Genomic DNA, 126,155 nt, shown 5'->3' on the forward strand with positions numbered 1-126,155 from the left:
ATGGGAGCTGGAGAGAGAGGCTGCCTGTGCAGTCTCCTCCTAATCATGAACTAGGACTGAATCATCTTCTGAGCTATCTGAATCACAAGGTCACCTGTTCCTTCTGGCTCATTTGACTTCTCCCCCTTCCCCAACTAGCTGAAACAAGAAGCTTAGGACATATCTTTTGAGTAGCCATCAAACTGTCACCATAATGGTGCTACATTCCCATTTGTGTCCTTTAGGGTTTGTCTGGCCTAGATTATAAACCCAGAAAGGACCATTGTAATCATAATCATCTAGTTTGATTTAGAAGTGTGTTGTTAGAACACAGAATCATATAGGACTGGAAGGGACCTCAAGAAGTCATTTAATCCAGTCCCCTGCACTCCTGGTAGGACTAAGTATTATCTGGACCAGGGATCTCAAACTCAATTTACCTTAGGGCCAGTGCCAGTCCTCAAATCCTCCCAGCAGGCCAATAATGTCACACATGCCACCCAGAACCTGCCCCCCCAAACTTCACCCCCCACCTGCCTAAGGCTCTGGGATAGGGTGACCAGATGTCCCATTTTTATAAGGGCAGTCCTGTTTTTTGGGACTTTTTCTTATATAGGCACCTATTACCCCCACCTCCGTCCCATTTTTTCCACAGTTGCTATCTGGTTACCCTACTCTGGCAGGGAGTTTGGGTTGGGGAGGAGGTCTGGGGTAGGGGATTGGGGTGCAGGGTTCAGGCTCTGGGAGGGAGTTTGGGTGCAGAAGGGGTGAGAGGTTGGACTCTGGGAGGGAGTTTGGGTACTGGGTGCAGGCTCTGGGCTGGGGCAGGGGGTGCAGGAGGATGGGGTGGGGTTGCAGGCTCTGGGAGGGAGTTTAGGGGTGGGAGGGGTGTAGGTGCTGGGAGGGAGTCTGGGGGTGGGAGGGGACGTGTGGGAAAGGGGAGGGGGTGTAGGCTCTGGGAGGCACGGCTGCCCAGAGGATTCGGGGAGCCTGGGGGCAAAGTAATTTAGGGGGCCTCTTCCATAAAAAAAGTTGCATTATTATAGAATACTATATTCTAATGGGGGCCTCTCCGAGCCCAGGGGCTTGGGGCAAATTGCCCCACTTGCCCTCCCGGGCGGCCCTACTGGGAGGGGGTCAGGGTATGTGGCACTTACCTGGTGCTCCAAGGCAGGGTGGGCCGCGCCCAGGCCTCCACAAGCTGCTGCCCCCAAGCACCACCCCCACAGCTTCCAATTGGCTGCAGAGGTGCTCAGGGCAGGGGCATCGCATAGAGGCACAGCCCTGCCCCAGGGAGAGGCTGGCAGACAGGTGGAGTGAGCAGGCAGAAGCCGCTCAGCTCCACTGCACTGCCGGTGGTGAGTGGGGCCCTGGGCCATTTTAAATCGCTGGGGGGAGTGCCCCGGGGCAGCAGGTGGGGCCAAGGGAGAGATCTGGCCCCCAAATGCTGGAGCCCCGTGGGCCACATTGGGGAGGTTTTCAGGCCGCAGATGGCCTGTGGGCCGGGAGTTTGAGACCTCTGATTTAGACTATCCCTGCTTATCTAATCTGCTCTTAAAAATCTCCAACAATGGAGATTCCACAACCTCTCTAGGCACTTTATTACATTGCTTAACCACTGTGACAGTTAGGAAGTTTTTCCTAGTGTCCAACCTAAAACTCCCATGTTAGCTAATGTGTTATAGAAGGCTAGTTTAATGGTTGAAGCACAAGCCTAAGGTTTGAGAGACTTGGGATCAATTCTCTGCTCCACAGAGACTTCCTGGGTAATCTTGAGCAAGTCACTTAGCCTATCTGTGCCTCAGTTCCCCATTTGTAAATGGGGATAATAATACTTCTCTATTTCATGGTGGTGTTGTGAGGATAAAGATGGTGAAGTTCTCAGATACTGTAAAAATAGGAGCCAGCCATACAAGAACCTTAGAAAAAAGGCTAGTGTAAACAAGGCAGTGAAATTATGGGGTCTAAATGAGTTGTTACCACCCAGGAGAAAGATCTTGGAGTCATTTATGATAGTTCTCTGAAAATATCTGCTCAATATGCAATGGTAGTCAAAAAGCTAACAATCCTAGAAACCATTAGGAAAGAGATAACAAGCCAGAAAATATCATAATGCCACTATATAAATCCACTGTACTCCCACACCTTGAATAAGGCATGCAGTTCTATTTGCCCCATTTCAAAAAAGACATATTAGAACTGGAAAAAGTACAGAGAAGGGGTACAAAAATGATTAGGAGCATAGATCAGCTTCTGTATGAGGAGAGATTAAAAAGACTTGGACTGTTCAGCTTGGAAAAGAGATGACTGAAGTGATATATTATAGAGCTCTATAAAACCATGAATGGTGTGGAGAAAATAAATAAGGAAGTGTTATTTACCCCTTCACATAGCACAAGAACCAGGTGTCACTCAATGAAATGAATAGGCTCGGTTAAAACAAATGGAAGTACTTCTTTACACAACATACAGTCACCCTGTGGAACTCATTGCCAGGAGATGTTGTGAAGGACAAAAGTATAACTGAGTTTAAAAAATAGATAAGTTATAGCGGATAGGTCCAACAATGGCTACTAGCCAAGATGGTCAAGGATGTAATCCATGCTCTGGGTGTCCCTAAACCCCTGACTGCTAGAAGCAGGGACTGGATGATGGGGGTGGATCACTCAATACATTGCCCTGTTCTGTTCACTCCCTCTGAAGTATCTGGCACTGGGCATAGGCATCCTCAGAAGACAGGATTCTGGTCTAGATGGACCATCAGTCTGACCTGGTATGGCCTTTCTTATGTAGATGATCACAATGATCCGTTTTGGCCTTAGAATCTTTGAATGGATTTATCCTTCTCTCCCCTTTCTGCGTTAACTCCTCTCCTCCCGGATCTTTCATGGAATTCCTCCCTCCCTTTCCTCTCACGTCTGCGTTCTCCCCCTTCCCCAACCCCACCTTCCTGTCTTCCCTCTTTCCACAGGTAGCACATACTCAAGGCCAATAAAACCACCATCCCAGGGCCCCAACTACTCATGCACCCGCTGGATGGGTCACCCCACAACTGGCTTCTCGGGGTTCCCCGCCCCCGCCCCATGCAGCACTCATCGCGCTGGGCAGTGCGGGGGTGGGGGAGGAAGCGATGGCGGGGGAGCCACTGTCAATAGGCAGGGGCTGGACCGTGTCGCCCGGGAGTGAGTCACTTTCCTTCCCGAAGCCCGCCCTGGGGCTCACACTCCGCTTCCGCCCGGAAGCGCTTTTCGATCCGCTCCGGAAGCGGAAGGGGCATTAGCAAGATGGCGGCGGCGGCAGAGGTGGCGCGGGCGGGAGCCGGCTCCGAGTCTCCGGCCCCGCCGGTGTGCGTGCTGGTGCTGGGCATGGCGGGCTCTGGGAAAACCACCCTGGTGCAGGTGACGAGAGGAGACCCGGGGAGGGCCCCTCCCGGGCCGGGGGAGGGCCGGTGTCTGCGGGGGGAGGGAAGAGAGAGAGGTCTCCTCCTTTCCTCTAATTTCTCCCTCTTCTCCGCAGAGGCTCACGGCCCATTTGCACAGCCAGAATTCCCCGCCCTACGTCATCAACCTGGACCCTGCTGTGCACGAGCTTCCCTTTCCCGCCAACATCGGTGAGTAGCTCGCGCTGCGCCCGCTCCCTCGAGGGGCAGATGCCCTTTCATGCAGCCCTGTTATAGGAAGTGCTGAGTCAGGGCTAGTAATTGCGGGTTTAATATACAGCTCCTCTGACTACTGAGCCTATTTGTTCTTCCCAGTCACGTTTCTAAGGCAAGTCTAACACCTCGTAGTTCATCATGTCCCATGCAGTTGAGGGTTGAGCAGAATGAGCTCTTTCTCTTTTTCCCTTACCCATGAAAGATTTATCTAGTAGTGCTGTCTCTGTGCCTGGTCCTGTTTGAGAGGGCTCTGGGTTGTAGGCAGGTTGTGATTAATACTGAGTTTGCTAGTTAAAAACATAGATACAAAACTTACTAGATATGTAATTCACTGTATTCTCAATACTTTTGTATTTTTTGTATATCTTTGTTCAGAAATGGGAAGTTGGATGCTGTGAGGTAGTTGGCTAGGTGGGTTGTATCTCATGTTGGAAGAATCTGAATGCTAATGCGGGGGTTCATTTGGGTAGACTAACGGGGTATAACTAGGGAGAAAAGGGTTTGTTTATTTTTTTTGCCTTGCACTAGCAACTAAAGGCTCTAATTAGGATTGGAGCCCATTGTTCTGGGCATGGTACTGATGCTCCGGTAAACAGCCCCTGATTTGGAAAGTTTGCTGTCTAGTTTGGAAGAAGCTGTAACAAACAATGGAGAGAATGAGGAATGAAGGACAAGAGTAGTAGTAATATGAGGTGGTTCTGAAGCATTTGAAAGCTTTCTTTTATTTATAAATATTAGCTATTGGTAGTTGCCACTTAGTTTAGCCATTTTCAACTCGTGACTTCCTTTGTGCATCACAGAAGGAGTCTTGATGGAGGAAGCTGAAGGACAAAACTAATACCCTTTCAGAATAGTCCAGAGAAGAGCATTCTATTTTTAAGGGGTGGCGTGGAAGGAATTGCAGAAGGAGACAAATGAGTGAACAAGATTTTCAACTTTGAAACTGGAAAAGCAAAAAATATAAACTGCCTATCAAGAAGCACTTGATGAGGGGAGGTTATTTCAGAGTTTGGTATTCCCTTCATTTGTGATATTCAGATTGGACTAAACAGAGTATTGGAGGATACTTTAGTCCCAGGTTGCCCTCTACAGTGTAAGGGAGTGAAGCTTTCAGACTTCCTTTTCCTGGTTTGGCTCTCCCTTCTATCCCAGTCTGTTTTAATCACTGGGAACAGCCATGTTCTAGGTTAGGCATGTGGACTAGATGTTGTTTCCATAGCACTCAGAACTGGGCAGGCACATTCCAGAGATATAATAGATGTTGCTGACCTGAAGAATTTAAAATCTAAATAGACTTAAGTGAACCAAAAAACCCACGTAAGTTATTAAAGAAAAAAAAATCAAAAGTGTAGGTGGATGGGGGAGGATGCCCATGGTTACAGTGAAAGCAAGTGGCTGCTTAGATTGTTGTGTCTTGACCGATTGTGTTGTATCATATTTACTTATTTAAAAAGTAAATTTTTGGGTGGCTCTTGGGGTTTAACTTTTACTTTCTGCACAGCATATAGCCTCAATAATATTTTGTGTCAAAGAGTTAAATAGGTTAGGATTCATTCAAAAAAGGATTATATCTATATGAATAATTTGCACATTCAAAATCACACTAGGACTAAAAAGGGATGGAAACTTTCCTACTTCAGGGCATAAAACCACCAGCTGCCTGAAGTTAGGAAGAAACTTCCCCCTGTGCATATTATTCCATAACTGTCAACTATGGGGTGTCATGTATCTTTCTGTAAAGTATCTGGCATTGACGGCAGGCAGATGTGGGTGACTGGACTAAAATAAACTACTGGTCTGATCCATCCTGGTAATTCCTATATTTTTGTGAAATGGGGAAGGGATGATATTGTGGTAACAAAAGATTGTGAACAGGAGAGTCCAGAGGGGTGGCTGAAAAATGAAAAGAGGTTAGAAGACGAGATTGAGAAACATAGTGGGCAAAGGGAGGGAGTGTTGATAGCGAAGGGTTTGCAATGCTAGATGAGGCGTGGATTTAGAGGATTACAAGCAAACAGTGCATTAGAGAAATATAAATTATTGCTTTACAGCAGCGGTTCTCAAACTGTGGGTCGGGACCCCGTTTTAATGGAGTCACCAGGACTGGCTTAGACTTTCTGGGGTCTGGGGCTAAAGCCGATGCCCGAGCCCCACTGCCCGGGGCTGAAGCCAAAACTCTAGGACTTCAGCCCTGGGCACTGGGGCTCAGGTTACAGTCCCCCTGCCGGCGGCTGAAACCTCTGGGCTTTGTCCCTCACCCTGGTGGGGGTGGAACTTGGTTGGGCTCAAGCTTCAGTTCCTCCTCCTGGTGTTGTGTAGTAGTTTTTGTTGTCAGAAGGGGGTTACAGTGCAATGAATTTTGAGAACCCTGCTTTACAGCTCTCAAGAGTGTTGGATCCCTCACTGTCCAGATAAATGCACATGTTCTGTTCACCATCATATCTGGATCTAGCCCTGCTGAAAGCAAATCTAATCCAAACAGTGATTGTCAAACATGTAAATTATTTGGAGGTCTTGTGTATCGATGTGATGTTTTACAAGTATGGTGGGGGTGTCTAGTGTTGATGAAGCATTAAAGTCCTCTGTGAAATAGTCCCACCTGTACTGGCTGCCTTCATTGAGGCAGGGAGGGAAGGGGGAATGCTTACACCTGGGGAGCTGTCTTTCTCTCTCATCACATTACTATAATTCATTCAGTTGTGACTTTATCACTTTATTCTTTTCTAGATATCAGAGACACAGTGAAGTACAAAGAAGTCATGAAACAGTATCCTTTTCCTTTGCCTAAGGTCACCTCTGCGTACTCAACTCCTACAGACACAGATACCATCTCTGTACACTGAGGAAAACAGAGAGGGTTGGAGTTTGGGGTTGCTCGTGGGTAAAATGTAGCCAGACACAGTGAAAATTTAAGCCAGGATACTGGTTTGCCTGGGTAGGTTGGAAAACAAGGGCTTTGGTTTGCTTGTTGGTGCTCCTGTGGTGGAATAGGTTCAGAAAAAGACGAAAAAAATTATAAGGGGTGTGGAACAGCTTCCATATGAAAGAGATTAATAAGAATGGGACTCTTCATCTTGGAAAAGAGATGAGTGAGGGGGGATATGATAGATGTCTGTAAAATCATGACTGGTGTGGAGAAAGTAAATAAGGAAGTGTTGTTTGCTTAACACAAGAACTAGGGTCACCAAATGAAATTAATAGGCAACAGGCTTAAAACAAACAAGAGGAAGTATTTTTTCACACAACGCACAGTCAACCTGTGGAACTCCTTGCCAGAGGATGTAGGCCAAGGCTATAACAGAACTAGATAAATTAATGGAGGATAGGTCCATCAATGGCTATTAGCCAGGATGGACAGGGATGGTGACCCTAGCCTCTGTTTGCCAAAAGCTGGGAATGGGCAACGGGATAGATCACTTGATGATTGTCTGTTCTGTTCATTCCCTCTGGAGCACCTGGTATTGGCCACTGTCGGAAGACAAGATACTGGGCTAGATGGACCTTTGGTCTGACCCAGTATGACCGTTCTTATGTTATGTTCTTCAAATGGAAATTGGGATTTAGGTGCAAGGAGAGGGTTATAGCTGTCTCTGCAGCATCCAACATTGACCATTGTTGGAGACTGAACACCTGACTTGATGGGCTTTTTATTATTTGCCTGATCTTTTATTATGGATATTTGATCTCTGGGAAGAATGGTGTTATGAAATAGTGTAGGTATCGATGAGTTAAAGGGTTAATGCTTGTAGCGTACAGTATAGCGGACTGCCAGGTCTGCTAGAGTTAACTTTTATACTAGCTTTCAGTTTGAAGTTTGACTCAAGTGCTCTAAAATCTGCACTATTACTTGAATAGCCTTGAAAATTTTTGTGCCTCATTAGGGCGTGGGACAGGGTTAGTGATCCAGATTTTTGGTCATTTCACAAAGTGGTTCCTCACCTACAGCTTCCCCCCCCACCCCAAAAAACAAAAACAGATTTTAGGGTTCATGAATTCCACTATTGTATATTTGCATACAGATAAGGATCAAACTAGAGCTGAGATCATAACACCAGGATCTCAGTCACTCAGGAGTTACCTCCGCCGAGTGCATGATACCCCTAGCCTTTTGGGGGACCAAAAAATCACAGCATTTAGCTCTCATTGTAAGCATGTGCCTAATGCGCATGAACTGAATGGGTTATGCTGAACACATGTGGACCGAGGAGCAAAAGGGGTTTGAAACAAGGAAAATTTTACTGCACCTCAAAGGGATAAGCAGTAGTCTTTAATCCCAAACCACTCAGCCAGTGTCAATTTGAGTTCAGTGTAGGCCAGAAAACTCAAAAAGATCTGAAGGCATTTTGCTAAAATCTAATTATTTCAGGTTTTTTTTTTTTTTTCATTTTGGAGGGAATGTAATCAAAGTATATTTGAATGAAAAAAAGACCTATAGATGCTTGCTGGGAGGGGGAACGGGGGAAAGGTTTGGGGGTGATTATGGGGAAGGACATAAATGGGGATGGGTGGAATGGGAAGAGATGAGGGGCTCGGGTGAGGAGGTGGCCCACTTGGAAGGAACCTGGGGAAAACGAGACGGGTTTAAAACAAGGAGAAATTAACCATCCCCCCTCCTTCCTCCCACCAACTCCTGGTGAACACAGATCTAATCCCCTTGGAATCTAAAACAAGGAGAAATTAACCATCCCCCCTCCTTCCTCCCACCAACTCCTGGTGAATCAAGATCCAAACCCCTTGGATCTTAAAAACAAGGAAAAATCAATCAGGTTTTTAAAAAGAAGGCTTTTAATTAAAGAAAAAAAGTAAAAATCATCTTTGTAAAATTAGTATGGAAATTAACCTTACAGGGTAATTAAACTTAAAGAGCTCAGAGGACTCCCCTCTAGTTTTAGGTTTAAAGTACAGCAAACAAAGATAAACACTTTAGTAAAAGGTACATTTACAAGTTGAGAAAACAAAGGAAAACTAACACGCCTTGCCTGGCTATTTACTTAGAAGTTTGAAATAGGAGAGACTTGTTTAGAAAGATGTGGAGAACCTGGATTGATGTCTGGTCCCTTTTAAAGAAGCAAGTTCTTGCATGGTAATGGCTTCTTCAGTGTTAATTAATGGCATGGGAAGGGCAGAGTGAGCTGGAACCAGTGGGAAGGCAAAATGTTTCAGGGAATGGTTGGGGAGAGCTTGGAGAAGGAGAGAGAGAGACTTTGAATGCTTAAAATTACTGTAACAATGATGTAACAACTGTTAAGATTTTGGGACATAGACCATGTACAAGATTTCTCTGACTGACCCTGTTAGCAGCTACACACTTCGAACATTTCTAAGCATGGCCATTATCCCCATTCCACTGTAACAAAATGGACAGAGTGGTTAGGAAACTGTAACAGGGTGCACAACCTGCCCCTCTTCCTGGGGCCCACTTGCCCTCCCCAATAAGGCTCAGAGAGGCTTCAGGGTTGTGCAACACCCATGTCTTTATTAACTTCGTCCCACCACCAGTGTCCATCTATGTACAAGTTTTACAGGATTAATCTCCTCCTTTACAGGCAGAGCCAGCCTTCAGCTAGGAGGCCTCCAGTTCCCTCCCTAACTGACTTCTCCCTGGCTGCCCCCTGCCTTCTGGCTCCCTCCCAGTCTTTATAGCCCTTGGCTTGTCAGGCCAGCAGGTGTTGCCAATCCTCAGGCTGGCATCAGGCCTTTTCCATCAGCCCCAATCTGTTTCCCCTGATTGGAGCTGACTGGGCAGGGGCTAATTAGGTGCTTTTGCATCAGCACCCTGCTACAGAAATGCATAGCAAGTGTGTGGCCTAATGAAGAGGCCACTTGACTGGGACAAATCATTGCTCTGGTGGGTGATGTTGGGCAAGTGACTTCACTGCTCTGTATCTCAGTTTCCCATATGAAAAATGGGGTAATGATGTAAAGTTCTTTACAATGTACTAATGAAAACACTGTCCTTTACTATCGTTTATTGGTTGCATCACCTAGGAAATTAGATTGTAAACTCTCCAGGGCCGGGGCTTTGTCTCTTACTTGTTACTGTTCGTCCAAGAGTATGCCAGACACCTATGTAAACAAGCAAGTAGTACCAGGTTTGGGAAAAAAGCCTATTAACATTTCTATAACCTGCTTTCCTGAGCTGTGTGCCCAGATATGGTCTGGGCCCAAATGGTGGAATAGTGACTTCTCTCAATCTCTTTGCCACAAGATTTGATCAGGTACCAAGCTCTTTGTGCTTATTATATGAGGCTGTGCTGTATGTTAGTAAGAGGCAGCACGTAACTTACAATCCAGTTTCCCATTCTTCCACATGTGGACTTGCAGAGCGCATATTTTCACTGAGAAGAAAAGTTAGAAGCTGCCATAAAAAGTAATTGCTTTGAGGCAGGGGAAGTGCAGTCTACTGTATTGAACCACACATCTAGTAAATTGACTGAGTAATATTAAATTGAGTTTGATCCAGGGATTTGCTGCTGTGAGAGTAAAATGTCTCGGATACAGAGTGGAAGGGTGCAAACAAATGACACCTCTGCCTGCTCCACTTGGCAAATAGAAAGCAGCAATACTGCCAGCGATGTGTTTCTCCCTAACTTTTGATGACCTGGTTTAAAGTGGGAGGGGGGAAACGTTATGGAGAGGTTATAGCTGAGTTTGCAGCCATGTCCCCTGATTATTATGATTATTATTAATCGTGTTTATTATGGTAGTGCTAAAGTACCAACCAAGAATGGGAGCTCATAATGCTAGGCACTGTGCAAACAGAGCAGCAGACAGTCGAAGCCCTGTATTCTCTTATCTTGTAACTTTACTTGGGAAATGTATTTTTGTGCTTACTTCCTTTTTAAATTATTTTTTTGGATGTTTGAAGGCAATTCACCTAGCCATTTTTAAGTTTGCTTAAAAATTCTACCATTTTCAAAAATTTCCTTGAAGAATCTTTGAATCCTGTAGCTAAAACAATGTGAAGTTTTGAATGTTTACAGTACTACAGTTAAACATGATTAATATCTGGAACATAGGCTAATAAAACAAAAATTGTCTTTATTTAGTAAAGAAATAGTTGCTGTATGAAGTTTGAATGGTTTGACAAGTACTTCATAAATTCTATGCAGAGTAAGAAAAACAGGAGAAATGAAAACACTGCAGTTCGTATATAAACTCTACAAAGCAATATGATGCAGAGGAAAATTGGGGAAACTGCAGCTCATTAGCTTCATATGGCTGTGTGGTCTAGCAAGAGCCAGGATATATGGTGGCACTCCTAAGCCTTGAATTTTTTTTGAAATTTTTTTTAACCTCCAACAAAATACTACCTTTAAGTTAAAGATATTTAAGATGTTGCTATATCACAATGAACTTCGTTAAGATGAAGTTAAGTTTGCAGACATATATCAGTGGTTTGAGTTATTACCTTTCCAGAATGTTGGGTACATTTTAACTCTAACATTTAGAAACCCAGGATATTCAGAGTTAAGACTAAAGATACAAGAAACCCAAACTTTTGAAAATGTGGAGGTTCCAGTCTGCCTTAGCTCTACTCCCGTAGAGATGCCAGCTTCTCATTGTGTGTAGAGTATAGAAAATGTGCACCACAGAACATCAATTGTGTAATTTTTCATACATACTTGTCTTTGATATTATGTGTTCTTTGACACTATGCTGATTTCTGTCCTTTTCATGTATGTGCTCTGATTTCTGGGCATCTGAGGCTTGTATATGGAGACTTGCTAGCTCTATCTAATGACACTTGAAAACTGGCTTCCATCTGGAATCACAGGGCCTGATTTAGTGAAATGCCAAGGACCTTCGAGGAGGCATTGAACCAAACCACATCATACAAGATGAAACTCTTAATGAAGAGTGGAAAATTATTGCCTTCCTTGTACAATTTCTCTAATCAGGATATGGGCAGAGTTAAGGTTGATTTTAGTATATGCAATGATTGAGTACTTATAGAAATTAACTATTAAGAGAAATTGGATATTTTTTTAAATGCTTGGGTTTTTAACTTTAGCATTCCTTGGTGTACATATATAGTCCAAAAAAAATAATTTGAAGTTAAAGTTTATCTCTTATAAAAGGGCATAGTCTTTGCTTTGTAATGGGTCTAAATAAAAAACCTATTGATTTCTTTTCTTTCCAATCAGGTGATGAAGTTTATTGAAAAGCGACAGAACACATCTCAGTGAGTAAATTCCAAAAAAATATACTATTCTGAAATCCCTCTAGGAAAGCCATTTGAAAGAGTTCCAGTACAGGGTCTTTACTTGAGCAAAGCTGTCTGAAATTACCAGTCTTATCCTGGGAAAGAGTTGTACATATCCAGGTGCAGGAACTGTCTGCTACTTAGGTGTGTGGTGCTTGAGAAAAGAGCTACAGCTGGAAGCAGAACCACAAGCTTCCAGTAACCAGAGCAGAATAATTTGGAGACTCATTCTCCTGGTCTCACCCCTCTCTTGTGCTTTCCCAGTACAAGACTGGTAATTTTATCTATTTTTCTTCTGTAAGGTCCATGTGATGTGTGGTGGGGGTGGGGGGAGTTCAGTGCCACCTGCTTGTTGGTTTTCCCTTAGCCTCAATATTGATGATATCTAAACAGAAGACTTGGAATTTGATGGATAATTAAATTAATGTCCTCTGTGATATAGTCCAAATGTTAACAGTTTGAAGTTGGTAGAAGATGGGTCTGTTGATTGCAAAGCTCCCTTAATACAATTCATATAAGCCCCATTGTTCTACGTGATGTGTAAACACAGGGAATCAGTTTTTGTTCTAAAGAGCTTACAGTCTAAGTAGCTGTTATGTTGATGCTTTTGAACAGTAATGATCTTTTGCTGACACCTTCAGTGCAGGAGATTTTTAGGTCCTTTCCTAAGGGTATATCTACACTGGCAAGTTTCTTGCGCCACAAGTTGCACCACTTTTAATAAAACGCTGGAATTAAACCGCTGTTGCGTGTTCATGCTGTGCTCCTTGTGATGGTGGAGCGCATCCACATTAGCAGCTCTTGCAAAGGCAAAGAGAGCAGTGCATTGTGGTAGTTATCCCACTGTGCACAGGCCGCAGGGTGCTTTGTGAAGGGTTTGCAATGCCTCATGGGGCAAGCACAGCATCACATGATGCAGGTTTCCCAATCCCATTGTTCCATGATGTGATGAAGTGGGGTTTAATTCATCTTGCTATGTTGCATGTGAGTCTTACTGTCCTATACTAATACTGTGTGTACCTTAGTTTCCCTGTGTACTCCACCAATACTTTGGTGGTGGGAATTGGGTGTGTGATTTTTGCTGAGGCTCTCAGGGCAGGTGAGACTGCCCAGCTATTTGCAGCTATGTAACCCGAGACCCAGGATGGGGGTGCGACCAGGTGATACTTTTGGCCTGGGAAGCGAGAGAAGGAGGAGAGGCTGGAGGCTGGCAGTCTGCTTGGGGGAACTGGAAGAGGGGGAATCCAGGGCATCTGGCCCAGGATTCCCAAGATGGACTTGGCTGAAAGTCACTGATGTCTGTAATAGGAAGCTCTGTTCTACGATGTGGTCCTGTCTACGAATAAACCTTCTGTTTTATGCTGGCTGAGAGTCACATCTGACTGCGGAGTTGGGGTGCAGGCCCTCTGGCTTCCCCGGGAGCCCTGCCGGTGCGGACTTGCTGTGGGAAGTGCACCATGTGAAAGGGGGATGCTGAATGCTCCAAGGTCAGACCCAGGAAGGTCGAAGCTGTGTAAGCTTCTTGCCCTGGAGACAGTATGCTCAGAGAGAGGAGGCTCCCCCAGAGTCCTGACTGGCTTCATATGGAGTAGTTCCAGAGCATCGCCCGGTGACTCCGTGACACATGGGCATCCTACTACATTGCCAACTTCTTTTCAACTGAAGGGGCAGGGGGGAATGTGAGACAGGGAGTGTGTGTATGTAGGGGAGAAGAGAGACAGGATGTTTTGGGGGATAGAGTGTACATAAGAACGGCCGTACCGGGTCAGACCAAAGGTCCATCTAGCCCAGTATCCTGTCTACCGACAGTGGCCAATGCCAGGTGCCCCAGAGGGAGTGGACCTAACAGGCAATGATCAAGTGATCTCTCTCTCCTGTGTGTCAGCATGGTGTCTTGTAAGTTCAGACAGCGACAGGAAGCAGCCAGTCCTGGGGGAGGGGAAAACCCCCAACATCAGCACTTGCCTGCCTCCCTCCTTCCCTCCCTCCCTCATGTTCAACAGCACGCATTCCACATTAATGGCTTGCTTTGGAGCAATAACTGTCAGAAATGGTGCTTTGAACGGGGAGGGGTGTAAGTCTCCATGGCAGCCGAACTCAAAACAATGAGCAGAGCAGTCATTTGAGGCAAAAAGCTGCTTTACTGTGCAGAAATGTGCCAGTGTAGACAAGCCCTAAGTCTCGGAACACTTTCGGAGAAATCTCCCTGAGCTGTAACTGAAATTAACATGATCTGTCCCCATCTTTTTGATAGGCTAATTACCAGAAGCTTGTGCTTTTGACTAGGGCTGTTGATTAATTGCAGTTAATTCACACAATTAACTCAGAAAAATTAATGGCGATTAAAAAAATTAATCGCAGTTGTCAAGGCTCCTTCCCCTCTCTGAACTTTAGGGTACAGATGTGGGGGCCTGCATGAAAACTTCTAAGCTTAACTACCAGCTTAGATCTGTTCCGCTGCCGCCACCACTCCCAATGTGCTAATTCCCTTCCCTGGGTAGCCTTGAGAGACTCTTCACCAATTCCCTGGTGAATACAGATCCAAACCCCTTGGATCTTAAAACAAGGAGAAATTAACCCTCTCCCCCCCCCCCCCCCCCCACCAACTCCTGGTGGATCAAGATCCAACCCCCTTGGATCTAAAAAACCGGGAAAATCAATCAGGTTCTTAAAAAGAAGGCTTTTAATTAAAGAAAAAAGTAAAAATCATCTCTGTAAAATCAGGATGGAAAATAACTTTACAGGGTAATCAAACTTAAAGAGCCCAGAGGAATCCCCCTCTAGCCTTAAGTTCAAAGTTACAGCAAACAGAGGTAAACACCCGAGTAAAAGGTACATTTACAAGTTGAGAAAACAAAGATAAAACTAACACGCCTTGCCTGGCTGTTTACTTACAAGTTTGAAATATGAGAGACTTGTTCAGAAAGATTTGGAGAGCCTGGATTGATGTCTGGTCCCTCTTAGTCCCAAGAGCGAACTCTCCCCAAAAACAAAGAGCACAAACAAAAACCTTCCCCCCCCCCCCCCCCCCTACGATTTGAAAGTATCTTGTCCCCTTATTGGTCCTTTGGGTCAGGTGTCAGCCAGGTTACCTGAGCTTCTTAACCCTTTACAGGTAAAAGGATTTTGGAGTCTCTGGCCAGGAGGGATTTTATAGCATTGTACACAGGAGGGCTGTTACCCTTCCCTTTATAGTTATGACAGCAGTGTTAAACAATAGAATTCCAATTGAGATTTATTCAATATTTTGGATGTTTTTCTATATTTTCTAATATATTGATTTCTATTACAACACAGAGTACAAAGTGTACAGTGCTCACTTTATTATTTTTTATTATAAATATTTGCACTGTAAAAATGAAACAAAATAGAGTATTTTTCAGTTCACCTCATACAAGTACTGTAGTGCAATCTCTTTATCGTGGAAGTGTAACTTATAAATGTAGATTTTTGTTTTTGAGTGCAGTTATGTAACCAATGTAAAACTTTACAACCTACAAGTCCACTCAGTCCTACTTCTTGTTCAGTCAATTGCTAAGACAAAAGTTTGTTTCCATTTACGGAAGATACTGCTGACTGCTTCTTATTTACAATGTCACCTGAAAGTGTGAACAGGTGTTCGCATGGTACTTTTGTAGCCGGTGTTGCAAGGTATTTATGTGCCAGATATGCTAAACAATCATATGTCCCTTCATGTTCTGCCACCATTCCAGAGGACATACTTCCATGCTAATGGTGCTCATTTAAAAAAATGTGTTAATTAAATTTGTGACAGAACTCCTTGGGGGAGAATTGTATGTCTCCTGTTCTGTTTTACCCACATTCTGCCATATATTTCATGTTCTAGCAGTCTCGGATGATGACCCAGCACATATTCATTGTAAGAACACTTTCACAGCAGATTTGACAAAATGCAAAGACGATACCAATGTGAGATTTCTAAGGCTAGATACAGCACTCGACCCAAGGTTTAAGAATCTGAAGTGCCTTTCAAAATCTGAGAGGGATGAAGTGTGGTGCATGCTTTCAGAAGTCTTAAAAGAGCAACACTCTGTTGTTGAAACTACAGAACCTGAACCACCAAAATAGAAAATCAACCTTTTGCTGGTGGCATCTGACTCAGATGATGAAAATGAACATGCGTCGTTCCGCTGTGCTTTGGATCGTTATCAAGCAGAACCCGTCATCACCATGAACACATGTCTTCTGGAATGGTGGTTGAAGCATAAAGGGACACATGAATCTTTAGTGCATCTGGCATGTAAATATCTTGCAATGCCAGCTACAACAGTGCCATGCTAATGCCTGTTCTAACTTTCACGTGACATTCTAGACAAGACATGGGCAGCAGCATCTCTTGTGAATTGTAACCAAACTAGTTTGTCTGAGCGATTGGCTGAAGTAGGACTGAGTGGACTTGTAGATTCTAAAGTTTTACATTGTTTTATTTTTGAATGCAGTTATTATTTGTACATAATTCTACATGTGTAAGTTCAACTTTCATTATAAAGAGATTGCACTACAGTACTTAAGTGAATTTAAATATACTATTTCTTTTTTTTACAGTGCAAATATTTGTAATAAAAAGATAAATACAAAGTGAGCACTGTACACTTTGTATTCTGTGTTGTAATTGAAATTAATATATTTGAAAATGTAGAAAACATACAAAAATATTTAAATAAATGGTATTCTATTGTTTAACAGTGTGATTAATCGTGGTTGTTTTTTTCTTTTTTTTTTTAATCTCTTGACAGCCCTACTTTTGACTAATTCTTTCTTTGTTTTTGGCGGTTGCCTTCTTCACAGATATGTTCTTATTGATACACCAGGACAGATTGAGGTGTTCACCTGGTCAGCCTCAGGCACTATCATCACTGAGGCACTGGTAAGTGTGTTTTGCACAACATCAGAGTGAGGCTGGCTGGGGAAGGTGGTTGCAGAATGGCATGTTTTACTTAACTAAAACTTGTTTTATCCTGTTCTTTCAGGCTTCCACTTTTCCTTCAGTTGTCGTTTATGTGATGGACACATCTCGCAGCACCAGCCCTATCACCTTTATGTCTAACATGTTGTATGCTTGCAGGTAAGAAATCATAGGTTCAGAAATCAAATATATATCTTTTCAAAATGCTGTCTGTCTTATCCTCACAAAGAAATGAGGGAGCCCACATTTCTTGAAAAGATCCTTAAATTGGAACAAAGTTATTGGATTTGACCATTCATCTCTCACTCACAGTATTTTTACCCAAAGAAAACAGTGCAACACTGACAGATTCAATCATTCTTCTCAACCGGGACCTGTGAGAACTCCGACAAGCAGCTGCGCCTCACCAGTAAAAATCCCTTGTGGACTTTCACAAGGCTCAGTACCACCTATATCTCTCCCCAGTATTTGAGACCTCTTGGAGAGGTTGAGAGGTGCTACATGAAATCAATTGTTTGCAGTGTTGTTATATCTGTGTTGGTCCCAGGATATGAGAGAGACAAGATAGGTGAGGTAATATCTTTTGTTGGACCAGTTTCTGTTGATGGAAGGGACAAGCTTTCAAGCTACACAGAGCTTTTACTCACGTCTGGAGAACGTACCCAGAGTGTCTGATGAAATCAGTATCTTGATGAAGAGCAAACTCGGCCCAGGCAAGTGTTCTATGCTAATGGTGGGAGGGCAGAAATATTTTGTTTGCTAGCCAGGATACTGAGTAGTTCTTTCATTAAAGGCATCTGCTCTGCTTTTTGTCAAGGTCATTGCTGTTTGAGTATTACTGGTAATCTTGGACAAAGAGGCAAAGAAATTGTTGCATCTACTGATATCTTGTCAGGATGCTTCATCTTTGCCATTTGGAGGAGTATGTAGCCACAGCAGTTCACACATTCATCACCTCCTGGAGGAGTTATTTGAAATTCCATGTTGTCTTCCTCTTTAGTTCCAGATACAGGAAAGTTCAGTTTGTGCAGGATCCCATCTGCTTAGCTACAAAAGCCACCAAGAGCACATCACAGTGGCATGCTGCACCCTTCACTGAGTCCTGTTTTCTTCAATGCGAATTCAGTTTCTGTTTAGGCCTCTTCAAGGCCCTCAGTAGTTTGGGGCTCAGCTATAGCAGAGACAGAACTCTCTGCCTTCATGACCCATCAAGAAAGCTGCATTCCTCAGGGAAAATAGGGCTGACAGTACCGGGGGAAAGCTCCTGAGAGCTGATGGTAGTGTGCTCTTTGCAGAGGGCCCTGTATGGTGGGGAAAAGATTGAGCTTGAATCCCACTGTGATGAGTTTCCCTCCAGAGTGCCACCTGGAACTGGGGTACCACTGAGCCCTCTGACCCATCAGCCTGGGATTAGCACTTTCTTGGCCTGGGACCATAACTTCTCCCTGTTTAGACTTTATTTCTCAGATATTTTTAGCTGTTGTTGTTGTAGGGAGAGCAAGGTCCCTTTATGATGTCATTTTTTCCCTTTTATATCTTTTATTCACTTGTTGGAAAGCTCTTTTGCTGTGACCTGGGTCAAACAGTTCCCATTATGTACTGCTATCTCGGAGAGGTTTTTATTGTACACAGTTCCTGGGGTAATCCTTGTGTTTGTGTGCATTTTCTTAATAAGCCATTAACATTGTTTGGCCTTTTTACGGTTGTACCTGAAAGGCTGCTTGTGGGTGCTTTCAACCTCACAACATGTTTTAGTAACACATACATAGCCAAACTTTATAACTTCACATACAGTGATAGCACATACAATTCAACGACATATTAATCTCTAGCAGATTGACTTTTAGAATGATACCTCACAAGGCATACTTTGTACAAAGAATGTCGCACCCACCGTTTTCTGAACATGTTGCAAGATTCCCCTTTTTGCAAAAGTTTTTCTTATAATGACTGAAAATAAGACATTGTTTAAAATGGAAATAAAAACCAACCACAGTGAACAGAAGTTGCTGAACCTGGAATACAAAGCAGATTCTATTAAGGACAACTCTAACAAATCTTACATGAGAACCATAGACTTATTAGGGGGCCTGGTTTGTCTTTTAGGTTAACTGGCTAATATCCACTCCAGGGCTACTTTTTCATGCAATATGTAATCAAGCTGTGTAGCTTACTGCCAGAGGAAGTCATTGAGGCTAAGAATTTAACAAAATTCAAAAAGGGATTGGTTATTTATATGGCTAATAAGAATATTCAAAATTTTTGTTATAACAATACGAATTTTGAAAGGAATATTAAACCTTGTGTTTCTGGTCTTAAGCCAATCTCTAACTACACCTCTACCTCGATATAATGCTGTCCTCGGGAGCCAAAAAAACTTACCGCGTTATAGGTGAAACCGTGCTATATTGAACTTGCTTTGATCCACCGGAGTGTGCAGTGTCCCCCGTCCCGCCCCCCCCGGAGCACTGCTTTGCCGCACTATATCCAAATTCGTGTTATATCGGGTTGTGTTATATCGAGGTAGAGATGTATTAGAGATGAGGATGAGTTTTATATGGGGGATAGATTATTCCACATAAGCCTGCTGCACTGTTCTTATGTCATCCTCTGAAGTGTCTCCAACAGTGGCCAGAATCAGACAATATATTAAACTGGGTAGACCTGAGGTCTGATGCAGTTTAGCAATTCTGTATTCCTAAACAGAGAACTTAGCCTTTCTAGTAACTATGCCTCAAAGTTCATGGATCCAAAAATATGTCCAGTTGGGTCTACAGATCTGTATGTATTTTGAGGTCATAGATCAGTCCACAAATATCATCTCAACCATGCTAAAAGTCCTGAGTCAAAATAAAAGAAAAAAGGAAGGTTAATAACAAGTAGAGCTGAAATAATAGAAAAACATCAGTCAAGCTCAGCCATGCACACAGGACAATTGCTGTTCTACAGAGATGCTTATAACCTCCTTTTTATATTTTGGTCCTTAGTCATTTGAGTGAAAGATTACACTTTAATTTGGTCAGAGTAAAATGTCCTTTCCTACTAAAATCACAATTTTGGGATTTGGTTTTTATATGCAGGCCTATCTGCCTCATGCTTAATGTGGAAAGATGTTAATCTATATCTTATTGAAGTCTAGGTGACTTTTCTGACTGCTCCTCTTCTCTCCTTTCAGTATCCTGTACAAAACAAAACTACCTTTTATTTTGGCCATGAACAAGGTAAGTAGAATCTGTTGTCAGTGTCCAAGTGAACAAGATGCTTGTTAGACTTCTCTTATAATAGTGTCATCACCTCTCCTCAGCAGGACATCATTGCCTCGGAGATGGATGGAGGAATACTGGCTACTAAAGGGCTCTAATTTAGTGGAGAATGGCATAACAAGAACCTATGGCCAGAAGTCAAAGCCAGATAAATTCTAATTAGAAATAAGGCACAGATTTTTAACAGTGAAGGCAATTAACCATTGGAAAGCAGGGATGTGGTGAATTTTCTATCGCTTGGAGTGTGTAAATCAAAACTAGATGCATTTCTGGAAGATCTATTTTAGCCAAACACAAGCAATTTGGCCTCCATACTGGGTAATTGGGTGAAACTCTGTGACCTGTGTTATACAGAAAGTCAAACTAGATAATCTAGTGGTTGCTTCTGTTCTTACAATCTATGAATAGGAGGCTTATTTTTGATGTGGAAAAGATAAAGGCAGTTAAGCTTAGTTGTAAGGTAACTGACAGCGATCAAATCTAGGAAAGTGAAGGTAGCATTTCAATTTGATAATCCATTAAATATTTTTGAAGGATGCTAGTTGTCATCATGTCTGGTATCAAAATGGAAGAGTAGGACTGAGGAATAGAGAAGAGCTTTGTTCTACAGAAAATTGTCTCTAAATTGGAGAAACTGCCGGACTCCTTCCTTTTCCTCTTATGTTTTCCTCTCTTCCTTATATCAAGCTGTCAAACTTTGCTGTGAAACCTCAGTCTAGAGAGACCCTAATTTTGTGGGGTTCTGCCTGGATGCTAGGTTTTTCAAAAGCATGTATGTGACTTAGAACCACAAATCCCATTGAAAGTGACCTATGCTCCTAAATCACCTAAAATTTAAAAAATGACCCTTGCCTCACAGAGGTTAGAATCTAAATATAAGATGAGACACAACAGGTAAGTTTGACAAGCAATAGGAGGGAGAAAGCGGAAGGCAGGGCCAGGGTAACACAGCTAAGACTCTTCAGCTACAGAGGTAGCTACTGTACAATGTGATTTTTGATTCAGTTGAAAAGTTCTGCCATTTTAAAAAAAACTTCTAAAACTTCCTGTTGCTGTTCTTGTGTATGAACATAATCGTGTGTGCCCACGCACAAATGATCACCCCCAATTCTGCCCTCCCAGTGTCCTTTCCAGGGTTTAAGGGCTGCCATCTCCCAGCAGACAGTTAAGACTTAAAAATCATTGGGGCTTCTGAGGGACTGAAGATCTTTGCCTCTGCTGCTCCTCCTCGCTGCTCTGGACCTGCCGGGAGAACTAGCCTCACATGCCTGGGTGAGGGCCCAGTTAGTCTCTCCTCATCTGTGGAGAGTTGCAGGGCTACTCTAGTTGGGACTCCTTGTTTCCAGCTGCTACACCTTTCATTTGACTCCAGTCTTCTCCTTTTTACGCTGATTTTACATGACATCTTCATTGACGAAGACCACATTTCTGCCACCTTTCACTTATACTGGATACCTTAACCCTTCATCTAGAGGTGTGGTTCAGTACCTACCTTCATATCTACCTCCATAGTCTTGCCCTGCCCTAGTAAGGTAGGGAGAATTTTCTAAACCTACCACTTCTCAATAATGGGCTGAGTTTCCTTGCCCAACAGAAAAAACACAAATAGAGTCCTGTAAACAAATTCCTTTCTGTTGCCTAAGTTCCTTTTTCTTACGGTGAGAGTCCTCTGTGCTGTAATGGGCATCCTTTGGCAAAGCCTGTTGGTGTCGATCATTGACACTACTAAACTGTACACTTGGCAGATACCAGTCATCCTAAGGATGTGTTTCCATTCCTTTTTATTTACTGATGTATACTCTTAAAGGGATGCTGTCACTTTAAATAAATTAGTGGAGATATCCTATCTCCTAGAACTGGAAGGGACCTTGAAAGGTCATCGAGTCCAGCCCCCTGCCTTCAGTAGCAGGACCAAGTACTGATTTTTGCCCCAGATCCCTAAGTGGCCCCCTCAAGGATTGAACTCTCAACCCTGGGTTTAGCAGGCCAATGCTCAAACCACTGAGCTATCCGTCCCATCCCCGCCCGGCCCGAAGCCTAGTCCACTTTTACAAATGTGATAGTTATTTCCAATGCTATGTATTTCCCAGTCACCCCGTTCCTAAACTTTTCCTTCTCTCTCTCACTTGCCTTGGCAACCCCCTGCCTTGAATGCCAGCCTCGCTTCTCTCACACACACCTGATCAAAGACCCACTGTCCTGAGTGCTCACACTACTCTCACCCCTGCTCTAGAGGCCACCACCTTGCATGCCCCCTCCAAGCCTGCCTATGTTCCTCCGACAGTTTGTAAAACTAGGAAGATGTAAAATCAGTGCATCTCTGCTTTTGCTGTATAAGAACCTGACCTGGTAATTACAGTGGAGCAGTGGAGCTGTCTACACACACAGTGCTGTCTAGGGTACGAAGTCAGTAAAATGGAAAAGTAACTATTTCAGTTACTGTGTATGCAGTGGTGTGAAGTGACCCTTTTAACACCCCTCTAGTCATAAGGAGGAAAGATGGGGGGTGGGGGGGGGGGAGTGATTGCTGCCCACCCCCAGCTGCTTCTCCCCCTTTTCTCCCTATGACTGAAGGAGTGTTAAAGGGTCACTTCACCTTGAAGGATCCCTGGAAATGTGTTAACTACTTACGCTGAACAATCTGTTCCACCTTGTATTTAACTGTGACACTCAGAGGCTATGTCTACACTGTGCACCTTACAGCAGCACTACGGCAGTGCTCTCCTGCCAACAAAATAAAACCACCCCCAACGAGGGACGGTAGCTTTGTCAGTAGGAGAGTGTCTCCTGCTGATTAAAGCGCTGTCCACACTGGTGCTTTTTGTCGGTAAAGCTTTTGTCAGTCGGGATTGTGGTTTTTTTCCCACACCCCGACCGACAAAAGTTTTACCAACAAAAGTACAGTGTAGACATAGCCTGAGTTAGGCCTTGTTTACACTACATAGTTTCATCGTCAAAAGGCAGCTTTTTTCAATAAAATAGTGGAGGTGTACACACGACAATACTCCTCCCACCAACGGTAGTCTTCTGCTTTGCTGACAAAATAAAACCACCATGCCAAGAGGCATAGAGCTTATTGCGGCAAAGTTAGATCAACAAAGTGTCAGTGTAGACACAGCGTTTATTACTTCGCTGTAACTGGACTCCAGGGGGTATCCCACAATGCTCACTTTTTCGAACTCCACTGCCCTACATCCAGCTACACAGGCATTTGCCCTTCTCCTTTCAAAGCCCCAGGAAATTTTGAAATTCCTCAGTGTGGAGAGCTCACATGGCACTCTCAGCTGGGCAGTAGCTGGCTCCCACATCAAACGCACTCCTGCATGGACTACAGGGGAGGGGATTGATCTCCTTGGTCTGTGGGGAGAGGAGGCTGTGGGAGAATATGTTGAACAGCACAGGTCCAGTATAGATCTTTGGGGGACCCTGCTATTTACCTCTCTCCATTGTGAAGACTGGCCATTTATTCCTACCCTTTGTTTCCTGTCTTTTAACCAGTTACTGATTCATGAGTACCTTCCCTCTAATCCCATGACTGCTTTGTTTGCTTAAAACCCTGTGGTGAGGGACCTTGTCAAAGGTTTTCTGAAAGTCCAAGAATACTGCAGCCACTCGATTACCCTTGTCCACGTGCTTGTTGACACCCTCAAAGAATTCTAATAGACTGGTGAGGCATGATTTCCCTTTACAAAAGCCCTGTTGACTCTTCCCTAACAAATTAAGTCCATCTATGTATCTGGTAATTCTGTTCTTTTCTATAGTTCCAACCAATTTTCCTGGTACTGAAGTTAGGCTCACTGGCCTGGAAGTGCCAGGACTGCCTCTGGAGCCTCTTTTTCTTTTTTTTTTTTTAAATCAGCACTACATTAGCTACCCTTCAGTCATCTGATACAGAGGCTGATTTAAGTGATAGACTGCAAACTACAATAGTAGTTCAATTTTGTATGAATTCCTTCAGAACATTTGGGTGAATACCATGTGGTCTTAGTGACTTATTACTGTTTGTATCAATCTGTTCCAAAGCCTCCTCTATTGACACCTCAATCTGGGACAGTTCCTCAGATTTGGCAACTAAAAAGAATGACTCTGGTGCTGGAATCTCCCCCACATCTTCTGCAGTGAAGACCAATACAAAGAATTCATTTAGCTTTTCTCCAATGGCCTTGTCTTCCTTGAGTGCTCCCGGTGTAATAAGCTATATAGTCCCCACTTCGTTGCTGGACTTCTGTCTGCATTATTTTTACTCTTGCAGGTTTTCTTTTTGGCTGGGGCGGGTGGGTGATTAAAATGGTCTAAGTTTAGAGTATTTTTGTTAGGTGTTTCTGCTTCACTCACTCCCGCACAAAACTCCTGTTTGCTGCTGTATTCGCTGCTTTCTCTGGCTTCTTAGGAGCTAGCTTTTTAAGCCCCCATTTCCCCTGAGTTATCCCTGCCTCTTGTCAAGGGACCCAAAAGGATTTAGGTATCAAAGGATAGCAGGCTAGAGCCTCATTAGTAAACTCTCAGCCTAGCCTAGCACTTGGATTGGCACGCAACCCCCAGAACAGACCACACTATAATCTTCAATTAAGGAATCACACAGCAGGCAGGCAAGCAAGCACAGAACAAACTAACAGACAGACTCACCCAGTCTTTCCTCCTTCACTTGTAAAAGTCCTTTGCAAAACTCCCCTTTACTGCTCCTGTTCTTTTGTCTTCCCTGTTTTCCCCCAAATCCATTTGTCTTGCGTTAAAAATTTATATTGTAAGTTCTATGGGGGCAGGGAGTGCTGTACTATATGTTTGCATAGCTCTTATTGCTGTGGTGCTCGGTGAGTAGTGTTTAGTCACTAATAAAAAAAAACTAAAGTTTTTCAAGCCAACCAACGGTGTGTGAGGTCATAAGTGAGGACTCAACTTGCCTAGACCCCAATAATGCAATCTCATACACACTGGCAGGGTCCCATTGACTTCAGTGGGACTGCACGCAGACCTACGAGTCCTCCCATGTTGATCAAATTGCAGTAGCACTGCCTTAAACTCTAAACATGCCTTTTTAAAATTGAAATAGTGTTGGTTTGTACCTTTTTCCGATTGAAACAGCTGAACTGACAAAACAAAGCATGGAATATTTTAGGCCAGGGAGTGAATGTTTTGGAAAGTTATGAGCATTTGATAATGGAATTAGAATGAAAACTGTTTACTAGCCTTAACTCTCAGGTACTGTGGAGTGCCCATGCTAATACAGAACCAAGGAACCACCATCATCTCTGAAAACTGACTTCTCATTTCCTTATACATTCCAGACAGATATAATTGATCACAGTTTTGCAGTAGAATGGATGCAGGATTTTGAGATCTTTCAAGATGCCTTGAATCAAGAGACAACATATGTTAGTAACCTGACTCGTTCCATGAGCCTGGTGTTGGATGAGTTTTACAGCTCACTCAAGGTAAGCCTCCCCCCTGTTCACTACCCCCATACACAGGCATCTCTCTTCACTGCTCTCAGCCTCGATTCCTTGCTGAGTCCTGCACCCTGGGACATAGAGGGGACTGATTTCTCTGCGTCATTCTTCGGAGAATAAGGGGCAAATGCTTTGGATTACTTTATCCTGCCTCAGAGTGGCAGAGGGAGTAATTTAAAATTAAATTGCAAATAAATCACCAGAGAAAGCAAAAAGAAGAACAGGAGTACTTGTGGCACCTTAGAGACTAACAAATTTATTAGAGCATAAGCTTTCGTGGACTACAGCCCACTTCTTCGGATGCATAAAAGTGGGCTGTAGTCCACGAAAGCTTATGCTCTAATAAATTTGTTAGTCTCTAAGGTGCCACAAGTACTCCTGTTCTTCTTTTTGCGGATACAGACTAACACGGCTGTTACTCTGAAACCTGTCATTAGAGAAAGCAAAGAATGAAGTAGTCGTGTTCCTAAGAAAGCAGTGTAATTGTTGGAGTGGATGGTGTCATTTCAGAGTCTCTCATTTGAAATGCCTTGTACTCTAGCAGGGTCAGCTAAGACCTTCATTCTTTTTAAAGGAGTCCGATTCAGTTCTGTACCACTTACTGAAGGAGGTTGTTTTGGTCATGACCTTAGAAACAGAGATCTTGCCCATATGGTAAATGGGAAGATATCTTTTCCTACCCCAGTGGGATTGGGGGGCTAAATCCATTACTATAAAGTACTTAAATAATCCAGTAATGAGTGCCATTGAAAAGCCTATATGTCAGGGAGTGCCAGTGATTCCATAGCTATTTCATTGGGGTTTGCATGGTGTCCCTCCCGTACTGTCCCCTGGCTGCAGAATTGTGCTCCCCATTAGCTTTCAATTTTAAAAAACAGTGTTAAAATTTAAATTTTTTTTTACCTTTGTGCTTTCACCCATGCTGCCCCTCACGCTTGGCAGGTGTTTCCTGTAAAGATCCACAAAGGTACCTCATTATCTACCTTCCACTCCCTCTTCAAAACTGTCCTTTTTGCCACAGTGCCTACAAAAAACTTGACAATAGTTAGGCTGTTGGTGTGCAAAGGCTATTGCCTATAATGCAGAACCATACTGTCTCCTTGTTCACTTTTACCCCTCCATCTGCCCATATCCATCTGTGGTCTCTTGCCTGATACTTGATTGTAATCTCGGTGGGTCAGGTACTGTCTCTTTGTTCTGTATCTGTATAGCATCCCGCACGATCAGGTCCTGGTTCCTAGGCATGATGGTAATGCTACAGATGATAATGATTAAGTGGACAGAGTGTAAGCTGTTGCTGTATCTTCTTCCTGAAACATTAGCTCTATTGGAACTGCCCTATTCATCGTAACCCGATGTTGACTTTGAGACATAATGATAATTTAAAATGTCAACTCAAGTATTTCACTGATAATTTTAGTAGAAACATCCGGCTAATGAGTTTATGCCACAATTCCAAATGGCTTCCTCTGTCTCCCTAGCTGCTAAAAGTACCAACAGCCTGCTCCCACTATGTAGCTGTAAAAACCCTTCTGCTTTCCTCCTTGACAGTTCTGTGATGCAGTTAGGCGTTGTCAGTACACAAATCTACACATGCTGACATCTGAAAATGTGTGGACAACAAGGCTGAATTCAATATCAAAATAAATAACACCAGCTGCTGAATCAATAATGCTATTTCTTATATAGCACTCTTCATCAGTATATCCTAAGGACTTCCCAATCTTTAATGAAGTTGTCCTCACAACACCTGTCATTTAGGGTGGGGTACTATCCCCATTTTACAGATGGAGAACTGAAGCAAAGAGAGGCTAAGTAACTTTCCCAAGGTTATACAGGAAGTCTATGGCGGAGAAGGGAATTGAACCCAGTTTTCCTATGTCTTATACCAGTGTCCTAACCATTGGACCATCCTTTTCATGCATGGATCCTCTGGCCAGAGCATGACTTACAAATATACTCTACTGATTGCATGATTTGTTTTCAATAAAATTCTGCTCTTTTGTATGTAAATAAATGAGTATCTCAGATTTTCTGGTCTGTATCACTAGAGAACCACAGAAATCGGGTAGGTTTTACCATATACTTTAGGCCTTGATTATATTGCAAATGTTCCTGTACTTTATAAAAATTACTGCATACCCTGGATGTTTATTATTTGTATTATGGTAGCATCAAAAGGCCCAAGGTCTGGGCTGCATTGTGCTGCACAGACAGAGGAAGACACTGCCCCTGCTCCAAAAGCCTTGTAATCTCAAGACCAAAATTAGATGAGATAGCACAGCATATAAACAAAGTGATCAGGGTCATGACAGGCCATGTCTTGTAGTTCCATCCAGGGAAATGGGGCACAGAGGCTAAGTGACTTGCCCAAGGTCTCACAGTAAGTCTGTAGCAGACTACAGAATTGAACACCAGTTTCCCAAGTTCCAGACTAGCCCGTGGTCTATCCTCCCTTTCTAGAAAGCCCTGGGATGCTTTGTTTTCCACTGAGTTATCTGTAAGCTCCTCAGGACAGGGACCTTGTTGTCTGTCTTCTCTATAACCTCGTGCTCCTGCTCAATTGTCTCATCATTCCTTCTGCTTGCCCTTTCATTCACACCATCCCCCTTTCCGATTCACTTCTTCACTCTATGCAGCACCCCAAATTATAATAAGCCTTAGATTTAAAAAAAAGTCTGTTTAGGTCAGAGCAGGGACTATGTCTTATTTGTTTTTAAAGCCCCTTGAATCATAGAAATGTAGGACTGAAAGGGACCCCAAGAGGTTATCTAGTCCACTCTACTTCCCTGTGCTGAGTCAGGATCAATTAAACCTAGATTGTCCCTGACAGATATTTATCCAACTTGTTCATAAAAAATCTCCAGTAATGAAAATTCCACAACCTCCCTTAGTAACCTATTCCACAACTTGACTAACCTTATAGTTAGAAAGTTTTTCTTAATATCTAACCTAAATCTCCCTTGTTCCAGATTAAAATAATTCTTGTCCTACCTTCAGTGGACATGGAGATCAGTTGATAATCATCTTCTTTGTAACAGCCCTTAATGGATTTAAAGACTATCATCAGGTCCCTCTTCAGTTGTCTTTTCTACTGACTAAACAGGCCCAGTTTTTTAACTCTTCCTCATAGGTCAGGCTTTCTGAACCTTTTATAATTTTTCTTGTTCTCCTCTGCACTCCCTCTAATTTGTCCACATTTTTGTAGTGTGGCACCCAGAACTGGACTCAGTACTCCTGCTGAGGGCTCACCAGTACCACATAGAGCGGAACAGTTGCCTTCCATTTCTCACATATGACATCCCTGTTAATACATCCCAGAATATTAGTCTTTGTTGGCTCATATTCAGTTTGCCATCCACTATAACTCCCAGATCCTTTTCAGCAGTACTACCATATTGCAGTTATTCTCTATTTTGTAGTTATGCATTTGATTTTTTTCCTTTTTAAGTGTAGTACTTTGCACTCGTCTTTACTGAATTTAATCTTGTTGAATTCAGACCAATTCTCTAATTTGTCAAGATCACTTTGAATTCTAATTGGCATCACATTAGCTATCTGCCAGTCATCTAGTACAGAAACTGATTTAAGTGAGAGGTTATATACCACAGATGATAGTTCTTCAGTTTCATATTAGAGTTCCTTCAGAACCGTTGGGTGAATGCCATCTGGTCCTGATGATTTATTACTGTTTAATTTATCAATTTGCTCCAAAACCACCTCTGTTGACACCTCAATCTGGGACAGTTTTCAGAATGGAGAGAGGTAAGTAAGTGTTCCCCAGCGATCTGTACTGGGACCTGTGCTGATCAACATGTTCACAAATGATCTGGAAAAAGGGGTAAACAGTGAAGCGGCAAAGTTTGCAGATGTTACAAAATTACTCGAGATAGTTAAGTCCAACGCAGACTGTGAAGAGTTACAAGGGATTTCACAAAACTGGTTGTCTGGGCAACAAAATGGCAAATGAAATTTTGTGTGTGTATATGTATATTTTATATATATATATATATATATATATATATATATATATATATATATATATATATATATATATATATATATATATATTAAAAAAATAAAATAAAAAGCCATAATCCCAACTGTATGTACAAAATGATGGGGTCTAAATTAGCTTTTAGCACTCAGAAAAGAGATCTGAGAGCCATAGCAAGTAGTTCTCTGAAAACATCTGCTCAATGTGCTGTGACAGTCAAAAAAGCTAACCGAGTGTTAAGAACCATTAGGAAAGGAAATAAGAGACACTCGCCATCATAATGGTACTCCCACACCTTGAATACTGTGTGAAGTTCTGGTCACCCCATCTCAAAAAAGATATTTTGGAAAAAGAACAGAAAAATCAACAACAATGATTAAGGATATGGAACATCTTCCCTATGAGGAGAGATTAAAAAGATTGGTACTATTTAGCTTGGAAAAGAGACTACCTGGGGAGGGATGTGATAGAGGTTTATAAAACCATGAATGGTGTGGACAAAGTGAACAGGGAAGTGTGGTTTACCCATCATATAACTCAACAACCAGGGCTCACTCAATGAAATTAATTGGCGGCAGGTTTAAAACAAACAAAAGGAGGTACTACTTCACACAATGCACAGTCAACCTCTAGAACTCATTGCCAGGGGATGTTGTGAAGACCAAAAATATAACTCGATTAAAACAAGAATTAGATAAATTCGTGGAGGATAGGTCCATCAATGGCTATTAGCCAAGATGGTCAGCGATGCAATCCCATGCCTTGGGTGTCCCTAAGCCTCTGAATGCCAGACATGGGATGGATCACTTGATTACCCTATTCCGTTCTTTCCCTTTGAAGCATCTGGCATTGGCTGCCGCCAGAAGACAAGATACTGGGCTCGGTGGACCATTTGATTCAACCCATATGGCCATTCTTGCGTATTAGGAAACAAAGGGTAGGAATAAATGGTCAGGGAGAGAGGTAAATAATGGTGTCTCCAGGCGTCTGTACTGGGACCAGTCCTATTCAACATATTCATAAATGATCTGCAGATATGGTCAACCCATTTCAAAAAAGATATTGGACTTGGAAAAGGTAGAGAATGGCAACCAAAATGAATAGGGGTATGGAACAGCTTCAGTATGAGGAGAGATTAATAAGATTGTGACTTTTCAGCTTGGGAAAGAGACGACTATGGGGGAATATGATAGAGGTCTATAAAATCATGATAGGTGTAGAGAAAGTAAATAAGGAAGTGTTATTTACTCTCAAGAACTAGGGGTCACCAAATGAAATTAATAGGCAGCAGGTTTAAAACAAACAAAGGGAAGTATTTCGTCACACAACACAGTCAATTTAGAGGTTTTTAAGGTCAGGCTTGACAAAGCCCTGGCTGGGATGGTTTAGTTGGGAATTGGTCCTGCTTTGAGCAGGAGGTTGGACTAGATGACCTCCTAAGGTCCCTTCCAACCCTGATATTCTATGATTCATCCGGTGGAACTCTTTGCCAGAGGATGCTGTGGAGGCCAAGACTATAACAGGGTTCAAAAAAGAACTAGATAAATTCATGGAGGATAGGTCCATCAATGGCTATTAGCCAGGATGGGCAGGGATGGTGTCCCTAGCCTCTGTTGGCCAGAAGCTGGGAATGGGTGACGGGGATGGATCACTTGATGATGACCTGTTCTGTTCATTCCCTCTGGGGCAACTGGCATTGGCCACTGTCGGAAGACAGGATACTGGGCTAGATGGACCTTTGGTGTGACCCAGTATGGCTGTTCTTATGTTTTAATCCTGTCCTCCAAAGTGCTTGCAACCCCTCCCAGCTTGGTGTCATCCACAAATTTTATAAGTATGCTCTCCACTCCATTATGCAAATTATTAATGTCCCTGCGGGACCCCACTAAATATGCCCACTCTTTGACAGTAAAGCCACTTTATAGTAATTTCATCTCTAGACTACATTTCCCTAGTTTGTATATCATAATGTCAAGTGGGAATGTTATCAGATGTCACTGGTGTGGTGTCTGCTCTGTTCAATTATAACAGTTGTCTGCGTGCGTGTGTTCCCTCTGTGTGCTGCCCCGGCTCTGTGCAGATAGCTGACACAGCAGACCCCAAAAAAAACCCCAACGACCACAGACTCTAATAAGGTACGAAAGCACCCAGCCAGGTTTATTGCCAAACGAAACACAGTCTCTGCCTCCCCGGATCAGATGTCTACAGTTTTGCTAGTATGTATGTGCTACCTGACAATGGACCGACTCAGTGGCGGGATTTGCCACTGCCCCCTAGGCCAGACCAAGACTTCCACTCGGGGATGCATTCTTATACACCGGTACAAACAGGTTACACATCACTCCTGACGTATTGAGGTACAACCCCTCTACTCATTAGCGTGCTGCCTTTCCCCTGGTACAGGTTGGTTCGAACAAACAAGTCTATCCATCATAATGTCCTTCTGACACTGTCTTTAGGATGGGTCTGCTTATTCCTTGTTATCTCTGTGGAATGTGTTCATACCGGGATGTTCTGGTGCCATCCTGGCACACGTTCATCTTATTAGTGCTTATATGTGTCTACGTGCTTTTAGCAGCCTTCTTCTTGCCAACTTCTGTGAGCAGGGCCTGCCTCTGGCTCACAGCTTAACTTTACTTTATGTTAGCAAAGTCTTGACCATTACTTCAGTTCAGGCCTCAGGTCTCATACCGGGCCTCTGATACCAAGAGTTTATGTCTCAGGGCCTCATCTTACTATAGGGACTATGTCAAAAGCCTACTAAAAGCAAGATATATCACATCTAATGCTTCCCCTCTTTCTACTAGGCCAGTAACCTTGTCAAAGAAGGAAATTAAGTTGGCTTGGCATGATTTGCTCTTGACTACCCATGTTGGGTATTTCTTATTACCCTATTATCCTCTAGGTGCTTAAAAATTGATTGTTTAATCATTTGTTCCAGTATTTTCCAGATGTTGAGGTTAGGCTGACTAGTCAATAATTCCCTGGGTTCTCTTTGTTCCCCTTTTTAAAGATGGATACTATGTTTGCCCTTCTCCAGCCCTGCGGGGCAGCACCTGTCCTCCATGAGTTCCTGAATGTAATCGGCAAAGGGTCCATGATTGCTTCAGCTAGTTTCTTAAGTACCTTAGGGTGAATTTCATTCTGATTTATCTAAATATTCTTTATTCCCTATTCTGGCTTGTGTTCCTTCCTCCTTGTCAATTTTAATTGTGTTAAGCATCTGGCAAATCATGGCATCATATAAATCATTAAAATAGTGCTATGCATACTTATCGTGCTAAATAGTTAATTGTACTGAGCTGTTTTATAATACAAGACCTAAACTCTGAATGGTAGCTTTCTGCATAGATTTTGAGGCCAGGAGAGACCAATAGACAGTTCCATGACTAAAATGTGGATGCCCTTTGGTGTAACAGAGGGTATTGAGATGCAAGGTGGGCTCCACCAGGGATCAATGCTTAGTCCCTCGCTATTCATAATTGTGATGAATTTCATCAATAAGAAAATCAAAAATGAAATATTGTACTAAGTTGATCTGTATAGACAATATTGCTCTAATGCCCAATGCTAAGGAAGATTTGGTCCAAGCAACTGATGCCTGGAACAGGGAACTAACAAATTGTAACCTCAGAATGAGTAAAGCAAAGACTAAAATCATGTGGGTGGCTTGGGTGGAACCAAGACAGACAAATACCAACGTTGAGAGCCAGTACCTAAATCAGGCTTCTGCGTGTAAGTATCTTTTGGGCTGATTAACGGCAAATGGCAAAATCAACAGAGAACCACAAGCATGGCTGTTGAGTGAGTGTAGGAGAAGTCTGGTGCAGCAGAAGTGTCATGTTTTATGATAAATGGATGTCCTTGCAACTTAAGGGACAACTACACAAACCATGGTAAAACCAGCTCTTCTGTACAGATCAGAGATGTGGGTGACCAAAGAGAGGTACTTGAGAAGACTTGAAGCTATTGAAGTGAGATGTTTGAAGGCATTTGAGGGAGTGACATTGCTGGACCTCATGTGGAATGACATTCTCAGGAATGAGACCAAGAACTGTGTTATTGGAAAGAAGCAGGAAGAGTGAAGGCTGAGATGTTTGGGAATGTACGAAGGATGAATGAAGAGAATCCTGTTAGGGAGATGTTTGAAACTAGAATTCATAGGCAGAGAATAAGAGGATACCCAAGAAAACTGTGGATGGACTGTGTACAGGCTCACAAAGTGGGTACGGATTGAGCATTGGATTAGCAATCCTGTCACAGACTGATCCAGCGACTCAACCCCAGCTAGCTGGGAAAACAGAAGAAGAGGAGACACCAATAGTTCTAGTCTTACCTGTATAAATACAAGGTTCCCTTCTGGCCTTAGGAATCTGCATTTGCCTCAGTATCACTCTAGGAGCCCATAACATATATGTTTAAAAGATGAGTTTTTAGTTTCTGTCCCAGAATGAGAGATTTGCTCTATGCCCCATGATAACCCATCTTTTCTTTAATTAGAAAACAGACTTGATTTTTTTCCCCTACGCTTACCCATCTTCTCTACTATATTCAAGGAATTCATTATTTTCATGCATTGGATTGTGTTGCCCATATTTTTACTATGATTCAGCTGAACATTATGATGTAAAGATACTATATTCTCAGTTTCACATTCTTTGTTATTTATGCTGTGGCAGTGCTTAAAAGCCCAATGAGGACTGGGGCCCTAGAGCCCTGTTGTGCTAGGCACTATACACATGTATAGGACAGACCCAGTCTTTGCCCCAAAGAACTTAGTGTAAAGACAAGACAAAATAAGTGGGTATAACAAACTGAGTAAGTGAGGAAGAGATGATGAATGTAGCAATGACAGGAACGTATACACAGTTTGATGGTTCTGGGTCATTTGAAGGATTGTAGTTATAATTAAATTTTAAATTGATAGCAGTCCCCATGGGTATTTCCCCAGTCATTATCTTTGATTGGTAACTCCAGTATTCATCTCCCATAAAGGTTATTTATAATCCTTTGTATGAACGGTGCCTCAATTTAGTTTCTGGAACATACATTTCTTTTGCAGGTGGTTGGTGTTTCTGCTGTGCTGGGTACAGGACTGGATGAATTTTTTGTGAAAGTCTCTGAAGCTGTAGATGAATATGAGAGGTGAGGTGGTGATTTTCAGTGTGAGGGAAAGTGTTCTTGATTTAAAGAATGCTGCTCAGCTACCAATTCATGGGCTTGTTCCTTTGCTTGAATGCGTGATGGTCTTTTGCAGCTCAGTTGGCCTAGAGAAGTGGTCGCTGAACTGTGGGGTTAGACCCCCCCCCCCCCCCCCCCCCCGAGGGATGTGGAGGAATGTTTAGGAGGCCCCCCAGGGGATGGTGAGGGAGTACTGTTCAGCCCAGCCGCTGCTCCGCTCCAGACTATGACTCTGGCCCCAGTCCTGGCTCCCAACCATGGCTCCGGGGTCGGGGGGAGGAGACGACAACCAAAAAAGTTTGGGGACCACTGACCTAGAGTATTTGTTATAAAACACCTGTCCTGTGTATACTAGAGTACACAAATAAGACATTCAAACACACAAACTGTCCAGACATGAATTTAAAAATTGGTAACTGCTCAATAGAAAATCCAGAAAACACCAGTACAGATAACCCCTTCAACCCACCTCCTCCTTCGATCCCTCAGGATAGGCTAGGTTTGCATTGTGCCCAGAAAGCAACCACAACAGGAATCTGGCAGACTCAGTGGTGAGCAAATTCAAGGAACCTTCACAGAAAACATCCTGCCAGCAAGCCCTCTCCTGTTTAAACTGGTGAAGCTCCAGGTCAGGCATCTCTGCTGATTGCAGTTGTGCTTCTCCCCTCATGGAATACTGCCAGATTGTTTGGTTGCCTTATACAGTCAAACTCAACACTTGGAACTCCGACTTGACACCTGTGAATAGACTGTAGGTCATGGAGTGCTGGTGAGATGTGCTGCCTGTGTGAAACCCTAATTAATAAGTAGCATTCTGCAATAGCTTTAGCTTCCAAATAGTCCCACGGTGTAGCGCCATGTAAAGTGTGCCAGAGTAGTGTAATCATGAGGTGACAAAGTCTTGGAAATCTGTAACAAGTCCTGCATCTGTGAGAGGTAAATCTTTCTTTTTTTACTGGGTACAGATGCAAAAAGTACTCTAGGCTAGTGAGTGCTGCCAGGAATTAGCCCTTCTAATCAGGCCCCCAAATTGCAAACCTGTGAGACACTTGTCCCTACTCCTAACCCTAGTTGTCACCACCCCACACTGGAACCCATGTGGAGTATTATGAAACAATTACAACCCATACTCGATAGGACACCCCACCCCCCAATACACTTTTCAAGATCAAGGATCCTACACATCTCCATCACAACATGTGGTATATCTCATCCAGTACATTTTAAATGTTCCAATAATAGCTGTGTGGGTGAAACCAGACAATCACTACGCTCTTAAATCAGGGGTTCTCAAACAGGGTCGGGACCCCTCAGGGGGTCGCGAGGTTATTACATGGGGGGGTCACGAGTTGTCAGCCTGCACCCCAAACCCCGCTTTGCCTCCAGCATTTATAACTGTGTTAAATATACAAAAAAGTGTTTTTGATTTATAAGGGGGGTCGCACTCAGAGGCTTGCTGTGTGAAAGGGGTCATCAGTGCAAAAGTTTGAGAACCACTGTCTTAAATGAACTCTGACAGGAAAATCATAAGACGAAAAATACCCTATCACCTGTGGGTGAACACTTTTCACAAAGCAGTCACTCCATGTCAGACCTATCAGTTTCAAAAGATGAGTCTGGGAGCTTAAATTCATGAGTTTGCTAGACACTAAAAATCATGGTCTTAATAAAGACATTGGATTTATGGCTTATTACAACCATCTGTAACCCACTAACCCCCATTTTTGTCTTATGATCACAGTGGTGTTAACAGGTCACTTCACCTTGAATGGTAGGGCTAGTCTACACTAGAAGCGCTACATCAGTGCAGCTGCACTGCTGTAGCATGTCTGGTGAAGATATTCTATGCCAGTGGTCTCCAACCTTTTTACACCCAAAATTACTTTTTGAATTTAAAGGCAACCCAGGATCTGCCCCTTCCCCAAAGCCCTGCCCCACTCACTCTATCCGCCCCTCTCTTGGTCGCTCGCTCACCCTCGCTCCCTTTCACTGGGCTGGGGTAGGGAGTTTGGGCTTGGGAGGGGGTGCGGGCTCTGGGCTGGGGACAAGGGTTTCGCAGTGTGAGAGGGGGCTCTGGGCTGAGCCTGGGGAAGGGGGTTGGGGTGCAGGAGGGGGGTTGGGGTGCTGGCTCAGGGCTGGGGGTTGGGGTGTACGGCATCCTGCTGGGTGGCACTTACCTAAGGCGACTCCTGGTCGGCAGTGCAGCGACATTAAGGAAAGCTCCCTGCCTACCCTGGCCCCACGCTGCTCCCGGAAGAGGCCAACGTGCCCCTGCGGTCCCTGGTGGGGCACGTGGCTCTGCATGCTGCCCCTCTCTGCAAACACCGCCCCCGCAGCTCCCATTGGCCACAGCTCCCTGTTCCCGGCCAATGGGAGCTTCAGGGGCGGTGCTTGCAGGTAGGAGCTGTGTGTGGAGGGAGACCCCTACCCGCGGGGCTGCACTGGCCGCTTCCGGGAGCAGTGCGGGGCTGGGACAGGCAGGGAGCCTGACTTAGCAGCAGCTTCGCTACACCGCTGAAGATTGCGATCAACTGGGAGATTCTCTAGGATCGACCAGTCTATCGTGATCAACCAGTTGGTAACCACTGCTCTATGCCGAAGGGAGAGCACTCTCCCTCCAGCATAATTACTCCACCTCCGTGAGAGGCGGAAGCTATGTTGGCGGGAGAGTATCTCCTGATGACATAGTGCCGTTGTGGACCTCGCTTAGGTCACTATAACTGGTGGCTTTCTCACACACTCCTGAGCGACGTATGTTATATCAACTTAAGCAGTAGTGTAGACCTGCCCTTAGAATATGTATTATCTGTTTGACCTTGTATTTAGCTGCGACACTCTGAGTACCTTTCCTTGACCCTGAGGAAGAGCTCTGTTTAGCTCAAAAGCTTGTCTCTCTCATCAACAGAAGTTGGTCCAATAAAAGATATTACCTCACCCATCTTGTCTGTCTAATATCCTGGGACCGACATGGCTATACCAACACTGCACAATGTCATCCTCACCAATTCAGGCAGTTTCCCTCATCATAGCAGCCTTATCTCAGTCATCTCTGGGCTGAGTCTCTGCCAGCTTGCTTGTGTGAGCAACAGCTGCAGTTTTTGTATTTGTCCTTAGCTTCTCATCTTCTGCCTTAAGAGGGACAGCCCATGTATTGGTCAACATTCCTATATGCTTTTTGAAAAAAAATCTCCCTTGAATAAGGCACCATTTGTTCACTCAATGTCTGGTTTATTATGGGTAATGGAAAATTCAGGATCTGTTCTAGTTACAGCTGTAATGTTAAATGTTGTCTTAATTGTTGGATTAATGGAAATATGCTCAGAGGCTTAGGTAATGGACAGATGTTGTTTATAAGTAAATGTTCAAAACGTTTCTCTTTTCAGGGAGTATCGTCCAGAATATGAGCGTCTGAGAAAATCATTGGTAAAGATTTACAAGTATTTCACATACAGGCAGTGTATTCTGGGGTCAGAGTGCCAACTAGTCTGCTCCAGCTTTCCTTCAGTATTCCAGCTTCTCAGAGTATAGTCTGGTTATTTTCCTTAAAAGACTTATCCAATCTGGATTTAAATTTCCACTGCACTGCAGAAGCCCATTATTTAATTTACTAATCACACTTACGGTGAAAAGCCCTTTCATGAGACCCATCCTCAGTCTCTCCTTTGCTAGATTTGGTATGGTGTGGTTTTATTTTGTACAGCAGTCTTTTCTACAAACCACACATCCTCCAAATGCATTAGTGCTAGTAATTGAACGTGGTAAGGCTTGGACAGTGTCTGAGAGCCATGAGGAAGGCAAATAAGGTGTAGGGTGTGTACAGTGGGGAATAGATTATAAAGCAAGGAGCGAATAATTCTACTATACAAGCTGTAGAGAAATTACTCTAGGAATCCTGGGCATGGTTATAGTCACTTAGCTTCAGGGGTATCTAATCTAGAAGCATTCATGTACTCGAGGGGTGGAGGACACCATTTGTTATGATCTTCCAAAGTGACTTTTTAGGTCTTTGTATGTACCACTGCAAATTCCCACTTTGGCTTACATGAAGATATCAAGTGTGTTAATAAAGTAGAAGACAGAGATGTAACTTTCATGTTAGAGATGAAAAATGTCTTCTGGCTGCCCTGTTTTATGCAAAGTTTGGATTCTAGCTCCAGTCTGGTAGGTTACTGTACCCTTTTTTCTCTTCCTCTGGGCTGTCCTTTGCCATCCTGAACTTTTCTGTTACCATAGAATAGAATCATAGGACTGGAAGGGACCTCAAGAGGTCATCTAGTCCAGTCCCCTGCACTCATGGCAGGACTAAGTAGTATCTAGACAATCCCTGATAGGTGTTTGTGTAACCTGCTTTTAAAAATGTCCAAGGACAGAGATTCTACAACCTCCCTATGCAATTTATTCCAGTGCTTAACCACGCTGACAGTTAGGAAGTTTTTCCTAATGTCCAACTTAAATCTCCCTGGCTGCAATTTAAACCCATTGTTTCTTGTCCTATCCTCAGAGATTAAGAAGAACAATTTTTCTCCCTCCTCCTTGTAACAATCTTTTACGTACTTGAAAGCTGTTATCATGTCCCCAACACAATTTTTTCCCTCATAGGTCATGTTTTCCTGACCTTTAATCATTTTTGTTGCTCTTCTCTAGACTGTCTCCAATTTGTCCACATCTTTCCTGAAATGTGGCACCCAGAACTGGACACAATACTCTAATTGAGGCCTAATCAGGGCGGAGAAGAGAGGAAGAATTATTTCTCATGTCTTGCTTACAACACTCCTGCTAATATGTCTCAATGATATTTGCTTCCCCCCGCTCTTCCTCCCCCCCCCCCCCCCGGACCCCAACAGTGTTACACTGTTGACTCATATTTAGCTTGTGGTCCACTATGACCCCCAGATTCCTTTCCACAGTACTCCTTCCTAGGCAGTCATTTCCCATTTTGTATCTGTGCAACTGATTGTTCCTTCCTAAGTGGAGTTCTTTGCATTTGTCCTTATTGAATTTCATCCTATTTCCTTCAAACCATTTCTCCAGATCATTTTGAATTATAATCCTATCCTCCAAAGCACTTGCAACTCCTCCCAGTTTGGTATCATCTACAAACTTCATAAGTGTAATCTCTATGCCATTATCTAAATCATTGATGAAGATATTGAACAGAAGTGGACCCAGAACTGGTCCCTGCGTGACCCCACTCATGCCCTTCCAGCATGACTGTGAACCACTGATAACTACACTCTGGGAACGGTTTTCTAACCAGTTATGTACCCACCTTATAGTATCTCCATCTAGGTTGCATTTCCCTAATTTATTTATGAGAAGGCCATGTGAGACAGTATCAAAAGCTTTACTAAAGTCAAGATATACCATGTCCGCCTCATCCCCCTTATCCACAAGGCTTGCCGTCAGTTACACTATTAGCCCTTCCAAGTCTGTGTCCTAGGGTCATAGAGTCTGCCACTCCATGACCTCTAGGGATGAGAGAACTGACTGAGATAAAATATAAAGTGATCTGAACCTCCAGACAATTTGAGGTTTACCTTTCACTATGCACAACTTTGAACAATAGCAAAACTCATCTTTATGATCCCTGCTCCTACCCCAAAGTTCCTGACTAGGGTGCAGAAATATTTTTCAGAGAGAATAATTTGTAACCACCAAATCGTATTTCTGCAATATGCCCCATGTAGACTAGTGCTATCACACTCCAGCTAACATAGAATGTTGATCAGTTGAGCATTTTTTACTCTGGAACTTACTGTTCTCCAAAGACTCTGCTGGCTTTCTGTTCAGTGGATTCCACTGAAACAAAACAGATTGTACCTCTACATGCTTTGAGTCCTGGCTATCCAAGAGACACCTCTCTCAATGCACTAGTGTGACAGTTGAGACTGGATGGCTTAAAGTGTTTCTGGTGGAGGTCCCTCAGCTCTGGAATTCATTTCCCTTCTCTGGTCCAACAAATTCTGCTGTAAAGTCCATTTATTGACTCATACCTTTACCCAACATTTGGGTAGTCCTCTCTTCTAGAGCGGAAATATTGTTTTACTTGTATTACTTGAACTGTGTCCAGAGACCCTGTGATGGGTGTTACATTAATCACACTAAAATGTTTCCTTGTGTAGGCAAAAGCCCAGAGCAAGCAGCAGAAAGAGCAGCTGGAACGTTTGCAGAAAGACATGGGCTCTGTGGCTATGGAGAGCAACTTACTTGCAGGTAATGAAAAGGTTTTGTGTGGTGGAGTAATTTAACTTCAGAAGAGTCTCTGTAGAGTTTGCCTTGAAAATTTTCTGAAGCTTTTCTCTCTGCCACAAAAGTATAAAGCAACTTAGTCCCAGTGAAGGGCACAGACCATTTCCCTGTCTCATCTTCTATGCCAGTGGTTCTCAAACTTTATTTTCCGTGGACCACTTGAAAATTGCCAAGGGTCTTGGCAGACCGCTTAATGATCTTTCCAAATGTTGTTTGTACCGTTAGCTAACTGTTGTAAAGTGCTTTGGGTAAAAGTGCTATATTAAAAAAATCTTAATAATAAACAACATTTTTTGTTCTACAAATAAAAGCACACAACTCATATTTAATATCAATAGTCTTACCTTTCCAATGCGATGAATGTGCTCTCTCTCGGTCCCCAACAGCAGCCACAGAGCTGAGGTGGGAAGGAGGGCTGTCTCTTCCTGGCAGCCGCAGCCCTGGAGCTGGGGAAAGTCGCCTTTTTCTCTGGCCGCCGCAAGCCTACACATTCCAAATTCCTGCACATCCCAAATTCCCCCACCCCCTCTTCTCACCCCACTGTCCCTCCCACCTACACCCTATTCCCCCAAGGCCACCATCTCACCTTGCATGTGCATCTTCTCCAGGGTCCAGGCACCTAATTAGTGGAGCCAGGCCTGCACAGCTCCACTAATTAGGTGGGTGTCCCTTCATTCTCTCGTGTGCAGCCACCCAGGCGCACACCTTAGAGGGAACTATCCGTGGACCACCTGAATGGAGCTCTCAGACCACTGATGGTCCACGGACCACAGTTTGAGAACCTCTGTTCTATGCGTTAGCCCCAGCAGAAGATCAGGGAAAGAAGAAACCCTGGTGCCTAGCCAATAGGGGAGTGGGCATGCTAGAAATAAATAGATTGCGTTGATAAAACATTCCAGGCAGGGTGACATAGCAATTAAATTGGCATCCAACAAGAATTCAACAATATGGGTGGGGCTGTAATCTTTGGGGTTCTACAGGGAACATGCTACTGTGTAGCATCTCACATTCCAGCGCATGTATTTGTGTCTATGGGGACCATGGGGTGTGGTCCATACTTGTAGGGTAGGTACCAGTAGCTGTGGTTGCTGTGTGCAGATGCTTACGTTATGAAATATTAGGGAATTAGGTTGTTGTCAGTATGAGACTTTGTCTTTAGAAGCTTCTATTTCTCATTAGATTCTTCTGACACTTCTGCATTGGGCCCCTCTGACTTGATCATGACACGAGGAACTTTGGATGAGGAAGATGAAGAGAGAGAGAGTGATACTGATGATATTGACCATCAAGGTAAGGGAAAGCGAGGCTGCCTGTGGCTTGGAATTACACAACATGCCCCTTGAGAGGGGAGATCAGAGGTCAAGTGCATGGCTGTTATGGTGAGTGAGAGAGCTGATTCAGGGTTGAAGGCCAAATGAGGTGGGAGGCCAGGGATCAGACAGGTCATCAGTGTAGCCATTAGAGATACTGAGGGTGGGAAATTGTGAAGAGAGCAAGAGCGAGAGCTATGAATCCAAAATTGGAGAGGAAGGTGAAGGGGTCAGAGTCAGGGAGAGGCAGGTAACTGTGATGTGGAAGAGGGGAGTCAGATGGAGTCATTCTTCAAAAGAATGGGGTGAAGGAGGAGAGGTTGGAAATGACAAGAGTGGAAGAGAAACCTGTGCCCACCGTGTTTTCTGCACCTCTGTTTCCCCTCAGTAGTCCATCAAGGACACGTAACTCTCATGCTTCCAGCTCTCCAGCAGTTGCCTTTCTCGAGCACTCCCTTTCGACTCCGGTATTCCCACGCTGCACAGTTCCCTGCCTTCACTGTATTATTCCCAGCAGAGGCAGGCTGCCCAAGCACAGCTTCATGTTTCCTCTTCAGACATGAAAAACCGTGCGACTGTCCACAGTTATTGTTAGTTACAGCACAGCTCTTTTTATGCAAGCCCATTTTATTCTTAAGGTAAAAACACTACAAAGGAAAACACATTTAAAAACAATAAAGAACCTACACAGTTGCTAATAAGCTTACCAGAGATCACCCCAACCCTAACATGGGCTCTGGCAGGAGAAGTCCTTCAACATCCCATCTAAGGATTTCCTTGTGGATTCATGTTCATCACAGCTCCAGCATAGACCAAGCACATAGTCTTATGCGTCCTCAGTAGGCCTAGTCCTTCCAATCCTTCCCTAAGGATTAGGGCCCTTTGTGGACTTGGGGTCCTGTATGTTTGCTGGATCAGGAAGACGGCCCAGAGTTTATTTAAAACCAGGGTATTTATTCAAAAATCCTTTTTGTCTGTTGGTCCATGGAGAATCCTGGACTTTAGCAAAGCTTTTGATACGGTCTCCCACAGTATTCTTGCGAGCAAGTTAAAGTAGTATGGGTTGGATGAATGGACTATAAGGTGGATAGAAAGCTGGCTAGATGATCGGGCTCAACGGGTAGAGATCAATGGGTCCATGTCTAGTTGGCAGCCGATATCAAGCGGAGTGCCCCAAAGGTTGGTCCTGGGGCCGGTTTTGTTCAATATCTTTATTAATGATCTAAGTTTGCAGATGCCACTAAACTGGGAGGAGTGGTAGATGTGCTGGAGGGTAGGGGCAGGATACAGAGGGACCTAGACAAATTAGAGGATTGGGCCAAAAGAAACCTGATGAGGTTCAACAAGGATAAGTCCAGAGTCCTGCACTTAGGAAGGAAGAATCCCATGCACTGCTACAGACTAGGGACTGAGTGGCTAGGCAGCAGTTCTGCAGAAAAGGACCTAGGAGTTACGGTGGACAAGAAGTTGTGCCCTTATTGCCAAGAAGGCTAACGGCATTTTGAGCTGTATAAGTAGGGGCATTGCCAGCAGATCGAGGGACGTGATCATTCCACTCTATTCGGCATTGATGAGGCCTCATCTGGAGTACTGTGTCCAGTTTTGGGCCCCACACTACAAGAAGGATGTGGAAAAATTGGAAAGAGTCCAGCGGAGGGCAACAAAAATGATTAGGGGGCTGGAGCACATGACTTGTGAGGAGAGGCTGAGGGAACTGGGATTATTTAGTCTGCAGAAGAGAAAATGAGGGGGGATTTGATAGCTGCTTTCAACTACCTGAAAGAGGGTTCCAAAGACGATGGATCTAGACTGTTCTCAGTGGTAGCAGATGCCAGAACAAGGAGTAATGGTCTCAAGTTGCAGTGGGGGAGGTTTAGGTTGGATATTAAGAAAAACTGTTTCACTAGGAGGGTGGTGAAATACTGGAATGCGTTACCTAGGGAGGTGGTGGAGTCTCCTTCCTTGGAGGTTTTTAAGGCCTGGCTTGACAAAGCTCTGGCTGGGATGATTTAGTTGGGAATTGGTCCTGCTTTGAGCAGGGGGTTGGACTAGATGACCTCTTGAGGTCCCTTCCAACCCTGATATTCTATGAATCTAGGGACAGGTTTGAGGATAGAGGAGAGTCTAGTGGGGTGGTATCCTCAGATCAAGACTGGAGGCCTTCCTGGAAAATATCCTTTAGCCAAACACAATTTATGTGGCTGCATACGGAGGAACTGGGTAAAATTCCATGGCCTGTGTTATAGAGGAGGTTAGACTAGATGATCTTGTAAAGTCCCTTCCAGCCAGTGAATTAGAAGTTATAGATGAGTTAAGCAGAGAATTGTGGGTGGTGGAGGGATGCCCCTTTTTAAACATTTATATAGCGAAATGAAGATAGTTCTATTAAAGCCTATATCATCCATGAATTACAATTAAATAGAGCTGGGCAAATAATGGATTTTCTCTTATTTTTTAAATTGGTGAATGAAAAAGTCCAAATAATTTCATTTCCAGTCAAATGAAATGTTCGTTTTGATTTCAGCCATTTTAAAATGTGTGTATTTAATACAATTAAAGGAAATTTTGAAATGAAAAGTCATTTCAAACCAAAATATCAAAACATTTCTTTTTGAAAATGTTGAAATGAAAAGTTGAGGGGGATTTTTTATTTATTTATTTTATTTATTTTCATTGTTAAGGGTTTTTTTACCCTTTTAATTTGGTGAAATCTACAGAAATTTGCAAAACAATTTGATGGCATTTTTTGTCAGTTTCATGTGAAAAATTTTGCCGGGCTATAGAATTTAAGGCTTTTTTGTTGTGAAGAAATACACATTTGTACTAGACCTTGCTATTCCTGTTGGAATTTTGAAAGTTGTCTGATAAGTAAATAATTTCATAGAATCATAGAATATCAGGGTTGTTAGAAACCTCAGGAGGTCATCTAGTCCAACCCCAACTATTGTCAATTAACAATCTTAACTGACTTCTGAATTTTTTTTCGTATTGTTTTGAACTGTACCCAAAGATGTGACTTATAATGAAGGTAGCTACAAGCATAATGGGTGAAAGGGTGGGAGTAGGAGAGGATGACAATAAATAAGGTGGCTTGGCAATTCCAAATGGTCACTTTTTGGTACAATTTAAAAAAAATATTTTATGTCCTTATCGTGGATTCTTGCCTGAGTGGTTCATGTGGGCAGTGCTGCAAAAACGTTTTTTACAACATTACAATTCATAGTCCTTTCCGGCCTTAAAATAAAATATATTATGATAATCTGATCTGAAGTCAGCATACCACAGGCTGGAGAACCTCACCCAGTAAGTCCGGCATTCAGCCCTTAACTTCTGTTTGAGCGATAATGTATCTAAATCAAGACTTGATATCTTTCTAATAAACAATTCAAATGATGGAAAATTCACCACTTCCCTAGGTAAGTTGTTTCAAAGATTAATTATACTCTGTTTCTTGTTTTAAATGTTTCTAGTTTCAGGTTTCATAGATTTTAAGGCCACAAGGCATCATCTAGTCTGACCTCCTGTATAACACAGGCCATAACATTTCATCCAGTTACTCCTGCATCTAGCCCAATAACTTGTTTTTGACCAAATCATATCTTCTAAATGCTTCTGAGCCTAAGCTCCCGTCCAAGCCACACCTTCTAAGCACGATCTATGTAGCTATTTCTATTTCTGTCAACCAGAGCTGAGAGGCACCAAAATGTGTGTAATCGACATACCCATAATATCTCATTCTAAGGCATTTTTTTCGAAGCTTCCAATAACTTTTCTCTTCCGCACCCTCTCCAGTTTTTCAGCAGCCTTCCTAAAATGTGGACACCAGAATTGGATTCATTAGTCGGTATTGTTCTCACTAAAGCTGTATACAAAAGTAAAATAATCTCCCTACTCTTGCACACTGCTTCCCTGTTTATACTTTTTATACTTTTTGGCACAGCATTACATGGGGAGCTCATGTTCAATTATTTGTGTACTATGATTCCGAAGTCCTTTTCAGACAGTCACTGCTTTCCAGGATACAATCTCTCATTCTGGAGCTATAGCCTGCACTCAGACCAACTTCAGAGATGTGCTGCTCCAATTCAGTGCTGAGCACATTAGCCTCAGGGACCCTTCTCACAAGCAACTCCTTACCCGGGAGGTGGAAGCTCTCCTATGCATGAGGGCCATAGAGGAAGTTTCTCAAGATTTGAGGGGCAAAGGGTTTTATTCTCGATATTTCCTAATCCCGAAGGCCAAAGGGGGCCTCAGGCCCATCCTGGACCTGCATTGCTTCAACAAACATCTCAGGAAGTACAGGACTACTGTACGCCTTCCCACTGACACCCTTGGTCCACAAGGTCCTCTTAAAGATCAAGAGGGACAAGGCGAGGATTATCCTGATAGCCCCAGTGTGGCCACACGCGCATTGATATGGCACACTTCCAGACCTTTCGGTAGCAGCCCTGTTATAGCTCCCAACTTGATCTCGCAGAACCAAAGTTGGTTGCTTCACCTGAACTTCACATCCCTGCATCTGACAGCTTGTCTGCTGCGTGGTTGAACCCTGAGGAACAGGCCTGCTCAGAGCCAGTCCAGCAAGTCTTGCTGGGTAGCAGGAAACCCTCTCTACCAAGGTGACCTACGTGGCCAAGTGGAAGCACTTCACTTGTTGGGCCTCTGATTGGGGTCTTTCCCCATATGTGTCCAAGATGGACTGCATAGATGACTATCTACTCCACCTGAAGCACCAGGGTCTGGCCCTATCATCGGTCAAGGTACACCTGGTGGCCATCTTGGCCTTCCATCCTCCGGCTAGGGTAAATTAGTCTTCTCACACGAGATGACAGTCAGGTTCCATAAAGGCTTGGGAAGACTTTACCCACAGGTTCATGACCTGATTACCTCACAGGACTTGAATCTGGTACTGTCAAAGCTTTGAGCCATTGGCATCTTGTTCCCTGCTACTACTGTTATAGAAGGCGGCCTTCTTGGTGGCAATTAGGTTGGCCAGAAGGGTCTCCGAAATCAGAGCGCTGACTTCAGAACCCCTTATATGGTGTTCTTCAAAGATGAGGTCTGGCTGCACCCCAACCCAACCTTCCTGCCAAAGGTGGTTTCACAGTTCCATAACAACCAGGACATTTTTCTGCCCATCTTCTTTCCAAAGCTTCACAGATCAGATGAGGATCGTCGACTTAGATGTTAGGTGGGCCCTGGACTTCTACATTGAAAGGACTAATCCCTTCCGCAAATCAGCGCAGCTCTTTATAGAGGCGGTTGGCAGGATGAAAGGTCTGCCAGTATTATCTGAAGATCTCCTGGATAACTGCCTGCATCTGGGCGTGCTACGAGCTGACCATTGTGACAGCCCACTGTACAAGGGCCCAGGCTTCATCAGCAACATTCCTTGCGCAGATTCCAGTCCAGGACATCTGCAGGGCCACAATGTGGTCATCGATCCATACCTTTGCATCCCACTACACCATCATCCAGCGAGCCCGTGACAATGCCAGTTTTGGTTGAGCAGTGTTGCAATCGACACATCTGTGAAGCCCGAACCCACTGCCAGGGATACTGCTTGTGAGTCACCTAGAATGGAATTGACATGATCAAGCACTCGAAGAAAAAACGGTTACTTACCTCCTGTAACTGTTTTTTGAGATGTGTTGCTTATGTCCATTCCATGGCCTTCCCTCCTAGCCCTCTGTCGGAGTTGCTAGCAAGAAGGAACTGAGAGGGTGCGGGGCTGGCGGCGCCCCTTATACGGGCACATAAGTGCGGGGCTCCAGGGTGCACTAGGGCTGTCCCTACAGATACCACTAAGGGAAAAATCTCCAGCAATTGTGCATGTGGTGTGTGCACAACTGTGACAATGCGGTTCTGGCGGAACCCAACTGAGAGTGCCAACTCAGGACAAATTGCTCAAATAGGGCAGTTACAGCCCAAGGCTGGGGTTTTTTCCACCTCTAAGGCAAACCAAACCAGCCAGACTAAGAGGACTCCAGTCTCACCCCACTGGCTAACTGCAAGTCTCACAAGCAATCTCCTTAGACACTCCAGTTTCCCAGTATTACCACCAGTACCACTCGTTATGGGGACAAATGGTTATGAAAACCAATACCCCAGTAAAAGAAAAAGGTTCTCCTGATCCCAAAGGACCAAGCCCCAGACCCAGGTCAATATACAAATCAGATCTTACCCACAAATCACGCTGTTGCCAATCCTTTAGAATCTAAAATCTAAAGGTTTATTCATAAAAGGAAAAAGATAGAGATGAGAGTTAGAATTGGTTAAATGGAATCAATTACATACAGTAATGGCAAAGTTCTTGGTTCAGGCTTGCAGCAGCGATGGAATAAACTGCAGGTTCAAATCAAGTCTCTGGAATACATCCCCCGCTGGGATGGGTCCTCAGTCCTTTGTTCAAAGCTTCAGCTTGTAGCAAAGTTCCTCCAGAGGTATGAAGCAGGATTGAAGACCAGATGGAGATGAGGCATCCGCCTTATATAGTCTTTTCCAGGTGTAAGAATACCTCTTTGTTCTTACTGTGGAAAATTACAGCAAAATGGAGTCTGGAGTCACATGGGCCAGTCCCTGCATACTTTGCTGAGTTACAAGGCGTATTTGCCTTCTCTCAATGGGTCCATTGTATAGCTGATGGTCCTTAATGGGCCATCAAGCAGGCTAGGCAGAGCTAACACCAGTTTGTCTGGGATGTCACCCAGCAGCATAGCATATGTTTGAAATACAGACAGTATAGAGCCAATATTCATAACTTCAACTACAAAAGTAATACACACATATAGACAGCATAATTATAACCAGTAAACCATAACCTTGTCTTAGACACCCCATTTGACCCCCTTTATACAAGATTTGCATGCCACTACAGGACCTTGGTTGCAACAATGATCTATATGGTCCCAGATTATATCAATAACGTCACAACAACTAGTATGGAATGAACATGAGCAACACATCTCGAAGAACAACCGTTACGGAAGGTTAGTAACCGTTTTTGGTGGACCAGTGACCCATTGTGCAAGGTGCTGTACAAACACAGAACCGAAACAGTACTTACCTAAATATAGGACAAAGATAACAAATGGACGGAGGAGTACATGGAGTCATCATGATAAACAGTGGGCTTAGCTCTCTGGTAGCCTAACCATTGTCAACTTTTTTTTAGGTATCATGGCAAAGAGTTTTGAGGAGGGATTTGAAAATGGAGAATGAGATAGCTTTGTGGAAGTTTGGGGGAGCACATCCCAAGTATGAGGAGCAGCATTGGAGAAAATGCTTGTTTGAAAGTGTAACAAGTGTGCAGTGAGAACAGGAGTACTTGTGGCACCTTAGAGACTCAGTGTGCAGTGGAGGCTGCCACCAGGGGTGGATCAGAGGCAAGCATCAACAGCTCATTAGCAAATGAGATAATTGGTAAAGTGGGGATTGACTGTGAAGGACCTTGAAAATGCAAGTTTCAGAGTAACAGCCGTGTTAGTCTGTATCCGCAAAAAGAAGAACAGGAGTACTTGTGGCACCTTAGAGACTAACAAATTTATTAGAGCATAAGCTTTCGTGGACTACAGCCCACTTCTTCGGATGCATATAGAATGGAACATATAATGAGGAGATATATATACACACATACAGAGAGCATAAACAGGTGGGAGTTGTCTTACCAACTCTGAGAGGCCAATTAATTAAGAGGAAAAAAAAAAAAAAAAACTTTTGAAGTGATAATCAAGCTAGCGGAGTACAGACAGTGTGATAAGAAGTGTGAGAGTACTTACAAGGGGAGATAGTCAACGTTTGTAATGGCTCAGCCATTCCCAGTCCTTATTCAAACCGGAGTTGATTGTGTCTAGTTTGCATATCAATTCTAGCTCTGTAGTCTCTCTTTGGAGTCTGTTTTTGAAGTTTTTCTGTTGTAATATAGCCACCCGCAGGTCTGTCACTGAATGACCAGACAGGTTAAAGTGTTCTCCCACTGGTTTTTGAGTATTTTGATTCCTGATGTCAGATTTGTGTCCATTAATTCTTTTGCGTAGAGACTGTCCGGTTTGGCCAATGTACATGGCAGAGGGGCATTGCTGGCACATGATGGCATAGATCACATTGGTAGATGTGCAGGTGAACGAGCCCCTGATGGTATGGCTGATGTGATTAGGTCCTATGATGATGTCACTTGAATAGATATGTGGACAGAGTTGGCATCGGGGTTTGTTACAAGGATAGGTTCCTGGGTTAGTGGTTTTGTTCAGTGATGTGTGGTTGCTGGTGAGTATTTGCTTTAGGTTGGGGGGTTGTCTGTAAGCGAGGACAGGTCTGTCTCCCAAGATCTGTGAGAGTAAAGGATCATCTTTCAGGATAGGTTGTAGATCTCTGATGATGCGCTGGAGAGGTTTTAGTTGGGGGCTGAAGGTGACAGCTAGTGGTGTTCTGTTATTTTCTTTGTTGGGCCTGTCTTGTAGGAGGTGACTTCTGGGTACTCGTCTGGCTCTGTCAATCTGTTTTTTCACTTCAGCAGGTGGGTATTGTAGTTTTAAGAATGCTTGATAGAGATCTTGTAGGTGCTTGTCTCTATCCGAGGGATTGGAGCAAATGCGGTTATATCTTAGAGCTTGGCTGTAGACAATGGATCGTGTGGTGTGTCCTGGATGGAAGCTGGAGGCATGTAGGTAAGTGTAGCGGTCAGTAGGTTTCCGGTATAGGGTGGTATTGATGTGACCATCGCTTATTAGCACAGTAGTGTCCAGGAAATGGACCGCTTGTGTGGATTGATCTAGGCTGAGGTTGATGGTGGGATGGAAATTATTGAAATCATGGTGAAATTCCTCAAGGGCTTCTTTTCCATGGGTCCAGATGATGAAGATGTCATCAATGTAGCGCAAGTAGAGTAGGGGCGTTAGGGGACGAGAGCTAAGGAAGCGTTGTTCTAAGTCAGCCATAAAAATGTTGGCATATTGTGGGGCCATGCGGGTACCCATAGCAGTGCCGCTGACTTGAAGGTATATATTGTCCCCAAATGTGAAATAGTTGTGGGTGAGGACAAAATCACAAAGTTCAGCCACCAGGTTAGCTGTGACATTATCAGGGATACTGTTCCTGATAGCTTGTAGTCCATCTTTGTGTGGAATATTGGTGTAGAGGGCTTCTACGTCCATAGTGGCCAGGATGGTGTTTTCTGGAAGATCACCGATGGATTGTAGGGGCAGGTGAGCCGGCGGCGGGGGGGGGGAGGTAGGGGGCTGAGGAGGTAAGCGGGGGGGGGGGGCAGGTGAGCCGGCGGCGGGGGAGGAGGGTGGGCTGAGGAGGTAGGCGGGCGGGTGGTGGCCAGGGGGCAGGTGAGCCGCCGGTGGGGGAGGAGGGATGAGGAGGTGAGCGGGAGGGCAGTGGCTGGGGGGCTGGTGAGCCGCCGGTGGGGGAGAGGGGATGAGGAGGTGAGTGGGAAGGCAGTGGCCGGGGGGCTGGTGAGCCAGCGGCGGGAGGGGAGGGCGGGCTGAGGAGGTAAGTGGGGGGGCAGGTGAGCCAGCGGCTGGGGGGGAGGGTGGGCTGAGGAGGTGAGCGGGCGGGCGGTGGCCAGGGGGCAGGTGAGCCGCTGGTGGGGGAGGGGGGATGAGGAGGTGAGCGGGAGGGCAGTGGCCGGGGGGCTGGTGAGCCGGCGGCGGGGGGGAGGCTGAGGAGGCAAGCAGGTGGGCAGTGGTGCGGGGTGAGGAGGTGAGCAGGCGGGCAGAGGTGGGAGGGCAATTGGGAGAGGGAAATGCCAGAATGCCCCCGACGGTCCCAAATGTTCCTGGCTCATTAAGGCTTGACAGTCTCTGGGGGGAATCGCTGCTAATCCCAGGACCAGACAGGCTGTTGTGTTTGGATCGGGGGGGTTCAACTTTTTCATAGTGTGGAAAACTGGTTAATGCAGGGACTACCTCATGAGTTTCATGTGCCTGTCGTCACTACAGCAACTGCTTCCATGGAAAAGCCACCTTAGGAGGATGTTTAAATGTATATTTAGCATCTTTCTATCTCACAGTCAGAAGCAGCTGGCCCCATGTGCACACACCCAGCTCTCTGGACTCAATCCCACCATGCTTTGGGAACCTGTGCAGCCGAGTCTGTCCCCAGCAATGCAAAGGCAAAGTGAGGACAGGATCAAATCAAATGTCCATCCCCGCGTTAGAAAAGAGAGAACTATGACATACTGCACATAAATCCAAACCACTTCGTTAGCTGAAGAGTTAAGCTGTAAATTTTAGAGGAGCCCAGTGAAGCCCATCAACAAATCTCACTTACAAATACTCGACAGCTTCCCTAAAAACCCAAAGGCAGGATAGTCTAGAAATGAACAGTTCAGGGATCCAACCCCACAGCCATATCATTCTTCCCTGTTCCTCACCATCCTGCCTGCCCTGCCCTGCCCCCAAGAATTTTAGCCACATCCCACCCAATCCAGGGCCCCACCTCTTCCTCTGCAGAGCAGCCCTTGCCGCAGAGCTAGGACTCAGCAGAAGGGCAGTTTCAATAATTTACAGAGTCAATGTTATAAACATGACACAGGTCTTTGTGATTCCCCCAGTAACACCCAGAGGCCCCCATCCGACTCAGCCAGACACCTGATGTTTGGGGCCAAGCCATTTTGGGGGTAGGAAGCTAGGAAAATGTTCAGAAAGGGAATGATGGATATTTGTGAAATACCTTAATTGCAAAACCCCTTTTCTGAAGGTTACCAAACCTCCCAGACAAATCCTAACCCTAACCCTGGCCTAAGAGAGCTCAGGGGATCTGGTAATTTTTTGGAGAACTTGCACGGAAGTTAAAAATGGATCTTAGTTGTAAGTTAGGATCAGTCTGAACTATGGAGTGGCTACCACTGGCCCATTACATCCGGGTGAGCAACCAGCATTGGGCCTGATGCTGTCTGGAGGTGCGGCTTTTCACGCCTACCTCATTCATTCAACAGGGCAATCGATTACAAAGTGGGGGGGAAGATCTTATTCTACTTCTAGCAAAAAGACATTTTTCTTTTACCTTAATTATACTACCTCAGGGGCCCACTATAACACATTACCAAGGTTCAATACAAAGTCATATAAAAGTTATACAAAAATGCATAATGCAGAGATTTATCTACAACTGCATTGATTGACTGCCGTGTGCAGTAATATAGTGACCCCAGGTCTTTGAATGAGGCTTTATACTTAGGAGGGGGCGAGTGGTGAGTCGGAGGCGAGCGGGTGGGCAAGTGGCAGGTGGGAAAAGAGGCGAACAGTGAGCCAGCAGGGGTTCTAGGAGTAGGCATGGGGGTTTCTGGCAGGTAAGGGAGAAGGTGAAAGGAGGTGAGTGGTGGGTGGGGGACTGACTAGGAGGGACGCAGCAAGCCAGCGGGGGAGCTAGGGGGTGTGATGGTGGGGCCGAGCGGGGAGGGGCTGGGTCCTGTTTTACTGCTGTGATCTGGTCACCCTATCCACACCATTTCTTTCCCCCTCTACACTACAGGCTTCCACACATTGTCAGTGTGCCTGACATACAATTGTTTGCTTTAATTGAAAAATTCTTAATAAAGTATCTCCCCCCCCCCCCCCCCCAAAAAAAAAAAAAAGCAAACAAACAAAACTTCCTTTTCGGCTCACTGCTGTTTCGGCTGGGCGGCGCTGGGGAAGGAGGGTTTGTTTCCGCAGGGCGGGCGGCGCTGAGGGGAGGGGTTGGCCCTCAACTGTTTTCTTTGGAGTAATATGGCCCTCGCTGCTTTACGAGTTGTGCAGGCCTGTCTTAGGCTATGTCTACACTGCAGACTTTTGTTGCCAAAAGTTATGCTCTTTTAATTAAAGTGCTTTAATTAAACCACTGTTGCATGTCCACATTATGCTCCTTGTGTTGGCAGAGTACATCCACACTAACAGCTCTCGCATCGACACTGAGAGCAGTGCACTGTGGGTAGCTATCCCACTGTGCAACTGGCTGCAGGGTGCTTTGGGAAGGGTTTGCAATGCCTTATGGGACAGGTACAGTGTCATATGATGTAGGTTTTTCAATCCCATTGTTCCATGGGGATCTTACTAGAGTGCCAGACACTTTTCAACTAAAATGTGTGTGTGTGGGGGGGGGGGGGGGGGAGACAGGGACAGGGAGCGTGGGGGGGAGAGGCAGAGACTGTATCTGTGTTCCCCTTCCCTGTCCAATTCTCTCTAGCTTCTCATATTCCTCTCCTGGGAATTTCTAGGACTTGAGTGGGCCAAGGAGAAGGGAATTGCAAGTAGATGAAGACCTAGACACACATTTTCCATCTTACTCTAAGTGTTCCCAGTAGCCTTACTCCCATCTTAACTCAGAACCTTAAGCAGGGTAGGAGCTGTCTTAGTACTGAATTATGTTTTGTTCCCCCCCCCCAGTCACTGAGGAAAGCCACGAAGAACCAGCCTTCAGAAACTTCATGCAGGAGACAAGGATGAAGTACCAGAATAGAAGTAGCCACTAAGAGACTTTCAGAAGCAAAGCGCTGCAAACCCTTCGACTGGCGAGAACAGCAAGAGCAAACTGTCCACCACCTTCTGTGCTGTGAAGACACCAGTGCAGCCTTGTATGCAATCTAACTTCCGTGAAGCACTTTCTCTGATATTTAAATATCTGTACTTGCAAAATCAGTTGGTTACTGTGAGCTGGAGTTCTGACTTCAGGTGTTTAACCTTTTGCCATTGTGACTTTTAAAACAAAATAAGGATTGCACTTTTCCCTTTTCTCCAAATAGTTTTGCTCCGCCTTGTTGGGAACTTGAATTCCTGATGTGTCAGCATTATTGTCTGGAGTTTTGGTCCACCCCTGGGAGTTCAACACCATCCCCACATTCAAAGCTCATGGTTTCTCTTGGGTGCAGGGGATGGGTGAGACCTCTGCTGGAAAGCTCTTCTGAGAATTGTCTCCATTTAGTTATGGTGGTGGCTCAAATTCAGAGGGTTGGGGCAATAGTCTTGTGTGATAACAGCCAGAGCCTCAATTTTAAATGTATTCCCTATTAAATTCTGCAGCTAAAATTTGATCAGAGGCTAGAAAGGTCTTTTCAAGAACTTGTTTCTAAATGGAGTTTTCTCTGAGTTACTGAAACAGGGTAACTGAAATGTCACTGCAATCCCATGTTTGACATTTTATTTTGTTCTGTAATTTATTATAAAGTATTTTTTGCTATTGACAAATGGCTTAGTGGTGATTGGGAATGACAGAGTTGGACTCTTTCTTGCTATGGGAGGTTCATTGAATAAGCTTGCTCTGCATGCTTGCAGCACACCCAGAGGCACAACACTGGGAGTGAGCTGCGTGCCTGAAGCCATAGTATCTTGAGCTGTGAAGCTAAACGGCATTTCATCTGGTGACCAGAGATACTGAAAACGCAGATGCTACAGGAAGTGGTGTTAGTGATTCAGTAGCTGGTGCTCCTTCCCTGTGAGTCAAAAATGAACTAATACCCTGCATAGTGGTGTGAGCACTGTGCTGCTCACCTACAATTGCTCATCAGTTTCATTCTTATTCCAAATAGTTCTAAAACTTTTTGACCCCCAAGACAAGCAAAATGAAGGGTGCTATCCAAGTCGGGAAGAGGGAAATCTTCCCATTACCTACAGTTACACTTATTTTCTATATACATTATCCTTCATCAGGAGGTTTTTTCGTAGATTTTAAAGCCAGAAAGGATCATTAATATCATGTAATCCAACCACCTACATGCACAGGCCATTAAATCGCACGCGGTAATTACTACATCAGTCCCATAATTTCTTTTTTGAGCTATATCATATATTTTAGAAAGATATCCAGTCTTGATTTTAAACTTCAAGTAAGAGAATCCACTGTGTTTCTAGGTACATTGTTCCAATGGTTAATTATAATCACTATTAAAAATGTGCTCCTTACTTCTATTTTGTTGGCAGTATTGTAACTGTGCTGGTCCCAGGATATTAGAGAGACATGGTGGTTGAGGTAATATCATTGATGGGACCAACTCCTGTTGGTGAAAGACAAGCTTTCGAGCTGCATAGAGGAGTTCTTCAGGTCTGGGAACTTATTCAAGGTGAAGTGGCCCATTAATACCTCTGTAGTCCTAGGACAAAAAAGCGGGTTAGTTGGTTACAGATTGTTTATAAAAAGCCATATCATAGGAGCGAACACTTTTTCACAAAACAACCACTCCATACCTGACTTCATTCCTCATCCACATGGGATACTTGCACTCCGCCTTAAAAAACGAGCCTGGAAACTTAATTTAATAATTTAGCTGGATGCTAAAAATCGTGGTCTTATTAATGACACTGGATTTATGGCTTCTTACAACAATCGGTAACCCACTAACCCCCCTTTTTTTGTCCTATGACTGCAGAGCTGCACACCCTTCAACAAGCTAGAACGCCATTCTGGCTTCCACCTACTCTGCCTCAGTCAAGGTTGTGGGGTGTCCCCCAGTCCAGCTCCTACAGAAAGAAGGAGAAAGACAACGGGTTTAGGTAACAGCACACTTCGTCTTCCCGCTCTTCTGCCCAGCCTACCCCCTCTAGAGACCAGGGCAGCCAGAAACATGCATTTTGAGGATGCGCCCAAGGATGGCACCCCAGCCACTGCCCAGGATCATCCACCTGCTTTTTCCTCAACTGTCTATGCCCTCTCCGGTCAGCCTGGTCGCAGCTGACTTCGGACTGTTGGGTGCTCAACACAATTTCTTTGGGCTACATCCTGCAATTTGTGGCACCCCCCTTTCAAGCCTCTGGCATTCTGTTCTCTCCTCTTCCTTTCTTGGAAGGTCGCGTTCTTGGTCGCAATAAGTTCATCCCACAGGGTCTCTGAGATGAGACCACTTACCTTGGAATCACCCTATACAGTCTTTTACAAGGACAAGGTCCAACTGCATCCACACCCGGCTTTCCTGACCAAGGTGATCTCCCAGTTTCATATGGGCCACATTTATCTGCCCGTCTTTTTTCCAAAGCCACATAAGCTGGAGGAGGAAAGTTGGCTGCATTCCCTAGATGTCAGAAGGGCGCTAGCCTTCTACATTGAATGGACCAAGCCATTCCGCAAATCGACACAGCTGTTCGTCGCGGTGGCTGACAGGATGAAAGGTCGTCCGGTGTCCGCTCAAAGACTTTTCTAGGATCACCGCCTGCATTTGCTACTGCTATGACCAGATGAAGGTGCCACCTCCAGTGATTGTCACTGCCCACTCAACCAGCGCGCAAGCCTCTTCAGCAGCTTTCCTAGCCCAAGTGTCTATCCAGGACATCTGTATGGCGGCCATCTGTCCACACATTCACGTCCCATTACGTGCTTACCCAACAGGCCTGGGACAATGCTGGCTTTGGTAGAGCAGTACTGCAAACGGCTAGATTGTGAACTGAGCCCACCTCCAAGGATACTGTTTTTATGAGCCATCTAGAATGGAATCAACATGAGCAAGCACTCAAAGAAGAAAAAACGGTTACCTTCTTTTCATAACTGTTGTTCTTCGAGATGTTTTGCTCACATCCATTCCATTACCTGCTCTCCTGCCCCTATGTAGGAGTTGCTGGCAAGAAGGAACTGAGAAGATCATTGGGTCGGTGGTTAGACAAAAATTGGTATTGTAGACATGGCCTAAGTTCATCCCTGGTGCTAGCTGCTTCCTCCCCATCAACTCTAGAAACAGATTTTGTGAGGGTTTCTCTTTCTTCTCTCTGTTACTAAGGGGAAAATAGAAGAAGAGAAGCAGCAGCATTGCTCTCGAGAGAATTATGATTTTGCACCTATGACTCTGGATCTTACCCTGCTTGCTGATGACTCCATTGGTATCGACTACAGGCAATACCTCCACTTCATCAGTGCAGTTTCCTTGAGCTCCTACCTATGAGATATATTCTACAGCTGAAGAATCTGCAGAAGATCTGGGTTTGATATATTTGGTTGCTGTAACCAGAACGTACTGTGACAGGTTCGACCCCCCCCCCCACTTCTGGGATGCCACCTGATGTACTGGGGTTTCACTGAGCCCCTCCTGCTCCACCAGCCTGGATTCCCTCTCTATGTTTTGCTGAATTAGGCTCTCCGGCCTCTTGCAGCACACGCGCACACACAGGTAGGGCCACACCCAGCTGCAGACACAGACTGAAGTCACCTCTGTGTGAGAGGATTCACCCAGCACTCATAAGCACACCCCTTTTGGGGAATAAACCCAAAATAATAGTCTTTTGCTGTATAGAAAAATCTGCACAGCGCAAGCTTATAAAAATTCACCCTCTCCCTCAATGTGAAGAGAGAGATGCACAGCTTCTCCCCTCTTCTCCCCTGATATGGATTGCACAAACTGGGTTTAATAATAAACAAAAACATGTTTATTAACTATAAAAGGTAGATTAAGTGATTATAAGGGATAGAAAACATAACAAAGCAAATAAAACAAAACACGCATACTAAACTTAAGATCTTACAGAGACTGGTTTCAAGAAGCAATTCCTCACCCTAAATGTTATTTTAGGTAAGTTGCAACATTTCAGTAGCTTAGAGTTTCAGTTATTTTTTCTTACAGACTGGACCCAACTCTCAGTCAGGACTCACTCGTGACTTTCCCTTCAGGTTAGTTCCTTCGTCCCTTCTGGTTCTTTCAGCAGTCCTTCTTCTTGGGTAGGCAATGGAGGAGAGTCCAGATTAACCCCTTCCCCAGCCTTAAAAGGATTTACCTAAGGCAGGAAACCTTTCTTTGATCCCCATCTCCCTACAGAGGAAAAGTACCAGCAGTGTCCAAGGTGGTATTTTGTATCAGGTGATCTTAGCTGTGACACTACCAGATAAGGTGATATGTCCCAGGACGCCTCTCAGGAAGGCTTATCAAGACTCTGATGGATGGTTGTCTGGTGGGTGTCTCACAAATACACACACATTTGTAATTGTTACATAATAAATATTCCTAACGTTAAATACAGAAATAATACATGCATACAAATTGGATAATCGCATTCAGTAAATCATAACCTTTCCAATGATACCTTACATGAGCATCTTACATAAAATATACCTTACTTACGCCATATGCATATCATAACCATATTTCTATGAAGAATATGGGGTGTAACATCACACCCAACTCTTTCATGTAATTCGAGCGTTGCACCCTCTATATGTTCCACCTCTGAGGGACTTACTAGCTTTAAGCCACAACCAAGCACTCCAAGAGGCTTCATTCTCCCGTTCTTCCCTCCTCTCCTTCCAAGACACTAAGGGTACGTCTATACTTGCCTCCGGGTTTGGCAGTAAGCAATCCATCTTCTGGGATCGATTTATTGCGTCTTGTCTAGACGCGATAAATCGATCCTGGAAGTGCTCGCCGTCGACGCTGGTACTCCTGCTCCGCGAGAGGAGTATGCGGAGTCGACGGGGGAGCCTGCCTGCCCCGTGTGGACCCGCGGTAAGTACCTTGTAGTTCGAGCTAAGGTACTTATGCAACTTCAGCTACGTTATTCACGTAGCTGAAGTTGCGTATCTTAGTTCGAACTGGGGGGTTAGTGTGGACCAGCCCTAAGAATGCATTCTCATTCCCCAAATTCTCCTGGGGAAAAAACAATTCTTGCAAGTCAATTGCAGAAATATAATTTAGGCAGGCCAAAGCAGAATTTGAAGAACATCTAGCAAAAGACACAAGAACTAACAGCAAAATATTTTTAAGTACATCAGAAGCAGAAAGCCTACCAAATAATCAGTGGGGCCACTGGACGATCAAGGTGCTAAAGGAGCACTCAAGGGGGACAAGCCATTGCAGAGAAGCTACATTAATTTTTTTAAAAAGCAACAGAGGGTCCTGTGGCACCTTTGAGACTAACAGAAGTACTGGGAGCATAAGCTTTTGTGGGTAAGAACCTCACTTCTTCAGATGCAAGACGAAGAATCTTGCATCTGAAGAAGTGAGGTTCTTACCCACGAAAGCTTATGCTCCCAGTACTTCTGTTAGTCTCAAAGGTGCCACAGGACCCTCTGTTGTTTTTACAGATTCAGACTAACACGGCTACCCCTCTGATTAATTTTTTTGTATCCATTTTCACTGCAGAGGATGTGAGGGAGATTCCCACACCTGAGCCATTCTTTTTAGGTGATATCTGAGCAACTGTCCCACACTGAGGTGGCAAGAGAGGAGGTTTTGGAAGAAATTGATAAATTGAACAGTAATAAGTCACCAGGACCATTCACCCAAGGCTTTCAATGAAACAAAAATATAAAGTTGCAGAACTCTAACTGGTATGTAACATATGACTTAAATGAGCCTCTGTGCCAGATGACTGGTGGATAGCTAATGTACTGCTGATTTTTTTTATTATTATTTTTTAACGTTGAGGTTCCAGAGGTCATCCTGGCAATTCAGTCTGGTAAGCCTAACTTCAGTACCAGGCAAATTGGCTGAAACTATAGTAAAGAACAGAATTATCAGACACAGACATGAATATGATATATTAGGAGAGTCAACAGGGCTTTTATAAATTGAAATCATGTCTCATTAATCTATTAGAATTCTTTGAGAGGGTCAACAAGCATGTGGCAAGGGTGATCCCGTGGATATAGTGTTCTTGGATTTTTCATGGATCAGTAACTGGTTAACAGATAGGAAACAATGGGTAGGAATAAACAGTTTTCACAGTGGAGAGGTAAATAGGGTCCCCTAAGGATCTGTACTATGGCTACTGTTCAACATATTTGTAAATGCTCTGGGGAAAAGGGGTGAACAGTGAGGTGGCAACATTTGCAGATGATACAAAACTGCTCAAGAGAGTTAAATCCAAAGGTGACTCTGAAGAGTTACAAAAGAATCTCACAACATTAGGTGACCTGGCAACACAATGGCAGATGAAATTCAATGTTCGTAAACACAAAGTAATTCACATTGGAAAACATCATCCCAACTATACATACAAAAGGATGGGGTCTAAATTAACTGTTACCACTCCAGAAAGAGACCTTGGAGTCATTGGGGATTGTTCTCTGAAAACGTCTGGTCAGTGTGCAGCAGCAGTCAAAACAAGCTAACAATGTTAGGAACCGTTAGAAAAGGGATAGATACTAAGACAGAAAATATTGTAATAACTATAGAAATCCATGGTATGCCCACATCTTGAATACTATGTGCAATTCTGGTCTTCCCCATCTCAAAAAAAGATATTAGAATTGGCAAAAGTACTAAGAAGGGCAACAAAAATTAGTAGGGGTATGGAACAGTTTCCATAGGAGGAGAGAATAAAGATGGAAAAGAGATGACTGAGGAGGGGGATATGATAGAGGTCTATAAAATCATGAATGGTGTGGAGAAAGTGAATAGGGAAGTGTTATTTACCCTTTCATATAACACACAAACCAGCAGTCACCCAATTAAATTAATGGGCAGCAGGTTTAAAACAAACATAAGGAAATATGTCTTCACATAATGCACAATCAGCCTGTGGCAATTGTTGCCAGGGGATGTAGAGAAGGCCAAAAGCATAACTGGGTTAAAAAAAGAATGAGAAGTTCATGGAGGATGGGTCCATCAAAGGCTATTTGCCAAGATGATCAGGAGCACAACCCATGCTCTAGATGTCCCTAAACCTCTGACTGCCAGAAGCTGGGACTGGACAATGGGATGTATCACTTGATAATCGCCCTGTTCTGTTCTTTCCCTCTGAGGCACTGGCCACTGTTGGAAGACAAGATACTGGGCTAAATGCACCATTGGTCTGACCCTGTATTGCCGTTTTTATGTTCTGTACTCAAGTTGTACAGGAACCACTTCCAGCTTATTCTCCAGTGTTTGATAATTACTGACACTCTTGGAAACGGAATATGTTCCACCAGTTGTTCCTATTGATACAGTGACTCAGGGACTCTGACATCACTTTGTCTGATAATGTGGACTAGTCATCTGTAGCTCCTCTCCCTAACCACAATGACTTTCAGCAATTCCATGATCAAGTTGAAAAGATAGTTGACCCCCTGCTACATGGCACACAGAGGAATGCTCAGGCACTTTAAGCTCCAAGGGTGGAAAGTATCCTTTAGATTTTTCAGGTGCTGAGGTCACAGCTGAGAATTCTTGTAGCAAGCTCTAATTATACTATAGTAACTGGGAGAGTGGGGGCATAAGGGAGAGAAGGACCCTAGCTGTGCAGACAGTCTAGATGGATCTTCCCCATGGAGGGCCGGAAGTCCCAGATCTTCTGCCTCCTTTTGATTACTGGGGCTGTATTTGGTGAAAGCTCAGGTCATTAATGGTGATGAGGATAGCTCTTACCTGGGTCATTAACACCAGTGATGATTATGGGTCATATTGACTGCATTTCCTCAATTGAGCAGTGATAGTATGTCATTTCTGAGAAAGTTAGTCTCCAACAATCAAAAGGGGTTCTAACAAACATCAACTCAAAGCTTTCCTGATGAGGCCTGGGAATCCTCTGGCCTCTTTCTGTGGGTTCCAGGCTCTTATTTTGACTAGGGACTAGAGGTTTGGAACTAGAGACTTTCAGCAGAAAAGTGTGGGCTGGTCATAGACTTAAAGCTTCCAGAGAAGATCCCCAAAGTGTGATACTACTATGCATGTTTAGAATGGCTGGTGTTCACCTCCCTATGGTGGGTGCAGTGATCCTGTATGTACCTGAGAAGCACAAGGAGATCCTTTCTGTCTAGTTATTGTCTGTGGTGGCTTGTTTTGTGGGGTGCCAGAATGAGTGAGGTTTCCCCTTCCTCCTGCCTCTGCAGGGTTTGTTCATGTTCCAATTCCAACCCGAAAAATCCTTCCATTACAAAGGGCTAAAGCTCAGCCAGTATTATCAAGGCGCCCACAAAGAGAGAACATGAACCAGCTCATCTATGGGAAGGAAAATGAGATGGGTAAGTGCCTGAAGGGCATCCTCTGTCCCCACACAATGCTCTACTTGGGGGCAGTAACTGGGTCTGTGGGGCCCCATAGTCTCCACCCCCTTGTCTGGCCCCAGCATTTACATTTTGTGTAGAGATGATTAATAACAATCTTTGTTGTACCTTAGTTTATGTCTTCATCCGCATTAACAGTGCAGGGACAGTCCTGCCCTGCTCCTCTGAACAGCTGGGGACAAAGACGTGGATGGATCAAGTTTACAAATGGACCAAGGACACTGGGCAGGAAATTCAAGGTGCTGTAAGCCCTCCTCCAACCTCCCTCCTAGTACTGAAGCTCTCTGTTAATTCCCCTGTGTTGGCTAGGCAGGTGGCATGAATCAGGGCCTCCCTTCATTAGGGTAGAGAACCTACATCGCCCCATTTGTCTCTTCTCTGCCCCGCAAATGGTTTGCATTAGAACCAGTATTTGTAAGACCTCTTCTGGTGTATTCACTGTGTTCCTGACCACTGCTGGCCTAAGAGCCTGAAGTCACTGCTTTGCTTCTGGACAAAAAAAAGGTGCTCAGATTTTCTCTGTGATTAATTCATTGGCTGCTTTGCCTCCTCTTACTTGTAAGAGTTGGATACATCAGCCTTACTTGCTGTTACAAATGCTTTGAGCACACTTTGTGTCAGTTTAGCCTGTTGTCAGTCACCAGCACAAGGAACTAGTCCAGCTTCCAGTGTTATTGTGTTGGGACCAGCATCTCCAGCTCACTTCTTCACCTTTAGGGTGAAATTTACCCCAGGATAGAAGGCCTAAGAGCACCTGAATCTTCCAAGACTTGTCCTGATCTTTTCATGTGTGCTAATTCACCCATAGTCCTCAAATGTTGTTCAGATGTATTGTCATCTGGCACCTCCATTTGGGACAGAATCATGGATTCTAAGGACAGAAGCAACCATTGTAATTATCTAGTTCAACCTCCTGCATAGCACAGGTCAGACCATTTCACCTAGTGTAATCCTGTATCAAGCCCAATAACTAATTTTTGAACAAGTGAATGGCCCATGATACTTGTAAGAACTTGGCACCTATTTCCAATGGAGCTGCTGCCAGCTCCCCAATTTGGTTTTAATTAGGGCTGTCGATAAATTGCAGTTAACTCACGCAATTAACTAAAAAAAATTGTAATTACAAAAATTAATCGCGATTAATCTCAGTTGTAATCACACTGTTAAACAATAGAATACCAATTGAAATTTACTATATATTTTGGATGTTTTTCTACATTTTCATATCTATTGTATTCTGTGATGTAATTGAAATCAGTATATATTATTTTTTATTATGACTATTTGCACTGTAAAAATGATAAAAGAAATTGTATTTTTCTATTCACCTCATACAGGTACTGTAGAGCAATCTCTGTCATGAAAGTGCAACTTACAAATGCTGATTTTTTTTGTTACATAACTGCATTCAAAAACAAAACAATGTAGAACTTTAGAGCCTACAGGTCTAATCAGTTCTACTTCTTATTCAGCCAGTCACTAAGACAAACAAGTTAGTTTACGTTTACAGGAGATAATGCTGCCCTCTTCTTATTTACAATGTCACCAGAAAGTGAGAATAGATATTTGCATGGCACTTTTGTAGCTGGCATTGCAAGGTATTTATGTACCAGATATGCTAAACATTCATGTGCCCCTTCATCCTTCGGCCACCATTCCAGAGGACATGCTGATGATGCTCATTAAAAAAATTTGTTAATTAAATTTGTGACTGAACTCCTTGAGGGGAGAATTGTGTCTCCTGTTCTGTTTTACCCGCATTCTGCCATATATTTAATGTTATAGCAGTCTCAGATGATGAGTTCATTTTAAGAACACTTTCACTGCATATTTCACAAAACTCAAAGAAAGTACCAATGTGAGATTTCTAAAGATAGCTACAGCACTCGACCCAAGGTTTAAGAATCTGAAGTGCCTTCCAAAATCTGAGAGGGACAAGGTAGGGAGCCTGCTTTCAGAAGTTATAAAAGAGGAACACTCTGATGCGGAAACTACAGAACCTGAACCACCAAAAAAGAAAATCAACCTTCTGCTGATGGCATCTGACTCAGAAGATGAAAACAAACATGCGTTGGTCCGCACTGCTTTGGATTGTTATCGAGCAGAACCCGTCATCAGCATGAACACATGTCCCCTGGAATGATGGTTGAAGCATGGAGTGACATATGCATCTTTAGTGCATCTGCAACATAAATATCTTGCAATGTTGGCTACAACAGTGCCATGAGAATGCCTGTTCTCATTTCAGGTGACATTGTAAACAAGAAGCGGAAAGCATTACATTTGCAGGAGAGAAACACACTTGTTTGTCCGAGCAATTGGCTGAACAAGAAGTAGGACTGAGTGGACTTGCAGGCTCTAAAATGTCACATTGTTTTATTTTTGAATGCAGGTTTTTTGTACATAATTCTTCATTTGTAAGTTCAACTTTCATGATAAAGAGATTGCACTACAGTACTTGTATTAGGTGAATTGAAAAATAGTATTTCTTTTCTTTTTTTACAGTGCAAATACTTGTAATAAAAAATAAATATAAAGTGAGCACTGTACGCTTTGTATTCTGTTATAATTGAAATCAATATATTTGAAAATGTAGAAAAAAATCCCAAGATATTTAAATAAATGGTATTCTATTATAGTTTAACAGCATGAATAATCGCGTGATTAATCGCGATTAATTTTTTTAATTGCGTGATTAATCCCGATTAGCTTTTATAATTGCTTGACAGCCCTAGTTTTAATGGGTTTATCCTTCATCCAGGGCACCTGGGTCTCCCAAGCTGAAAGGAGTCAGGGCACCAGGCCTGTACATGAGCATTTAGGGGATGAAATTGTGCCTTCAATTTTTAGTACATGTAGAGCCCTGCAGTATGTGTGCACAACTGATCTTTAGATAGTTTGCTTGTGATCATGTTATTTGTTTGCACGATCAAGGAACTTCTGCAGATGAAAGTGAGGCCCCTTCAAAATGTGCTACTTAACTGTAGACTGATAAACTCTGGATAATGTACAGGAGAGGAAGAAGTTGAGAGTAGATGATGTACAAGGCCTTTTCCATCTGTCTTACTTTTCTGATCCTGTAATATAGACAAGACTTCAAAGGAAAAACCAAGGGATGGAGGAATCTACCATGTACTCAGTCATTTTGATACCAGTGCCCCAACATGATCCCAGACGGGGCTTGTCATAACTATAAGGGAAGGGTAACAGCCCTCCTGTGTACAATACTATAAAATCCCTCCTGGCCAGAGACTCCAAAATCCTTTTACCTGTAAAGGGTTAAGAAGCTCAGGTAACCTGGCTGACACCTGACCCAAAGGACCAATAAGGGGACAAGATACTTTCAAATCTTGGTGGGGGGAAGCCTTTTGTTTGTGCTCTTTGTTTTGGGGGTTGTTCGCTCTTGGGACTAAGAGGGACCAGACATCAATTCATAGATTCATAGATTCATAGATTATAGGACTGGAAGGGACCTCGAGAGGTCATCGAGTCCAGTCCCCTGCCCGCATGGCAGGACCAAATACTGTCTAGACCATCCCTGATAGACATTTATCTAACCTACTCTTAAATATCTCCAGAGACGGAGATTCCACAACTTCCCTAGGCAATTTGTTCCAGTGTTTAACCACCCTGACAGTTAGGAACTTTTTCCTAATGTCCAACCTAGACCTCCCTTCCTGCAGTTTAAACCCATTGTTTCTGGTTCTATCCTTAGAGGCTAAGGTGAACAAGTTTTCTCCCTCCTCCTTATGACACCCTTTTAGATACCTGAAAACTGCTATCATGTCCCCTCTCAGTCTTCTCTTTTCCAAACTAAACAAACCCAATTCTTTCAGCCTTCCTTCATAGGTCATGTTCTCAAGACCTTTAATCATTCTTGTTGCTCTTCTCTGGACCCTTTCCAATTTCTCCACATCTTTTTTAAAATGCGGCGCCCAGAACTGGACACAATACTCCAGCTGAGGCCTAACCAGAGCAGAGTAGAGCGGAAGAATGACTTCTCGTGTCTTGCTCACAACACACCTGTTAATACATCCCAGAATCATGTTTGCTTTTTTTGCAACAGCATCACACTGTTGACTCATATTTAGCTTGTGGTCCACTATAACCCCTAGATCCCTTTCTGCCGTACTCCTTCCTAGACAGTCTTTTCCCATTCTGTATGTGTGAAATTGATTTTTCCTTCCTAAGTGGAGCACTTTGCATTTGTCTTTGTTAAACTTCATCCTGTTTAACTCAGACCATTTCTCCAATTTGTCCAGATCATTTTGAATTATGACCCTGTCCTCCAAAGTAGTTGCAATCCTTCCCAATTTGGTATCATCCGCAAACTTAATAAGCGTACTTTCTATGCCAATATCTAAGTTGTTGATGAAGATATTGAACAGAGTCGGTCCCAAAACAGACCCCTGCGGTACCCCACTCGTTACGCCTTTCCAGCAGGATTGGGAACCATTAATAACAACTCTCTGAGTACGGTTATCCAGCCAGTTATGCACCCACCTTGTAGTAGCCCCATCTAAATTGTATTTGCCTAGTTTATCGATAAGAATATCATGCGAGACCGTATCAAATGCCTTACTAAAGTCTAGGTATACCACATCCACCGCTTCACCCTTATCCACAAGGCTTGTTATCCTATCAAAGAAAGCTATCAGATTGGTTTGACACGATTTGTTCTTCACAAATCCATGCTGGCTGTTCCCTATCACCTTACCACCTTCCAAGTGTTTGCAGATGATTTCCTTAATTACTTGCTCCATTATCTTCCCTGGCACAGAAGTTAAACTAACTGGTCTGTAGTTTCCTGGGTTGTTTTTATTTCCCTTTTTATAGATGGGCACTATATTTGCCCTTTTCCAGTCTTCTGGAATCTCTCCCGTCTCCCATGACTTTCCAAAGATAATAGCTAGAGGCTCAGATACCTCCTCTATTAGCTCCTTGAGTATTCTAGGATGCATTTCATCAGGCCCGGGTGACTTGCAGGCATCTAACTTTTCTAAGTGATTTTTAACTTGTTCTTTTTTTATTTTATCTGCTAAACCTACCCCCTTCCCATTAGTATTCACTATGTTAGGCATTCCTTCAGACTTCTCGGTGAAGACCGAAACAAAGAAGTCATTAAGCATCTCTGCCATTTCCAAGTTTCCTGTTACTGTTTCTCCCTCTTCGCTAAGCAGTGGGCCTACCCTGTCTTTGGTCTTCCTCTTGCTTCTAATGTATTGATAAAAAGTCTTCTTGTTTCCTTTTATTCCCGTAGCTAGTTTGAGCTCATTTTGTGCCTTTGCCTTTCTAATCTTGCCCCTGCATTCCTGTGTTGTTTGCCTATATTCATCCTTTGTAATCTGTCCTAGTTTCCATTTTTTATAAGACTCCTTTTTATTTTTTAGATCGTGCAAGATCTCGTGGTTAAGCCAAGGTGGTCTTTTGCCACATTTTCTATCTTTCCTAACCAGCGGAATAGCTTGCTTTTGGGCACTTAATAGTGTCCCTTTGAAAAACTGCCAACTCTCCTCAGTTGTTTTTCCCCTCAGTCTTGATTCCCATGGGACCTTACCTATCAGCTCTCTGAGCTTCCCAAAATCTGCCTTCCTGAAATCCATTGTCTCTATTTTGCTGTTCTCCCTTCTACCCTTCCTTAGAATTGCAAACTCTATGATTTCATGATCACTTTCACCCAGGCTGCCTTCTACTTTCACATTCTCAACGAGTTCCTCCCTATTTGTTAAAATCAAGTCTAGAACAGCTTCCCCCCTAGTAGCTTTTTCAACCTTCTGAAATAAAAAGTTGTCTCCAATGCAGTCCAAGAATTGTTGGATAGTCTGTGCCCCGCTGTGTTATTTTCCCAACATATATCCGGATAGTTGAAGTCCCCCCATCACCACCAAATCTTGGGCTTTGGATGATTTTGTTAGTTGCTTGAAAAAAGCCTCATCCACCTCTTCCACCTGGTTAGGTGGCCTGTAGTAGACTCCTAGCATGACATCTCCCTTGTTTTTTGCCCCTTTTAGCCTAACCCAGAGACTCTCAACACTTCTGTCTCCTATGTCCATCTCTACCTCAGTCCAAGTGTGTACATTTTTAATATATAAGGCAACACCTCCTCCCTTTTTCCCCTGTCTATTCTTCCTGAGCAAGCTGTACCCATCCACACCAACATTCCAATCATGTGTATTATCCCACCAAGTTTCAGTGATGCCAACAATGTCATAGTTGTATTTATTTATTAGCACTTCCAGTTCTTCCTGCTTATTCCCCATACTTCTCGCATTTGTATATAGGCATCTAAGATACTGGTTTGATCTTTCCTTCCAGTTTTGTCCTGACTCTCCTTTCTCTCTGCCAATATAGCCCACACTCCCTCTTGTTTCCGACCCATCTCCCCGGTCTCCATGTTCCCCACTTACCTGTGGGCTTTGCTCACCTGTCCCCGTCAAACCTAGTTTAAAGCCCAATTCATGCTCTCCAAATCTTTCTGAACAAGTCTCTCATTTTTCAAACTTGTAAGTAACCGTCAGGCAAGGCGTGTTAGTTTTGTCTTTGTTTTCTCAACTTGTAAATGTTCCTTTTGCTAGAGGGTTTACCTCCATTTGCTGTAACTTTGAACTTAAGGCTAGAGGGGGTTCCTCTGGGCTCTTTGAATCTGATTACCCTGTAAAGTTATTTTCCATCCTGATTTTACAGAGATGATTTTTACCTTTCTTTCTTTAATTAAAAGCCTTCTTTTTAAGAACCTGATTGAGTTTTCCTTGTTTTAAGATCCAAGGGGATTGGATCTGGACTCACCAGGAATTGGTGGGGGAAAGGAGGGGGATGGTTAAATTCTCCTTGTGTTAAGATCCAAGGGTTTGGATCGGTGTTCACCAGGAAATTGGTGAAGCAGTCTCTCAAGGCTACCCAGGGAAGGGAGTTAGTACTTGGGAGTGGTGGCAGCAAAACCAGATCTAAGCTGGTAATTCAGTGTAGGGGTTCACATGCAGGTCCCCATATCTGTACTCTAAAGTTCAGAGTGGAGAAGGAACCTTGACAGGGCTGTACTGCAGGAAGCAGTGTTGGTGACATAGTAGGGTGTGCTCGTCCCCCTTGAGCCAGTACTGACCCCAATGCCTCAGAATTGTGCTAGGAGTGAGGCTGTGCTGCTGGAAGTGCTATTTTTGCTTCATATTTAAAACTGAAGACCTGTGGAAATTTAATTTTTGTTTCCCTAAATTATTGCCTCCTTCCTATAGCTTCAGTTGGATGTAGGGTTCATCTTTACTTCTTGCTTAAACTGTTGTGCATTAGGGATGCTTGACTGTTAAACATCTGCTATATAACACCCCAGAGATGGCTGCATTTTTTAGTGGTGGAGGAATAGATCATACATGTGTGAGAAGTTTTTTAAATTGCCTGTTAGCCAATATATGTTGGGCGGAGTATACACCACATTAATGGGTATTATGCACACATTATTTATATAATATACATTATATAAATAAAGTGCTGGGAAGTTATGTTAACTGAATGTATTATGTTCTTCCCATAATTCTGTTCACCCATGTCAGGCATCTCACAACACTGTCCAAAGCTTTGATATTGGAAAACAGGAAACTTGTCAAAGCAAAGATGCATGAATACTTTGTATCAAATATGGTTAGGAAGTACTTTTGTGGCTCATCACTGGTTGGAATGTTGTATTACAAACAAGATATGGGAAAGTGTAGGGAAGTACTAATGGGAAGCTGGCACAAACTAGTGGGTTAAACTTAAACTTCTAGTGATGCATAACTTGTAAAATCATACTATCTGAAATGAGTGTCTTTGAAGCACACTTGTGTAAGGTGAACATGCTGCAAGAGTTTGCTTCCTGGAAGGAGAGTATGTATGTCTCTCTTTCATATTGTATTGCTTTGTCTTTTGACAATAAATTTGGCCAAAATTAGTTACTTGGTTTCTTGAACGTTTACAAGAATGAACTGAGAGTGTAGTCAATGTGTCCCAGGATGTGTGGTTAATTAACATGCTTAGTATTTTGTCATAATCCACTGGATTTGGAGTTCTATGATTGGAACAGAAGACCACAATCTATAATCTCTCTATCTCTTCTAGATTCCAAATATTGCTCCATACTGGAGAATGGATCCCTAGCCTTCAAGGACTTTGGCTCAGCGCAGTCTGGAATCTACAAATGCAGTGTCTCCTATTCCAAAGAGGGCAAGCGCTACACAAAGAACTTCCATTTCTTTGTCAGGGGTATGGTATGTAGGAAAGCTGCCCAAGGTGCAGAGAGTTGTGGGAGAGGGATTGGCTGCTTTGTGAAGAACAGATCAAGATGCCAGAGATAAATGGTTGCCATGACCAAAGGGGGGAGCATGATCTCCTATATTGGAGAGACCCAGGGAGTCTGGGTATTGATGCAGGTTAGGGTGTTGAGGAAAGTGCCAGTGGGAATAACTGTGGGTCACTAAGGGTATGTCTACACTGAGATTAAGAAAACCCATGGCACAGCCCCATAGCTAAGGGGGAGCATGAGCAGGCACTGCCCCCCCTGTACATTTGTTTGTCCTTGTAAATAAGATGTTCCAGTTTTTTCTTCCCCAGTTTCTCATTCTGAGTTTCCTCAGATGAGTGATTGTAGTCCTAAAGCCACAAAGTAGTAGTTACAATTCTAGTAGCCCTTGGAGGTGGGGTGTGTTAGTGACCCTGTTTCAGCTAAATTAAGTGTGGTGACTGCATTACGTTGGTGCCATAATAAAAGATGTGCAAAGAAGTCTCTGCAAAGTGGGGACACATGGTTCTATGCTTGAGTTTCTGTGACCAGACCCTGCCTGCCTGTTTGGAGGGGAGACAAGAATTCTTTTCAGACAGAGAGAGGCTATATTTTATAACCTGTTTGACCTCTTGACAGCTTTTTCCATAAACAACACTTATTCTGAAGTTATGGTATTAAAAGGCAGACCTTCAATGAAAAGATCAGATTTATTAAGAGTCAAATTGGTTGTCTTTAGCCTTACTGTTCTTCCAGAAAAAGATATACTGGGCTCAATGTTTGTTTAAGGCTAAATTGGCAACACACAGTGAATGTTGGACATGCAAACAGCCACATGACAACCTTTCATACATCCTCTATACCTGCGGTTCTCAAACTGGAGTCCACGGACCCCCTGGGGCTCCGCGAGGGTACTCCCCGGCGTCCGCGAGTCAGGTCTGGCTCTAGGCGGTCCACAAGTCATGTCTGGGGCCGGCGGCCCTGCTGATCAACTCATCCCCCTCCCTCCCAGTGCCTCCTGCACGCTGCAGAACAGCTGTTGAACACCCCCGGGGGGCGGGGGGGAGGAGGAATTAAAAGCCGGCTTGGGGATCTGCAAAAATGTTTAAATCAAAATGGGGGTCCTCAGCTTGCTAAAGTTTGAGAACCGCTGCTCTATACTTCTCCAAAAATGCATGTGTTTTGGAACATCATAGTCAGTGCTCTCTCAAAAAATTTTCTCTCTCTTTCTACAAGCTTGCGTAATTTTAGGGGTGCCGGATGAATTGGCTTTACCAATTAACATTAAGAAATGGATTGTGGTATCTAGTGAAATCCGTGACTTCCAAAGACATCTGTGACTTCAGCCAGCTGTCGGCTGGAAGCTGCAGGGTCCCTCCACCACCCGTGGCAGCCGAAAACTGCAGGGTACCCCTGCCACCTGAGGTGGTGGGGCCCTCCGAGCTCCTGTGGGCAGCAGGGGTACCCCGGAGCTCGTGGGTGGCGGGGGACCCCACAGCTCATGGCTGCTGCCCATCAGCTCCTGCCTGCTGCTGGGGGGGCAGGGGTACCCCACTGCTCCTCACCAGTATGGGCACCTGGGGGCTCCGAGCCACTGCAGAGGACCCCGCAGCTGCTTGCCCACCTCTGCAGCTCTGAGCTGTGGGGGGAGGGAGACCCTGGAACTCCGAGCCCGTACAGGTGGTGGGAGCCCCCAGAGTTCCCAGCCGACCCCCACAGCGGTTCCCCATGAATATTTTTAGTAAATGCCAGGGACAGGCCACCGGCTTCCATGAATTTTTCTTTATTAACCTGTCCCTGACGTTTACTAAAAATATCCATGACAAAATCTTATCCTTAGTTATGGTGTCACTTATTTATCTCTTTAGTCATTTGAATAATTGATGCCCTTGCATGACTTCTATGGGTTCAGTTTTATTTTTTGTTTGTTTTTTGTATTTTTTTTTTCAGGTTTTACAAATATTTAACATTGAATTTTGTTATTTGTATTGTATTTCTATCTTAAGTTTATATACAAAAATACACCCATTTTAAGTTTTACCTTCTCAATATCTAATCCAAGCAAGGCAATCAAAGGACACAGTGATTCCTATTTCAAGAAGTCTGGAGAGCTGGTAGACTAGATTGCTGAAAAGCTTTTTTATAACTTGGTGGTGTTCTCAACAAATTTCCTTTGCAATTCACCATTGGTTTCCTTGGTCAGTTTATGATACGCTTGGGACTACTGATGCTCATTTACACTTTTGAACCGTAGTAAGTGGGAGAAATTCCCTCCTTTCTTAATTTTCCATTACTAGGGTTTTGTTTTCAAGTTGCTTCACTGTTTTCCCAATAATTTTAATGGTCCATCATTGTCTTTGCTGGGTTGTACAATGCTAGGTACTTGGAACTTGTCTCATCTGTTTGGGGAGGTGCCCCTCCCTGTCTGATTGTTTTACTTCCCTGTAGTGAGGTGGAGTGAATGTTGCAGCAAAAAAACAACAAAAAAAAAACAGTTTTATGTATACAAATACATAAAGCCACAGTCTATGTACATAACTCATAATAGCCATCAGGTTCAGAACATTACAAGCTTTAACCCTGTGGTTAGTCAATCTAGGAGTTCCCCTTCCTTGACTCTGCAGTAGTGTCCCAGGCCCCCTGGGCAGACCATCTAAGATTTCTTATGGACTCTAGAGGTGCATTCCAGTTCTCCTGGGGGGATTCTGCGCCACTGCGCAATGCAGAATTTTGCAGAAATTACTGTTGTACATGCAGAATTTCCTTCCTCCCACAGAAATGGGCTGCAGTGCTGCTAGCCGCCACTAGGGGCTGCTGGACCTGGCAGAACCCAGCTCACACATAGAAGACCCTGCTGGGGAGGGAGCTAGAGGGTTCCTGGCAGCTGCATGCCTTGAGGGAAAGAGACAGTAGCACGCAGGAAACGCAACACAAGCCTGGGACCAAGCATCAGAGAACCTATGTACCCCCAATGCAGATAGAGGTGCAAAACCGTTTTCAGGCTCTCTGCACAGATACTGCTGCGGAGAAGGATTTGGAAGATCCCTCTGAGGGAAGGTATAAGAAGGAGACCCCATTGGCCGGAAGGCACAGGATGCATTGTCCTAAGGATGGGGGTTCCAAGACCACCACTCCCAAGAGGAGGAGATGGGTGGTGGTGGTCGGGGACTCCCTCCTAAGGGGGACGGAGTCATCCATCTGCCGACCAGACCAGGAGACTCGAAGTGTGCTGCTTGCCTGGAGCTAGAATCCAGGATGTGATGGAGTGTCTGCTGAGACTGATCAAGACCTCAGAGCATTACCCCTTCCTACTTCTCCATGTAGGCACCAATGATACTGCCAAGAATGACCTTGAGCAGACTACTTGGCTCTGGGAAGAAGGATAAAGGAGTTTGAGGCGCAAGTTGTTTTCTCGTCCATCCTCCCTGTTGAAGGAAAAGGCCCAGGTAGGGACCGTCGAATTGTGGAGGTGAATGCGTGGTTACACAGGTGGTGTCGGAGAGAGGGCTTTGGATTCTTTGACCATGGGATGTTGTTCTGGGAAGAAGGATTGCTAGGAAGAGATGGGATCCACCTAATGAAGAGAGGGAAGATCATCTTCTCAGGCGGGCTTGCTAACCTAGTGAGGAGGGCTTTAAACTAGGTTATCCCAGAGAGGTAGGAGAAGAAAATTAATAAGATCAGATGCTGTAATCATCTTAATGAATTGCAAGATGCCCCACGTAGATACAAGATTGGATTTTTCTTTGAGTGTGGGAAGCCTCTTAAGGTGTATATAAAAGATGAGTGGGAACCAAATTGCATAGCTAGGCTTTTTTCAGTGTCAAACAAGGCTGAATAAAGTGCTACTGGAGGGAAAACACCTTACAATAGGATGCATTTGGAATACTAGATCATATAAAAAAAATTATATATAGGTATATAAATATAAACACAAATCTGGCAACCCCATACCTCCAGTTGCCCAGGATTTTTTAAGGGTCTTGTGTGACAAGCAAGGCTGTTTTTTTACCCATATAAATTGCATGGTAAGTCTATTTATTCGAGAAAAGAGCAAGGGAGAGAACTTGAAAGGCAATAGGCTAATGATAAATCTAAATACAAAATGTAAATATGAAAAACACAATAATATATAAAACAAATCATTCATAGTATATCAAATGCCCTGCACAAGTGAATAACTAGTACGATTTAAGATTTAGGTTATAGTCTGCTTTACATGTCAGGAGTGTTGACTGTTCCAAGGGATTAGTGGTTATTGTAATACAATCCATCAGAGGCAAATCTGGTGAAGAGAATCTGTCTGGCAATGCATATTGTGATGATTAGTGCACATAATACTTCAGTCTGTAGATGGCGCTGTATACCCCTGTTTAGTGATAAACTATTACTCTTTGCATTGCAGTGCTACACAATTGTCTTTACTATTTGGTTCTAAAGGAGATCAATAGAAGATTTCAGTGCAACTGGGTATCTGCTTGGGGGAGGGATAGCTCAGTGGTTTGAGTATTGGCCTGCTTAAACCCATGGTTGTGAGTTCAGTCCTTGAGGGGGCTATTTAGGAATCTGGGGCAAAAATCTGTCTGCGGATTGGTCCTGCTTTGAGCAGGAGGTTGGACTAGATGATCTCCTGAGGTCCCTTCCAACCCTGATATTCTATGATTATATAAGTCAATATTACCATATCTACAAGGATACATAGGAAAACCATACTGATTTTTAAACTTGTTGAAGTATGTTTTTTATGATTTAAAAAAAAAACATTCTCGTACTTTTGGTCAAATCTGATCTCAGTCTTTGGAATGTCTGCCAACCTTCAGAGGGGTTTTTGCAAAAATCTTGTGGAGCCTGCTAAATTCATACAGAAGGTGGATAGGTACTTGATGCTGTATCTGACATTGGTCCCCTTCAGGATTTGTTTTATGCCATTGAATGCAGCCTTCTTTTTGTTAAACGCAGCTGAGAAGTCAGGAAAAAAGAGAAATTTTGTAGCCTTTGTACATAAGGGTTTCAGCTTTTCTGGCAGCATTCATTAGCGGTACTTCGTCACTGAACTTCAGCAGCTTGAAGATGATGGGATTCCTGCTTTCTAGTACCAGGCATTCGATGAGCCCTTTCAATAGCTAATGGGAGCAGCTGGGGTCCAATTAAGTAGGTCAGGGGGCAGCTTCTGAAGAAAGATGATAATATCCATTCCCCCAAAGCCCTCAGCAGTGCCCAAGCGGCAAAAGTTGTTTTTTCAAGATCTGTTTTTTAAACCATCCTGATTTTCTTCCAGTTTGTCTAATCTGAGCTTTAAGGAGTCAGATTCTTCTTTAATTTCACTGTTTCAATGGTAGTCTTTTGTAGCTCATTTCCAAGTGAACCATTCAGGAATTTACATCACATATATCTTTAGAGAGGCCATGAATATCTTTCAATATTGAATCTAGTCAGTCTATGAGGAATTCTTTCAGTGTCGCAATATCCTGGGTTAGGTTCAGCTGTTGAGGTGATTCAGGCTTAGGTCTTTTGTTGCCTCTCATTTTGTCATTGGAATTCATAGTCAACAGTTTGAAGTTTGTCCAGGGGCTTAATTTAAACTTTTATGACAGAAAGTTATTGGCAGTTTGCTAGGAAAGTAATTATTAGAGACGACTTGATATGTGGGGAATGAGAAGTCTGGGACTAGGCGGCCATCTTCCTCACAGGTAACATGTGACACCCCACCCCCACCCCTCACCCCCAAATGGGTGTATTTAAACCACTGATAGGTAAAAAAAAAAATTGCAAAGAATTTGAAGAAGTTCTAGGTACTGCCAAGGACTTAAATGAGGCTTTCCTGTGTATTTTTGAAATGTCTATAGTGGTCTTGTTATTTGGAGCATCAATTGCAACACGTGGGAATTCCTTTTCTTGTTTGAAAATAATTTTATCACACCTAAGGATGAGCATGACCCATGAAAAAAGAGAAACGATTCTCCTGTCATATGAAAGTGATTTGACTTGAAAACTGAACTTTGTATGCCTTTGTGGAGGAATTAAGGTACTATTATCCAAGAAGACTTCAACTTTAGTGTCATGAACAGTCTTTACATCACACAGCACTTTCATGTTCAGATCTATACTTTTATATTTCTGAATCTTTGAATTTTTGTGCATGCTTGAATATTTGCTATGTTGAACAATCACCTAAACATGCATTTTATTTTTTCTTAAAAATAGTTTTTAAAGGATTCTGATTGAAACTGTGTTTTTCACTCAGTACATGAACTTATGAAAGCAAACCTCAGTCTGCCTCCCCGAGTCAATGTCCTAGCTGCAGGGAGTGGCACCAAGTCTCAGAGCCCGGGGCCCTGGGTTTCTAGGGCTTGGGCTGGAGGACTAAAATGTAGACATTTGGGCTTGGGCTGTAGGTAGCCCATGCTCTGAGACTCTAACCTCTTGCTGGGTGACAAAGCTCAGACTCCTGCCTGAGCCCGAACATCTACACTGCAGTTTTATAGCCCCGCAAGACCAATCCCTATAAACCTGAGTCAGCTGACCTCGGCCCGCTGTGGCCATGCCATAGGTCTTTTATCACAGTGTAGACATACCCTAAAGAGATTAGCTCCCCCACAGGATAGAATCATAGTATATCAGGGTTGGAAGGGACCTCAAGAGGTCATCTAGTCCAACCCCCTGCTCAAAGCAGGACCAATTCCCAACTAAATCATCCCAGCCAGGGCTTTGTCAAGCCTGACCTTAAAAACCTCTAAGGAAGGAGATTCCACCGCCTCCCTAGGTAATCCATTCCAGTGCTTCACCATCCTCCTAGTGAAAAAGTTTTTCCTACTATCCAACCTAAACCTCCTCCACTGCGACTTGAGACCATTACTCCTTGTTCTGTCATCTGGTACCACTGAGAACAGTCTAGATGCATCCTCTTTGGAACCCCCATTCAGGTAGTTGAAAACAGCTATCAAATTCCCCCTCATTCTTCTCTTCTGCAGAGTAAACAATCCCAGTTCCGTCAGCCTCTCCTCATAAGTCATGTGCTCCAGCCCCCTAATCATATTTGTTGCTTTCCGCTGGACTCTTTCCAATTTTTCCACATCCTTCTTGTAGTGTGGGGCCCAAACTGGACACAGTACTGTAGATGAGGCCTCACCAGTGTAGAATAGAGGGGAATGATGACGTCCCTCGATCTGCTGGCAATGCCCCTACTTATACAGCCCCAAATGTCGTTAGCCTTCTTGGCAACAAGAGCACACTGTTGACTCATATCCAGCTTCTCATCCACTGTGACCCCTAGGTCCTTTTCTACAGAACTGCTACCTAGCCATTCGGTCCCTAGTCTGTAACAGTGAATGGGATTCTTCCGTCCTAAGTGCAGGACTCTGCATTTGTCCTTGTTGAACCTCATCAGGTTTCTTTTGGCCCAATCCTCTAATTTGTCTGGGTCCCTCTGTATCCTATCCCTATCCTCCAGCGTATCTACCACTCCTCCCAGTTTAGTGTCATCTGCAAACTTGCTGAGAGTGCAGTCTACGCCATCCTCCAGATCATTAATAAAGATATTGAACAAAACCAGCCCCAGGACTCCTTGATGCACTCCGCTTGATACTGACTGCCAAGTAGACATGGACCCATTGATCACTACCCGTTGAGCCCGACGATCTAGTCAGCTTTCTATCCACCTTATAGTCCATTCCTCCAGCCCATACTTCTTTAACTTGCCAGCAAGAATACTGTGGGAGACCGTATCAAAAGCGTTGCTGAAGTCAAGGAATAACACATCCACTGCTTTCCCCTCATCCACAGACCCAGTTATCTCCTCATAGAAGGCAATTAGGTCAGGCATGACTTGCCCTTAGTGAATCCATGCTGACTGTTCCTGATCACTTTCCTCTCCTCTAGTGCTTCAGAATTGATTCCTTGAGGACCTGCTCCATGATTTTTCCAGGGACTGAGGTGAGGCTGACTGGCCTGCAGTTCCCCAGATCCTCCTCCTTCCCTTTTTTAAAGATGGGCACTACATTAGCCTTTTTCCAGTCATCCAGGACCTCCCCCGATCACCATGAGTTTTCAAAGATAATGGCCAATGACTGTGCAGTCATATCCGCCAACTCCTTTAGCACCCTCGGATGCAGCGCATCCAGCCCCGTGGACTTGTGCTCGTCCTGTTTTTCTAAACAGTCCCGAACCACTTCTTTCTTCACAGAGGGCTGGTCACCTCCTCCCCATACTGTGCTGCCCAGTGCAGCAGTCTGGGAGCTGACCTTGTTTGTGAAGACAGAGGCAAAAAAAGCATTGAGCACATTAGCTTTTTCCACATCCTCTGTCACTAGATTGCCTCCCTCATTCAGTAAGGGGCCCACACTTTCTTTGACTTTCTTCTTGTTGCTAACATAGATGGGGAGGATGCTGCTTGTGCAGCACTATGGGGATTAGAAAACTGTATGCAAATTGAGTGTTTAATAGCGTTAACACTGTCCTTTCCCTTTAGCTTATCACAGGCCAGAGAGGAGTGTGGAGATCCGGTTTGCATTTTACTCTCCTCTCTGCAGCTCAGCAACCAACAGCATCTACATCCACAGCTTTCTGGAGCATCTGAATGGGCTAGTGAGGAATCTCAGCTGTGAGGTCTTTGAAAAATACACTAAGTGCATCTGGCCCTCGCAAGAAAGGAACCACTCTGAAGTATGGATGACTGTGCTGAGTAAGAGCAGAGCTTGTTACTTAACCCTAGTGTGTTTACAGATAGGAAATTACACCCATGACCTTGCTGGCCGTTCTCATCACCATTGCCTCTGGGCATGTATTTAATCACAGTTTGCATTTCCAAGACTCCTTCAGACAGCCAAAGCCACTCACCAAAAGTGACATGAATAGGGTGGTGCAAACCCAAGACCAGACTACAAACCAGGCTTCAAGCTGCTGCAGAACTGATCAGGTAACAAAATAACACAAGGACCCCTTTCCTCTTGCAGTGGCATAAGTCAGATGTAACTCTGCTGACATCAAGAGAGTTATGACTGGGTAAGCGAGAGGAGAGTTTGGCCCAAACAGTTTATGTTGTCAACTTACTAAACTAGCATTTATTGGAGAAGCCTGGAGCCTGGGTTACAGCATCTGGCGAAGGCTGTCTTCGGGATTGCAGCTGTCTACAGGAAGCTCGGAAATGTCTATGGGAATTGTACATTCAGACATTGCATATTGTTTTCCGACAGGGGCATGCTACCTTTTCCCCACTTAAACCCAGTACTGTTGAATATGGATGCAAGTAACAGGTTTATTTGTCTTGTTCTTGTCTTGAGAGAAGGATGGAATCAAGGCTAGAACCCAGAGCCAAGCCTGAGGCATAAAGATGCTTCTCAGAAATGACAGCAACTTCTTTGTAGCTATGCGTTGTGGATTGTGTACAGTGTCTGGAATGATCTGGACATCAGTAGCCATTTACAGTTGTGAAATGCTAACATACAAGGATGGATGGATAAATACTATGAGACAGTGCAGGAGCTGTCCGTGACCATGTTTGCTTTATTTCACCACAGTGTTTCCTTATGGAGTCATGTGGGAAATTCATTGCCCACCAGAAAGTACGAGCAAAAACTGTGAACAAGACATCGAGGATCGCTCTAAAGAGGTAATGTATCTGCTGTAATTGGTACCAGATTCCAAATCAGTATCAGAGTTCTAGCTCAGAAAGCAAAATTGTCTATAAAACTGACTAAACACACCATAGTGGAGTTGCAGATCATTATGGCTGGAAAGCTGGGGCAGTGTCCCAGGTTCCTGATCATTCATAGATTCCAAGGCAAGAAGGAGGCATTGTGATCATCTAGTCTGACTTTCTGTAAAGAAAGGCCAGAGAAATCCCCTAAAATAATTCCGAGAGCATATCTTGTAGAAAATGTTCCAATCTTGATCTAAAAATTGTCAGTAACGGAGACTCCTTCATGACCCTTGGTAAATTGTTTCAATGGTTAATTATCCTCAATTGTAAAAGTGTATGCCTTATTTCCAATGTGAATTTGTCTAGTGTCAACTTCCAGCCATTGGATCATGTTAGATCTTTCTCTGCTAGTCTGAAAAGCACATTGTGAAATGTGTTCCCTGTGTAAATGCTTTTAGACTGTAATTAAGTCACCCCTTAACTTTCTCTTTGTTAAGCTAAATAGATTGACCTCTTTAAGCCTATCACTATAAGGCATGCTATATAATCCTTTATTAATTCTCATGGCTCTTTTCTTAACTGTCTCAAATTTATCAACCTCCTTCTTGAATTGTGGGCACCAGAACTGAACACAGGATACAGAGGTAAAATAACCTTTTTCCGCTACTCGAAATCCCCCTATTTATACATCCTATGATCGCATTAGCTCTTTTGGCCCCAGCATCACACTGGAAGCTCATGTTCAGCTGATGGTCCACCATGACCCCCAAATCTTTCTCAGAGTCACTGAGTCCCCATCTTGTAAGTATGCGCTACATTCTTTGTTCCTACCACCTTATCTGGAGGTGAACACTTTTCACAAAACAATCAATCTGTATCTGACCTATCAGTCCTCAAAGAAATCTGCACAAGACTTTCAAAAGATGAGCCTGGGAACTTAAATTCATTAATCTGCTAGTCACTAAAAATCATGGACTGAACAGAGACACTGGATTTATGGTTTATTACAACAATCTGTAACCCACTAGCCCCCAATTTCAGTCTTATGACTGCAGAGGTGTTAATTGGCCACTCTACTTTGAATGGTCCCTTATACAATATGTGTTAACTACTTATACTAAGTATTAGAGTGGTAGCCGTGTTAGTCTGTATCAGCAAAAATAACGAGGCGTCCTTGTGGCACCTTCGAGACTAACAAATTTATTTGGGCATAAGCTTTCGTGGGTTAGAACCCACTTCATCAGATGCATCTAATCCATGAAAGCTTATGCCCAAATAAATTTGTTAGTCTCTAAACCACAAGGACTCCTCGTTATTTTTGCTGATACAGACTAACACGGCCACCACTCTAATACTTATACTAAACAATCTGTTCCACCTTGCATTTAGCTGAGATGCTGGGAATACCTTTCCCAGACCCGAAGAAGCCCTGTGTGGCTCAAAAGCTTGTCTCTCTCACCAACAGAAGTTGGTTCAATAAAAGATATTACCTCATCCATCTTGTCTCTCTGAAACCAAAAAAGGCATTTAACACTTTGGCCTTTGCTGTGATTTCTGTTATTTTCTTCTAATTGAGTAATGGGCCTTGGTCTTCCTCTCACTTCTAATGCATTTGTAAAATGTTTTCATGTTACCCTTTATGTCCCTAGCTAGTTTAATCTCATCTTGTGCCTTGGTCCTTCTAATTTTGCCTCTATATTCTTGAGTTGTCTTTTTTTTTTATATGAATCCTTCATAATTTGACCTAGTTTCCACTTTTTGTATGTCTCTTTTTTGAGTTTCAGGTCATTAGCTGGGGACCGACTGGCTAAGCAGCAGTTCTGAAGAAAAGGACCTGGGTGAGGGGGGAGGGATAGCTGAGGGGGGAGGGATAGCTCAGTGGTTTGAGCATTGGCCTGCTAAACCCAGGGTTGTGAGTTCAATCCTTGAGGGGGCCACTTGGGGATCTGGGGCAAAATCAGTACTTGGTCCTGCTAGTGAAGGCAGGGGGCTGGACTCGATGACCTTTCAAGGTCCCTTCCAGTTCTAGGAGATGGGATGAGATGGGATTAGAGTGGATGAGAAACGATATGAGTCAGCAGTGTGCCCTTGTTGCCAAGAAGGCCAATGGCATATTGGGCTGTATTACTAGGAGCATTGCCAGCAGATCGAGAGAAGTGATTATTCCCCTCTATTCGGCACTGGTGAGGCCACACCTGGAGTATTGCATCCAGTTTTGGTCCCCCCACTACAAAAGGGATGTGGACAAATTGGAGAGAGTCCAGCAGAGGGCAACAAAAATGATTAGGGGGCTGGGGCACATGACTTATGAGGCGAGGCTGAGGGAACTGGGGTTATTTAGTCTGCAGAAGAGAAGAGCAAGGGGGGATCTGATAGCAGCCTTCAACTACCTGAAGGGGGGTTCCAAAGAGGATGGAGCTAGGCTGTTCTCAGTGGTGGCAGATGAAAGAACAAGGAGCACTGGTCTCAAGTTGCAGTGGGGGAGGTCTGGGTTGGATATTAGGAAACACTTTTTCACTAGGAGGGTGGTGAAGCACTGGAATGGGTTACCTAGGGAGGTGGTGGAATCTTCTTCCTTAGAGGTTTTTAAGGCCCAGCTTGTCAAAGCCCTAGCTGGGATGAATTAGTTGGTGTTGGTCCTGCTTTGAGCAGGGGATTAGACTAGATGACCTCCTGAGATCTCTTCCAACCCTAATATTCTATGATTGAAGATGTCCTGGTTAAGCCAGGTGGTTTCTTACCATACTTCCTGTGTTTTTGATGCATTGGGATAGTTTGCTCTTGTGCCTTTAATAACATCTCTTTAAAAAACTGCCAACTCCTCTGACTCCTTTTCCCCTAGACTTGCTTCCCATGGTATCTTACCTACCAATTCCCTGAGTTTGCTAACATGTGCCTTCTTGAAGTCCATTGTCTTCACTCTGATGTTTTCTCTCCTACCATTCCTTAGCATCTTGAACTCATTGTTTCAGGGTCATTTTCACTCAAGCTCTTTTCACCTTCAAATTCACAGCCAATTCATCATGGTTTGTTAGAATCAAGTCTAGAACACCTTCTTCCCTAGTCACTTTCTCCACTTTCTGCAATAAAACGTTATCTCCAATGCATTCCAAGAACTTGTTGAATAATCATTACTCTGCTGTATTATTTTCCCAACAGATTTCTGGGTAGTTGAAGTTCCCCATCATCACCAAATCATGTTCTTTGGATGATTTGTTAGTTGTTTAAAAAAAAAACCACACAACCCTCATCCATCTCTTCTCCATAGTTAGGTGGTATATTAGACCCCCCTGCCATGACATCACCCTTTTAAAACCCCTTTTATCCTTATCCAGAGACTTTCAACTGGTCTGCTTCCGCTTCTATCTCAACCTCAGTGCAAGTGTATACATTTTTGATATACTAGGTAACACTGAACACCTCCCATTTTTCCCTGCCTGCCCTTCCTGAACAAGCTTCTTCTATACCAATATTCCAGTTGTGTGAATTATCCCACCAAGACTCTGTGATGCCAATTATGTCATAATTGTGATTATTCACTAGTATTTGTAGTTCTTCCTGTTTATTCCTCCTACTTCTTGCAGTAGTATACAGACATCTAAGATGTTAATTCAGTTTCCCCTCTATATTCCCTCCTGTCTCCTTTGCCCCGCTATGATTGGCCATGTTCCTCCCAAATTCCAACCCTTCACCCAGGTCTTTATGTTTTGGACCTATCTGTGGGCTTTTGTCTCCTGCCCCATCTAACCTAGTTTAAAGTCTTCCTCAGTAGATTAGCCAGTTTGTATCCAAAGATACTCTTCCCCTTTCTTGTTAGGAGAACCCCATCTCTACTCAGCATCCTTCTTCTCAGAACAACATCACGTGGTGGAGGAAGCCAAAGCTATCCTGTCGACACCATCTGCACAGCCATGCAGTCACCTCTAGGATGTGTCTGTCATTGCCTGGGCCCCTACCATTGATTGGAAGGATAGATGAGAACACCACCTGTGCCCCCAACTCCTTCACCATCACTCTCAGAGCCCTGTAGTCGCTTTTGAACTGCTTAGGGTTGTACCTCGCAGTATCATTAGTGCCCACATGGATGAGCAGCATGGGGTAGTGGCAAGAGAGCCGCATGATCCTCAGCAATCCTTCTGTAATGTCTCAGATATGGGCCCCTGGCAGGCAGCACATCTGTCCGGCTGGCAGATGGATGCCTCCTTCCCCATTAGAAGGGAGTTACCAACCATCACCATCCTTGGTTTTCTCTGGGGCGTGGGATCCATGATCCTCCCAGTCTTGGGGCTACATGGTATCTCCTCCTCCATCTTTGCGGGAGATTCTTCATCCCTCATTGCCAGGGCAGCATACTGTTTTTTTTTTTTTAATCTCTGTGGATGGTGGTCTGGGAGCCAGGGGGAAGTGGGAAATATAGATGTTATTGACCTGGTGAATACTGCTAATTGTTTTCTTGACTCCTCACAGGCCTATGAGAGAATTCATCGCTCCATCGAGGTGCTGAATGAGTTTCAGATCCGTGAGGGGAATCTGCCTCCTTTGCACTACAAAGCTGGGTCACTTCTGGCCTATAAGGTGGATCATTGTAAGCCAGGGTTTGGTAAAATTAACACTACAGACGGGTGTTCCAACTGTTGCAGTAAGTCAATTGTCAAAAATCTTTCCACCCAAACCCATCAGTGGGGCACAATCCTCACTGGGGTCCAATTCACACTGGAGTCACTTTTGTTATACTAATGTCTAGAAATGGAGATGAAGATGCAGTTATTCTTAAACACACCATGTAAAAATTAATTACAAGTATATAGAGGCTGTAGGAAAATGTTGTACACACAAAACATTTCTTTTCTTGATGAGCCATGGGATATCCATTAATAAGATGCTCTTTCCTGCACCGGCTCCATCACTCTAATCTTTAACCCTGATAGGAATCCTCAATCTGAGTCTCTGACCCTGACCCCAAATGTCACTGCATCTCTTCTTTTAATGGTTTTACAGTTGCTTGTTCCCCAGGGCTGTACAGCTCACTGAATACAGTCACATGTGCCACTTGCCCCCTGGGTTCTTACAATGAGCATTATGGGAAGACAGAGTGTGAGACCTGCACAAGGAGCTTGGTGACCTATCACAAAGGAGCTACATCCAGTGAAGACTGTGGTGAGTAGTGAGGGCTTTCCTAGTCCAGCAAGTAATGCTTCTGTAATGACAGTAAAGCATGCTTCCCAACAGGAAGTAGGCCAGTGCAGCTCAGACAGGAGGAATCATTCCCAGCTGATAGCATCTTTGCACAGTTTCTGCTGTCTCTGTGGCTCACCTGTTAGAGTGATACAGCAACCTATGAGTTGCAAGATATGGTGACATAGAGAGTGCAGCTTCTGAGCTCTGCTCACGTTTGGTGTCTGGATCCCAGTTGTCATACATCATCAGACAATGCTGGGAGCTCCAGCTCCAAGTTCCTGTCTGTGAGGTTACCCTTTCCATGCTGGTCCCAGCAGCTAGGCTAGGTAGAGCCTACAGAAACCCAAGCCACTTAGTTTGTTCACCCTCACCTTTTACAAGTCTCCCCAGCTAGTCTTCCATGCATTGAGAGTTGCAGAAATCCATCAGGCATTGATCTCCACTTCTGGTAATGCTGCTGTATCTATTTCAGTCCCTGCCATCTCGCGTCTGGTGCTGCTGCTCTGTGTATTCACCTTTGGAGTCACACCATCCATCCTCTTTGTTTCAGTGTACATGTAGGTCTGTTTAGATTCTTTAAATAAAAATAGGTAGCAAGTTAGAACATTCCCCAGTTCCCTTCCCTCATTACTGCTTTAGTGGACAGCCTGACTATTGGGTGAAGCTGAATCTGGAACACAGAGATGCAGCATGGGGCACCCCCTGCGGTGTGGAATGGATGAACCCATTCTTAAGGGACATAGCTGCCTGAAAGAGCTGCTGGCAATGAGAATTTGAGACTGAGCTAGGGAACGTTGCTCAGTGTGTCTGTAGTGCTCAGTGCATTGCACCCCGCCCCACCCTGCCCCTTGCAATTCTGAGTGGGGCCTTTATAGACTATAAAGTATTTCTGAGGCTCCCTCCTGCAGTAGGGACTTGGTGCTACCATAATGAGCCAGGCCTTAACTGAACCCCATGTGTGCAAGGACAGATGCTATAGAACCACTGTCCTCATAGCTGGTGTTACACACAATGGAGCTGATGTGCTTCCCACTTCTTCCACTAATATTTTCTCTCCAGTGTCATGCGATTGTTTTTTCCTCGGACAAAGTTGGGCAAAGCCCTGCTCCACAAGGAGCTGGAGTTCCTGCACAAAGTGACTCTGTGTGACGGGAATACATCTAAGAAGCCAGGCGAAGAATCCAAGAGACCAAGGAAGTGGGAAAATTCGTCCCAGCCTTTCCAAGCTGCCCCAAATGCTGTGGGGCCATTTCCTGGGCCAGAAGCTCCACCACCAGAGATTTAAGCCTCACTCTGGTCCTAGGCACAGTTGTGTGTCTTTGCAGGAAATTGAAACAAAATTTTCAAAAGTGTAGAGAAATTTCAGTCCAAATAAATCTAAAGAAAATCATTAAGAAGGGCGGGTCCTGAAGCTGACTGTGCAAGGTGTGTGGTGCAAGCTTATAAACAAATGACTTTAGAAGAGAGCCACTTGCTCCTATCGCATGTGTCTTTTCACAGCAGATATTGAAATAACAAACTGCCTGAGGCCATAGGCGCCAACTTTCCCCGGCGCCTGTGGGAGCTTGCGCCCCCTGGACCCGCCCCGACTCCACCCTTGCCCTGCCCCCATTCCAACCCCTTCCCCAAAGTCCCCGCCCCAACTCTGCCCCCTCCCTGCCCCTATTGGACCCCTTCCCCAAATCCCCGGCCCGGCCCCGCCTCTTCCCCGAGCGCGCTGTGTTCCCCCTCCTCCCCCTCCCTCCCAGCTGCGCGAAACAGCTGTTTCGTGGTGCAAGCACTGGGAGCTGGGGGGGGGAAAGCGGGCACGTGGCACACTCAGGGGAGGAGGCAGAGGTGGAGGTGAGCTGGGCGGGGGAGGGGCGCGGAGCTGCCGGTGGGTGCTGAGCACCCACCAATTTTTCCCCCTGGGTCCTCCAGCCTCGGAGCACTCACGGAGTCAGCGCCTATGCTTGAGGCAACCCCTTGTTGTGCAAGTTAGTGAGAATATCCTGTGAGAGCAGCAGAAACAGCCCTAGGCACCAGGTTCCAAAACATAAACCAATCTAATTCAGCTTAATGAGAGTTTAGAGAGTCATAGTCTAAATCCAGACGGCACTACCAGATCATCTAATCTGACCTCACCACCCAGCACCCTCACACTAAACCCAACAACCAAAATGAGATCAAAGTATTACAGCTCACAGGAGACTAATGTGCCACAGGCATAGACTAGGAGGGACCGAGGTGTGCCATGCGTGAGGGGCCTGCAATGGCAGGGAAATGATTAAATGAGATATACCCAGATAATCCTGGCACATGACCCCACCCACATGCTGCAGAGAAAGGCAAAGAAAAAAAAAAAACAACCCCAAAAAAACTAAGGTCACTGCCAAGCTGATCTCTCCCTCTGGCACATAATATTCTAGTCTCCTATGGTCTGCAATACTTGGTTTAATTTCAGTTGCTGGGTTTAGTATGTGGGTGCTGAGTGGTGTTGGTAGCCTGTAATATCCAGGAGGTCAGACTCAATCAGGGGTTCTCAAACTGAGGGTTGGGACCCCTCAGGGGGTCACAAGGGTCTTACATGGGCGGGGGGGTCGCAAGCTGTCAGCCTCCACCCCAAACCCCGCTTTGCCTCCAGCATTTATAATGGTGTTAAATATATAAAAAGTGTTTTTAATTTATAAGAAGGGGTCACACTGAGAGGCCAAGTTGCTTGCACAGGCAAGCCCCTGTTCATGCCCCCACAGCACAGCCAGAGCTGGCCCCACACAGGGGTCCTACGGCCTGCAGGAGATGCGAGCCCCAGCTGAAGGACAGCAGCCCATACCCTGCAATGAGGCAACGGCTCCCTCTTTCCCTGCTGCCAAGTCAGAGTGCAGCTAAGGGGATCAGCGCTGTTCGCCCTGGCCAGACTGCACAGTCAGCTGGTGTGGCAGCCTAGCACAGTCTGTGATTGAACATCCACCCGAAAGTCGGGGCCCACACAAATTTCCACTCCTAGTTACGCCCAGCAGTGGAGGAGAGACTAAAAAGACCTAGACATTCAGCTTAGAAAAATGACAACTGCAGGAGAATATGATAGAGGTCTATAAAATCGTGACTGGTGTGGAGAAAGCGAATAAGGAAGTATTATTTACTCCTTCTCATAACACAAGAACTAGGGGTCACCAATTGAAATTAATAGGCAGCAGGTTTAAAACAAACATAAAGAAGAACTTCTTCACATGATACACAGTTAACCTGTGGAACATGTTGCCAGGAGATGTTGTGAAGGCCAAAAGCATAACTGGGTTAGAAAAAGAATTAGCTAAATTCAGCCAAGACGGTCAGGGATGCAGCCTTATGCTCTGGGTGTCTAAATCTCCAATCTCTGACCCAGTGTATCCATTCTTATGTTCTTACCTCTAATGCCCCTGGAAGCAACCCTCTTACAGCTTGGGTATAGGTGTCTGCATCCTTCCCCCAAGCCCCTTGTATTCCTAATACCCTGAGTCCCCAAATCCTTGTACCCCCATCACTCATTAATGGTGCCTCTCCCTACTCCTTGCTGCAGTCCAAGCTGCAGAAAGCTGACATGCTGCAGATCATGGTGCAGTGCAGTTCCCATTGGCCGCAGTTTCCCACAGGCGGAGGCAGTGTGCAGAGCTGCCTGGCCATGTCTCTGCCCAGGAGCTGAGCAAGGGGAATGTCACCACTTCTGGGGAGCCCCCCAGGTAAGCACCGCCCAGAACCCGCCTCACCCCATTCCATGCCCTGACCCTCTGACCCCTCCCACACCCAAACGCTGCTGCTGCTGCTGCTGTGGGGGGAGGTGTGGAGCCAGGTAGGGAGCCTGCTGGCCCTGCCAAACCCCCTGCCCCCAGCACCAGCAAGGGTCCCAGGCCACATGCCACTTTCCCCCCAGCACCCAGCTGCCCTCTCCCAGCACCCGCCGCGGGATCCCCAGGCAGCCCCCCCCCCGCCCATCTCTTGCAGCCAGCACCAAGCAGAGCCTGGCCATGAAGCAGCACTACAGCAGTGGCTACCTCAAGTGCATGGACCAGCTGCACACCGTGCTCCTCAGCCACTCAGGGACAGACAAGCACCTGGGCTCCCAGCTGCTAAACAAGCTGCTCTAAAGCCTGCCCCAGCTCTCATCCTCCTCGGGCACCAAAACCCTAGCCAGGGAAATCTCCCCCCACCTCTCCTGCTCCCGGAGTAACCTGCTGAGCACAAAGACTAGCCCCTGCCCAGCTGGAGCCCCATCCCAAGGCCCAGGTTGTCTAGGGTTACCATACGTCCGGATTTTCCTGGACATGTCCGGCTTTTTGGACTCCAAATCCCCGTCCAGGGGGAAATCCCCAAAAGCCGGACATGTCCGGGAAAATCGGGACCGGAGGGGCTGGGCCGGGGGCCGGGCCAGGCGCCGGCGGTGCCGAGGGCCGGCGGGGCCGAGCGTCGGGGGCCGGTGAGGGGTGGGGCCAGGGGCCGGCGGGAGCCGGCGGTGCCGGGGGGTGCTGAGCAGGCCGGGGCTGCTCGGCCGGGGGCCCGGGGGCCGTGCTGAGCGGGCCGGGGGCCCGGGGACCAGCAGTGCTGGGCGGGCTGGGGGCCCGGGGACCAGCAGTGCTGGGCGGGCCGGGGGTGCCCGGGGCCGGCACCCCAGGGCCCGAGCCGACCCAAGCTGGAGAGGCCGGGGGGGGCCAGCCTGGGCTGCACCTCCTCCCCCCACACCCCCCTTACCTGCTTCAGGCTTCCCGCAAATCAAATGTTCGCGGGAAGCAGGGGAGGGGGCAGAGTTGGGGCGGGGACTTTGGGGAAGGGGCGGAGTTGGGGCGGGGGGGGGGCTGGGGGCCCGTGGACTGTCTTCCTTTTGGAGGCTGAAAATATGGTAACCCTAAGGTTGTCTGGCAACCAATGACTCTAATGTGGAGACCCTCATGTCTGATGGGGGAACATCCCAGCAGCTAAATGAGTCAACAGTGTGATGCTGTTGCAAAAAAAGCAAACATGATTCTGGGATGTATTAACAGGTATGTTGTGAGCAAAACACGAGAAGTCATTCTTCTGCTCTACTCTGCGCTGGTTAGGCCTCAGCTGGAGTATTGTGTCCAGTTCTGGGCACTGCATTTCAAGAAAGATGTGGAGAAATTGGAAAGGGTCCAGAGAAGAGCAACAAGAATGATTAAAGGTCTTGAGAACATGACCTATGAAGGAAGGCTGAAAGAATTGGGTTTGTTTAGTTTGGAAGAGAGAAGACTGAGAGGGGACGTGATAGCAGTTTTCAGGTATCTAAAAGGGTGTGTCGGAGAAAAACTGAGTTCTCACTATTTGTTTAGGTACAGCAAGTCAGATGTTTTATTAACTCTCACATGTGCAGAGGGAGAGCAAACAGGTCTCTCCCTCTGGTAACTAATTACAGCAAGCATTTATACCTTTCATTCCAGAAATAATGAGGGACAGCAGCATTTTTGTTTATACATAGGCCATCTTGATATCTCATTTCCTCAGTTGTTTTGACTCTTGCCAACATACAATTATTTTCTATACCTTATCTACCCAAGGTCTTCTACACTTTATCTATGCTGAGGTCATCATAACTTCTTACACAGTTCTTTCTCACCCGCCTCACACAATCCTCGCTTCTACAAATCTCGCGTTATCAAGGTTACAGTTAGCCTGACTCTTGCTAACAAACGTCATGCATTACAGTTCCCTTCTGTCAGTTCTTTTCTCTGCTTCCACAGGTGTCATAAGGAGGGAGAAAACTTGTTCATCTTAACCGCTAAGGCTAGAACGAGAAGCAATGGGCTTAAACTGCAGCAAGGGAGATTTAGGTTGGACATTAGGAAAAAGTTCCTAACTGTCAGGATGGTTAAACACTAGAATAAATTGCCTAGGGAGGTTGTGGAATATCCATCTCTGGAGATATTTAACAGGTTTCAGAGTAGCAGCCGTGTTAGTCTGTATCCGCAAAAAGAAGAACAGGAGTACTTGTGGCACCTTAGAGACTAACAAATTTATTAGAGCATAAGCTTTCGTGGACTATATGCATCCGAAGAAGTGAGATATTTAAGGGTAGGTTAGATAAATGTCTATCAGGGATGGTCTAGACAGTATTTGGTCCTGCCATGACTGGACTCGATGACCTCTCGAGGTCCCTTCCAGTCCTAGAATCTATGAATCTCCTCTGTAGTGTCAGGGCACTATTACCCCCTAAGGGGGTATCTGCTTTGTGACAGATGTATGCCTTGTCACAGTTTGCTACTTCTGTGAAATCTCTATTTTAAATTGGGAGACTCATGGAATGAGTTTTCAAATTTAATACATTTTTCTAAAGTAGCCAAATCAGTCAGCCTTGAACAAACCTACACATAAGCTAAATTAAATCTGTACCAACATCCAAACAAAATATGTAATCTTCTAATTCTAGCTTCTTGTTTCACCCACTAGGGAAAGTGTTTTATATCCATAATAACCATGCTGTCAGTACAGCACTTCTTTCAATAAATAACGTTTTTACCAAGACGCTTTTACCACTAGAATTGTCTAACAGAAATTCTAATTTTATCTTTGCAATAATATCCCAAGTATACAAGTATGTACCCCCAGGGCAGCACCACATTCCTCGATTCCTAACCCAAGTGGATAACTGATATTTGTCTGCTAGAATCCAACATGGTTGATGTGTTTGCAAGCCCTGTGGCCTGAAGCTGGTGCAAGAAAGGAGGTAAGTGCACGAGCTGTCTGCCACCTGCTGGGGAGCAAGGGGAGTTTACTGAGTGACATACTAGCTCATCTGGAGAGCAAGGGGAGTTGACTGAGCGTGACAGTACCTTATTTGCATATTAAAAGCTGGCAGTTTAGGGGGTAAAATTTGAGTAGGTTTTGAGGTTGGGGCCCACATTTTTTAGTGTAACCTGTTGGGAGCCTGCCTGGGCAGAGCCTGGCACTGACTGGGGGTGTGGTCAGCCTGAGGAGAAAAGATGTTGCCTGAGGTGGGGTAAGGGGCCCTGGTTGAATGAATGAGGGAAGAAAGATTGTACATTGTTCTAGGTGGTGTTGTGGCTGAGCCACTGGTCTCTGATGGTGGGCTACATCAGATGTCAAAGAGTAATGCAAAAGAAATGAGTTGGCTGCAGTGACAGAGGAGGTCCCGGTTAGGTTGCTGGGGAAGAGCATAGGCTGTGGGCTCTGTGGGGCTGATTGAGGAAAGCTGCAGCTGCTGTATTGGTTTATGGAGAGTGGCCCACTGGTGTGGGCTGGCAATAGCCAATACCTCTGGCCAACCAGACTGCCACTAGGGGGCATTTTCTAAAAGAGCTGATGGGTGGAGCTGTAAGGGCCTTGTCCAGTAAGTGCACATGCTCGGCAGCCAAGGAGAAGGTCGGATCAAGCAAGAGCGATTCCTGCTGCCTGGGCAGAGGAAAGAAGAATGCGGGAAGGAGCGCTGCCATCCTCTCTAGTTATTTACAGGGCGTGACTCCCGTGGGCGGGGCTGACACTTTCTAAAAGTGCTGATAATAGAGCTGTCACTATGTGGTGTGGGCGAAGATTGCTGCGCAGTGCAGCCCAGCAGGACTGGAATGTCTGGTCTTCTGGGCAGGACTCCACCCTGTATTTAGCTGTGATGCTCTGAGTACCTTTCCCAGACCTCAGGAGGAGCTCTGTGTAAGCTGGAAGATGTAGTGCCTGCTGCTTAACACCCCTGCACAGTCAGTTTCCGCCCTCTGCCCACCTCCTGAACAGCAGCGTTTAATGCCAAGTCAGGGCAGAGTGAGGGCAGCAGCTTCAGCAGATGCCACTGAGCATGCGCCGTTGGTCGGTGCGCCCATGCTCAGTCCCCGCCAAGCCGCTGACGCAAGGCACGGTGCAGGCTGAGTCAGCGAAGCTGAACCTGCCCACGGGTTCGGCAGCGAGGCGTTCCCGCGGCCGCGGCATAGACACCGTCTCAGGCGGACCCAGGTACAGAGACCGGTGGGGGGATGAGTTCTACGAGACGGGTGGGTGGGGAAGGGGATGACAGTTTGATGGGGCGGGGGGGGGCAGGTTGACCCCAAGGCTGGGCTGAGAGGACGGAAGCACCCTCGGGGCAGGCTGGGAGGTGTAGTCCCTGATGCTCATCTGACGGGAAGTGACGTTGTCCCCTAGCGCATGAAGCGGAAGTGGCCCATCTGCCCTGCCTTCTCCCCGGGAGCACGCTGGGAAACGTAGTTCTCTCCGGGTCGCGCTAGGCCTTCTATTGGCGGAGGGGTAGCTGCGCATCAGTGCGGCGGGCCCGCTCCCGGATTGCGGCCGCTCGTCTCCCCGCCTGGGGGCGGGGTTGGGAGGTGACCTATGCCTGAGGTGTGGGGGACCCTGAGCTTGGCTCCAGGCAAGGAGCCTGCAAGGGTCTGACATGTTGCCCACTGCCTCCTCTGTAGTGAGCGGCCCCGCTGTGAACTGTTCTCCGAGACTAGTCCCTCTAGTGATCCCACAATAACCGACACTCCCCTCCAGTTTCTGCCTGGGCTCATATCCTGGGGGGAGGGATAGCTCAGTTTGCACATTGGCCTGCTAAACCCACAGTTGTGAGTTCAGTCCTTGATGGGGCCACTTAGGGATCTGGGGCAAAATCAGTACTTGGTCCTGCTAGTGAAGGCAGGGGGCTGGACTCGATGACCTTTCAGGGTCCCTTCCAGCTCTATGAGATAGGTATATCTCCATATATTATTTTTATTTATCCTGCACAATGGAGAGAAAATCCTGGCAGGCATTTTGCCCCTTTTCTCTCCCTCCAATAATGCTGTGACAGTCACTCAGGTTTCACCTCTTTTTTACCGGCTGGATTGAGCTGATTCCCTGGAGTAACCAGCAGGAGGCGCTGCAGGGATGAGTCTTACCTCTTACAGGGGGCACAAGGTTATTGGGGTGGGGGGGGGGTTGCGGTATTGCTACCCTTATTTCTGCACTGCTGCTGATGGCAGAGCTGCCTTCAGAACTGGGCAGTTGGAGAGCACCAGCTACTGGCCGAAAGCCCAGCTGTGTAGGCAGAGCTATTGCCAGCAGAAGTAAGGATGGCATGGCATGGTATGGTATTGCCACTCATACTTCTGTGCTGCTGCTAGTGGGGCACTGCCTTCAGAGCTGGGTGCCTGGCCAACATCTGTTACTTTCCAGCCAGAAGTAAGGATGGCAATACCGCAACCCCTCTGAAATAACTTTGCAACTCCCTTTTTGGTCAGGACCCCCAATTTGGGAAACACTGGTCTCCCCTGTGAAATCTGGTCTTTTGTGTGCTTTTACGCTCTGTAACCCTTCTGCCAGGCCAAGTTGATAGCAGCAAGGGCCGGGTTCAGTACATAGGGGTCCCTTCCCAACAGCATGACACAGAACCAGCTCGAGCCCCCACCCAGTGACCTGGGAAAATCTTACACAAACCCCTAGGCGCCTCGAAGAGGCAATATTTCCCCTCTCGCAAGCACAGAGCCTCGGTGTAGCAGAAAATGTTTAATAACATGAGGTAAACGACATAGCATTAAATTGGGAAAACACCACAACTAGAGTTCATAGACCAAACCATGAGCGAAGACCCACCCCAGCAAATTGGGCCGTGTCCTCTCCCGTTGGTTCTTGAAACCAGCGACCCAAGAATCACCAAAGTCCCAAAAGTCCACCGATCCCAAAGTCTCTTGGGTCCAGCAACCCAAGAATCACAAAAGTCCGACAACCCCCCAAAGTCTCTGTCCCTGATCAGTGCAGCCCCAGAGTTCAAAAGGGGGGAGGGGGTGAGCAGGGTGTTAAGGGGCACCTTACGTGATCCGAGGCCAACCGGCTGCTTCTCCGTGGGGTTCCACCGCAGCCTTACCACAAACTGCTCCACTCCACCCACAGTCCCACTCCTGCTGTCCCACGAACTGCTCTGGCAGCTGCTCCGCTCCGCTCACCGACCTGTGAGCCGCGCCACTCCGCTCACCGACCTGTGAGCCAGGCCGCTCCGCTCCGCTCACCGACCTGTGAGCCGCGCCGCTCCGCTCCGCTCACCGACCTGTGAGCCAGGCCGCTCCGCTCACCGACCTGTGAGCCGCACTGCTCCGCTCCGCTCCAGCCGTCCCTTGGGCTGCTCCCACAAGGCTCTGCTCTGCTAGCTGCTCCTCCAGCCGCTCCGCTCGCCCCCACTAAGCTAAGTTAGCTTAGCATAGGCTCCCCCACTAGTTAACACAGCCTCAGTGATCTCAGCTCTTAAATAGCTTTAGCTCTTTTGTGATTTCAGCTAGTAGTAGGGGAGCCCCAGTGCTGGTGCACTACAAAGTGAATTCAGCTCAGCAGTCTGTAACTAGACTCCTAAGGGAATCAAAGTTAGCTCTGACATTCAACAGTGGAGAGAGGAGGAGGTGCAATTGGTGTTTCAGGCCCACAAAAGGGACCCACACCACCAGGTACCAATATCTGCCCCCAACCTCTCTCAATTCACTGGGTTTTGTAACCCATGCCCCTTGACAAGCAAATGCTACTTAGGTAATGGTGAATGACTCACTCAGTCCTTCTGTCATACACCAGTTCCACTGGCCTTGATTCACAGAATCAGGGTAACAAAACTTTATTCTTCCTGCCCCAATAACAGAGAAACTGGGGATCCCACACCAGCCAAAGTAACCACTTTGAGTTGCTGTTGTTTCCTGCCAGGCGAGTGGGTGTGCCTACGCAAACAAGATCAGCCCCTGGAGTTCTTTTCCACACTCGCCATAATTCACCACCAGATGTCAGGGTAGAGCTCATCCTGACTCTGCTTACATCCTCCCCCCAGCCGAAAATTTGTCGTCCCAACAAATCACACTCCCTATTATAACAACTCACTGGTTCCCTCCAAAGGGCCTCAGATAGCCCACTTTAGCTTCCACAAGCCTGTGTGCTAAATATATTGGTTCCTCACTAGTTACCCGAGGTGCATCATAAGTCAACCGTTTTACTGGTATTATTACCCTGTCTCGTCTATTGAGAATCTCTGTTGCCGTGGTGCGCGGGACAGCCTCTTGAACGATGGATGGAGAGGTTTCCTTTGAGGGTCCCTCGGCTACTGGCATAGGCCCCTGCATTTCTAGTTCTAACAGTGGAGGGTCCAAGGTGCCCAGGACATCCTCCACCTGTATGTCTCCACTGTCCAATAACCTGGGTGTGTCATCACATGGGGGTCCCACCAGTCGCTCAGGGGTGTCAGGAATGGGCCTAAATACTTCTGCCATGGGGTTTAGGGCGGAAGAAGAGGAGCTCTCTTTTGATTCAGCCGATCGAGACTGAAATCTTGTCTCCATCCCAGGATACACCATGGTTGTGTCTTCCTCCTCAGACTCACTCTCGGATGTGCTGCATGGGGGTAGGTTAGCTGCAGGGGGCTGGCTGTCCACGTTGGAGGGCGGCTTTGGTCCAGCACCTTCGTTCTGCCCAGTTGCCCTGTTGTGGCCCATCTCATACGGGGTGCCTACCAATTCCCCCACAGGGAGCAAAAGGTTTCTATGCACTGTCTTTGTCTGCCCTGGACCCTCTTCAGGTTTGATCTTGTAGACCGGCAGGTCTCCTAGCTTTTCCATCACCAAGTAAGGTATTGCCTTCCATCTGTCGGCTATCTTGTGTTTGCCAGCAATACCCAAATTTCACAGCAGAACTCTGTCCCCCGGCTGGAGTTCTTGCAGACGTACCCTAGCATCATATCGATGTTTGTTGCGGTCTGCGTTCTTCCGAGCTGCAGATGTAGCTAAGTGATAAGCATCCCGCAGCTTTTCTCTCAGTCGGGATACATATTGCTGATGAGTTTCATAGCTATCTCCATCCTCTGATACACCAAAGCACAGGTCTATGGGTAATCTTGGTTCTCGTCCAAACATTAAGAGATATGGGGTGACTCCTGTAGCATCATTCTTTGTGGCATTGTAGGCGTGCACCAGATATGCAACATGTTGGCTCCAGGTTGCTTTCTGCTCTGGTCGCAAAGTCCCCAACATATCTAATAGGGTTTGGTTGAACCTCTCTGGCTGAGGATCACCTTGCGGGTGATAAGGCGTTGTTCTAGACTTCTTAATTCCCGCTATCCTCAGCACCTCCTTCAGAAGATGACTCTCAAAGTCCCGCCCCTGATCCGAGTGTATCCGGGCTGGAAATCCATAAACTGAGAAATATTTCTCCCACAGTACTCGAGCAACAGTGGTGGCCCTCTGATCACGCGTGGGATATGCCTGCGCATATCGCGTATAATGGTCAGTCACTACTAGAATGTTCCCAGTATTCCTCTTGTCTACTTCTAAAGACAAGAAATTGATGCATACCAGTTCCAAAGGTTTGGTGCTGGTGATGTTCTTGAGATATGCAGCCCTCGTGAGCAGAGTTTTCCTTTGAACACATCGAGCGCAAGTCTCACATTTCCTACGAACATCTTCAGCCATCCGGGGCCAATAGAATCTACTACGAAGAAGTTCCAGGGTCCTCTCCATCCCTAAATGTCCAAAGTCATCATGCAGGGCCCTCATGGCCAGGGCTCTGTACTCTTTTGGCAGCACCAGTTGTGCTCATTGCTTTTGTAAAGGGTCGATGGTCATTCGATGTAACACTCCCTGGATCAGTTTTAGTTTGGTCCATTCTCTCAATAGTAGTTTACCCTCCGGGTTAGGAGGGACAACCGCAGCTGGGCTTCGCCCCTCCCTTTTGGCAAGTAGTGTATCACGAATGTCAACATCTTGCAGCTGGGCTTCTTGCCAGTCAGCCGCATTGAGCACGGGCAAGGGAGATTGGTCCAATGCAATATAGTTCACAGAAGCAGAAGGCACACAGTCAGGGGGCAGGCCCAAAGCTTCAGCAACACATCCATGAAGACTCTCATGGGCCTCTGGCTCTCGGCGACTCACACTGCAAATAGCCCTCACTCCATCCATGGGTATCATAGCCACTTCAGGTGCCTGCGGTCACCGGGACAATGCATCTGCATCTACATTGCTTCTCCCTGATCGGTATTGAATGCTGAACTCATAGCTAGCCAAGGCGGCCACCCATCTCTGCCCTGTAGCATCCAACTTAGCACTTGTTAACACGTAAGTCAATGGGTTGTTGTCTGTCCACACCTGGAACTGAGCACCATACAAGTAGTTTCGAAATTTCTCAGTGATGGCCCATTTCAAGGCCAAGAACTCCAGCTTGTGGATGGGATAGCGAGTTTCACTGTCAGACAGTCCTCGGCTGGCAAAGGCTACGGGTTTATGTTTGCCTTCCACTTCCTGGTACAGTACTGCTCCCAGACCCTCCAAACTGGCATCAGTATGTAGGATAAACGGTTTGCTTGGGTCAGCAAAGACTAGGATGGGGGCATGAGTTAGGCGACTAATGATTTCCTGAAAAGCCCTCTCACATCTCTCATCCCACCTTGGCCCAAACGGTTCGAAGGGGCCATAATGTCTCTGCACAGGAGGCTTTGGAGGCCTCCTCTTATTCTTGGTCCTAGATTTGTTCTTGTTGGACTGGTATCCCCTGGTAAGATCATTCAGGGGTTTTACAATTGTGGCGTAGTTCTTCACAAATCTGCGGTAGTAACCACTAAATCCAAGAAAGGTCTTGAGTTCTCTGTAGTTACTTGGATGTGGCCAGGTAGTGAGTGCTTCTATTTTGTCAGGATCAGTACTCACACCCTCCTGGGACACAATGTGACCCACATACTTCACTGAGGTTCGGCAGAACTGGCATTTGTCAATTGAAAGCTTCAAACCATACGCCTCCAACCTATCAAGCACTTTAAGAAGTCTTTCTTCATGCTCCTCCAAGGTTCTTCCAAACACAATCAGGTCATCCAAGTAAACTAACACTTGTAGTAAGTTCATGTCTCCCACGACTTTCTCCATGAGACGTTGAAACGTGGCAGGTGCCCCAGAAATCCCTTGGGGCATGCGTTCGAACTGGTAGAACCCTAATGGGCAGATGAAGGCTGTCTTCTCCTTATCTTCTTCTCCCAGAGGGATCTGGTAGTATCCACTCCGAAGATCCAACACAGAGAACCACTGGCTACCCAGCAAACAGTCCAAGGCATCTTGTACTCGAGGCATGGTGTATTGGTCAACTGTAGTGCGCCTGTTTAGAGTGCGGTAGTCAATACACATCCGGATTTTCCCACTCTTCTTACGAACCACCACAATGGGAGAGGCGTAGGGGCTTCGGGACTCTGTAATGATACCATTCGCGATCAGCTCTTGAAGATGATGGCGTACATCTTCCATCTCAGAGAGAGCAATCCTCCTAGATCTCTCCCTGAAGGGTCGGGGATCTTGTAGCCTGATGTGGTGTTCCACTCCTTTGGCACATCCCACGTCCCACTCATGCAGTGAGAATACCTTGGATCTCTCGCAAAGCTTCTTCCGCAGGCGATCCTTCCACTCCTCAGACAGTGGGGAGTCCCCAAAGTCAAACTTTGCGGGATCCATCACTGGAACTTCAGCTTCACACTGGGGTCTCACGATGGTTTCAGGCTCAAAGATGTCTGCAATCTTCTGCCCTGGTTTTACAAACACGTCACGGCGTGTTTCATTAGCAATCAATATAGCCACTTCTTCCTGGGCTTCAGCAGGTAGGGTTATGACTCCACTGAGAACCAGCACTCCTTCTGGGAGCCCTCCCTCGGTCGGCTGCTCTACCATTGCTAATGTTTTCTTACTGTCTTTTAGGCAGGTACTCATGACAATCACTTCCTTTTCTGTCATTGCAGGAACCACTAAGGGGACCGGGCCCGCATACCTCAATGCTCCCACTGGCAAATCAGGCATCACTTTTCTTGTGTCCTCAATTTTTCTGTAGGCTGCGGCACAGTGTGTGTGTATCACCAAGGTGTTCAGATATTGGTCCCCTGCTCGCTGTCTGCAGTAATCTGCGAGTACCTTAAAGAGGCTGGAGTTGGTCCCTATTAGCACGGACACATCAGAGGCTCCTTTAGGGTCAGGGCATATTAAAGCAGCAGTGTCCACCTCCTGTCTTACCCCCGCAATCTCTTCTGGGAATTCCAGGTGTACTATGACATACCCCTGATAGGGGTATTCATCCATGCTGAGGCCACACAGGCCAAGCCCTGTCAGGGGCCGTATAGGCAGATGCCTAAGCATCTGCTGGTAGAAAGACTGGAATATGATAGTCACTTGGGATCCTGTGTCAAGCACTGCTCTACATTCTATCCCTTCAACCTTTATAGTTACCTCCGCTCGGGGTCCGATCAATCCTGGTGGGATTCGGGCTGCATGGTTCTTTCCAGGGGAGCCTCCACACCCTGTAGGCCTAGGCGGCTCCCTTCCCAGGCCCTGGGGCCGTTTCCCGACTTTCCCCAGGTGGTCCTCAGCTTTTGATATACTAGCGTGGGATTCTCTGCATTCTGACACCTTGCAGCAATGTGTCCACCCTGGCCACACCGGTAGCAGAAGAAGGATTGTCTTTTCCCTTGTTGTCTCGTTGGGGCAGAGGTTCTAAATGTAGTCCTCTGAACCGTGGTAGTGGAGGGTTCCATGTACCTTGAAGTATTTGCTGAATCGATGGTATTCTCTAATTCAGCCACTTTCTGTGTCAGGACCTGCACTCGTTGGGTAAGTTCCTCTTGAGGATTCACCATCAGTGCCTTGGGCGTTCGGGTGGATGTTGTGCCAGTCGCCGGGTGTGACTGCACCTCCCAAACCTCGCCAGCTGCCTGCCTCTCTTCTTCCTCTCGGACCTCTTTTATCAGCTGAGAGTAACTCGGTGGATTGTCTTGCCGTTCTCTTAATCGGAGGTGGAGAAGGATTGGGTTCTGATATTGAATTCCTCTCACAATCTGAGCCAATCTAGTCCGGTCCATTTGCCCAACTGCCACTGCTCCCCTCATGATGGCTCTCTGCAATAGTTTCTCCAACCTCTGGATATAGGCAGAAACCTTCTCTCCCTTTTGTTGCCTGGCATTGAGGAACTTGCAATAGACATCATCTGAGCCCTCAGTTCTCCCGAAGGCATGATCAAGGGCCTCTAGGCAGTCCTTCACCTTGACCCCAGGGTTACTGAGTTTCAGGGTGCGAATCACATCTAGGGCTGGCCCCCTGAGGCACTCTACTAGTCGCCTTCTCTTTTCAGCATCAGGCACCGCCCACTCCTGCAGCATTTCAGTGGTGTGTTCCAGCCAGGGTTCAAATGCTTCCTCCCCAGGTATTGGGGTGGGACCCCCAGAAAACAACCTCAGTTTACGATAGGGGCTTGACTCAGGGTGGGGTGGCATAACCTTCTCTAATGCTTGCCCCAAAGCCTTCACCCACTCATCAGGTGAAGGAGCACTCTCCCGGTGTGGGACTCCTGGGACAAGGCCCAACAGACCTGGCATATCAGCCAAAGTCTTTCCCTCTTTCCACAAAAAGGCCGACATTTTCTTTAAAAACTCTACATCAGAGGCAGGGACTGGTGAGGGCTGGCTCCCAGTGGTTATTACCGTCCACTCACCATCTTCCACTGCTATCGTGCCTGGAACCTGTAGGGGTTCCACAGCCGATGGCAGCTCGCACAGTACAGCAAAAGCCCCCTCCTCCCTCACAAACATGCGCCCACGCATTTTGCACTTACTCAGGTACTCAGTGGATACCCTTAAGATAGGTTCTATTGCACCCTCATCAAACGCCTCCGGCATCCCCGTTACCAAAAGACAGTTCCTAGGGTTAATATTCATCCCCTTGCACCAGTCCTCTAGCAAGTGTAGGGCCATTATACAAATTGTAAAATTTTTTACAAATATATCAGATCAAAACAACAACAAGAAGATTTTTAGGTTTTCCCAAGTTAATGCATCACCCAAGATGTGCTTGCGAGGGGTACTGACCCAGAGATCCCGGACGAGCCCCATAAAATGTAACCCTTCTGCCAGGCCAAGTTGATAGCAGCAAGGGCCGGGTTCAGTACATAGGGTTCCCTTCCCAACAGCGTGACACAGAACCAGCTCGAGCCCCCACCCAGTGACCTGCGCGTAATCAGCGGCCAGGCGAGTTGCCTCAACCTCCCACCCCGCCATAAAGGTCTCCCCCTTACTCTCACAGATATTGTGGAGCGCACAGCAAGCAGCAATAACAATGGGGATATTCTTTTCGCTGAGGTCTGAGCGAGTCAGTAAGCTGCGCCAGCGCGCTTTTAAACGTCCAAATGCACATTCCACCACTATTCGGCACTTGCTCAGCCTGTAGTTGAACAGGTCCTGACTCCTGTCCAGGCTGCCTGTGTACGGCTTCATGAGCCATGGCATTAAGGGGTAGGCTGGGTCCCCAAGGATCACGATAGGCATTTCAACATCCCCAATGGTCACTTTCTGGTCCGGGAAGAAAGTCCCTTCCTCCAGCTTTCGAAACAGAGCAGAGTTCCTGAAGACGCGAGCATCATGTACCTTTCCCGGCCATCCCACGTTGATGTTGGTGAAACGTCCCTTGTGATCCACCAGGGCTTGCAGCAGCATTGAAAAGTACCCCTTGCAGTTTACGTAGTCGGTGGCTTGGTGCTCCGGTGACAAGATAGGGATATGGGTTCCGTCTATGGCCCCGCCACAGTTTGGGAATCCCATTTCAGCAAAACCATCCACTATTGACTGCACGTTGCCCAGAGTCACTACCCTTGCTATCACCAGGTCTTTCATTGCCCTGGCAAATTGGATCACAGCAGCCCCCACCGTAGATTTGCCCACTCCAAATTGATTCCCGACTGACCGGTAGCTGTCTGGCGTTGCAAGCTTCCACAGGGCTATCGCCACTCGCTTCTCAACTGTGAGGGCTGCTCTCATCTTGGTATCCTGGCGTTTCAGGGCAGGGGAAAGCAAGTCACAAAGTTCCATGAAAGTGCCCTTACGCATGCGAAAGTTTCGCAGCCACTGGGAATCGTCCCATACCTGCAGCACGATGCGATCCCACCAGTCTGTGCTTGTTTCCCGGGCCCAGAATCGGCGTTCCACGGTATCAACCTGCCCCAGTGACACCATGATTTCCACATTGCTGGGGCCTGTGCCTTGTGAGAGGTCTATGTCCATGTCAATTTCCTCATCACTCTCGTCGCCGCGCTGCAATCGCCTCCTCGCCTGGTCCGGGTTTCGCCTTGGCATGTTCTGGCTCTGCATATACTCCAGGACAATGCGCGTGGTGTTCATAGTGCTCATAATTGCCGCGGTGATCTGAGCGGGCTCCATGATCCCAGTGCTAGCTATGGCGCCTGGTCAGAAAAAAGGCACGAAAGTAGTATCTGATGGACCAGGAGAAGGAGGGCGGGAGGGAGGGAGGGCCGAGTGACGACATGGCGTACAGGTACAGGAACAGGGAGAAACACAAACAACTGTCACACAGAATGGTCCCCCCAAAGATTAAACTGGAAACCCTGGGCTTAGCAGGCCGTTGATTTCACGGAGGAAGGGGAAGCAAATGAACACAGAACAAATCTATTTTTTACATCTTAAGGTGGCAGCCGACGCTGCAGCATGAGTGACAGCCATACCAGTACGATGACGATGGGTACCAATCATAATATACCATCATCTGCCAAAAGGCAAGGGGCTGCTGCTGTGTAGCAATGCAGCCCCACGTCTGCCAGCCCCACGTCCGCCAGCACCCAGCATTGCCCTCGGCCTCTTCTGGGTGCTTAGCAGACAATATTGGGCAATTGGCAGAAAATAGTATATTACGACTGGTAACTGTCATCATCAAAACAGTAGCATGTCTGCCCAGGTGGCCATGATTGACAGCCATACCAGTATGACGACAACGGGTACCAGTCATAATATACCATCGCCTGCAAGGGGCTGGTGCAATGCAGCCCTACGGCTGCCAGCCCCACGGCTATCACTCATGCTACACCGTCTACCGCCAAAAGGCAGTTAGCAGCTGCTGCTGTGTAGCAATGCAGTCCCACGTCTGCCGGCACCCAGAGGACATATGGTGACGGTGAGCTCAGCTGAGCTGAGCGGGCTCCATGCTTGCCGTAGTATGTTGTCTGCACAGGTAACCCAGGTAAAAAGGCGCGAATCTATTGTCTGCCGTTGCTGTGACGAGGGGGGAGGGGCCTGACGACATGTACCCAGAACCGCCCGCGACACTGTTTTGCATCATCCGGGCATTGGGATCTCAACCCAGAATTCAAAGAAAAGGCGCGAACCGCTTCTCGGCTCGAGCTGTGGCGCAAACGTAGTATCTGACGGCCTAGGGGAAGGAGGGAGGGGGGCCGAGTGACGACATGGCATACAGGCACAGGGAATTAAAATAAAGAACGGTGGCTGTGCATCAGGGAGAGACACAAACAACTGTCACAGACTGGTCCCCCCCAAAGATTAAACTGAAAACCCTGGGTTTAGCAGGCCGTTGATTTGACGGAGGGAGGGGGAAGCAAATGAATACAGAGCAAATCTATTTTTTTAAATCTTAAGATGACGGTGCAGCGTGACTGATAGCCCCCGGCATCTTTCTGGGTGCTTGGCAGCAAATACGGGGCGGTGTATGACGATGGTCTTCAGGCCTATTGCACAAGCTGCTGCTCAGGGAAGACTCTGCTAACGTGCGATGACCCGACTTGTAATAGGCCGGCTAACAGTCGTAATACACCATTTACTGCCAAAAGGCAAGCCCCACAGCTGCCAGCACCCAGATCGCTGATGAAGGCTACCAGTCTACTGCACTGTCTGCCGCCAAAAGGCAGTTAGCAGCTGCTGCTGTGTAGCAATGCAGTCCCACGTCTGCCGGCACCCAGAGGACATATGGTGACGGTGAGCTCAGCTGAGCTGAGCAGGCTCCATGTTGTCTGCACAGGTAACCCAGGTAACCCAGGTAAAAAGGCGCGAATCTATTGTCTGCCGTTGCTGTGACGGGGGAGGGAGGGGCCTGACGACATGTACCCAGAACCGCCCACGACACTGTTTTGCATCATCCGGGCATTGGGATCTCAACCCAGAATTCCAAGGGGCGGCAGAGACTGCGGGAACTGTGGGATAGCTGTGGGATAGCTACCCATAGTGCAATGCTCCGGAAGTCGATGCTAGCCTCGTACTGTGGACGCAGTCCGCCGACTAGAGCACCTAGAGCATTTTATTGTGTGGACACACACAATCGGCTGTATACAACCAATTTCAATAAAACCGGCTTCTATAAATTCGAACTAATTTCGTAGTGTAGACATACCCTTAGTGATTTCAGCTAGTAGTAGGGGAGCCCCAGTGCTGGTGCACTATTGGCCCAAAGTGAATTCAGCTCAGCAGTCTGTAACTAGACTCCTAAGTTAGCTCTGACATTCAACAGTGGAGAGAGGAGGAGGTGCAATTGGTGTTTCAGGCCCACAAAAGGGACCCACACCACCAGGTACCAATATCTGCCCCCAACCTCTCTCAATTCACTGGGTTTTGTAACCCATGCCCCTTGACAAGCAAATGCTACTTAGGTAATGGTGAATGACTCACTCAGTCCTTCTGTCATACACCAGTTCCACTGGCCTTGATTCACAGAATCAGGGTAACAAAACTTTATTCTTCCTGCCCCAATAACAGAGAAACTGGGGATCCCACACCAGCCAAAGTAACCACTTTGAGTTGCTGTTGTTTCCTGCCAGGCGAGTGGGTGTGCCTATGCAAACAAGATCAGCCCCTGGAGTTCTTTTCCACACTCGCCATAATTCACCACCAGATGTCAGGGTAGAGCTCATCCTGACTCTGCTTACAGCTCTACCATACAGATTTCACGGGGGGAAACCAGCTTTCATGGTCTGTGACATGTTTATCATGTCTGTCAATTTGGTAGGGCCCTACCCATAGGTCAACCCTAGGCTGTGCCCACACCAACATCTGAGCCAGAGACTCCAGGTGATTGATTAAAACCTCAGGGAATGTGCTGGGGATGGGCATGAAAGTGACTCTGCAACAACAGCCCCTCCTCACCCCATGTCTCTCCTCCCCTTAGCAATTGCAGGAACTGATCCAGCCATAGGAGAGTGAACACCCAGGAATGTCTGATTGTCAGAAGGAAAGGGCAGGGGAAGGGAGACGCAAGGAGAATGAGACCTAAAGGGGCAGTGGGAGAAATAATTGGGGGGAGAGATTCCCAGATCTCTAGCTTGCCCAAACACACTTATTGCAACATTCCTGGGCAGATTCTTTCCTGTGAGCAAGGTGAGGTGCAGGAAGAGGAAAAGCCAGTTCCTGACTCTCCCTGTTCCCCCTGTGGTGAGATGTGCTGCCCTTGGGAGATTTCCCCTGACATCATCCCCAAGTCACTCTGTGATGGGTTAGATCACAGAACCCTGCTTGGGAGCTGCCACTTGATGTGCCAAGACTACTTCTGCCCCTGCTTTCCTGCCCGGTCAGCTTAGGACTCCAGCACCCTGTCTGTTGAGCCAGACACACCCGTCTGCTCCAGCACAGACCCAGGGTCTGAATTACTTGCCCCAAAGCTGCAGACTTAACTGAAAGCAGCTTACAGAAGTGTTCTTCTCTTTAACACTCAGATGCCCAACTCCCAATGGGGTCTAAACCCAAATAAATCTGTTTTACCCTGTATAAAGCTTATACAGAGTAAACTCATAAATTGTTCGGCCTCTATAACACTGATAGAGAGAGATGCACAGCTGTTTGCTCCCCCTGGGTGTTAATACATACTCTGGGTTAATTAATAAGTAAAAAGTGATTTTATTAAATACAGAAAGTAGAATTTAAGTGATTGCAAGTAGTAACAGACAGAACAAAGTGAATTACTAAGTAAAACAAAATAAAATAAAACACTCCAGTCTATGTCTAATACAGTAAGAAACTGAATACAGATAAGATCCTCACCAGTTCCAGAATGCTTTCTTTTACAGACTAATCTCCTTTTAGTCTGAGTCCAGCAATCACTCACACCTCTTGCAGTCACTGTCCTTTGTTCCAGTTTCTTTCTGGTATCTTTGGGGGTGGAGAGGCTCTCTCTTTAGCCAGCTGAAGACAAATGGAGGGGTCTCCCCTGGGCTTAAATAGACTTTCTCTTGTGGGTGGAGACCCCCTCCTCTCTCCTATGCAAAGTCCAGCTACAAAATGGAGTTTTGGAGTCACCTGGGCAAGTCACATGTCCATGCATGACTGAGTTCCTTACCGGCAAAGCCACATTCCTGGGAAAGTCCAGTTGTGGATTGGTGTCTCCAAGTTCATTGTTGGCTTAAGTGTTTCTTGATGGAGCACTTAGTGAGAATAGTCTTTTCTCAGGAAGCTGACCGACTGCTTCACTACAGCCTCCTTAGAATCAAACAAGTATGCAGCCAATATTCATAACTTTGAATACAAAAATGATACATGCATACATATAGGATTAATAGATTCAGTAGATTATGACCTTTACAGAGATGTGTTACCTGGTATATGTAGCATAAAACACATTCTAGTTAAGTTATATATATGCACCGTCACACACTCCTTCTGCTCTTCTTTCCCATTTGGTTCCTAGACTTTGTTACTGGGAGGGTTTCAAAATGACTCAATGGTTTAATCCTGGTGGGAGGGGCTGGGTCAGTGACCAAACATTTCCCCAGCATAGAATCATGGAAATGTAGGGCTGGAATGGACCTTGAGAGGTCCTCTAGTCCAGCCCCCCAGCACTGAGGTGTTTGGCCAACCTGTTCTTAAAAACCACTGATGATGGGAATTCCACCATCTGGTCCAGTGCTTAATTTTGTTTTTTCACAATTGAATCACATAATTGACTCAGCTTCAATTTGTGATTCACTATAACCCCCGATCACTTTCAGTAGTACTACCCCCTTGCCAGTTATTCCCCACTTTTTAGTTGTGCATTTGGTTTTCCTTCCCTAAGTCTAGTACTTTGCACTTGTCTTTATTGAATTTAATCTTTTCATTCAGCCCACTTCTCCAGTCTGTAAATGTTATATTGAATTCTAATCCTGTCCTCCAACATGCTTGCAACCCCCCACAGCTTGTGTTATCTGCATATTTAGAAAGCATGATCTCCAGTCTGTTATCCAAGAAATAAATGAAAATATTGAACAGTATCAGATCCAGAACTGGCCCCTGTAGACCGCCTTTTCAACAAAATTTGCACCCATTTTATAGTACTTTCATGTACACCACATTTCCCTAGTTCGCTATGAGAATATCATGGAGGCCTGTCTCAAAAGCCTGACTAAAATCAAGATATGTCCTGTCTACAATGTCCCCCGGATCCATAAGACCAGTACCCTGTGAAAGCAGGAAATTAGTTTGACTTGGCATGATTTGTTTTTAAAAATCCATGCTAGGCTATAACTTATCTTACTATCCTCTGAGTCTAGGTGCTTAGAAATTAATTGTTTAATAATTTGTTCATTCCAGATACCTTCATGAGGTTTGACTGGTATTTATTCCCTAGTCATCTTTGTTTCCCTTTTTAAAGATAGGGACTATGTCTGCCCTTCTCCAGTCTTCTGGGACCTCACTGTCTTTCAGGAGTTCTCAAAGATAATTGTGAATGGTTCCGAGATTGCTTCAGCTAATACCTTGAGTACCCTAAGATGAATTTCATCAGGTCTCGCTGACTTTAATACATCTAATTTATCTAAATATTTTTTTAACCTGTTATTTCCCTATTGTGGTTTCTGTTTCTTCCTCCTCTTGGTTAATATTAATTAAGACCCTACCTGAATTGCAGGATGATCTTCAAATAATTGCAGCTGAGTTGCGGAGAAGACTTGAAAAATTGTGGAAAAGAAATAATGGATCTATATTAATTGCAGTAATTTGGAAAAGCCACAGTGAACCTATTTGTTTAAGAAAAATCTGCTGGAACAATATAAACACTCTGACCCCCAGATCCCTTTCCGCAGTACTCCGTCCTAGGCAGTCATTTCCCATTTTGTATGTGTGCAACAGATTGTTCCTTCCTAAGTGGAGGACTTTGCATTTGTCCTTATTGAATTTCATCCTATTTACTTCAGACCATTTCTCCAGTTTGTCCAGATCATTTTGAATTTAATCCATTGTCCTTATTTTCCTACTCGAACGCCTTCCTTCTCTTAGAATCATGAAATCATCATTTCATGAACACTTTCGCCCATATTGCTTTCTACCTTCAGTTTCCTAGCTAACTCCTGCCTGTTAGTCAGAATCAACCCTAAAATGCCTGTCCCCCTGGTTACTGCTTCCATCTTCTGAAGCAAACAGGTGTCCCCAACATATTCCAAGAACTCATTGGACACTTTGTGTTTGGTTGAATTCCTTTTCTAACAGGTGTCTGGGTAGTTAAAGTCCCCCCTCCCATTACTAATTGTGTTTTGAATTGTATTGTGTTGTGTTATTTGCGTGACAGAATCTAGAACATCAGTCTGCGGGGAAAGAGCTGGTGGGAATTGTGATGTGATGTTACTGTTCTGACATGTCCCCAATTGCCCTGACAGGCTGCAGTGTAACGTTCCATCCTTCTGGAGGACAGGGAAAGGAAATGGCTGCCGTGGAGCCAGTGCAGGTAGGGATTATCAGGTAGTTGCTGGTGGGTTTCTGTTGGCGGGAGAAGGGCAGTAAATACATAGGAGGTGGGCACTTCTGGAAGGGGTGATGGGCTGGAGGGACAAGGGGGCAGGAAATACAGAGTGTGGAGAAGGGGAGGGGGACAGGGTGTGACAAACCTGCTGGGATTTGTTTACTGTAGGGCCTGGATCCTAGTAACCCAGGGGGTTTGTGGAAGTTCCCTAACTTGTGGAACAGGAAACAGCCCCCCTGGACTGGGCTGGGGAAACTCCCAAGTGCTGGAGCCTGAACCTACTAGCTAGAGGATGCTATAAGATATGAAGGGGCACCCACCAGTGAAGCCTAGAGAAGACTCCCCATCCCCTCCCATCCAGCTGCTGGCAATGGGGAGGGTGTTGGGATTGACACCCGGGAGTTGTCTCTGGGCCGTGCTGGGGGCTCCATCTCCTGAAACAGCCTCTGGCTAGTAGGTGAGTGATGAATGTGAAGACCCCTTCCATCTCTACTGCTAGAATAGGTGAGGGGCTCTCTCTCTTTTTCCTCTCACCTTGATGCTTCCTGGCTGCTCTGATGGGGGACTCTGCTGCCTGCCTGCCTCCAAGACCTTCCATGTGATTGGCCCTCCTCCTCTGTGAACAATGGGGTTGTCAGTGGACAGCAGGTACTGAGTGGGGGGCTCTTCTTCTTTCAGGGGCCGGTGACCTTCGAGGAGGTGGCTGTGTATTTCACCAAGGAAGAATGGGCTCTGCTGGACCCCGCTCAGAGAGCCCTCTACAGAGACATCATGCAGGAGAACTATGAGAATGTGATCTTGTTGGGTAAGGATTCCTGTCCCCTCGGTTATTAGAAGGGGAAATGAAGAGTTAAGGTTCACAACACCCCACAATGCATCCTCAACTCTGCCCTGTTTCAGCAACGCCCCAACAGGCCAATGACACATAGACTAGCACTCTACTCTCCCCACTACAGAACACTTTGGGAACAGAAGCTACCTATCCCTGGCCTGCACTCAAACACTGAGCCTACTGCACACAGTCCATCTCTGACTTCCATAATGTCACCACCCCTTTACCTTTGCAGTGAGGATTCCTTCTGAGTCACTGCCTTCACTTACCCCTCACTGAGGCCTGGAGACCACTAGCATGTATGTCACCAAACAGCTGACAACCCTCGTGGCAAGAACACACCCTTGTGCACTTTTATTGACGCTACCTACAACACTCAGCACTGAAATGAGCTACTATCCAGGGCAAAAGGACTGAGACTAGGAGACAGAGAGAGAGAGAGATGAAATTGAGAAGGTTTTGGAAAAGACAGGCAGATTACTCTGCCAAAATGAATGTAGAGTTCAGTTTTGCATTCCCAGAGTGACCAAGGGATCTGTAAATCCTGTGTTCCAGTTGCCTAAGCAGTGCGGTTTTGTTCTGAAAAGGCTCTATTGTGTTGCTGCAAATACCTACTGGCTGCAGCACCCCAAAAGAGATGGTGTTTATGAGGAGTCTGAAATCATTGGGACTCACTGAAGTGCCATCATGACACAAAGGGGTGTTACCTCCAGAACGTCCTGTCTCAAGAGTTGTGGAGCGTGGGGATCACGCTTGCAAAAAGCAAAGCCTAGGAAATAGCACAATATGGGTATGTCTACATTGCCTTTGGAAGAGATCCTCCTAGCCTGGGTCCCCAGACTTGTGCTGGAGGTCTATATATAACTGTGTAGATGTTGCAGATTGGGCTGGAGCTCGGTCTCGCAAGCCGGGGTGGGCTTGGGAGCCTGAGCTCAGGCCTGTGTTGCAATATCTACACAGCTATTGTTAATGTGCTAGCATGAGCATCACTGGTGTAGTATAGACATACACTAAAGGGGGCAGAGCCAGGAGAGCCTGTATAAAGGCTAGAGTCATCTAAGACCCTATAAAACCATTTCACAGCCCTAAGTAAGTACTAAATATTATCTAGATCACCTCCTAGTGGTGTTTTTCCAACCTGTTCTTAAAAACCTCCAGTGATGGAGATTCCACAACCATCCTAGGTAATTTGTTCCAGTGCTTAACTACCCTGACAGTTTGAAACTTTTTACTAATGTCTAACCTAAATCTCTTTTGCTGCAATTCAAGCCCATTACTTCTTGTGCTTTTCTGAGTGGATAAAGATAACAATTTAGCACCCTCCTCTGTCTAACAACCTTTTATGTACTTGCTGACTTATGTCCCCCCTCAGTTTTCTCTTCTCCAGACTAAACAAATCTGATTGAGAAACAAATTTTCTCTATCTTTCCTCGGTGGTCATGTTTTCTGGACCTTTAATAATAATAATAATTAATAAATTTGCTCTTCTCTGGACATTCTCCAATATGTCCACATCTTTCCCAGAGTTTGGTGCCCAGAACATGATGCAATATTCCAGTTGAGGCCTTATCAGTGCTGAGTAGTGTGAAAGAATGACTTCTTGCCATAAACTACAATGTTGGTCTGAAAAGGATTGGGCCCAGACTAGGAAGGAAACTAGTCTGTGAGAGAAGTTTATTGGGACATCTCTGAGGGTGAGATTTACCTGTATTCAGTTTTCTACGGTATTAGGCTTAGATTTGCATGTTTTGTTTTATTTTGCTTGGTAACTTACTTTGTTCTGTCTGTTATTACTTGGAACCACTTAAATCCTACTCTGTATACTTAATAAAATCACTTTTGCTTATTAGTTAACCCAGAGTAAGTAATTAATACCTGGGGGGGCGGGGCAAATAGCTGTGCATATCTCTCTATCAGTGTTATAGAGAGCGGACAATTTATGAGTTTACCCTGTATAAGCTTTATACAGAGAAAAATGGATTCATTTGGGGTTTAGGCTCTCAGAAAGACTGAATACTGGGTGCTGGGAAACTCCCTGTTAACTGAGAAACCCCTGGGCTAAGTGAATCTTAGTTTCTGTGCACTGCAGGGGGGCGTGGCCCAACCTCTTGGTCTGTGCTGTAGCTGACTGGAGTGTCTAACTCAGCAAGATGGGGGTGGAGGGAAGCCTTCTCTGGCAGGGAGTTTGCTCTCAGTGGTTTCCCAGCACATCTACTGACAGTCTTGAGGGAGTTTCTGTGACACAACCCATCACAGACCCTGCTCCCTGGCTAGAGCGCTGGAGGGGGCCATGCTGCTGCTTCTGGGAGTTGTGTGGAGCGGCCCCCGACCCAGCTTCCCGGCGGGAGCGCCGAAGCAGGAGCTCAAGGGCTGGATTAAAACAGCTGAATAGAACTGGACCCAGGAGAGATCTGAGGGACCCCACTCAATATGCCCTTCCACCTTGGCTGTGAACCATTGACATCTACTCTCTGACTATGGTTTTCCAACCAGTTGTGCACCCTTCTTATTGTAGGTTCGTCTAGTCTATATTTCCCTAGTTTGCTTAAGAGAAGGTCATGTGAGACAGTATCAGAAGTCAAGTTATATCACATCTACTATCTACTATTCCCCCACATCCAAAAGACTTGTTTCTAGAGCCCTGCAAATCCGCGGGTATTTGTGGATATCCGATCCGCAGGATCAGATGCGGATACACCTTTTTGTATCTACGCAGGGCTCTACTTGTTACTGTGTCAAAGAAGGATATTAGGTTGGTTTGATGTGATTTCTTCTTGACAAATCCATGTTGACAGTTACTTCTCACCTTATTTTCTTCAAGATGCTTAAAAACTGATTGTTTAATTATTTGGTCCATTTTCTTTCCAGTTACCAAAATTAAACTGACTGGTCTATAATTCCCTGGGCTGTCCTTATTCCCTTTTTATAGCTAGGTACTATATCAGAGAATTTGGGAGGATGGTAGTGAGGAGGGCTGTGGGCAATGGGAGGAAAGGAGAGAACACAAGGAGTGGTTGCTCCTCAGGTCCCAGGAGGTGGGGAAGGATGAGAGCAGTTAGAGGAAGGATTGTGGGGGTCATAGTGATTATCAGGGCTAGCTGCCTTTCTGTGCCGTTCCTTGTCTCTGAGTGTCCCCCTTCAGCTGTCAGGCCTCATGCCTTTCCCTCTCCTGCAGTGTCTCTGGCCCTCTCTCTGTCAGTAAGAAGCAGTTCCAGGTGGACTTCCCCTCTGGCCGGAGTCTTCACTTGCTGGGACATAGAATTGCCTGCTCTGGGTTTTAGGAGCCCCTTTGATCATCAGTGTCTGGCTGTGTGTGTTCCTAGTAGACATGGGCACAGTTAAATCCCTCATGAGAAGAGGGTCCTGCACCTTTGAGCACCTGGAGAGCTGGCCCCAGGATTCTACTGCTTTAAAATGGGCTGGAGTTAAAAGAACTTTTTTTGTGTGTGACAAATGTCCCATAAATTCACCTGATCTCACTGGTCTTCTTTCCCCTGAGCAGGATTTCTAGTCTCCAAACCTGATGTCATCTCCCAGCTGGAACGAGGGGAAGAGCTGTGGGCTCCAGATCTCCAGGGCTCAGAGGAAAGTGAGATCCTGAGAGGCAGCTGCACAGGTGAGGGATCATTAAACCAACTCAGAATCTGTCATTGCCTGAAGGAAACTGCTGGGATTACCAACAAAGACCTTGTGAGCTCTCTGAGCTCAAGATTGCCCCCAGTAGGTGTCATATCCTTAGGGCAGATACTTTTCATGGCTTCCTACCCATCCTAACTCCTGGCAGTAGCTCTCTTCCCCCTAAGTGTTTGGATCAGATCTGGATGCAGAATTGATCACCTCCTCTCGCCCCTTTGGGAAAGAGTTTGGGGAAATTCAGTCCCTAATTTTTTTCCCTTCTCCAGCTGTTCTCTTGGTTTGTTCTCCCCTTTTCCATTCCTGTTTCTATAGTTTTTCTTTCTCTGTCCCAGCAGGTAATGGGATGGTGAGTGAGACCATGGAGCAGAATCCTCAGCAGGAAGATGATGAGCAAGGGGAATCACATGGGGTGTTATTGCAAAGATGCAAGGGGAGTGTGTCCAGGAGCTGTGAGCAGGGAAAAGTCCGTGAGAGTCAGTACATGCCAGAGAAGTGGCAGGGAAACCAGCCAAGGCAGAAAGTTGGTAAATCTGTTAATTATCAGGGAACTCACAAAGGCCTCAAGGAAACCACGGCCCAGCAGAAAATGGTGATGGGAGAGAGAAATAACACATGTGTTGAGTGTGGGAAAAAGCTCAGTAGGCGCTCAAGCCTTATTAGACATCTGAGACTCCATGCAGGAGAGAGCTCCTATGAATGTTGTGACTGCGGGAAAACCTTTACTCAAAGTTCACACTTTATTAAACATCAGAGGAGCCACAGAGGGGAGAAACCATACAAATGCTGTGAGTGTGGGAAAACCTTCACTCGGAGCTCTGTCTTTATTAACCATCAAAGAATCCACACAGGGGAGAAACCTTATAAATGCTGTCAGTGCGAGAAAACCTTTGCCCAAAGCTCAAACCTTATTACACATCAGAGGAGCCACTCAGGGGAGAAACCCTATGTATGCTGTGAGTGTGGGAAAACCTTTGCTTGGAACTCAAACCTTACTAGACATCAGAGGATCCACACACAGGAGAAACCCTGCTGTGAATGTGGGAAAACCTTCACTAATAGCTCAACCCTTATTAAACATCAGAGAATCCACACAGGGGAGAAACCCTATGAATGCTGTGAGTGCCAGAAAACCTTTACTAAGCCCTCAACCCTTATTGAACATCAGAGGATCCATACAGGGGAGAAACCCTATGAATGCTGTGAGTGTGGGAAAACCTTTGCTTGGCGCTCCACCCTTGTTACACATCAGAGGATCCACAGAGGGGAGAAACCATATGAATGCTGTGAGTGCGGGAAAACCTTCACTCTGTCTGCAGACCTTATAAGACATCAGAGAATCCACACAGGGGAGAAACCCTATGAATGCTGTGAGTGTGGGAAAACCTTCCCTCAGTGCTCAACCCTTACTGAACATCAGAGGATCCACACAGGGGAGAAACCCTATGAATGCTGTGAGTGTGGGAAAACCTTTGCTTGGAGCTCAAACCTTATTACACACAGGAGGATCCACACAGGGGAGAAACCCTATGAATGCTGTGAGTGCGGGAAAACCTTCGCTCGGAACTCACACCTTAGTAGACATCGGAGAAGCCACACTCAAGAGTGACCGTATGGATGCTGTGAGTGCAGGAAAACCTTTGCTCGGAGCTTGAACCTTATTACACATCAGAGCATCCATACAGTGTGGGAAATTCTTCTGTCAGAACTCAGCCCTTTTTTATCATCAGAAAAGCTGCAAGGGAGATAAACACCTTAAAATCCTTGTCTATGGCTGAGGAAAGATTTTTGTTTTCCTTTTGCTAATTCCCACATAGTGAGTTTTAAGGCAGCATTTGTGACATCGTGGTATCTCAGCTCCCCCAGCTGAGTTGTCTGCTTTTCCCTTTTGCAGCTCACCCTTTCTTAGAGTGAATTCCAGGGCTGGATTTACACCTTACGCACTCCTAGGCTCAGCATCTTCAGCACCCACCCTGCCTGCAGTTGACCTTCATGTTGCACACAGTTTTAGAGAGGTAAGGCACCCCTAAAATGCTGGTGCCCCTAGGCATACTCCTACTGTGCCTAATTGGAAATCTGGCCCTGGTGAATCCCACAGTATTTTTCATCAACTCCTTTGTCCTGTGTCATGGAAGTGTGTGTCCCTCCAACATGAATGTCCATCAGCCCCAGGTGGGGGAACCAGGAGTGACCTCTACCAGGTACGTGGAGGTTAAATCTACCTGCGCCTTGACTCCACTAGGTTTTCCATGGAGTTAGCTAGATTAAGTTAGTGATCCTGATGTAAAACCACAACTATTTTTTCAGTAAAGAAAATAGCCCATGTACAGCAGTCAGGGTAATGTAGCAAATTTCCTCACCATCTGACACAACCTCCATCACTTCTCCTAGTCTAACCAAATTAAGAACATCATGTTTATATTTTTCCTCCCACTTCAAAGCAATTGTTAGTCACCAGGTTCCCCACTAGGGACAAATTGTCTCATTCCCAGTTGTTCTCACATTACACTGGTTTGTGCTGAAAAGCAGTTGGGTTTTTTTTCCATTTTTCTCATTTTAAATATATTTAAATATAACAAAGACGATCAGGGATGAGGGGGAAAAGTGTTTTTTCAACCTCTGTGATACCTGAAGAAGTGGTGAGTTAGAGGGAGTCCGACCTTCTGAATTAGCCCAGCAACATTTCCTTTGTTAGAGCCATGTATAATTTATCTTCTACACCTCTGCTACTTAATGTATCATATGATTCAGGGTTCTCAGCCCTCTGCTTGGGGATCACACTTTGTTTTCTTTGATCCCAAAACAGTAATTTAGGGCCTGAGATGAAAATGTCACAGACCTGGAAGGGGAATTTTAATGGATCTCAAACTCAGTGAGATAATTTGGAGTTTAAATCCCAGTTTCCAACTGTTGGAAAAGCCTCTTAGAATCATAGAACTGGAAGGGATCTCGAGAGATCATCTAGTCCAGACCCCTGCACTCAAGGCAGGACTAAGTATTATCTAGACCATCCCTGGTGTTTGTCCAACCTGCTCTTAAAAATCCTCAATGATGGAGATTCCACAACCTCCCTAGGCAATTTATTCCAGTGCTTAACCACTCTGACAGGAAGTTTTTCCTAATATCCAACCTAAACCGCCCTTGCTGCAATTTAAGCCCGTTGTTTCTTGTCTTATCCTCAGAGGTTAAGAAGAACAATTTTTCTTCCTCCTCCTTGTAACAACCTTTTATGTATTTGAAAACTGTTATCATGTCCCCTCTCGGTCTTCTCTTCTCCAGACTAAACAAACCCATTTTTTTCAATCTTCCCTCATAGGTCATGTTTTCTAGACTTTTAATAATTTGTGTTGGTCTTCTCTGGACTTTCTCCAATTTGTCCACATCTTTCCTGAAATGTGGCACCCAGAACTGGACACAATACTCCAGTTGAGGCCTAATCAGCGCGGAGTAGAGCAGAAGAATTACTTCTCATGTCTTGCTAACAACACTCCTGCTACTACATCCCAGAATGATGTTTGCTTTTTTTGCAACAGTGTTACACTGTTGACACATATTTAGCTTACATAAGAACGGCCATACTGGGTCAGACCAAAGGTCCATCTAGCCCAGTATCCTGTCTACTGACAGTGGCCAATGCCAGGTGCCCCAGAGGGAGTGAACCTAACAGGTAATGATCAAGTGATCTCTCTCCTGCCATCCATCTCCACCCTCTGACAAACAGAGGCTAGGAACAGCATTCCTTACCCATCCTGGCTAATAGCCGTTAATGGACTTAACCTCCATGAATTTATCCAGTTCCCTTCAGCTTGTGATTCACAATGACCCCCAGGTCCCTTTCCGCAGTACTCCTTCCTTGGCAGTCATTTCCCATTTTGTATGTGTGCAACAGATTGTTCCTTCCTAAGTGGAGTACTTTGCATGTGTCCTTATTGAATTTCATCCTGTTTACTTCAGACCATTTCTCCAGTTTCTCCAGATAATTTTGAATTATAATCCTATCCTCCAAAGCACTTGCAACCCCTCCCAGCTTGGTATTGTCTGCAAACTTTATAGGTGTACTCTGTATGCCATTATCTAAATCATTGATGAAGATATTGAACCGATCCCTGCGTGACCCCACTCGTTATGCCCTTCCAGCATGACTGTGAACCACTGATAACTACTCTCTGGGAACGATTTTCCAACCTTATGCACCCACCTTATAGTAGCTCCATCGAGGTTGTATTTCCCTCGTTTGTTTATGAGAAGGTCATGCGAGACAGTATCAAAAGCTTTACTAAAGGCAACATTGGGGGGAGGGATAGCTCAGTGGTTTGAGCATTGGCCTGCTAAATCCAGGGTTGTGAGTTCAGTCCTTGAGGGGGCCATTTAGGGATCTCAGGCAAAATCAGTACTTGGTCCTGCTAGTGAAGGCAGGGAACTGGACTCAATGACCTTTCAAGGTCCCTTCCAGATCTATGAGATAGGTATATCTCCATGTATTATTATACCACATCTACTGCCTCCCCCCTTTCCACAAGGCTTGTTACCCTATCAAAGAAAGCTATCAGGTTGGTTTGACACAATTTGTTCGTGACAAATCCATGCTGACTGTTACTTATCCCCTCATTATCTTCTAGGTGTTTGCAAATTATCTGCTCTATTATCTTTCCAGGTACAGAAGTTAAGCTGACTGATCTGTAATTTCCTGGGTTGTCCTTATTTCCCTTTTCATAGATGGGCACTAGATTTGCTCTTTTCCAGTCTTCTGGAATGTCTCCCGTCTTCCATGACTTTTCAAAGATAATTGCTAATGGCTCAGATATCTCCCCAGTCAGTTTCTTGAGTATTCTAGGATGCATTTCATCAGGCCCTGGTGATCTGAAGACATCTAACTTGTCTAAGTAATTTTTTATTTATTCTTTCCCTATTTTAGACTCTGATCCTACCTCATTTTCACTTACCAATCACCACCAACCTGTTGTAGGACTTTTCCTACTGAGATGGGATTGTTTGCAGATGGGAAGGTTAGCTGTTTTTTTTTGTTTTTGTTTGTTTTTTTCCATTACTATGGTGCTAGAACTTTTGTAAATAATAAGGCTCAGTAGTGAAGCAGATTTGAATGGATCAGAGGAGGATGCAATGGAAGAATCTCTTGTCCTGATTTTGAGTCATCCCATTTAGCCTGCTCTGGAATTTCTAGTTATATGAAACTGGATGTATCTTATACCTCTCTGTTGTTACCCCAAAATTTGGACCCAAGGCACCCCAATAATGGCTTGCCTATAACGGTAAACCATTTGTCAATTTGGCCCGTCTCAATGCATAGCAGGAGGTGGCCCGCCTTAGAGAAATTGCCTGGGTTTCACCAGGGACTTTGTCTCTGACCCTCACAGGACTCCCCAAAAAAGTCTAGTTCTGTTAACCCATGAGAGGACACGGATACAGCCTTCCATTCAAAGTATTGATGTTCAAGCAGTAATTCTTCGAAAACAGAGTAACATTTATTTAAAGGAAATATTCAGTTACCATACATGTAATAGTTTTAAGAAAGAACACACTGTGATACATAACACATAGCACATAGTACAGTGGCATTGCATAGACTACACAAACCACATGGCAGATGCAATGTTGCACAGCATGGTGCACATCGACCCCTCATACATATGTATGAAACAACATTACAATATCTACACATTGAATGACCACCAACCAGTCACAAACTGTGCTTCTGATCCCAGCCCCCTTTATTGCATTCCAGTTCTCTGACTCCCAATCAGCACCTAGGGCCAGTACAGTGAGAAGTTATTTAAAAACTTTTCTCACTATACAAAATGTTCTTCTGAACCCCAAAGGGCCAGCCACATTGCCAGGTCAATATTAGGTTGGACCTTACCCAAAATACCACGGTGCCAGCCAGTCCTTTAGTAATGAAAACTAACGGTTTATTATAAAAGAAACAAAAAGAGAGTTGTTAAATGGTTAAAGCACTCAGATACGTACAGTGACTTTAGAGTCCATGTGTTGGGTTCTTAGCAGTATTGGTGGGTTGCTGGCTTGAAAGTCCCTCTGGAAGACATCCACAGCTTGGATGGGTCATTCAGTCTTGTGTTCAATGCTTCAGTTTGTAGAGAAGTTCCAGAGGTAGGAAGCAGGATTGAAGACAAAATGGAGACGATGCAGCTGCCCTTTATATTAACATAAGAACATAAGAATGGCCGTACTGGATCAGACCAAAGGTCCATCTAGCCCAGTATCCTGTCTACTGACAGTGGCCAATGCCAGGAGCCCCAGAGGGAGTGAACCCAACAGGCAATGATCAAGTGATCTCTCTCCTGCCATCCATCTCCACCCTCTGACAAACAGGCTAGGGACACCCTTCCTTACCCATCCTGGCTAATATCCATTTACAGACTTAACCTCCATGAATTTATCCAGTTCGCTTTTAAATGCTGTTATAGTCCTAGCCTTCACAACCTCCTCAGGCAAGAAGTTCCACAAGTTGACTGTGTGCTGTGTGAAGAAGAACTTCCTTTTATTTGTTTTAAACCTGCTGCCCATTAATTTCATTTGGTGGCCCCTTGTTCTTGTATTATGGGAACAAGTAAATAACTTTTCCTTATTTACTTTCTCTACATCACTCATGATTTTATATATCTCTAGCATATCCCCCCTTAGTCTCCTCTTTTCCAAGCTGAAAAGTTCTAGCCTCTTTAATCTCTCCTCATATGGGACCCATTCCAAACCCCTAATCATTTTAGTTGCCCTTCTCTGAACCTTTTCTAATGCCAGTATATCTTTTTTGAGATGAGGAAACCACATCTGTACACAATATTCAAGATGTGGGCATACCATGGATTTATATAAGGGCAATAAGATATTCTCCATCTTATTTTCTATCCTCTTTTTAATGATTCCTAACATCTTGTTTGCTTTTTTGACCACTGCTGCACACTGTGTGGACGTCTTCAGAGAACTATCCATGATGACTCCAAGATCTTTTTCCTGATTCGTTGTAGCTAAATTAGCCCCCATCATATTGTATGTATAGTTGGGGTTATTTCTTCCAATGTTCATTACTTTACATTTAATCCACATTAAATTTCATTTGCCATTTTGTTGCCCAATCACTTAGTTTTGTGAGATCTTTTTGAAGTTCGTCACACTCTTCTTTGGTCTTAACTATCTTGATCAGTTTAGTATCATCTGCAAACTTTGCTGTTGTCAGTAGCTACCGGTGTGGTGCTCTGCTCTTGTTCAGTGATGATAACAGTCGGCTGCATGCGTGTTCCCTCTGTGTGCTGCCCCAGCTCTGCGCAGATAGCTGACACAGCAAACCCCAAGAGAACCCCCAAAGACCACAGACTCCAGTAAGGTACGAAGGAACCTGAGCCAGGTTTATTGTCAAACGAAGCACAGTAATAGTTTCCCGTAGACTCTACAAGACATACTACGAATTTGTGCCCCCTGGCAATGGACTGGCTCAGTCAGTGGCGGGACTTTCCACTGCCCCCTAGGCCAGACAAAGATGTGCACTCCAGGACCTACTTTTATACAGTTATAGGACAGATTACTCATCCCTACTGACATATTGAAGTACAGCCCCTTGGCTCATTAGGGTGCTGTCTCCTCCTTTGATCATGTTGTTTCAAACAGATCTATCCATCATGCTGTCCTTTTGACCCTGTCTTTAAGATGCACCTGCCTGTTCCTTGTTATCTCTGTGGAGTGTTCTGATGTCATCTTGGCACAAGTTCCTCTTATTAGCACTTATGTGTGGATGCACCTGCTTCTAGCAACCCTCTTCTCGCCAACTTCTGTGAGTGGGGCCTGCCTCTGGCTCACAGCCCAACTTTTGCTTAGCAATGCCTGGAAGTACTTTGGTTCAGGCTTCAGGCCTCAGACTGGGCCTTTGATACAAGAGTTTATGTTTCAGGACCTCATCTTACTAATTTGCCACCTCACTTTTTACCCCTTTCTCCAGATCATTTATGAATAAGTTGAATAGGATTGGTCCTAGGACTGACCCTTGGGGAACACCACTTGTTACCCCTCTCCATTCTGAGAATTTACCATTTATTCCTACCCTTTGTTTCCTGTCTTTTAACCAGTTCTCAATCCATGACAGGACCTTCCTTCTTATCCCATGACAACTTAATTTACATAAGAGTCTTTGGTGAGGGACGTTGTCAAAGGCTTTCGGGAAATCTAAGTACGCTATGTCCACTGGATTCCCCCTTGTCCACATGTTTGTTGACCCCTTCAAAGAACTCTAATAGATTAGTAAGACATGATTTCCCTTTACAGAAACCATGTTGACTTTTGCCCAACAATTTATGTTCTTCTATGTGTCTGACAATTTTATTCTTTACTATTGTTTCAACTAATTTGCCCAGTACGTTAGACTTACTGGTCTGTAATTGCCGGGATCACCTCTAGAATCTTTTTTAAATATTGGCGTTACATTAGCTATCTTCCAGTCATTGGGTACAGAAGCCGATTTAAAGGACAGGTTACAAACCATAGTTAATAGTTCCGCAACTTCACATTTGAGTTCTTTCAGAACTCTTGGGTGAATGCCATCAGTCCCGGTGACTTGTTAATGTTCCTTTTGCTATGTGGCTTGTACTTCCTGTGTCCCAAACACAAGCTTCACAGCACATTGCATGGAAAAGCCTTAGAGTTCTGTCCACCAGCCTGCCCCTACATGTCTTGCTGACTCATAAGGTGTATCCTCTGGCTCCTTTCCATGGGTTCATTGTACCGCTGATGACCCTTGATGGGCCATCGAACAGGCTAGGCAGTGCTGATGCCAATCTGTCTGGTGGTTTCACCCAGAAACACAGCTCAAGTTTGGAAATACAAATATACTATACATATCTGTAACTCACAATACAAAGGTGATACAAACATATAAATAAGATTATCATATTTGGAAAATTGTAACATTTTTTTCACAGATATCTTACATAGCATATCTAGTAAGATTCCTTGCAATTTTATAATATTGGTATCAACAATATCATGTCTCCCATATTCCATTCAGCGTCATACCCTCCCCCCCCCCGCAAAATTGATGCAGAAAGTGGTGTCCCTAGACACTGCTGAATGCATCATAAGAATTTCCCATTCTTAGTTTTGTATTACTACAACTTCTATTATATAAAAACAGAAACAGTTTATCAAAATCATGTGTGACTAAATCAGGCTCTTTATATAAAGTTTCTTTCATTTTCTGAACATTTTTATCATCTGATGTTGTTCTAATATAGACGTGAATGGTCTCAAGCTGGAATTACCTTGGCGTTTAGTCATGACAGCAATGTGGTAGTGGGTCTCAGTTTCCCTCTTCATCAGCAAATTAGGTTTGTAATGGCTTTCCTGCTGTGAAAAGTTCTAAAATTGCTTACAAGTATCAGCTGTAACTTTTCACTATTATAAGGCTTTCTAGCATATAGTGGGTTTTCATTCAAAGATACAGCATGACCATTTGGGGCTTTGAAACTGTGTGTTTTTTCAGGTACCATTCCAAATATGTTTAAAGGCTTTTCATCAAGGTCATACACATTGTATCTTCATACACGAGTTGACATCAAAATCAAATACATCAGAAAGCTTAACCTTAACAGTAACACCAAATTTGTTTCAAGTGAGTAGTCAGTGTTTGGAAGTATCTTGGTCATACAATGCCTTTTGTTTCACCGAATCCCTTGGCTGGCCAGGTGTATCCTCTATGCTAATAGCTATGGGCAGATGTGACGCATGGCTAGAAAGAGTTAAACATCCTGCAAAATAAATAACCCTCAAAAGACATGTGGGGAGATAATGTTTTTGTGTATTTACATATGTATGAGTAGGGTCGACAGTGTAATCAACAGTCCCTGTCTATGCTGTATTCGGATAATTCAGAGGTCAAAAGAACATCCTATCATTTAAATGAATTGTAAACACAGGATATCTTGGTATTCATTTCTCTTTGAAATGTACTGTGAATGGTGGAGGAACAAGCAAATGGCCTTATGTTAATTAGTATAGCTAAGTACCAGTGATGGACCTCCTACAAAGTCATCCTATTTACCTTTTGTTCCCTGAGGAACTTCAACTTGTCAAAAGACATGAAATTGTAGAAAAGATCCTTGGGTCCTGATTCTGTCATCTCAGATCTGCTTAGGCTTCATCAGGGGAAGTTTGAGTCGCAAGACTGAGGTCCCAGTTATGCCAGTACGCCCTGAATATGAGATTTGGACATTAAATTATAACCCATGAGCTATTTCTGAAAGAACTCTTTGCAACTACAAAGCTCACCATCTCTGCTATGAATCTGAACCTCAATGAATTGAACTCTGTTTGTATGTATATTGATCTTTTAACCATACTCTCTCTTTGTTTTTTTTAAATAAATTTTAGTTTAGTTAATAAGAATTGGCTGTAGCGTGTATTTGGGTAGGATCTGAAACATTCATTAACCTGGGAGGTAATGTGTCTGATCCTTTGGGATTGGTAGAACCTTTTATTTTATGTGATGAAATCAGATTTACAGAAATTGTCGTCATATTTAACGTGGGTACCTGGATGGAGGCCTAAGGCTGGAACACTTTAAGGAAATTGTGTTGTTTGGCCTTCTGAGTAACCAGTAAGGTAATAAAGAAGCTGTTTTATGCTGGCTTGGTAAATCTAAGTATTGGAATATCCACCAGCTTTATGGTGATTGCCCCATTCTTTGCAGTTCACCCTAATTGAGTGACCATAGTTGGAGTAGTCAGTATTTGTAAGTATCTTGGTCATATGCTAATAGCTATGGGCAGATCTTCCTTCTCCCTTGTCAGCCAAGTAGTTTGTATCAATCCAGACAGTAACTTTCAGCTTTCCATCATTGTGCATACCTCAAAATTTTATTTCCCTTTTTAGAGTTAACTCATTCTTCCCATCAGCAGGATTGGGTCCTTACCCCTGCTTCCCCATCGTTCTCTTATAGAGTTGAAATCTGAACCTCCCTGCTTACAGGAATCCCTTTGCTGGCTAGGTGTGTCCACCAATTGCAGCCCCTCTATGCTATGAACATCTACACAGACACTTGCTTACATGCCTGCTTTTGGATCGACCACCACCAGCAGCTTAGTGACTGGACTCTGTTT

General features: G+C 45.2%; 3 protein-coding genes across 3 annotated transcripts; 2 read left to right on the top strand and 1 right to left on the bottom strand.

The window, feature by feature from the left end:
• Positions 1-3,263: 3,263 nt before the first annotated feature.
• Positions 3,264-87,550, top strand: GPN1 (GPN-loop GTPase 1). The gene is made up of 22 exons (XM_054022925.1): positions 3,264-3,377; positions 3,496-3,589; positions 6,362-6,401; positions 9,786-9,852; positions 11,782-11,819; positions 16,650-16,728; positions 16,832-16,926; positions 19,943-19,988; positions 25,316-25,462; positions 34,537-34,619; positions 38,039-38,078; positions 40,778-40,868; positions 42,084-42,194; positions 62,921-63,052; positions 63,208-63,333; positions 71,183-71,326; positions 79,810-80,022; positions 80,858-80,949; positions 85,447-85,564; positions 85,993-86,136; positions 86,630-86,714; positions 87,217-87,550. Exons 1-22 carry the CDS (start codon positions 3,264-3,266, stop codon positions 87,440-87,442), a joined length of 2,325 nt encoding a protein of 774 aa, XP_053878900.1. The 3' UTR covers positions 87,443-87,550.
• A 6,715-nt stretch (positions 87,551-94,265) lies between these two features.
• LOC128834319 (uncharacterized) lies at positions 94,266-102,757 on the bottom strand. The gene is made up of 6 exons (XM_054022926.1): positions 102,574-102,757; positions 101,625-102,429; positions 99,562-101,169; positions 99,055-99,504; positions 97,781-98,628; positions 94,266-94,357 (listed from the first exon to the last, which is right to left on the bottom strand). The coding sequence occupies exons 1-6, from the start codon at positions 102,755-102,757 to the stop codon at positions 94,266-94,268; spliced, it is 3,987 nt and encodes a 1,328-aa protein (XP_053878901.1).
• A 6,820-nt stretch (positions 102,758-109,577) lies between these two features.
• LOC128834769 (zinc finger protein 436-like) lies at positions 109,578-120,460 on the top strand. Its single transcript, XM_054023846.1, has 4 exons — positions 109,578-110,558; positions 111,252-111,378; positions 114,908-115,021; positions 115,374-120,460. Exons 1-4 carry the CDS (start codon positions 110,469-110,471, stop codon positions 116,645-116,647), a joined length of 1,605 nt encoding a protein of 534 aa, XP_053879821.1. The 5' UTR covers positions 109,578-110,468; the 3' UTR covers positions 116,648-120,460.
• Positions 120,461-126,155: the final 5,695 nt, after the last annotated feature.

The sequence above is a fragment of the Malaclemys terrapin genome, chromosome 3 (assembly GCF_027887155.1).
Source record: "Malaclemys terrapin pileata isolate rMalTer1 chromosome 3, rMalTer1.hap1, whole genome shotgun sequence".
NCBI lineage: Eukaryota > Metazoa > Chordata > Testudines > Emydidae > Malaclemys > Malaclemys terrapin.

Excerpts from the sequence above, each read along its gene's own strand:
- GPN1 (XM_054022925.1), top strand. The coding sequence starts at position 3,264 with ATGGCGGCGGCGGCAGAGGTGGCGCGGGCGGGAGCCGGCTCCGAGTCT. Across the intron at positions 9,853-11,781 it reads TTGCCACAAGATTTGATCAG|GTGATGAAGTTTATTGAAAA; the intron begins GTACCAAGCTCT and ends CTTTCCAATCAG. Across the intron at positions 11,820-16,649 it reads AAGCGACAGAACACATCTCA|ATATGTTCTTATTGATACAC; the intron begins GTGAGTAAATTC and ends CCTTCTTCACAG.
- LOC128834319 (XM_054022926.1), bottom strand. The coding sequence starts at position 102,757 with ATGCCGGAGGCGTTTGATGAGGGTGCAATAGAACCTATCTTAAGGGTA. Across the intron at positions 99,505-99,561 it reads AGGACCAAGAATAAGAGGAG|GTGGGATGAGAGATGTGAGA; the intron begins GCCTCCAAAGCC and ends GTTTGGGCCAAG. Across the intron at positions 94,358-97,780 it reads TGCTAGGGTACGTCTGCAAG|AAGGCCTAGCGCGACCCGGA; the intron begins AACTCCAGCCGG and ends CTCCGCCAATAG.
- LOC128834769 (XM_054023846.1), top strand. The coding sequence starts at position 110,469 with ATGTCCCCAATTGCCCTGACAGGCTGCAGTGTAACGTTCCATCCTTCT. Across the intron at positions 111,379-114,907 it reads TGAGAATGTGATCTTGTTGG|GATTTCTAGTCTCCAAACCT; the intron begins GTAAGGATTCCT and ends TCCCCTGAGCAG. Across the intron at positions 115,022-115,373 it reads CCTGAGAGGCAGCTGCACAG|CAGGTAATGGGATGGTGAGT; the intron begins GTGAGGGATCAT and ends TCTCTGTCCCAG.